The sequence below is a fragment of the Schistocerca americana genome, chromosome 1, assembly GCF_021461395.2.
Source record: "Schistocerca americana isolate TAMUIC-IGC-003095 chromosome 1, iqSchAmer2.1, whole genome shotgun sequence".
Classification (NCBI taxonomy): Eukaryota; Metazoa; Arthropoda; class Insecta; order Orthoptera; family Acrididae; genus Schistocerca; species Schistocerca americana.
The window spans coordinates 1,072,507,720-1,072,649,846 of NC_060119.1; the positions used below are offsets into that span (position 1 = coordinate 1,072,507,720).

The following is a 142,127-nucleotide window of genomic DNA, read 5'->3' on the forward strand; positions in this document are numbered from 1 at the left end:
ATCTCAAAACATTAATTTCAAAATCGTCCATCGTCTGTATACTTTTGAACCCAAAGGTTTGACACTCGCTGTATTTACTATCGTCGCTTACGCTACGGTGTGCCTTCGCTTCTTACCTTCTGATGAAAGTTTTCCAGAATCTGCCGCAGTCGTATCTTCTGAGTGAACCTTTTTGTTTTATACTTAATCCCAACAGGCAGATAATAAATGTTCTTGTTTTGAGGAAAGACCCTAGTGGAGATGGTCTGCGATGCTTTTAATGAAGTGTATCCCGTGAGACACTATGAAGACGTGTGAGATTTAATCCAGTATATTGGTCCATAGTTTGGTAACCACAATCCCTATTCCTCTTGGCACCCTAACCCGGCTGATGAAATTTTTTCTACCACCAGTATAATAATTGCAAAATTTCTTACTAAATGTCCGCTCTTGCAAAACAGATTAGTCTATTACTACTGATTAACAAATTTTAAAAATGCTATGGTTTTTGCAAAACGCTATTTCATTTTTGAAAGAAGTATTCATTAAAATGTCCACTCTGGATAAATTAATTTCATTAAAATATTAAACTATGGCCTTGGACCCAAGTCTTGTACTTACGATGTGAACGACAAATCGTAATTTTTTTCTGCAGAAATAAGCTCTCAATAGCCCACTGAGTTGAATATGCACAACATAGTACTGACAATTTTCTTTCGACTTAAACCCTGAAAGTAGACAAAGCCATTTACTTGTTCCTAAGTTGTGTAATATTCTGCTTTCCACATTTTGCGAGATACTGCATCATTTCCCGAACAGATTACCAAAAAAGTAATTTAATCTAAGAAAGATTCACCTGTTATATCAATGACACAAAAATTTTGCCATATATGACATAACCTCCGAACAAATTTCAAATCAATTCTACCAACCTTCCTTACACTCCACCGTTAAGGTGCAGGCATTGCATTTGCCAGGCATACCGACCTTCAGTGCACGCCAAATTTTTGCCTGTATCCCAAGCTATTAGCACCTGGCCTTCCATTCACAGTGTGTTATCGCTATTTGTTATCTAGCCAAGTCAAAATTTAGGCTTCCCAGCACTTGTGATCTGGTATCATGACCTAAAACATCCATGCCGCGATTAGCTGTGTCTAGATCTCGGACCTATATCTGGCATTTTAAAGTCTCACCGAGCGTTTTTTCTACGACTGAATGTCAACTATTCAAATGTGTATCCTCATCTACGTACCCTCTCCGCACCCCACCATATGGTGTATGGTGTTCGGGGGGTGTGGGGGGGTAGACATTTTCTTACCTGTTCCACTTGCAAATGTAGAGCGAGAAAAACGACAGCCTATATGACTCCGTGCGAACCTCACTTTTTCTGATTCGTCTTCGCGTTTCTTGGGCGAAAATTCCGTCGGTTACATCAGAAGGAAGGAAAGAAGGAAGTTGAGGGTTTAACTTCCTGTCCGTTGCATTAGTCGGTCTGCAATCACCTGCCAATTTTGGTTCTCTAAATTTTCTCGACAGCGTTTCGTGAAAAGAGTGTTGTTTCCCCAGCAGGGATTCCCATTTGAGTTTACGAAGCACCTCTGTAATACTCATGTCTTGATGAAACCCATCAGTAACAAATCTAGTAGCCCGCTTCTGAATTGCTTCGATGTCTTCTTTTAATCTGACTTGGTTGGGATTCCAAACACTCGATTAATACTTTAGACTTCTGTATGCGGTGATGAGCTACACTGTCCTAAAATTCCTCTCATAAACCACAGTCGACCAATCGCCTTCCCTAATATCGCCCTTACATTCTCGTTCCATTTTTTTAAGTCACGCCTAGATACCCCATTGACATGATGTTTCAAGTATCACACCACTAATACTCTATTCGAACATTACAGGGTTGTTTCTCCTATTACTCTTCACTAACTTACATTTTTCTAGAAGTAGAGAAGCCTACATTCGTCACACTAAATGAAAAAGCGTTCCTTTCTCTATTAACTCATTATTTTGTCCTACATCGCACTAATGTGTCCATCTGAGATATTTCGGAATCAGTTGCAAACTGAATCGCTCAGATCATTCCTCTTGTGTTCAATCTTGCTATGTTTACGGATACCCTAAAAAAGTCTCATTGAGAATCGCTTCCTTATTGAGAATAGCTTTGTATCATTTACGGAAATACTGCATTTAAATCTTAAATAAGCCGCCACATAAACCCCAAACTAACCCGCGGCAGTACGTGCCTTTTAACTTTGCTACCGATTGTAATACTTTTTTACGTAATTATATAGCCGCTATAACAACTTCTGTGGGATAATATTTGTATCAGTCCTGACTGATTAAACTCAACCGTCGAGCTGTTTACAAACTGCCACCCGTGTTTGCTCCTGTGAATAAACGAAGTAGGCGTAGCGATTGCAACTATTGTCACAACCCAGTCCAACGAATAAAAATTAAAATGGCGCTGTTTCTCGTAAATACATGCCTAATAGTCAAAGAACTTGCTCTAGTAATTATGTAGAAATTCAAGCAATGAGACAAAATTATGCAGTTCAGCCAATAACTCAACAAATCGCGATTGGATATTACTTTTCTAACATGTGCACTTTTACATGTCTCTTACTCTCTGTTGTATTCAATGGCCGACATAAGAATAAAGTACTGCACTGAATCAGCATTCGGATCCTAAAGAACCTATCCCAATTTAAACTTACTAATTGTTTCGCATAAGTTTTAGTACCTCCCTCCTTCCCAAAATTACCTGGTGTGCTGCCTCGCTCGAGCTCTCCTTCGACAGTGAAGAATCCGCCTGTGATTTACTGTTCCTGTACGATGAAAAAACATGTTTATATACGCCATCAACGGTTGTACAAATTTCATTGAAGTGTGCTACTACTGTCGATCTGCGTGGACCATCTTCTGGCACGTACAAAAAGTTGTTTTGGCATCTTGCTTTCTGATATACTTAACATAGTTGCATTAATACTGACATAAATAGGCAAACTTAAGCATTTATACACACAAACACTTCAAAAATATTTTGTGCCCTCTATATAATACTCATAAAATAATTGACATGTTAATTTCAACTTAAATAATGTACTGAAGCATAAAGAATGCAAACTTGACTGTTCTGACACAGTGATTTGTTTGTGCTGGCTGGCCGAACAGGAGTGTAGCAGATGCGTCAAAAGAAAGATGGGCGGTAGCCATAGCTCTTAACACAGAGTGTGTTATGTCGAAATTCTACGGGTAACAGTAAACTGAGTCCCTATTCATAATTCCAAAGGTTTGTCTCTTAAGGTTTTAGATCTGATACTATATCTCCTTCGTGGAAAGTAATATGGGAGAATAACATAAATTATAAAAGCACAGGTATAGACACTGACTCGTGACTTAAGTCCGTATTATTGTTTTTGATATATTTGTTCATAGTGACGCGGACGTAGAAAAGAAATTAAACATACACTTACCGCAAACGTCAACAACTACTACCGGTTGGTGGTAGAATGCTCTATTTTGATAATCAGTTTACCCATAATAATTGTGACTGTGCTTTACCAACAACAATATTAGGTTTCGGATTGATCACACAATAAAAAACCATAGTGCAGTACAAACCCGGTATTTTCCCACTTCTTCATAATACTCCTACTCCTCTACTTCAGATACAATGAACGTAAATCGGTTTCAATTTATTTGCTTGAAACGATAATAATTTACAGGACAGAATTACAAAAACGGAAACGAACTTCTCAGTACTACAACTACAGAGTTATCAACCTACAACAAGGACAGATGTCACATAACAAGGGGTAAAAGCCAATATGTACGTATATCGGGGAGCTGGTTTGAATAAAATTGCTGAAGTTTACAATGCGCAGACTACAATCCATACATATTACAATAATGGATGTGTGTGTGGTTGTATCTTATACATATCTTCCTAAACCACTGGACCGACTTCAACCAAACTTCGTACACATATCCCTCACTGTCATGCAACAATCGCTGCCGAGGTAATAACCACCTACCTATCATAGTACAAGAGATATGACGTCATAAGCAATGTGCTGCGTTAAAAATAGCCCCATCATAAATAGCGTTTAAAATTATTACTTCTGTGCTACTGACTCTATTCGTAATAAATTTTACAGACAGTATTCACATATGCAACTGAATGTACCTACAAGATTATATCATGGTATCACACATACTTCAGGAGATATGACGCCATAAACACAGACATGCGTGAAAAACTGCTGCATCAAGTATGACGTTTAAATTTATTTCTATTTTGCTGTTAACTATATTCGCAACATATTTTTCAGACAGTATTCACATACGCCGCTGAATGTGCCTAGGCAAATATATTATTGTACGACACATAGGTCAAGAGACATGACGTCATGAACACTGATATGCGTGAAAAAATGCCACTTCACGCATGAAGTTGTAATACATTTATTCTTTACTGCTAAGACACCTCTACAGTCGATTCAACTTAAGTAAATCCCTGACACCTGGGAGCAGTTTTGACAGCTTTCAGCAGCGAAGCGCAAACGGCTGTAGACGAAAACAGAAGCCGTCTATAGAGCTATGAAGAGGCGTTGCCACAGAGACGTTTACAAAATCTCGTTTAGGCACGCGAAGCGGCTGCTCCTAGCGCATAGGAACTGATTCATAATTTCAAGGATGTTTTCATGAATACATGCAAATGATTTTTTTTCAATATTACACTACAAATGCAGTTCATTTTTGTCTTTCTTTCTAATGGAAATTTTTCGAAATAAAAACTCAGGAAATCCTGGGTTTGTCAGATAGTAAGAAATGTTCCTGTACCAATGTTAAGAAAAACCAAGGAAAAAACCATGGACACACACACACACACACACACACACACACACACACACACACACACACACACACACAAAAGTTGATTACTTGATTCATCTTCCTTTAGACAGAAAAAGGAATGAAATGTCTAGATCTGATACCGCCAGCTCCATACAATTAATTTTTAATGTCCCCACTTACTTAACTGATATTCCAAATTTACTCTTGTATAATAGACGGAGAACGAATGACAAAAATAGCATCTCGTATACATAATGTTTTAATAATTGAGTATTGTACTACATTGTTCTCTGACAGCCCTCAGTATCGTATTTTGAGATGACATACATTCTTTTTAACTATTTCTCTAGCCTTGTGCGTATGACGTTATGAACTCGATGTTTCAACATATTATTATTTCAATTGTAATATACAGGCAACTAGAGGGTCAAACTGCAGAACTGTGAGCCTTCCACAGTCGAGTCCCTCCTTTCCCATCGTCTTCTACGTAGAAACCTGTCTGCGATCACTAGAACTTGCAAATAACTAGATTTTTTTTATGAAGTCTTAATCACTGCAGACAATACAATGTATACAATTAAAATTACACAGATTCTTGCAATAACAAGCACGTCAGCTGTACCAGAAAATCTTACATTTAATAAGATCTCTTGAAATACACAACATTTTGATAACAACAACCGAAATGACATCCATTGTCGAACAGAGCTAGTACTCAACTTGTGACTCGATACTCATCTTACTGTTCATGCAATGTTATAAACACTACAACTGTACTCCAGTTTTCGGCAAACTATTGAATGCAATAATTTGTCACAATCAGTTAAAATCCCATATACCTGCTCATTTCATCATGAATTTATTTCTTTTGCTTACAATAGCAAAAGCCAAACCAGAGCACAATCTTCCGCAGTTGCTCAACAAACTGTGGAGAGACATAGTATATGGAAACATGAAGCTATTCTCAATATCCCATAAATTTCTAAACGTCCATAGTATCTTCAAACTAAACGAGATAACCTCTGCAGCCACATTGTTCTGTTTTCTCATTTAGAGGAAGATTGTAAGGAGATTAAAAGGTGTGCCAAATTATTGAAGAGTGTGTCACAAGACAATTTTCTGAGTTCTCTTTCACGCAGATTTGAAGTTTTATAACCAGAAACACAGGATTTATTCTAATAAAGTCAAAAATATTTCTCGAAACCTAAAAATTTCATTCAAAGTGGCAGGTGACATCACCGCCTGTCTTTATTACCTCACCTACAAATTTAAATTAACTACAAGTTTTACAATCAAGGCTGGTCGGGGTTGCTATTTTACAATATTTACCCGTATAGGGAAACTTTATAACGATGTTGAATGCGTTGATCTGGTACAAAATGAGTCTAAAACACTAAATTTTAAAAAAAATATTGTGGTTCACCAAAATATCAGCGCATTCACTACAACAGGCCTCTAATACGTTTTCTGTTGCAGTAATAACATGCTCTCGTGGATTGCTTCGACGAATTTTATTTATAAACTGACAACGAAAACACATAAATATATCTATGTATCATGAAACGTTACTGTCTTATTATATCTCAAAATGCAATCAGAAAATTTATCACAAATATACCACTTTTTTATGAGACAGAGATCTATTTTGCTCCGCAGAAATGTGAAAGTCTTACATCAAGGCAACCCGCTTCTGAAACGACATTTCCGAGTTTTATTCATGATCTCAAATGGTTGGTTCAAATGGCTCTGAGCACTATGGGACTGAACTGCTGAGGTCATTAGTCCCCTAGAACTTAGAACTAGTTAAACCTAACTAACCTAAGGACATCACAAACATCCATGCCCGAGGCAGGATTCGAACCTGCGACCGTAGCGGTCTTGCGGTTCCAGACTGCAGCGCCTTTAACCGCACGGCCACTTCGGCCGGCTTCATGATCTCAAGTAGGTGTATGGCAGGGAACATCCTGGCTGTTGGTGATGGCACTGGCTTTCGTTTTCTCATTGTTCCTTTTCTTCTTCACTCTCTTCTTTCTCTCGTGTACTCTCTTCACTATCACGGTCTTGTTACGAGAAAATAATCAATTGTTTGATAGCGTATGGTATATTAGCACATTTTAAACACGTTCTAGCAAAATATTACTACGAAAAGCAGCAATTATCTTTTTTCTCGAAGCCACGCTGACGCTACGATTAAGAGCTTCCTTCAGTTAGATGCAGGAATCTATTGGAAGCTTGTAGAAAAGAAAACAAGTGATTCACAAAAAGCACGTGGTGTAAAATACACACTGCAATCAGGCAAATTTAATTAATTGCCTCAGCTACAAAAAATAAAAATTGGATATAGCATAAATACCCGTATACACTTACGTCTGCGATTTCTGATCAGGATCCTTGTATTACTTCTGTACTAATTACTAGTATACTTTGTGTTGTTATACACGTGTGTTCTGGTGCTGAATTTGCATGTTTTGTATTCGTAATTCTTCTTGCGATACGTTCCATAGTGTTTTTGTCTTACGTTCCTCGTTTTTTTTAAATTTCATACTTTCATGGAACATCGCACTCAGTATTCATAAATGCGTCTGTTGAAAGAAATTGTAGTAACTGAACTCAGGCATACAGGCTTATTATATTTGCACTACAATAAATACGATATTCTGTTACAAAAAATATCACTTACAGTCAAAAATATTGATTTTTTTAATAGACAATGCATTCTGGACCACTCTGTTGGTCCTTCATCAAGCGACTACCATAGCCTCTTTACGCCGTGCTTCGAGATTCTGTCACGGAATTTATGAAAAAGTGTGTGCCAGTTCAAATAGTTGCAATTGTTGTTATAAGGACAATTTAAGGACATTCACACACATCACAAACAAACAAAAATTACAGCTTTTTTACTTTTCGTTAAACATGAAATGAAAATTGTTACTGACTGCAGAGCTGGTAAGACGAGTTTACCAAACGTTATGGGAATGATCAGTTTGTGTAATTGCTTTAGGCATGTAAAATTGCATAGCTAATGAAATAATCCGTTTATCAAACACAAGATACGTGGGCGAAGATCTCTATCAAGAACCATAATCTTATTTGCAGTTTTTGGTGTTAGAGGGAAGATTTAACCAGAGTACCGATCTTAACATCTTAGAGACAGTCGTCAGTGCCATGAAAGTTACGTGTGGCAGCCTGTACCGTGCCATGTCGGAAGCTAACAGCAACTTAATATGTTTGTAGCACAACCATAACGTCTATGTGCTACTTGCACATTAGGTGACGATTGTAAGTAAAGCTTCTTGCATTCGTTCCGAAATATAATCCAAAAGAAAATCGGCGAAGGATATAAATGGGATCGATTGTTTACTACACCCTTTAAATTTTCGTTGTGAATAATGATTAAAGGCATATAACTAATCATAGAGATTCACAAAAAGCTGCGAAACAGTCTTAACAAGGTCTTAAAGGAGTTATTGAAGTATTAATCATCATATGATGACTCCGCAGGTGCCTGCTGCATCAAAATATAATGTCTGCGGCTAAAGATGGTTTTCTTTCTGTGATACACGCACCGATTCAAACTCCTTCATAATCTCCACTAATTTTCCTGCCCTAGGAGTCTGCCATCTTTAATGGAACATCTGTTTTCCCCAGAGCCTGACAGGTATTCGTTCACCTTCACTCCTCCACATTTTCTTTAATCGTATCTCAAATTCTTTACAGTACCTTGTTTTCGGAGAGCTGTAAAACCATTTGCGTAACATAGGAAACGCGTTTCTAGTATATGTGTTCTGTTGGCTTCTCTCGGTGCCAGTGTCTCTGCCTCTCTCCGTACATTAAAGTAGACACAGAAACAGTTCTTTTGAACTCAGGGTATCTATCGTTCCTTCAGTATCCGTTCTTGGTAATTTTTAAGAGTTCGGTGTATGACGTCACAAGCATACCGCAGAGTGTTTGATTTATTAGTAGCAACGTCGTTATTCTCGATCCACGTTACTTTACACCCCAAGTAACTGATAAATTTAAATAATGTACACTTGACAAAATTGTGTACACTTTTGCACTTAAAACTGCACCGAAAATATCTCTGTTCGGGTGGGAGGCGCAAGGCACTTTAGACATAATCAGTCATCTTTTCCTTGAGAAGTAATTTTCAAATAACTCAGGGGAAGCAGGCTTATTGATCTTCTAGATCAGTCATAATGTAAGGATATGAAAGTAGATCTTCAGGATGCTAGTAATACAAATTCAGATAAGAGGAAGATTAGCGTTGACAGGCTGCTTGCTTCAACCAACAAAATTCTTTTCGCTACGTACCCCAATGCGAATTAATAATTTATTTATGTATTGAAGTAATACTTAAACGTACAATTCAGATGCAGTCTCTTAATCCATGCTAAATGAATTCATTTTGTCTGTCCTAACATAAACGAGTGCGCAGAAAAATGTCATTACACAAAGTGCGCAAAATTCAATGATTTCCACTTAGACAATTCTGGTTCATTCTTACCCCGGTCCAAAGATGCTCTCTTGTTGAAAGTAAATATTATGAGAAACTTGGCCGTAGTACAGTTCTCAGACTTATAATTTAACGTTTTTGATAATTTTGTTACGTTATGTACACGAAATTGGTCCTCGTTTTGTAAATTCTGAGCGTGTGTGCTGCCATAGAACATAGATTAGTGGGTGTTGAAGCAGTTTCCAGCAAATTTCTCAGCACTACCACAGTGCTCGTGTGAAAATGTGTTCACCTTAAAACATGTAACACAAATAAATATACGGTGAATTCGTTTCACTCAATCAGACCCCACTTAACTTTTCCACGCATTTCATGTTTTAATAATTTTAAAATCATTTCATGTGTATTTCCATGAAAGTCGAAGAAACGGAAACCTACACTTCTCGTAAGTTTAAACGAAGAACGTTTTCTTTTATCTTAGTGCATAAAATCAATAACGAACACAAAAAGAGGCCCCAGTAGGAAACCAAGAAAATCTGGAAAAGCCATTTGAAGAGGGATCTGTAATGAATCCGAAACCAGCAATGATTTGTTTTAAATAAGCTCCTTGAGTGATACTGATTGCTATTTTAAATTATAAACCTTATACATATAATTCTGTAACCTCAGCCAAATCTGCAACAGTGAAACCTAACGAAAACCGGTTACACTATTTCGTATAGTAGCATCAGTCGTGAAGTTTTCCACGTTCTTGATACATTCGGTCACTAAACTGGCTCTATTTCTAAGTAAGTGTTTTTGTAGCAGAAGTACCTACAAATTACGATACCTAACCATATTGTTTTCCAACAGCATCAACATGATCTCATTATCTTCATTTGGTGTTACATGGAATATTCCTGTAGAGACAGCCTAGGTTTCTCTGATTTTTCCAGGCGCCCCCATTACTGAGAGGGTCCTCCGGTAAAATACTAGAGTGTAAATTCCATTCTTTCTGCTAACTGAATTATATTTCTTCTGTCCTTTTATAATTTTTATGTTTCGAGTCTTTCTGACGTAACTGCGTCACAACTGTTCCGTCTGCTCTCTGAAACTTGGATATGACGTCCCTGATGTTGATTTCTAACCTGTAGAGTAAATTGCTTTTCGAAATGCTGGGGATATGGTTATTTTTTCATAAAATTTCATGGTCATTTGTTTCTTTGTTTCGTTTTTGTGCTCCACGTTTTGATAGGTTTTTATCTGAATCACTATTGTCTTCGTAAGTTACACCACAACCTAAATAATTAATTTGATTTAATTATTGTATTATTTCATAATTCACATTTTGTGTAATTGGGAGATCTTTCCAACAGAAACAGTTTATATCAGTGACCATATTCTCCACAAATTCTTTTCAGAAGAACGATTTTCTTCTGTAACACACCTTTTGTTGCTAGCAGTACTATATGTTCTGTGCGTAAAAGGCAGTTCAAAGCAATGTACATATAATCTCCAAAAATACTGTAAAGACGAGTGAAATTAGAAATATATTCTGTTCTCCTTTTCTGTTGTGACAGGTGTTGTCAAGCTGTAGTTACTGTCTACAGACAAACTTTCTTAAAGTTTATTGCATATTATTTGATTATTCCACCTTTTTTACAAATTGCTAAAGATTTTCCCTAATTAACGTAATAAATTGCTTGTTCGAGACAAATTAATACTAAATGAGTCCCACTGCAACACTCTTTTTCCGCAATAATCTGCCCTAACACATACGACAGCAGTTCTTAAAATCCTTTTTCCAAATTCCATTTCTTATTCGCGTACGGTGGTTTCCAATAAAGCTCTTAGTTTATTTGTCTAGAACTGGGCATTCTTTATATGCTGCATGTAACAGACTGAGTCCTCAGAATCTATCATGTCTTAAGACCACAAGCAATACTTTGATCTTTGAGTATAACTCCGTTTTTCTGGCACACAGTGAATACGTGGTTATGTTTTTAGGAATATTTTTTACTCATCATATCAAGAAAACCAAGTGGAGTTTATCATATTATCCTTAGTCTTAAGCATGACTAATAAAGTCTATGACCGACTGTTTTTGTGGTGTTGGTGCGGAAAATAAACATTCTGCACAAATTTAGTTTAGTGATTTCTTACTTTATTATCCTCCGTAACATATAGGTTGATTACAAAGTGACGAACGACTAACCAAAAATTACCCAATATATGGTCTGCCATTATACACTCCTGGAAATGGAAAAAAGAACACATTGACACCGGTGTGTCAGATCCACCATACTTGCTCCGGACACTGCGAGAGGGCTGTACAAGCAATGATCACACGCACGGCACAGCGGACATACCAGGAACCGCGGTGTTGGCCGTCGAATGGCGCTAGCTGCGCAGCATTTGTGCACCGCCGCCGTCAGTGTCAGCCAGTTTGCCGTGGCATACGGAGCTCCATCGCAGTCTTTAACACTGGTAGCATGCCGCGACAGCGTGGACGTGAACCGTATGTGCAGTTGACGGACTTTGAGCGAGGGCGTATAGTGGGCATGCGGGAGGCCGGGTGGACGTACCGCCGAATTGCTCAACACGTGGGGCGTGAGGTCTCCACAGTACATCGATGTTGTCGCCAGTGGTCGGCGGAAGGTGCACGTGCCCGTCGACCTGGGACCGGACCGCAGCGATGCACGGATGCGCGCCAAGACCGTAGGATCCTATGCAGTGCCGTAGGGGACCGCACCGCCACTTCCCAGCAAATTAGGGACACTGTTGCTCCTGGGGTATCGGCGAGGACCATTCGCAACCGTCTCCATGAAGCTGGGCTACAGTCCCGCACACCGTTAGGCCGTCTTCCGCTCACGCCCCAACATCGTGCAGCCCGCCTCCAGTGGTGTCGCGACAGGCGTGAATGGAGGGACGAATGGAGACGTGTCGTCTTCAGCGATGAGAGTCGCTTCTGCCTTGGTGCCAATGATGGTCGTATGCGTGTTTGGCGCCGTGCAGGTGAGCGCCACAATCAGGACTGCATACGACCGAGGCACACAGGGCCAACACCCGGCATCATGGTGTGGGGAGCAATCTCCTACACTGGCCGTACACCACTGGTGATCGTCGAGGGGACACTGAATAGTGCACGGTACATCCAAACCGTCATCGAACCCATCGTTCTACCATTCCTAGACCGGCAAGGGAACTTGCTGTTCCAACAGAACAATGCACGTCCGCATGTATCCCGTGCCACCCAACGTCCTCTAGAAGGTGTAAGTCAACTACCCTGGCCAGCAAGATCTCCGGATCTGTCCCCCATTGAGCATGTTTGGGACTGGATGAAGCGTCGTCTCACGCGGTCTGCACGTCCAGCACGAACGCTGGTCCAACTGAGGCGCCAGGTGGAAATGGCATGGCAAGCCGTTGCACAGGACTACATCCAGCATCTCTACGATCGTCTCCATGGGAAAATAGCAGCCTGCATTGCTGCGAAAGGTGGATATACACTGTACTAGTGCCGACATTGTGCATGCTCTGTTGCCTGTGTCTATGTGCCTGTGGTTCTGTCAGTGTGATCATGTGATGTATCTGACCCCAGGAATGTGTCAATAAAGTTTCCCCTTCCTGGGATAATGAATTCACGGTGTTCTTATTTCAATTTCCAGGAGTGTATTTACTACCAATAACTTCAAAATTGTCTCTGCGAATCTGAAGTATATGGGTATCCCCTGAATGTTTGCAGCGCACCGAACGCATATGACAAAAGAGTTGCCTAGCTACAAGGCGGCTCCTACCTGGAGAATTTTCAAGGCACAGCGTACAACGGCAATTTCTTGTTGGATCACTCTTCACACAGAAAGATTCCTACTTTACATCTAATCCAAGCTTTCGTATTCAACTATGAGTTGTCTAACGAACGTACACCTGGCATCTCTACAATCTGCAGTGGAGTATAGATCCGAGCCTCTTACTGCTTTTACATGCAACAAAAATATTTTCTCAAAGTGAAAACTGCCTTAGTATATGTTGCAATGCATCTGTAAGTCAAACTAAATCCCAAGAACTACCATTTGGTACACTGACTTTTATAATATGAGGAAAGAAACCCACGAATTTCTACACATGCAGGAGTGACACGTTAGGTAATGAATGTGTTATGTTGCAGTGGACGATTCCCTCACTTTCAAGACTGATTCCAGCTGTATCTGTTTTGTGGAAGAAGTCTGAACAGCTTTCCAGACTTCCGTGATGTGTGAAAACGTAAGAAAGCTGTAACACAGCTCAGTACAGTGGTGATGAACATTAAGTGTCACGGAAGCCAGATCTGTTAAGTAGTCCGAGGTCGCCCTGTTCTTGTGTCTGTGGCAATTCAGTAGTTCGCAAATCGATAGAATTTGTGGTTTTTGGTACATATTTTACACTGTTTTACGCATTTAGTGCAGGTGTATTTTGTATTTTCTCTTCAGGTTCAACGAATTGTAGTGCAGTAAGTATATTCCAATTTCTCCTACTCGTTTTCAACTTCAATGTGCATATAATAATACACCCAAGGTATTCTATAATATTAGAGCTTTTTCGCACACATAACAATTAATTTAGTTTGAAAAAATTGGGGAAATTGTGAATCTATGGGTTATAATATTCTCCAATGTTATAGACACCTCTTCCACTTCAAAGTTTTCAGTGCATTAAGTAAAAATGCGTTATTAAATTGTGAATTCGTCCCTACCTTCTAAATATCAGTCCGTGCCGCAGTGTGGCGGCTTACAGGTCTTGCCGACACGAGTGACCATACTGTAGGCGCAACCCTATCAGAAGGTATCTGTGGAGAGACCAGATTAACATAAAGTTTTTGAACTGGGGCGTCAAACATTTCAGCAGTTCCAGGGTCAGTAGTTTGGATGACTGATTGTTTTGGCCTTGCGTCATGAGCCAACAATATCATGCTGTAACCAGATCTTCGGTATGGTTTATTGTTGATGACATCCTACTGCGTAGAAAGTTCTCCACCATTCATCTCCGGATATGGATTAGTCTGGAAGCTGTTATTGAGAAAATAAAAAGATATGCCGTTTTACGGGTCGAATTGTGGGGTATTAGATCCATTAATCGTGTAGGTAGACCTCAAAGACAAAAATAATGGATAGGCTTAAGTAACATGTAGTGGGAATTGGTGAACTGCGGCAGGAAGTATACCTTTTCTGCTCAAGTGAGTGCAATTTATAAAACAAATAGGGATAGTGATAAAGTAGGTCTAATAATGCAAAAAAATTGAATTGAGTTTAACTACGCAAATCGTAGCGAACAGAGTATCATAGACAAAACTGACACAAAGCCACGACATATCTCTGTAATGTAAGTACATATACAGACCGTCCGACAAGTTCCGAAAGTGCTTTTATTCTTAACTTATAATCCAAGTCAGTACAGTGACTATTGCTCCAGCTTGCACTAACAACCGTAAACAACAGACGTTGTTTCGACCAGTCACTTGTTAGCAGGCAGTCTTTAGTAGTGGACGTGCAGCTGTAGTGTGTCAACGTTGTTGCGTGACAAACCGCAATGAAGTAACTTCTCTAAATCGTGTTAAATATGTTCGACAAAATGTTTTGACAAAGATAAAAATACGTCCAAAATTTGCCCTGCAAAAGCAGCGACACATGGACGCATGCCGCAACTGAGTACAATGCCAAACTCTGACAACTATTTTCTTGAAGACGTCATCACGGGTGACGATACTTGGTGCTATCAATACGTGTCTACCACAGAACGACAAATTGCAGAAATTTGCATGAAGCGTCAACGATATGACGACATAACCGACACTCAATCTAATGTGATGCGCGAGTTGAACAACATCCCGAAGTGTAGAACACCTGAGTATTACAGTCACAATCTTAACTGGTTCAAATGGCTCTGAGCACTGTGGGACTTAACATCTGAGGTCATGAGTCCCCTAGAACTTAGAACTACTTAAACCTAACTAACCTAAGGACATCACACACATCCACGCACGAGGTAGGATTCGAACCTGCGACGGTAGCAGCAGCGCGGTTCCGGGCTGAAGCAGCTAGAACCGCTCGGCCACCGCGGCTGGCACAATCTTAACTTTTCTCTTTTTTAGCGCAGTTTTATTAGTTCGTTTTCTTGTCTATTTGTTTGTTCGATGCAAATTTTGCAATTGATTTAAACCAACTTTCCTATGAGCTAGGTGCTTGAAACTTTCAACTTAGCTCAGATCTGGATCACCAATGCAGTATTAACTCGCTTTCGTGTCTGCTGTGTGTCGGAGCACACTACCTTTCTATCCGTCTGACTGTTCGGTACAAGTTCAGCATTTGATTTCAAAGTAATTTCTCGATGAGCTAGAGACTTGTAAGTTTCAACATTGTTCAGAACTTAACGACACTACAATATTAAATCGCATTCGTGTCTGGTGTGTGACGGAGGGTACTTAGTGTACCACTGTTATATCTCCCTTTTCCTGTTCTAGAGGCGAATGATTCGCAGTAAGAACGATTACTTTCAAGCCTCCGCGTTAGGTCAGTTCTCTCTAATTTTTACTTCACGGTCTTTTCTTAAGATATACGTAAGAGGAATCAATATATTGGTTGAATCAGGTGAAGGGAAACCTGAAATGTACCACGTATTTGTTGTAATCTCATTAGACTGTTTGAAACCAATTAAAAAGCTTCACACACACAGGACTAAGAAGAAGAAAATGATCATTTAATTAATTTTTTTTAATATAACACGTTTCAAAAAAGTACAGAACGATTTCTCCTAGCTTCATGCAGATTTCTAACCCCATAAAGGTAGAAAAAAACTTGTCCTTGTGAATTTTTAATAGCTACTACAATACTTGTAAAATTCAAAAGCAAATACGTGGGGCACATGCTACAGCTAACAGTAAGCATTGTAGAGAGTAACTGTCGTTGAGGGTAATCATAGAACAGTTCATATCACATGCAGTGCGAAAAAAATGGGAGTAACTTAGGTGAACTATTGATGTATCAGTTTTGTATTCCATGCACCCCATGTTTTCGTTTTGTCAATCTATGCAATAAATTGCAGAGAACTGCCAAAGCTACATTACTGATTTTCTTTATTACTTGATCACTAGTTTTAATTTTTACAAGTACTGCCACAGATGTTAAAAATTCACAAGCACAAATTTTCTGGATTATGTGTATGGTGCCAGGAGAAACTATTTCATATCTTCTAGTCCGTTTTAAAAAATGTTATATTAAAAAGTTTATTATTTGAATAATTATTTTACTAATCATATCTTGAAACTTTTTGGACAGCAGATAATGAAGAGATTGAAAAAATAATGGTGAAAGAAAAGGAGGCCGTAGAGAATACATTTCTCTAAGAAATGAGACTGACGAAAGGTGCAAACCAGCGAAGTAAGAATGGCTAGAGGAGAAACTCAAAGCTGTAGAAGCATGCATGTGAATAGGAAATAAATATATGTCATCGCAATGTAAACAAAAAACTTGAAAACGCAGTTATAGAGAAGAAAATTAGACGTGATTGCAAATGATCCCTCACGTTATACGAACTGTACATAGAGTAAGCATTAAAGGAAAATAACAAGAAATTTGTAAAAGTAATTAAAGTTCAGGGAGGAGAAATAAAGACTTTAAGATTTGGCGATTACATTTTAAATCTTGTAGAGACGACACGTGGATTGGAAGAGTAGCTTAAACGAAATAGTGTCGTGAAACAGGGCTATAACACAATCACAAAAGTAAACTAAAATAATGGATTTTAGTCTCATCAGATGAGGCTGGGGGAATTTGACTTGAAAACGAAGCACTAAAAATATTAAACGAATTTTGTCATTTGGGAAGCAAAATAACTGTCAGTTGCACAAGTAAACAGAATGTAAAATACAGAACGGTAATATCAAGAAAAACTTTCCTGAATGAAATATTGTAGCAACTGGCATTAATTTAAGTGTTAGGAAGCCTTTTCTGGAAGCGTCTATTTGCAGTGTCGCCTTGTATCGAAGCGAATTATGGAGGCAAACAACGCAGACCAGAAGAGAACAGAAGGATTTGAATCGCGGTGCAACAGGAGAATGACGACTACCTCGGCAGACTGGTTAGCTAAACAGGTAGCAAATCGAACTGACGAAAAAATAAATGTATGGCACAATTTGACTAAAAGAAATCAGTTGACAGGACTCATAATGAGCCATCAAAGAATAATATCGGCTTCAGTGTTATGAGGGTTTGCTTTTTTAAACATTATTTGTCTACAAAGTAGCATTACACAGAAATAAAATGCGGAGAATAGAAGGTCTTGAAATGTGGTGCTACAGAAAAATTCTGAAGATTAGAGAAGTAAATCGAGTAACTGATGAAGACATACTTAATCGAATTGTGGGTAAAAGAAGCTGCGTGGCACAACGTGACTAGAACGAGGAATAGTTAAGAGGGTAAGAGTGGGTGTGAGTGACGATGAAAAGGCTTGCAACAAGGTACAATAGCGCAGAGGGCTGCATCACACCAATCTTCGGAAAGAAGACATCAACATATATCGAAATCCTCTTGGCCTAATATTCTCACAGATCACGTCCCATTGTGCATTTTTCAAAATTTATATTATGCACTGCAAGATGAAATTCCATAATCTGAAACAGTTAGGTATTCCGGCCAAAATTTAGTTCCTTATCAAACTAAAACGATTTCAGAGTGACTTCCAGGTAACACTGAGTTTCACGTACCTGCGTCAGTATCTAGCCGAACGAACTATGTGCGTTAAGTAATTCGTATACGAAGCAGTACATTTTTATTCGTCAAGCATCTATCAGTTCCATTCGATTTTCGAGTATTTGAATTAGAAGTCTGCACTCTGCAAAATGCTGTTGTCTTGATTTATCTCGTAATTCACAAATGGACGACCACATTACAAAAGGGTGTAGTACATTTGGTTAGTAAGGTGTAATCTACTTTAATCAACTGTCAGGAACAATTAGATAGTATTTATCTTTCTTAATCATTAACTTGTGCGAATGAGACAGTGTAAAGTACCCATTACGTATATTGACAGAATTCATCAGTTTTATTTGTAATTCTAATAAGCTTGAGCAGTCCTCGATTAAAGTTGTCGACCTACAATTAGCAAAGAGCAGTGATTCCTCAAGATTAATTATTGCTATAGTACAAATCTAAGATCTGCGTGATATTTGGTTCACCTCTGCACAATATGACAAGTCTTCTTGTTTCCTTCTTCATATGGCACGTACGATAAATCATTACTTGTAACATAGCAATAGAATTAGTGGATCACACGATGGAGTACTTGTCGTTTTAAAGACGATATACAAATAATTGCTTTAACGAATATGTTCGTAGTGAGTGTCCGCGCAAAATGAGACGTTTTAGGCCTAATTTTGCGCTTGACAAACGTTAGTATATCGTATTTACATTCCTCAGTTTTTACTAAAAGCATTTAAACTGGGTGAGTTTTGATTCATAGAAGTTTTTTAAAATGTTTGTGGGATAGATAAACGATATTTACTGAACTATAGACTCTTTATTAAGGCCCGCTTAAGCGTAACTGCTCTATTCGCATCCATTCATTTATTGCGATACATTTTCCTTTAAAAACTTAATAAAACTAAAAAATGCGTGTGGCAATTGTGGAAGTTGCCGTAAATTCGTTTATTACAAAGGGCATTGCAAAGATTGTACGTTACGCATTAAACGTGAAGTCTCTATACACAAAGAGACTTCCACGGAAGTGTAGAAGAGTAGAAAATAATCCGTCAGGACAAGAACATTTTGGTAAAGCAACAATACGTGAAATCTGAACGAAGCAAGTTAAAGGAGGGTGCGGGGGGGGGGGGGGGGGGGGGGAGGATGACTGCTACAAGCAAGCAAATAAAGAAATGGGACAACTGGATTTAGCACATTCGACCTACACCTCATCATTTTTACTTTACTCGTCACATTAACTAAAGAAGCAACAGCCTCACACATTGAGAAAATAGAAAGCGGTTGACGAAAACAGTGAAGACTCCCAAAGGTAAATCTGGAGAAAAACTTTTCAGGAAAAGACGACATTTGTTGTGGATCTGGGAGGAGTGTAAGCCAGCAGCGATAGAAAATTATCGGCAAGCAGCTATGTGAAACCTAATGCTAATTATCTAGGTAATTAAAGCTTTAGTAATATTATACAGTGCACTTAACGAAGTTGATGACAATGCTGTGAAAAGCTTCCCTTCTTATACAGTGATAATGTCGATATCAATGAAACTTTGTTTTATTAGCACTTATTGGCCAATAAAATAAACTTAATATTAACTCCATATTTTCGTATGCTTTTTACAGCATTTATGTGTATTTCGCTCATACCTATCCAACGTAATTTATTCTTTTGTTTAAACCGGTTTAAAGCAATTTTATACGACATGTAGTTTTGTAAGGGGTCTGTTCCTTTATATTCAACGGATACGAAAGGGGCAGATGAGTGCTATGTAGCGCTACGTCTCTTGAAGATGAGCAATATTGAAAGACGTCCAGATCTGCAACCACGGACGAAAATTTTGAGAAAATGCAGATTACACTCTTGGGCGATTAGCATCTAATGATGGATTAAATATTTTACGACTTATGCGCGGAAATCAGAATGAACTCCTGCGTCAGTTAAGTTGAGTGTCTAGTCTGTTTAAAGCCCAGCCGTAAGCTAACCATAAAACAAACCTTCAAGTAAATATAACTAATTTGATTCGCCGATATGTTAACAAACCTGGTTAATGAACCATAAAGAAATGTTTACAGTAGCGACTGAACCTCTTTCAAAGGAATATAACTGATCTGATTCGCCGATATGTTAATACGAATGAGTTGATTCACTATTTCTCGCCAGAAAAGAAACAGTAACCAAAATTATGGATGTGCAGCCGGTAGTCGTGGAATAAAATGTTGGTTTTTATATAAGGAAATATGGTCAGTATTTTCTAGTACCCAAAAGCGATTTTTCACATTGACCTTGAATTTTAAAATGCAAGACAGAGCTTTCATTGAACTCCTGATATTTAATTTTTTCTTGAAAATTTATCATATTATGTTGCCGGGATACGGTTACGTTTTACACTACTATAAACGATAAAATAAATCTACATATATGGAAACAATTTATCACAAAATTTATAGCCCTTTCTTCTTATTATTATTCTTTGAATGAAGCGCCATGTTTACTTGAATGCAAACAGGTTCATAATTACGACAAATTGAACTTAGGTCGTTAGGTCGGTGCATAAATAAAACGAAGTGCTTACGTGTTCCATCAAAGCCACAAAAGCAGAGGGCCACTTATGCTACTAAGTTATGACGTCACCAACAATTATCGATTATCGCATCAGAACTACCTCTTCGATTAAAATAAGAAACGTAAGTACTGATTACTGGTACACTTAGCTGTGGAAATTTGAGAATCGGATCGGGTTTTTCTAAGTGGAATTTTTGCAAGTCGCTAAGAAAAAAGTGACACTGGGAAAATGCTGGACAGTTTTACAACATTGAAAATATCTGTCAGACATAAAAAGATGAGTGAAATGACGTTTTCAGCTTTGTATTGTGTTTCTTACTTCTATTGCGGTATTGGACAATTTCGGCTCTTATGACACTTTCAAGTGATAGTTGGCTTGTACGAAGACAAGCCACAAGTTGCCAAGCCACCGGCGTATACCGGGCACGCATCACCTTACAAATAGTCATTCGTACAATCCATATAATAATATCCGCAAATGAGTTATTCTAGTTCGTGTCAAAGATTGACGTTACAAATCGAGAGGTCGTAATTCAAAGATTGTAACATATGTCATAGTAACTAAGAAAGTGTCAGCAAGCAAGCACGCAGATTACTATAGATGTGTACGAAGTGATTGCCTGTAATACAGGCAGGCAGCATAAACAATCACAAGCATGTTATTAGGAAAACCATTCAGTCGAAACATTATCTTTCGTCGCTCCATAAAAATATTGAGTGGCTTGGACCTTCAAGTTAGAAAACAAAGTGAAACACGAAGCTTTTCTCTGCGGAATTGGTGCCAGCGCTGAGCTAGCTGCTTGCGACGAGGGTCGCCTCACTCAGTTTCCGGCTGTGTTGGCCATTTATGTCCCTTCTACTGACATCAAAAATTCGTCACAGACCGGAGGGGGGATTTGTTCTGCCGTTGTCCTTCGTCAGCGTTATTATTTTCAATACAGTAAGGCGAGCGCTGAAGACGTGAAGAACGATTTTACCGGCGCTGAGATGCCGAAGAGCCAAGATCTGTATCAGCAACAGTATTCTTCTCTGAATACGAATACTGACTATCACTTTTCGTAAGTTAACTTTCTACATTCGCGTTTGATAATTCACGGTTGCATTTTTTTATATCTCTTTGTATCACTTTCCTACCCTTAATCCCCAGCGAGCTCAGTACTAAACAGAAGAAGCTATTCAAATGTGTCTCTGCTTAGAAAGCCACGACGGCGCAGACGCCTTTTGGGAGACGAGCATTTGTAATTGTTCGCTGTTTTTCTGCATGGTTCACACATGGCTCTGAGGACTATGGGACTTAACTTCTGAGGTCATCAGTCCCCTAGAACTAAGAACTACTTAAACCTAACTAACCTAAGGACATCACACACATCCATGCCCGAGGCAGGATTCGAACCTGCGACCATAGCGGTCTCGCGGTTCCAGACTGTAGCGCCTAGAACCGCGCGGCCACTCCGGCCGGCCTGTTTTTCTGCTTGAGACTTTAGAGTAAATGGTTAAAAGTTGTGTTGCATACAGATGCTGTAATCAATGGACGATAGGAAGTGCCACTCGGTTCCACAAGTAAGTTACATATGCTCTTCTACAAGCTCATTTAGTTTACAGCTTTGTTTTTCTTATTGCTTGGACAAAGTTAATTAAAAATACAGTTACACAGTTCAGTTTCGGGGATTCATTTTATCAAACAGCGTTTCCGAAATTATACCACTTGTGTTATTCAGGATTACGACACAGATATACAGGTTATATAGAATAGCAGCTCACTTTACCCTAGTTTCAGTTCACAAGAGTAAACTAAACAGAAAAGTTACACTTGGCAAACTCTTTGCCTAGGAAGCTTAGTTTTGGGAACTTTTTGTAATTGCGTAGTCAGACGGAAGTACTGCCTCGATATTGAAGCTACAAAAACATGTAGTATAACATTTTTGCGCACGAGCTGCTTTACTGCTAACTTTAGTATAAATTTTTTTATATATATTTCTTTATGTACCGTCATTTTATATTACTTGACTCACACCATTTTGAGAGACTTTCTTCGTTGTCTGCGTGAAGCATTCGCTGTTTTGCTGAAAAGTGTTTGTACAAACTGAAGTCATTGTAGTGTTATGTGTTTCTATTTGATATATACAGAATTTTACTGGTTATTCATTACCTAGGATAATTTATTCTTTTTGTAGAGAGTGTCTAATCGAAAGCCTTTGTGTGTTGTATTTCACTTTCGTTACAAATCGGAATAATGACTGAAAAATTGTACTTGTGTCACCTTTTGTTGCCACTAGTGCTGAATCTGATTACGCCATTATTGTAGAATTGTTGCTACCTATAAAAAAAAGTCACCGAAGGAATGTATTAAACCACAGTAAAAATTTATTAGTTCACTGAGGAAGAAGAGAAGAAAATAATACGAAGCAGGAAAAAATTCTGGGAAACAGGAAAAAGGACAGAATGGGAAACAGGAAGATATTAAATTCCAGATGCAGAATCTGTTACTTCAAATTAGACAAGAGATTCATGATGCCTTTCAGCAGATGAAGAAACGTATTGAGTACAGATCTCGCACTAATGAAATATTAAAGCGGCAATAGAACGAAACAGATTTCGAAAAAGGAGGTAGATGAAAGCACTTTTCGGAAGCAGGAAAATACGATGTTTTGAAACAAGTTACGGTTAGTCAGATGAAAATTAACCAACACAAGAAACGAAAAGTAAATATGATACATGATCAGCTCACAGAAATTGAAAGAAAACGTAATAAAGGTAGTGATGCTAATGATTTGGTTATTCTCATACAAACAATGTAAGTGGACATAGAAACTTACGGAGCGTAGGCGTACATAATTAGAAGCAAAATTTCTCTCGCATGCGTATTGTGTACAGTGAAGAATGACAATTTCAGCTGAAAGCCTTTCCTGATGGTTGTAAGGTTTTAAGTGGTACGAAAGATTCTAAAAACAATGCCCCCAAGATTTACTACTCCTTAGTAAATATGTGCAATGGCGTGCTTATGGTCGCAAGCAGCTGTAGTGCTGTTTCTATCTTTAGACATCTGTACTGTTTCCTACACTTCTACTATCGCTTGTACCTATCAAAAAGAACTCTTCCGTGCTCGAACTATCCAGAGAGAAGGTAAAGTAGTTACAACCAGATTGACTATATTACCTAAAAGTGACATAATTCCTGATGACGACAAAAGAGCAATAAGATAATTATTTGAGGCAAAATTTGCATAGGAAATATGAGACGATGAATAAAAAACAAATGGTATGGCAGTGTGGCAGTATATTAACTAAATGAGTTTTGGGTACCGTAATTTGAATAGCAATAACAAAGAATTTCGAGTATTTTGCTGGAGTGTAGAAATAATAATTGGAAACAGGAAGAAATCAATGATACATTATAGATATGTGGAGGACAGTAATTAAGAAGTAAAATTTTTGTTGCTAAGAGGTGTGATTGCTGGATGAAATCACGCATTTTGATGGGCAATGGTAAGGAAAAGTATTATGTTATTTGTGAAATGAGGAAGCAATAGATCAGGATAACAATTAATGATGAAAAGCATAAAGTAAGGTGAGAAACGATGATGAAAAGAGGATAATGAGATTAAGAGAAAGAGAGAAAATGAAGATCAGATACGAGGTTCAAAATAGTTCAAATGGCTCTGAACACTATGGGACTTAACATCTGTGGTCATCAGTCCCCTAGAACTTAGAACTACTTAAACCTAACTAACCTAAGGACATCACACACATACATGCCCGAGGCAGGATTCGAACCTGCGACCATATCAGATACGAGGAAAAGTAGAGAATATTGTAGGCAGAAGTTATTAGGGACCTTGTCATTATGTTTTCAAGAGGAATGGGTGGAATTCAGTACAGTGAAAAAAGTGACACTTAAGTGACATTACGTTTTAGGAAATCAGCAAAACGGTTCAAATGGCTCTGAGCACTACACGACTTAACTTCTGAGGTCATCAGTCGCCTAGAACTTAGAAGTAATTAAACCTAACTAACCTAAGGACATCACACACATCCATGCCCGAGGCAGGATTCGAACCTGCGACTGTAGTGGTCGCTCGGCTCCAGACTGTAGCGCCTAGAACCGCAAGGTCACTCCGGCCGGCTAGGAGATCAGCAAAAAGTGTGGAAAGTAATGATTAATGTAATGGCGTGTATCATAAAAACTGGAGGATCTGTTAAAATAAAATGTGGATATTTCTGTAGGGTAAAAACTAGTGAATTCCAATAAGGCAGAATTTTGTAAATTTGCCCATAAAGAGATGTATTTGCCCACTAAAACTTTATGTACACACAGAAGTAGAGGACTGCAATATAAATTCTTGTGAATAGTTGATGAACGTTTTTCATTTCTGTATATTTGTACATAGGTACATTCCTGCATCTAGTTGTCTACATTTTTGCTTAGGGAACGTATCTTGCATGGTAAGGTAGTGAATGTGGTACTTGCTATGTATTGAAATGTTTTTATATGTTTAAGGAACTAATATCCACAAAGAAAGTTAAACTAAAAATTCATTTTAAGGGATGCTACATAGGAGGACATGATTACCATGACATGATGAAATGAAACTAACTAATGGGAAATTTTGGGAAACATCCATGAATGAAGAAAACTGAACAGAAGACAAGAGTGCTCTTTTTTCTCTTACCAAAAGCAATACATTTGTCTTTTCTCATTTAAATTTTTTTCTGCTATGGTATAGTTTAAATTTTAATGTCACAAGATGAGATTATGTAGACATATTTGGTTGTGGAAACGTTCTTTTCAGCTTTTAGGAACAACAATATTTAATAAACGTGAAATTTAGGGACATAATGGATTCAGGTAAGTTACAGTATATGACAACATGAAGCTCTAATCCTGGAGAAAGATCAGATGAGCATAAGAATATATATATATATATATATATATATATATATATATATATATTTCTTTTGCTGAGTGTGCTGGAGAACTGTAACATTTGATGGAGTGTATGTATTTAGGTTTCACCCATACCACGATGACAGTGGTTATGAAGCAGTAAGAGGATATCTGTAGAGGTTGATGGTATGTGTTAAGTTTTTCTAGCTGTTTGTGATGTTGATGATTTTGAAAAAGAAAGATGAATAGTATAGAAGTATCCTAATGAAGTAAAGATGTTACTCCAAGAAATAAATTATGAAATGTTGACAGAGGAAATAAAGGAAGCAAGTAAAGGCGTTTTTGTAGTGGTTAAATGTACATGAAACTAAAGGTATACGAAGTTAGGATAAAAAGAGTTTTTGTGTCACTGGTGATTAATGACTTACCAACAGGAGTTTTCTTGCAGCCAATTCTCCAAATGCTTTCAATAATCTTTTCATGAACCAGTCCAGTCATCGTTGTTCACTGTCCTTGTGTGTTTGAACTTAATCGTCACCTGTCCTTAGATTAATGGTAATTCAATTATTTCCTGTCCTTATATGTATTTGTAGTGGGTTAACAGTCGTTTGTGTTCTGTGTATAGATGGGTAAAATTTTTAAAAAATCTTAGAGTGTGCGCACCAATAATTTTTTTCATTCTTTCTCACCATTTATAATTAATAGGTAATATTTCGATGTTTACTACTATGCATGTTTGCTTTTCCTGCTTGTTTTGTAACATTTGAAATATTTTACATTTACAGTTGCTAAGAATATTATTTTTGCTTATTTCGACTGTTGTAATTACACTGCATGGGAGGTTTTACATTAGCACTTATGAATGATTAATACTACTTTTGTTCTTAGTTTTTGTGAAAAATTTACTTATGTCAGCTTAATCATACGTTATCATACATCTCACTGCTCAGGTTTCACAATTTACGTTTGCTCTGTACGCCTTTTCAATCATAGATCGTAAAATATGTTCTATTATGTTTCATGTTAGTTTTGTGAACCTGCCAGGGACAATACTATCACTACCAAAGCACACGCACTGCGAGAAATGGGCATTCTCAAGGTTAACCCTGTATGGTTCCCATCACTAAACTGCAATACTGTTCTGGTGGTACAAGTGAGTCATCGGCAGATACGCCACTATGAATAACGGATTTCCGGGCTGTCACTAAGAATCACACTCCACCTATCATGCTGGGTCTTCATCTACTGGAAATACTGCCTCAGCATCAGTGTGCCAATCATTGTGGTTTCAAAGAAGATGCTAGATGGGTTGTCAGTGGAGGACATATCACATAACTCCCTATCTGAGTCTGTCATCTAGTCATTACGTATATACTCTTTCAACACTTTCTACTGATTTCATTCTTGACAGTCAACTTTGGAGAACCTTGATGTGTTTTGGTGTGACGTGTGTATGAGAATTGTGTAATACACTTTTACTTTCCTCTCTGAGCAGAACATAGTCCTTCATTTCTTATGTTAAATCAGTATCACATTATCCTACGTCTTTTGCTACTTAACTGTTTGTAGATAAGTCATAACCTTAGTATACACAACTCATGTAATAAAAAGTCTGATTTCATTACTGCTGTCTTATGTATTGGAAACGGAATAGGTTTTCTTACTTGTCAAAGTCCTTCTATCCATACTTTTGTTCCAGATTTCGACGTAAACTTTTCTTTTGTCTCTTGTTCATGATTTCCTGTATTAGGGCTTCTTGTCTGTTTCTTATTATTTGTAAGTAAAATCCTGCCAAATTCTAGTCGGTAAAAGAGGGTTGGGTAATGCTAAGGTTTCTAGTTTATTTTTCGCATTCAAGGAGAGTGATATGAGCTTTATATTTTCATTGGATATGTCATATTTCATATTTGTCATTTTTTGGACAGTAGTTTTCGATAGTCAATATGTTACGCTACAGAGGTTCTGATTACAAGCACTATAATCTGTGGTTGCCTGTAGTATTGATGTTTTAGTAGACGTTCTAAGCTAAGCTAGTGAGAAAGTCTGGTGTTGGCTATGCTACTGAGCGGATGTTAATAGCTTGCAGAGCACAGAGATAAAGATACAGGGAAAGATGAATTGTGAATTATGATTTGGTAAAGATTAATTGGACAAGGAAAAATTTTTTGAGGTAAAGTTTTCCTGCATTGGTTGCTTGCGCATAATTCAAGATTGAATAATGGAAAGTTTTGATGGAATTTTTCTTTATTAGTTTGAGTTAGTTAGTGCATTGCTCAGATCAGAATAAGTAAACAAGTCAAATGGCTTACACTCAGAAGTTACTTTTGTCATTCATTTACCATCTTAGCAATTAGGTAGAGTAATATTTGTTATAAAAGGTCATTTTTGCGAAGATAATTGTAATTGTCAGAGGATGAAATCATTATTCGCAATGTAGCTTTTTAAAGATCAGTTCCTGTTATCATTTAGAAACTTCAAATTCCAGCACAGTCTCCTTATGAAAGGATTATACTTCCTGATTCTGTGTGTCGACACATTGCATGTAGGCGAACACAGGTGCACAAATCAAAAGCTAACCATGATCTGTTTAGATCAGTTACACGTCCTTGTATTCCACTGCACAGCACTTTTCTTTCCTTTTACTCATAGATAGCCTGCTGCTGTGCTGTGTATTTTACGTTCATAACTTCAAGCACTACCAAGTTATCGTTGCCACAGGTACGCCAGAGAAAATTGTTAGTGCCAGTTACATTACAGTTACGGTACAATGAGATCGTTCAATGTTAATCAGTGTTTTTCAGAATTATTATCAGGTTCAGTTTAGATAAAAATCAGTACAGTTTTAGTTTCATATACAAACGAGTTTATTTCACAGTGCAGTGTTACATCTGCGTGTGCAATATTCATTAGTTGGAATTTGTTTAGTCATACTGTGAACATAAATGCACAGGGTATTTTCATAGACACATTTTGGTGATTCATTCTTTTAAAATTTGATCAGTAATTTTATAGAGCGTTTTTATTCCATTAGCTTGTGTGTTGGAATTACAAGTCACCTTTTGTGGCATCGCACTTGTAGCACTGCTCACTCCTGCACAATACATAGTCTCATGGGATATCTTATTTGGTTTACAGTTTTGTTTTTCTAGTTAATTAAAAATACAGTTATAGATTTTCAGTTTCGGCGACGCATTTTATCATATATAGCACTACAGTAATTATATCAATTGTACGGTTCAGTATTATAACACAGATACACGAGCTATAAAGAATAGCAATTCACTTTAGTTTCAGTACACAAAATTAATCTATATGAAATGTACACCTTTCGACATCGTATTTGCTGTAATGAAAATGTAATCAGTATATTTATGCAAGAAGCATTCTCATTTAATTAATCTTGATTTTACTTACTTTCTTTCATTGGTATTTTCTTCGACTTCTGAAGTTATCATTCATCATCTTCTCCTCTGGTGATTCATATTTTTCACTTGTCTGTTTCTAAATACAGGGTGTAATGGTTACAAGTGCAGATATTTTTATATGTAGTACCTTAATACATACATATATCAGTGCGTTAGTTGTTTTTTTTCTTTTCTTCTGCATCGAATAGTCTTCGCACAAACACGACACATCATTGAATACCCAATTTTTTGTACACAATCACAGCTGCACCACTACATGGACTGCAACTGTCAATATAGACTAACCGTTTTGCGTCCTTGCATCCACATGTCAACAACTGACCTGTTACCCAGGGGGAAGTAAACTTTAATGTCCATCTCTTGCCTGATGTAAATGGACGTACTAACGAACCTAAAAGCATAAGACTTGTAATAGCTATTATTACTAGCCTGTAAATGTTAATGTTGTTCAGTATACCGTCCTCAGTGACCAATAGAATTCTCTGCACTCAAACATTTTGCACCCTGTATAGTAAACAGGGGAAGCCATTGTACAGTGTGTGGCAGAGAGTGCTCCGCATTCTACTTCATTCAGACTTTGATCGAGAAAAAATTTGCTATCAGCATACCTCCATGCGATTACTTAACTTCCTCACTCCTGAGATCAGATGTTGTGTCTGGGAAGTTCATAATAGTGATCAATCCGTTGTCCTGAACAAAATAAAGCAAATTTTCAAAAAAATGTGATCCACTAAAATATTAGAGCACTCGCTACGTCGGGACTCATTTTTACCCTAATAGTATCATGCTCTCAGAACATATTTTAAAAAGGTAATATTCCACATCTTGTAAATATTTCAAAAACGTAATGATATACCACCAACAGCTGTGATAGTATCATGCTCTAAGGATATATTTTAAAAACGTAGTATTCCACATCTCGTATATATTTGAAGAACGTAATGATATACCGCCAACAGCTGTGATAAAACTGCTGTACTGAACAACCAGTTTCCGTTTACAGACGATCAGCAGGTACATAAGAAAATTTACAACATCGTAAATTTACACCACTGTACTGCGAGATAAAATCAAGGCCGTCAAATAACAAAATCCATGAATTCGGTACTGTTGTCAAATAGTACAAAATTACATCATCAGTGATAAAAATATGCGAAACTGTCCGCTCATTGATGTTATATTAATAGTGAGAGTTAACATTACGAACGGGGGCATTCTATGTAGTAATCAGGGATTGGTTTGACGGATTTTATTTATAAACTGATAACTGAAACACACAAGCATATATATGTAAGTACCCCAGAGTGTTATTTTCGTGCTATATCTCAAAAGACAATCAGAAAATTCTTCACCTGCTACTATTTCACGCAATTGCAAACAAATTTCTTTTTGTGAAATAGAGATCTATTTTGCGTTTAGTGTTTTGCACAAATGTGAAACGCTTACATCAAAGCAATGACTTTTCTGGGTATCAGACTCAAATGGATGGCCTGAAACATCCAGGCTGTTTTCTCGTTGGAAGAGCTTCATCTTCAGCATCATATCTTTTCTCCTTCACTATCTTTTCTCCTTCCTCCGCTTGCATTCTATCTCGTGATTGTGAAACTACACATCGCTGTAGAACATAGACCACGTGTTACACCAAAAAATGTATCACAGTGTTGTAGTGACGAAGGAAACATGCACTTATATTCTAGCGTATGTACCATAAGCTAGCGCATGTACCATATGCATGTTAAGCATATTGCAAAATCATTCTAGTTCAAAATTACTTAATACAATCAGAGATTACGTTTATTTCACGAAGCCATGCTGACACTGCAATAAATAACTTCCTTCTGTTACATGCTGGAACCACATGAGGCCTTACAGGAAAGAAAAAAACGATGCACAGAAAGCACATGATGTGCAGTACATGCTACAATCAGGTACAGCACGTTTAGGTAACAGCCTGAGGTAGAAAAAAATACAAGTTGGATGTAGCATATATGCTACATAGAGAATGAGGTGGTTAATCTAAAACTAACAGTTAGTGTGAAGTGAAAAAGGACATCTGCTTCACCCTTGTACTGTCGGTTATTATTACAGCAGAAACTTTCCAGGTGGTTCTGTTAGCAAGTGTTCAACTAAAGTTGCGCCACTGTACCTACATTAGGAACAACACATTTCAGCAGAGTTCTCAAATAAACGGGAAAGTAAATAACACAATAAAATGAAGTTAACAAACAGAAAAGTAAATAATACTATAAAGTGAAGTTAAGAAACCCAGGTTATAAATTTAAATTTCTTTCAACTAATTAATACGTATGTTTCTTTGCTTTAATTAAGTGGTACAATCAACTATCTTCTTATTCTCGATTTCTTCTTCCTCCCTGACGTACAGCTTCACGTCAGAGACACAAAATCAGATGGTCGTTGCTCGTTCAACACTGGACGCGTGTCGCCGCGAGGGAGGCGCGGTCAGTAGGCGGCGCGGAACTGCGCGCCGGCCAGCGGTCCCTGCAGACAGTAGGGGCTGGCGTCGCGCAGGAAGTCTACCAGGCGGAACTGCGGGCGCAGCGCGGGCGCCCGCAACAGCGCGCGGCCCGCGGGCTGCCGGTAGGCCAGCAGCAGGTAGCGGTGCGCGCCCGTGCCCGCCGGCGGCTCGGGCTTCTGGTACTCTGCAACAACACCACACTGACCACACCAGGGGGACCTGAGGCGCTGGAGACATTCCTACAACTTAGGGAAGTCGTTTCTCAACCTTCTCCCGAATCAGAACGGACTCAGGAAAAACGATTAATACGTGACATCTTGGCAACGGCCTAGCTGCAGTGGGTACACCAGTTCCCGTTGTAATGGTACTTGAATTACGTAACCATTACTGCACCTCACCTCAACCTCTTGATATCAGCAACATTCTACTGTGTTTCTGTAAAATAGTTAACATATTTCTGTGACAACTTCCAGATTTGATTTCATTAACGTAGAGGTACTTCGATACATCGATATGTGTATATTGCAATGATACTATACTTATGTGTATTCTTTCTTTTGTCATTATGATCTTTGACGTACTTGTGACTCTGATATTTGAGCGCGTAAGCGGTTATTAGAGAGTCAAGCTTTGGCCGTCATGTTAAAAAGACGCAAATTGTAGTCAGTTTATGAAATGTGAACTTTAACAGTGAGGAAGATATTTTCAAGTATGTTTTATATTGTGAAGTGATGTTTTGGAACGAGTTACGTGATATTGCAACAAAAGTAATAAAAAAGAAGTGTAACTTTGTAAGTAGGCTGTTTAGGTTTTTTATTGGTAACGCCACCTCTGTATGAAAATCCCTGGCTGTGCTGTGTGCAGTCTGTGGCTGCTTTGCATTGTTGTAATACTCGCCATTGTAGTGTTAGGCAGCTGGCTGTGAACAGCGCGTAGCGTTGCGCAGTTGGAGGTGAGCCGCCAGCAGTGGTGGATGTGGGGAGAGAGATGGCGGAGTTTTGAAATTTGTCATGAACTGCTATATTTATATATGATGATATCAAGGTAAATACATTGTTTGTTCTCTATTAATATCTTTCATTTGCTAACTATCCCTATCAGCAGTTAGTGCCTTCCATAGTTTGAATCTTTTATTTAGTTGGCAGTAGTGGCGCTCGCTGTATTGCAGTGGCTTGAGCAGCGAAGATTTTTGTGAGGTAAGTGATTTGTGAGAGGTATGGTTTAATGTTAGTCAGGGCCATTCTTTTGTAGGGAATTTTGAAAGTCAGATTGCGTTGCACTAAAAAAAATATTGTGTGTCAGTTTAAGCACAGTCGTGTAAAAATTGTTCAAAGGGGACGTTTCATATGTCGACCCTTGGCCTAGGATACCTCACTGGAATCTTCTGATTTTTTTTTCTTGTAGTTTGTGTAATTAGTGTAGCCTTTGTTTATTGCTAGCGCGCAATTGTAGAGAAAAATCTCCTTTGTAGTTGCAGTCTTTCATTGTTGTACAGTAAAACAGTTGTGGCATGCATGTAGATTTGCACCAAGTATTTCGCAGCTGCAATTAACTAGATATTATTTTCAGTGTTATGTTAATGTGTTCTCTTATTTTTGCTCTTCAAATTGTGCTTTTCTGTGTTGTTGTGTGAAATATTGTGACAATAATGGCGTGTGAAAAACGTAATACTAGGCTCCAAAGTAAACTGAGAAATGACAGTGAAGACGAAAGCAGTGTGTTAGCGCCGCAGAGTAATGAATTAACAGACATTCAAAGTAATAATTTGGTAACTGTGCATAGGGAAATGGAGCGGGCGGCAAACAATGGCGTGGACAGTGAAACAATTAGTGAAGAGGGACGCATTATCGATCGATCGGTCGGCAACAGCTCGCCTCAGGAATCGGGAATGACAGGACACAATTTTGCAAATACTGTAGACTCAGGTTTTGGGTTCTCACCGTTTTCTCAAATGAGTCAAGACACATTTTCCGCTTGTCAAAATGTGAATGTTGCCGGTGCAACTTCACTGCCGAAAAGCACTGAGGAACATGTTTCGGACACCAGTGCATTGTTATTACAATTAATGCAACAAATGGGACAAAAGCTTGAAAAGTTAAACACAATGGAACAAAATCAGAGACAAACACAGCAAAAGCTTCAAAAGTTAGACACACTGGAACAAAATCAGAGACAAACACAGCAAAAGCTTGAAAAGTTAGACACCACACTTGAAAAAACACGTGAAGATTTAACTACTGAGTTACATAACATTGAATCGAAATGTCAAAAGGTCTGTAATGACGTAAAAACACAAATTTGTGAGCATTTCCAACCTATTTTTTCACGTCATGAAAATGTATTACAGAATCACGAAGCAGCCATAAAAGAACTGCAAACTATTGTTCATGAAAATCATGAGACCTTGCAAGCTAAAATTGACTCAGTTGCATCTACCGATTCGGTTACGCAACTTGCAAGAACTCAGGAAAACTTAAAGGACACAGTAGATTCGATTTCAACACAAATGGACACTCTGAAACTTGGTTCAGAAAAACACACTGAGGAAATGTGTTCACTATCGGAGAAAGTAGCCAAACTTTCGGATCAGTTCAATAATTTATCTACGAAGGTAGATGATAATCTGAATGACACAGAAGAGTGCAAACAAATTAGGAAATTCAAACAAAATCAGAATCAAATTAATACGCAATACAAAAGAGAAATCCGGGAAGTACAAGATCAGTTGGCACAAGTAATACAAAAATTTCATATTTCAGAGGACACTCGCGCTCCAACACGGGAAGAGGAACTTAGAAATACGGAAAAGCCACAAAATAATAACACAGGTCATTTCGGAAATTATGAAAGAAATTGGCAAGGTGCACCGAATTTTGAAATGGAACCGCCGAAACGACGTAACAATGACCGATATGCGACTCGCCGACATGATGACTTTGACTATAAGCTGTTCATTACTACACGTAAATTCAAAACATTTAAGAATTCTGGCAACGACATTCATCCACAAGCGTGGCTCCATCAATTCTCTCATTGTTTTCCTCCCAACTGGTCATTAGAGCACAGATTAGAATTTATGTGTGGCTACTTAGAGAATGAACCAGCTGTAAGAATGCGATCGGTCATTCACGATCGCCACAGTGAAGGAGAGTTTTACCATGCCTTCCTCTCAGCATATTGGTCTCAAGCCACACAAGACCGAGTAAAACATAGCATCATAATGATGAAACATTTCGAACAATCTGAATTTTCCAGTCTTATGAAATATTTTGAAGACATGTTGCATAAGAATCAGTATCTTTCAAACCCATACAGCCCCTCAGAACTCATCCGCATTTGCTTAATCAAACTGCCTGAACATTTACGACATAATATTTTGGCAGGACGTTGCAAAGACGACATTGAAGCATTTCAGGGACTCTTACAAGAATTAGAAATTGACACTGACAATCGCGGAACGCGAAACCAGGAGCACAACAATTACAGGTCACATCCGTCGCAATTCCGCGATGAAAGAAGTAATAACTTGACACGACAAGGCTATTCTCACAACACAAATCGTGACCAAAACAGACACCACCCGTATGACAACCGTTGGCAGAGTAGTAATAACTACAGAGAAAGATCGCATTTCCGTAGTAATGAATATGACAGAGATTACCTTAGAAACAGACAATATGGGAACCAAAACAATTATTATCAAGGGAGACAGAATAACTTTAGACGCAACGGTCCAGCGCGCAGTTACGACTCAGGGAGAAATTCTCCACCACGTGACCGACAAGAAAGACTCTGCAGGAACTACCGACATGACGACAGACGATGTGATCGTAACGACAGACCTGAACTGCATCAGAACTGGCGGGATTCTAACACGGCTGGGCACTTTCGACAACGTGAATTTGTAGAAGTTAGGTCTCCTAATCCCAATAACGACGCGCGCCAACAAAGGAACAGACAATGACTCGCACCGCAGGCATCCGCGTGCGCCGGCTGGCTCAGAGAAAAATAACATAGACGCTAACCTTGAGAAAAATTCCAGTATTCTTTACCGACGTATACCACATGATAATTGCATTGAAGTTGAAAGTCTGCGTACTAGGAAAAGTAAAGGTTTACACCACATTTCACATGTAAAACCGTTTGTTGAAAGATAATCTGCTTTTTAACTTAGTCTTTGCCATAAAACTTTTCACTTCACATTTCTATTATGCTTTGTCAGACTTAGAATCTGTTAACATACAACAATGTTTGAAGTTAAATATCCAGTCAAGAACCAAGAGAACTTATTTAAACAGAAATTACGAATGCATTGTTATTGCGAACAGACGACACAGTGTTATTGTGTGTGTACATTCTTGCTTGTTAGTTGCACGATTATGGAACGACTATAAGGCTTACATACTTAGAACATTTACCAGTACTGCTAATGAGATTTTAATGCAACATTTTGGTTTACTTGAAAATACATTCTGGATTTAAAGTACTTTCTGTGAGATACCAGACGACACAGGGTTAATTTATGTGACAACTACACGGTTTTATCACGACGCTACTAATGAGTGACAATTTACAATGTTGCTTTTGCGGTGTATCTGTTTTATATCTGCACAGTTTTTCTGAATTCTTCTGGAAAGTAAAACAGGTTTTAGTAGTAACTTTTGTAGTATAGCTACAATGAGACAGGATTTTGCATAGCACAACAATACGTTACAGTACAGTACTTTCTTCATCACAACAATAAGCGTAATAACTACGATATCTATACACAAAGCATTTCACTTTTGTTTATCATGAGGTAAGTACATTGACTTCTGCAGAACTTAGCTTTCGGAGGACGATAACTACGACACTTCCACAGAGATTATGTTCCAACAAGATGCACATTTAGCGCTACAGGACATGTATTTGAGTGATTGATTTTGTACTTAAAATATTTATTTTTAAAGATATTTGGAGTACAATGATACAAAGGTTTTCCGTGATACATTTCATTCCATTGCTGTAATATGTAACACCTGAGGGTATAATTACATTAATCCTCAGGGGGGTACACGCCTACTTTGTGTACCATGTGGTTGGCAAGCACAAGGAGCCCTAGCTAATATGGTATTTGCTTATACAACTTTACACATCGGTATCATATTTCTCTAACATGTAAATTACACAGCTATCTGATCATGTAACTGAGAGATAAACTTTTTTTTATTACATCAGTGACAGATGTTTACGCAGTTACACAGTTGGATAACTTCACACTTATGAAATTGTATTTTGTCTGTACTTTGTGAAATGCTCATATTTTTTCGGAACCATTGTGATACTATGAGAGCTTTGAATGATATATTTGGTAAGGGAGCATGATTTTAAAGTACGTTTGAGGTAGATGACACTACTGAAATGAGCAGAGAATTTTTTTTAGGTTTTGAAATTATTGGAGGAAGCTACGACGATTTTTAGAATTGACTGAGATGTTATGATATTATTACGACGACGATGTGTACTATGCTGTTGAGATATGTTTATGATCAATAAGATGATGCTACCGTATATGAGGAATAAGAAGTATGTTGGAAACCAAGAAGCGTACTTTAAGAGTTATGAAATGTGCGTAAATGCGTGACTGTATCACAATGCTGATGAATATTTTATTTGGACACTTATATTTATAGGGTTTTGTTTCTACACATTTGCAACGCAAATTCTCTACCCATGAAATGTTGTATATGAAACTGTCACAGTAGCAGAAACTGCTGTCGTAAATATTTCCGTAAGAAAGTTAAGTGACCACCTGCACGTAATGCGTCGTGGGCACGCAGCTGTGTCAGACGCCGGGAGAACAAGTCATTAGTGAGTGCCTCATCAGAAGCACAGGTAGAATAAAAGAAAGGGGAGGCCATTGTCCTCGCTATTGACATTTCCTTGTTGAAAGCATACTATGGAGCTCGTAATTTATGATATTTACTAAAATGCCTAATTAAATGATTAGAAACATTTTACATCTATTGTCTTTGTAGTTGAGAGATTGCTCATTTTGTTTAATATCTGGTTTCCAGCTGTGTTGCAGCATTGGTTTTACAAAATAAACTTAAATGCATCTGCTAATGTGAACACTTTCTGTCAACAGATTTATTAAATAAGTATTTTCTGATCCACATTCTTCGAAAAAGGAGCTCTTGGAATGGAGAGAACAATAAGAAGGGACTAATAACAGTAACTGCATCTATAATTTTCTTTTCAAGTACTTGGTAATTTCTTTTGTAGAATAATTTGTGGTGAACCACTTTAATTACATAGACATTAAGATGTGAATATACATTTCCCTTATCTGCATTGTTGTTTTTACTGTAATATTTTTTCTGCTTGAGCTATGTCATGTTTAGGTATACGGGTAGTTACTGCTGTTTGCCAGGCATAGTGTTACTGAATTTGACTTTGTGTTACTCTGCTAAGCCAGTTTACTACTGATTTATTTTTCTTGTTGCTGCACATTGGCTCATATTAGTTGTAATGTTGCATTGCTTGGTAATTTAGGTTTACTGTAGCTTGCTTTGCAATTTTCCATTTTTTTGGTCATTGCTGTTTGTGTTACTTATTTTGTGCTGCTGCATTGCCTCGTCCCTTAGTTTAGCATCTGAGCTCAGTAGATTTAAGTTAGCTTAAGAGGGGGTAGCCTCTAAGAGAATGAGTTGCGATGAATTGGAAGAAATGCATTGAGAAGTTATACGAAAAAAAGTACAGAAAACAGGTTTAGGTAGGATTTTCTTGGAAATAAATGTTGAGGTAAGAAATGTGTGAACATATAAATACAGAAAGCATGCTTAGAAGAATTTTTTTTGGTGGAAACAAAGGATGAAATAAGAGGAAAGATATATGAAGTTTTGGGTTGGACTGCAGTACCACATGTTACACTGAAAACGAACCCTGTCCTTTCCTATTGGTGTTATCCCACTATGTGTTTGTGTACCCTTGTGTATTTGTTTTCTTCCTGTCTCTGTGTAGTTTCATAGAATTTTTTCTTCTTTTAATATTAAGCTACATTCACTATGATGAGGAATACTGTTATCCTCGAATATAATTGGCATTAATAATATGTTATTTACTTTGTAAAGATGTTAGACATTATTAATTCTGTTCTGTTTAATGCTCATGTGTGAAGTTGATGTTTCAAAAGTTATTGTGATCTTTTATGTATGTACTCATGTCATAATTCCACTGATGTATATGTTAGTTCGATTCTTTTGTAAAGCCTGTACTACAAATGTTATCTGTATTGTTATGTTTTTAATGATGTATTCTGTACCTTTGTTATTGTATTCTCATGTTATAAAATTGTAATTGACACCAGTTTATCAAACTAAGTAACTTGTAAGCATTCATTTCACTGCACACATTTCCGTTGGTCATAGTATATGGACAATATGTGAGAAGTAGGGACTGATAGTGTTTGCACGTGTGTTAATGATTCAGCAAGGGACTGGATAACAGCATTGCTGGTTCTAAGGACAATTCCAAAAACTTTGTGAGTGCACAAGTGGTGGTTTATGGACTTGCTACATTATCCGCAAGACTCTTCAGTGGTGATTGTGCACCTGCACGGTCACAAGAGATGGCTGCTGGCCATCTCTACCAGGACTACAGTGGGTCTGCTCTGTGATGACCTACCCACCAATATTCTTCAAAACTTCGACTGACTCTGCTGTGGGTTTGTTCTGTTGTGGCGCATTATCTGTCAGCATGTCAAGAGTCAGCACTGTCTTTCCGTTGGAAGGACAACGCTACTTCTTCAAGACTGCATGGAAATCGACTACTTCCGTGTGTATTTTCTTCTACTGCTCAGACTTTGAGGAAAACACTACTATTTTACCTTGATGAACGATCAGGGCTGTCTTTATGGACTGTGAGAAAATTTGAGCTTATGACCCACATTGTATCAATAAGTGTGTGCATTTGATTTCTTTGTTACTGTAATTATGAAAATTTTTTCAAATCTTTATTGGCCACTGCCCAAACCAATTTGTAAAATTTTTTGTGGGGAGCATGGGGGCTATGTAAGTAGGCTGTTTAGGTTATTTATTGGTAACGCCACCTCTGTATGAAAATCACTGGCTGTGCTGTGTGCAGTCTGTGGCTGCTTTGCATTGTTGTAATACTCGCCATTGTAGTGTTAGGCAGCTGGCTGTGAACAGCGCGTAGCGTTGCGCAGTTGGAGGTGAGCTGCCAGCAGTGGTGGATGTGGGGAGAGAGATGGCGGAGTTTTGAAATTTGTCATGAACTGCTATATTTATATATGATGATATCAAGGTAAATACATTGTTTGTTCTCTATTAATATCTTTCATTTGCTAACTATCCCTATCAGTAGTTAGTGCCTTCCATAGTTTGAATCTTTTATTTAGCTGGCAGTAGTGGCGCTCGCTGTATTGCAGTGGCTTGAGCAGCGAAGATTTTTGTGAGGTAAGTGATTTGTGAGAGGTATGGTTTAATGTTAGTCAGGGCCATTCTTTTGTAGGGAATTTTGAAAGTCAGATTGCGTTGCGCTAAAAAAAATATTGTGTGTCAGTTTAAGCACAGTCGTGTAAAAATTGTTCAAAGGGGACGTTTCAACTTAAATTCGGAGTGCTGATTACTTTTTTACATCACCATTGTCCTAACTTGCAAAAGTTTAATCTTCAAAAGAATGGTTCATGAAAAACATCTATAAAACTTTTGAATATCGCAGAATAACACCTAGGCCTCTTTGCATCCGAGCTTGGAATCATCACTACCTAGATTTTCGACGATTGAGCCATGAGTTCACAACGAGACCAGCGTGGAAAACACGAAAAGATGAGTGCGTAGTTTATCCATTATTTCAAGAAATGACTTTATTAACTGTGCTCTAATGACACCTGCCACATAATATAACTTATAATGCAATATTTAGCAGCGTGAGCAACACTGCAATCATAATTAATTTTTGACCTTTGTTGTGGTGGGGTTGTTAGACCGTGAGATCACCGAAGTTAAGCGCTGTCGGGCGTGTCGGCACTTGGATGGATGACCATCCAGGCCGCCATGCGCTGTTTCCATTATTTGGGGTGCACTCAACTTCGTGATGCCAATTGCGGAGCTACTCGACCGAATAGTAGCGACTTCGGTCAAGAATAGCATATTACGACCGGGAGAGCGGTGTGCTGACCCCACGCCCCTCTTATCCATATCCTCCACCGAGGATGACACGACGGTTGGATGGTCCCGGTAGGCCACTCGAGGCCTGAAGACGGAGTGCGTTACATGACATCTTCCGAACTGTCGATTCAGGATAAAATGAAGCCAACAAGTTCCTGACGCTAATTCTTTAGTATACAACATGATACAACATTCTAGTGAACTATACGATACATTAATATTTCACATACGATTTATTGGGTGTATGTTTGATTACCTACTAGTATTACTGTCAAGTCATTTATATTAAGTTCACGTACGTACGACGGTATTTTGAAAGTTCTCGCATTGGAATAAATAGAAACGACTTGAAACTTCCTGGCAGATTAAAACTGTGCGCCGGACCGAGACTCGAACTCAGGACCTTTGCCTTTCACGTGCAAGTACTCTACCATCTGAGCTATCCAAGCACTGCTAACGCCACGTCCTCACAGCTCCACTTCTGCCAGTACCTCATCTCCTAGAAACGACTTACTTCATTGAATTTTTTCTCATTTTATTTTTTTGTTTTTCAATGTAGTCTTCCTGTATACTAATGCAGTGTTCCACTGCCTTCATACCATGTCGAAAATTAAATACCTCCAGGCGTGCAAAGCTACAGTCAGCTTCAGTTGTCAGTTCTTTGTCTGAAGAGTGTCTCCATCCACCAAGGATAATTTTGAGCTTGAGGAAGAGAAGGGTATTTGATGGAACAGATCGGGTGAATATTGTGGGTTTGGCAGCTATTCTCACTTGTGAGTGGACGCGCATTGTCTTGCTGAAAGATGACTTTCTTCCTTGCCACACATGGCCTTCTTTCGCATATTTTTTGCAGTAGTTGGGCCATAAGATTGGCGAGGTATTGTTCAGTAATCGTTTGACCAGTGGAAAGATAATCTTCAGCTGAATCCGTTTCGCATCTCAGAAAACTGAAGCCGCGATCTTTCCGACAGACCGTATTGGCTTTCCTTTCTACGGTGGTGATGAATCAACATGTTTTCACTACTTTTGCTGTTGTTTCACCTCTAGGGTATAGCAGCGGACCCAAGATCCATCTGTGATCACAAACTGGCACTAAAAAATCTTTTTGGCTGCTCTGAAAATGAGTCAAATATTGTTCAGACATTTCCATTCTCCTGTGTTTGTGATCCTGCGTCAAGAATAGTGGCACCCACCTAGCAGATAACTTTCACATACAGTACCACTACCACTGTTAACCCTCAAGTGGGCGCGCCTGTGTATAAAGTGCGCCAACCAAAAATAAAACGATTTTGTGCGCTTCCATTTTTGTTTCGCAACTGCAAATCTATACCTATTCCTTCAGTATTACTTCAGGTAACACAGCGATAAATTGCGTTGTCGTACGTCCAAGGGAGCAGCAGTAATATAAAATACAAAGCGAGCTTGGCGAGAAAGAATTTACGATCAGTTCAAAAAATGAACCCAGTTATGAACTAGCAACATAATCCCACATTGAGGCAGTTGTCTACGAGATAATTAGTGATCGAACAAGCAGCTGACCGAGATCTGATGCAACTGCACTGCTTAATGCTTCTAATGCGTCATTACTGTCTCTTTAACAACTGTCCTTGACAACAGAGAGTTATAGTGAAAATTTATTTCATTATTGTTTAATAAAACAGTAGTTTAGCCCATATTATATAAGTTTATTTTCTCCTTGCTGAAATAAACTAAGATTAAACTGTGATTTTATCATTCATGACTTACCTTGGTGACATAAGGAAAGCTATTCTTTTCATGTGTACGAAGTGCGCCTCGTGCCCGCTCGTGTTATGAAAAACGGCGCGCCCGCTCGAAGGTTAAAATGTAATGTGCCTTTTCAGATGACATCCCTACAGCTTCAGCAATTCCTCGCACTTTCAGTCGGCGATCGCAGTGACTATTTTATGAACTTTTGCATTAATTTCCAGGATGGTATCACATCTTAGCTGATCATTATACAGATCATCATATAAGATGTCCCGACCAAATTTAAACCCGTTGTCTACTAGGCAACAACTGACCTTTCCCTTCGTATCCTTTTTTCCAAAGTAGTTAATCACTGCTCGAATCTAGGTTTTCTCTATCTTCGCTAACCACTACACGGGAACAACAGCAGAGAGTCGTTCCCACCACATATCTCTATCCAGAGTACTTAAGCGTCACGTCTTTGCTCATAAAAGATGCCCTATTATTACGCGAGAATCTTGTACCACTAGTGCTGATATCTACTGGTTATTACGCCAACTTTTCAAATTACCCTCGTGTCAATATGGAATGCTTTAGTGAGCTGTACATACTTTCTTATGGGATTTACTGTTGGCATTTAAAGTACACTGACATATGAAGCTACCTGTGACAATGAACACCTGGTCTCAGAGAGCAGATGTCTAACAAACGGCTATTAAATATCTAAGAAACAAACACACAGATAATCATAAGAAGACGATAAGCCCATAGCATTCCCTTCTTTCTCCAAAGTAACAACAAATAAAATAGGTGCAGTCCAGAGCAGATGTGTGATGCTAAGCCCAGTAAAAGACAGCGTTGTCTCGGTGTTCATGGAGCTTATAAAACGCCTTATAAATGTGGTACCAGTTACAGTGGTCAGTCAGTAGGAACTGCGTGGAAACGGGGAGTTGCTGCTGAAAGGCAAGAGACATAAGCTGAGTTATCCATCATCTAACGGTATCATCCTCGCTGCTAATTTTCTTCAATTACAGCCACTGACATAATCTCTGGCAGAATATGGGAGCTCCGTGACTTTTTGATGTATGTGTGACATGACATCATTGTCGGACTCCTCTATAGATATTAGCCAAGTCGATAACATTATCGAATTTAAAGCAATATGGGCACAATGGGCTGTTTATAGTGATCGTAGAACTTCGTATTCCCTAAAAACATGTAAGTCGAGACATCCTAGGTTAATGAGATGGGCTTTGTATTTACAGCAATGTGATATTGACATGAAATATAGGCACGAGGCTAAGAATGTAGTAAGCTGATGTTTCATCTGGAAGTATAAAGAATAATGGGAAATACAAAAATCCATTTATGTAAAACGAAATGGTGCATATTTTTATTACAGTGATTATAACATATAAAGAGGAACTGAAAAAATATGTGAGGTATAAAAACTGGACCAAAAACTAGATGGCAATTTGAATTTGTCAAAAGTTATGTAAGCGACCCAGAAAATCCTAAGACATTGGAGTATTATCAGTTCCAGAAAGGCATATTGTTTGGATGGAGAAAGAAGACGGAATATCAGTGTAACATCTTTATCCCAGAACCACATGAAGGTTTGCTCATGATTACATCCATAAGACGTTTGGTCACTGTGGGGAAACTGGGTTTAGTGCTGCACTTACCTAAAGAGTAATTTTCAGTAACACTTCGAGACAAGAGAAAAATCTGGTGGAAATGTAGACCAATGACAGAAAGTGAGGGAAAACAATAAGACTGTACGTGGGATGTGTAGTATGGAGCCACAGAATCAACTTGTTTTATTAACAATGAATTTGTTCAGCCTGTTACTTGTATCTAGGACAAGTTTTATGTGTGTGTTTTTATTAGTGAATGGCTATATGAAGCATGTAAAATTATATCCCAATCTAAGATATAAAACTGAAGTGCTTATATACAAACTTGAAAAAGGTCTGTTTTGTGAAAATATGGATACCAAAAGACATATTGAGGGATGATTGTCTGACATTTATATTTACACATTGTAAAAAGTATTTAGAGAACAGTAATGCTGAACAAACAGAAATGTCAACTTACTTTCCGCAAGATAATATGCGTGAAAGGATAATGAATGATTTAAACAAGTAATGCCAAACTTACTGTCACTGGGAACTGTATTTCGACTACTCCTCGGACGTAATTAATCATCTATGTCATGAGCAGATAACAAAACAAGATTAACTGCAATTTCTTGGGTAACCCGAACTCTGTGATCACACCTTCTTTTCGATAATCTCTGAGTTATGGCTACAAAATGTAGGATTCATGTTTCTCACATAATTATGCAATATGAGGATGCATTTACGAAGTTTTATACATTATTAAATTTGTCCATAGTATCTTTTTTGATAATCCTGTATAAAATTGTTCTACTAAAATTAGTTTCCCACAGATTTCACTTTACAATAACCTAGATGTGAAATAGAGTACACCCATAAGCAAAATATAATATAGTCTCTATTTTTGCCATATCATTCACAATTAATGGCATGGTGACATGATTATTTTTCAAATTTAATTTGCACAATGATAAACAGAACTTTGTTGTTCATCAAACTAAAAACAATCATTATATTTAAAAACACATTTTTGAACTAATCTGCATGTAATAAAATCGTCTGATTAGAAATCTTCCATATAAAATTACCAAAGTGCTTCAGTCTTTTATTTCAGAAAACCCAGATGAATCTTAATATGATGAAAATTTTTATCCATAATTTTCTGTTAGACACTGATGCTGAATGAAGATAAGAACTAACATAAAATATTCTCTTGGAACATATGATTTGCTATGTTAGAGATATTCATGAGAAGTGCACACATGAAGTTTTAGTAATCTAACCAAGAGGGTGTTGTCATGGTTACAGGATTTGCACCATATAAACTAATGTGAGGAATTAGGCCAAATCGCTACTGTATAGAAGTGCTGTAATTAGCAAGTTTGAAAAGTCGGCGCACAGAATTGCGGTCTGGATTGTCTTGGCCTTCAGTTCATATTAGATTTAGGATCATGGGGTAAATTTTTTCGTTTAGCCCCGACCAGCAGCCATTTGTATAGCCATTTGAACATCTGTCTTACTGTAGATATGTTACAGTATATTAAGTAAGGTTTGAGCGACGAACCGGAGCTGACGCCAAGGAAAATTGTACGAATCGATTTATTCATTTTTCAAAATATAATATTTTAGTAGGTATAAAATTATTGCTCAGCTAATGGCACCATTTGTATATGCACCATTAGGATTTTACATGCAAAAACAGTCACCCACGTTTGGATTTTATTTGCAAAAACAGTCACCCTTAATTAAATCCTGACTGGAGCAACACTCATTGTTCAAATTTGGTGCACCGGTGTATAGGACTTTGGTCTCAGACAAGTTTCAGTCATTTGGTTTGGATTTTATGTGGGAGGTGTTTGAAGCGCACCACTTCTACACTTAAAAGCTTGTACAAATCGTGTCAGCCTTTGTACATAAGGTGGATAAATGGATGAAGTCAAAATGAAATTCTTTCCTCCAGTAATCCAGTAATCGAGATAAGATCGTTTAAATCCGATCTAAATGTAGCACATAAAATTCGTTCTTATGTCAATTGAACACACAGAAACAGTTTAAAGTGAATCAAATTAATAAGTGATGCAGATGATAAAAAATATATTATTACAGTAATTATAAGAAGAGTTTGCAAAAAATCTTTCAATGTTCCGGTTTTATGTGCCAAAAATCAGGCGTTTGCACATGACACTGTGTTTCATAGAAATGCATTACATTTTAAGTGCTGCATTTGGGTATAATTAAAAAAATTGTTATTACAGTTGATCATCATTTCAATGTTCATACATTAAAGGTTTTATTCACCAATGACTTAATATAATCGAAAATCTTTGGACATGCAAAACAATGCATGTACCAAAGCAGAATTATACTCAGCACTGTACGAAGTGTTATACTGATTTATCGATGGTCGTGCAGAAAATTATACCCGAAAATTGCTATACAAAAATGGAAATGAGCATATAAGATCGTAGGCCGGGAGGACCCATACGGGGAAGTTCGGCCGCCAAGTGGAAGTCTTATTTCAGTCGACGCCACATTGGGCGACTTGCGCACCGGTGATGAGGATGAAATGATGATGAGGACAACACAACACCCAGTCCCTGAGCGGAGAAAATAACCCATCTGGGAATCGAATCCAGGCCCACTTGCATGCGAGTTACCACCCAGCTAAGCAGGCGGACTTGCTATAAAAATAATTGTCAGAAAAAAGGTCAACGTATTTCCAACCAATAGAGATATTTTACCTCTCTTTCTTATGGAAAATTTATTTTCGGAAAAAAATGTTAAGCTCTTCAATTTGTGAACAATATGGCAAAGTTGATAGTACTTTTCTGTTCATACACTGTTTCGCAGACCTCCTTATTTCAGCCAGTCATACTCGTACTTAATTCAGATGGGTTGTTGCAACATTTTGTGCCAAAATTATTCACGATTTTCTGGCGGCGTCTTCTTAATTTTCAATGTGCGTTATTGCATACTTGAAATAAAAAATAACAAGAATTTTAAGATAAGAGAGAATAACAGGATGTATGCTTTTCAACAGTTTCTCGTTTTCTGTGCAAATCGTTCAGTATGTGTCCTGTTATTCAACATATTGTGTTAAGTATTTGTGATTATTTTTCATATGGCTGCGTATACATTCTCATGCATATATAAATAAAAGTGTATAACTATACAATAAAAATTTAAAAAACAATAAAAATTTTAAAAAACAAAAAATGAAACAAATTTTTTGAGCACTTGCCCGCGAAAGGCAAAGGTCCTGAGTTCGCGTCTCGGTCGGACACACAGTTTTAATCTGCCAGGAAGTTTCATATCAGCGCACACTCCGCTGCAGAGTGAAAATCTCATTCTGGAAACATCCCCCAGGCTGTGGCTAAGCCATGTCTCCGCAATATTCTTTCTTTCAGGAGTGCTAGTTCTGCAAGGTTCGCAGGAGAGCTTCTGTAAAGTTTGGAAGGTAGGAGACGAGGTACTGGCAGAAGTAAAGCTGTGAGTACCGGGCGTGAGTCGTGCTTCGGTAGCTCAGTTGGTAGAGCATTTGCCCGTGAAAGGCAAAGGTCCCGAGTTCGAGTCTCGGTCGGGCACACAGTTTTAATCTGCCAGGAAGTTTCATATCAGCGCACACTCCGCTGCAGAGTGAAAATCTCATTCTGGAAAATTTTTGAAAATTAAAAAATATTAAAAAATAACAAATAAAAATTGTAAAAATTAAAAATATGGAAAAAAATAAAACAAAATCCTCCTGTGAATATATGAACTTGATGTGGTGGTGATGGATGTGTGTTGTGAGGACACTCTAGGCTAGACAAGTAACCACAGAGGAACCACCCAGACTAACAATGCAGAACTCAAGCAAGACAATTTAAAAAACCGATAACAGATCAGTGGTTATTTGAATGAATAAAATTCAACATCTGTAGCCAAGCTATAGTGGTCTAATGTCAAAATTACAGAAGAGGGAAAGCTGGAAACAAGAATAAGAAATTCTCCTAGATAGCACAAACAGGTGAACATGTCCTGGATAGAGTTAGGAATGTAAAAGAAGGGAACTAGCTGTATGACTTATCTAGCAGCTTCAAAGACATCTAAATCATAACATAGTGACATATTCGTGTTTTTTTACGAGTTACCCTTACCTATTCAATGCAGCGAGCTCTCTTAGGTCCAAGGTGTTGGCACATTTGCATATTGCAAGTCATAGGCTGAAGTCCCTTATCTTGTGCTCAAAGTCCAGAATAATCGTTAACCATAGTAAACAATATATACTTTTTAGTATCATATGGTTGAAGAGGATACATTTAATAGCTAGAAAAGTTTCTGTGCGGGAGGGGGTAGGGGGGAGGTAAAATTTCTAGGGCTTATTTATTCACGGGAAGACGCTAAAACAGTTCTTATGATTTCTGGGAGGGAGGTTGACTTTTTACCTGAGGAGACCATTTCTCCTCCAAACTCACCCCCTGTTACATGAATGGTGCGGTGTGTAATAACAAATAGACCTAAAATTACGTGCTTCTAGAGAGTGGGATGCACCTACAGTAGGAAGTATCAGGGTGGGTGTGCATCTATAAAAGGAAGTATCCTAGAGTGGGGATGCATGCAGCCAACTTTCATGAGATGTGGTGTCATACTGTGTGATACGAGACCTGTCATGTTGGATGACATGATGGCATGTGTCATTTTATATGACATACATTATGTATCACATTGATTTGCGCTAGTACTAATGGATAATAAAGTGCGAATATGTCAGGATGTTTTGATTTAAACGTCTTTGAAGCTGCCAGATAAGTCCAAAACCTAGTTCCCTTTTTACATACCTAACTATGGCCAGGACATATTCGCCTTTGTTGTGCATTTTTTCATCTATCTTAGGTCAAGCATCTGTGACACAGGAAGCTGTAAAGATGAGATAAGAAGACGGATTGCACTAGGGCGAGTGTCCATGGAGAAAATCACCAAGATCTGGCAGAACAGAACAATAACGAACACAACGAAGATCAGGCTTGTTGAGATACTCGTGTTTTCCATCTGTCCATTAAAGGGAGAGACAAACAGCGCATTGATGATTTTGAGCTTTGGTGCTGATGCAAAATGCTGCGCATAGAATGGACTAAAAAGGGAATAGATGTGTCCATTATTGAGCAAATCAGTATCTCCACACATGTATCTTCTCATGTCAGCCAAAAAAATCTTCTGTTTTTTGACCATATTGTTAGAAGAGATGGAAAGAGCCTGGAGAATATAATCATGGAAGGGAATACCGAGTGCAAGAGACTAAGAGAAAGAACAGAGAACTGGTGGATTAATCAAATCAAGAAGATATTGGGTTTGCCTATCTGCAGGTTCTGAAAGAAGCTGGTAACTATCCAGGATGGAGACGCTTGGTTCATGGGTCACGACTCTCTGCAGTGGCCACAACGACTTGTGGTGATGATGGAGAATTTTTCATTCTGGTAATCTGTTATTTGAACAGGTAGAAGCTCCAGCTATTGTAGATGTAGCACTTGTTAAGAAGGGGGAAAAAGCAAGGGATAACATTTAAGTAAATTTCTTTGGATATAAAGAAGCATCATGCCTGTGAGTTTTCAGACAGACCTTATTTTAATGAAAACATGGGAAAAGTAAAGAAAAGCAACAGCTAAAACAAAAAGTATACTGAAGAGCATATAGGTTCATTTAGAATAACAGAGAAGCTGTATCTTAATGCTTACCAAATGGAATATTGGAAATAAAAAACAAAAAATGCTTTATGATTGAAAAATATTGTAATGTAAATTTAAAACGAAATGTCCATTAAGGATAAGAATGAGGATGAGACTTTAGGAGTCTTGCGTTCTTTTCAATTCTAGGTGACCGACGATCACCAGATACCCAAGTTATTGGCAACACAACTTCATTTTCTTTTAGATATCATTCTTTGTCTTCTGTGATTCTGTACTGTATGTATCACCTTATACATTCTTTCTTATCAAGAGAATCTGAAGCAGGTGTTGAGGAATGTTAGAATGAGCATGTTGCTTAAAATTGGTATCTTTCTTCTGTACGAAAGCTAGATCTTGTTGTGTGTGCATTGAAATGCACATTCAACAAAATCAAACTTATGATATTTTTGTGTCCTGGTTTAACCTTTAGAGAGCGTACAACATTTTTGTACATATGCTTTTTGTGGTGTGGTTGATGTATTTCAAGTGGGGAACAAGGTGCATGAGCACATTGTATTAGCCTGTCATTATAATCTCGTTATTCTAGTTCGATAGTCCTTTGGTTTTCTTCCCTGCGAGAGATTTCTGACTTTTAATGGTAATATGAAATCTATTTCACTTTCCTTGATGGTCTTAATATACTGTTTAGTTTGTGCCTTAAGAACCTCATTTATTAGTTTTCGATTTCAATGTGAATGTTATCACTAGTATCAATTTAACGTACTACCACCGTTAAAGTCACATGTTTTCGAGTGCTTAGGATCTTTTGATTCGTGTGCAACAGCTGGTTACACGAAACTTTACTTAGAGTTTGTAGCATATGACTAAAACGGAATATTCACTGGTATATTCGAAGTTTTTATCGTTCTAAATGAAGCATTTCATGATTTTGTATTTGTTACTGTCATGAGATAGATTGGCACTAGAAGCGAATTAGAGAAACACCCCCCCCCCCCCCCCCCCCCCACACACACACACACAGTAGCTAAGTTACGCTGATAGTTATGGTACCTTTACACGCAGTAATGTACCTTTTTTATTCCACTTATTCTATGATTGTATTTTACTATACATCTCACAATAGCATGTCGTCACAGACTGATCAAGAGTGCTGGATTTGAATAGACAAAGGAGTAATGAGTAAAAGAATGTAATTGTGGACATAATTTGAGAATTATACTGAAACTAACACTTGTGATGTTCTTGGAATAAGTGGTGACGGGTTTTTGAGGTAGTAAGCAGAAATTTGAGTAAAGGTTGTATTGTTGAAGAAAGGTAACAATATTGCAAGAGAATAGAAGCATGTTGCATTTGTACCAGAGGATGCTGATTCATATGGTTTCAGAAGGAATACAGAAAAGACATAGAAATGTTTATGTGACTAACTTGAGTAACATAAGACCATGTGAGAATAAAAGAGAATATTGTAGAAGATTTTGTAAATAATCTTTGTTTTTTTATGTGTAATGTACTCTTGAGTTAGATCCAAGTTTAAAAATCTAAAGATGTTTGAAGGACTTTCTTGTTTGCCCACAACACATGTGAATGTGTAGCAAATTGCGAATAAGAGCAAGTAAACGACGGTTAAAAAAAGTATGATTTATCTTCAATCAAATTTTTGCAGAACCGTATGAAAAAATTTGAAGCAAATACTCTGAACTATTTAAATGAGGAAAAAATTGTTTTCATTAACACTTGAATTTTTGCTGAAGTTGTTTGTATTTTCTGTATGAGAATAATATTTTCTAATAACTTTAATTTTGGGTAACATATGAAAGCACTAGTAAGTAAGAGTCTCCGGAAATTCATTTTCACGGAGAAGAAAAAGTGAAATTTGAGAAGATGTGATTAATAATGGAAAGAGGTAGTAATAAAATTTGTTCTAATATTCGGCCTTTAAGGGAGGTAAAGTTAAAAAAAGGAATCGTAGCCGATGTTATGTTTACAGAACAGAGGCCTGGGCTATATCGAAAGAGAAGGTGAAATGTTATGGGTGTCACACAATACAGGTGCCGTAACGATGTAAAGAATGCATCTGTAAAGAAAGGGGATGCTATAGAAGAGCCTCTCTGAGGTAGGACTCAATGTTCAGACACTCACCATATTGACGAGTTAAGGAAAAAGTAATACGTTGCTTGTAGTTTCCATTTTCGCAGGAGCTGTATATAAATTGCAGTTGTTTCAAAGAAAATGCCTTTTCTGCATGATGCACATCGAAATTTTTATTTTTATTTATGCACTCAGACGCGTTTATCCTTTTTTACAAGGCATCTTCAGTTGTTGTCCTGAAATATTACATGATTTGTCGTTTCTACACATAGGTTATGGTTTCACATCTGGGTTAACGTTAAGGAAATGTTTTTAAATCTATAACCTAGATGTGAAACCATAACATATGTGTAAAAAGGACAAATCATGTAATATTACAGGAAACCCACTGAAGATGCCTTGTAAAAAAGGCGAAACGAATCTGGGTGCATAAATACAAATAAAAATTTCGATGTGCAGCATGCAGAAAAGGCATTTTCTTTGAAACAACTGCAATTTATAAGGAAAAAGTATTTAGAGACAAAGGGATAAATGTACTTAAAAGAACGAAAGATAAAATTTCATTGAAACCTGAAATGTGAAAGTCAGTTTGAAAAATTAATCCTATGTGTATACATAAAATGTGATTATTACTTATAATTTGTCAGCCTGAAATTTGGAAGTTCTACGCTTATTATGTTATTTTTTAAAATTTGCGTTAGAAATTTAAGAACCACAACTAGCGTAGCAATATGTGTTGACGCTTAGGGAGCGGTATGATTCCTCTCTGGAGCTGTTGCATCAACAAAACTGCAGATGCTAGCCAAAATTGCAGATTACGCTGTTGTATTTGACCACGAACGTCCTCAATGAGTTATAAGTGTCACTCGTGGTCACAACCATGGGCGTACCCTGCGAGGAGCAGGGGGGGGGGGGGGGCGGCGCAGCTGCCCCCCCACCCCTAGAAGATATTCGCAGTTTTTTACTAGTTTACTGTTTTATGTAATAAGAAATGCTGCATGTTTTCTCGGATTGTACAAGTGCATTCTTGTATTTAAAATGTTTATTAAAAGCAGTTTTTCACTGGTTTACTGCTTTATTTAATAAGATGTGCTGTATGTTGTCTCGAGTCCTTGTTTCCTGAGACTAGTCTGACCTGCCCCCCCCCCCCCCCCTCCTAGTTCAGATCCTCGGTACGCCCTCGGTCACAACAGTGTTCTGTGTAGCTGTGAGTGCATTATGTCGAAGATAAGTGAATTCGAACGTGGGAAAATTGGTGGTGTTCGTATGATGGGTCCCTTCGTCTCCATAGTAGCCAAACTGCTTAGTGTCAAGAGGCACCGTATCGAAGATTAATACCATAGGCGTATACAGGAAAAGCGGAGAAACATCATTCGCCAAATCACAATGCGGAGAAAGTGCGTGTTGAGTGCTCGTGACAGGCGGTAATTGAAGGGAATTGTGGCGAAAAATGAGTAAGAGAACCCTGTCAGCACAGAAACAACACAAAAGGAGCTCCATAAGTTGGGAATTGCAAGGCGAGTTGAAATTCCAAATACCATTTTTCAGTTATGCAAATGCCCGTAACAGGAAAACGTGGTGCCGAAGCCATAAAACCTGGACTATGGAGTAATGGAAAAAAGCCATTCGTTAGGATGGATCTTGTTATACACTGTTGCCAACTTCTGACCGAATTTGCGACCCAAGAGTGAAACATGGCGGGGGTTCGATGACGATTTGGTCAGCCATATCGGGGTAGTCCATGGGCACCATGGTTACTCTGCAAGGTCGCATTACTGCCAACTATCACAATTTTGGGTTATCAGGTCCATCCCACGATAAAAAAAATTGTTCCCTAATGATGAAGCTGTGCTGCAAGACGACAAGCCCCTGATTCACACAGCTCGCAGCGTCCGCAACTGGTTTTGTGACCACGAAGATGAAATGTCACACTCCCTGGCCAACACTATTACCAGACGTCAATATTGCTGAGCCTTTGTGGTCAACTTTGGAGAGAAGGGTTCGTGATCGCTGTCCGCCTCAATCAAATAGTTCAAATGGCACTGAGCACTATGGGACTTAACAGCTGAGGTCATCAGTCCCCTAGAACTTAGAACTACTTAAACCTAACTAACCTAAGGACATCACAAACATCCATGCCCGAGGCAGGATTCGAGCCTGCGACCGTAGCGGTCGCACGGTTCCAGACTGAAGCGGCTAGAACCGCACGGCCACTCCAGCCGGCCCGCCTCAATCATCATTACCTGAAGTTGCCACTCTTTAGCTGGGAGAATGGTACAAGATTCCCTTACAAAACATACAGGACCTGTATCTGTCCGTTCCGATACGACTGGAAGCTGTTTTTAATGCTAAAAGGTTTTCTACATAGTATTAGCATGCTAATGTGTTGTTCTTTTTTCTTCGTGTTTCCACATTTTTGTCCAAACCCCGTAGGAAACAATTTTTCTGAAAGAACTTTTTTCTTCTAGTAGGTACGGCAAGATGTGATAAATTTAGCTCATTCTGAATACTGTGCACACATATAGTGAAGCTAATTTCTTCTACTGCTTAAGTCACCTGAAAAACATTTTATGTCGATTTAGGATAGGCCGTGTGTCTGAACATTTCGCCAGATGTAAGTGCTTTCGATGTTAGTAGAAAGACAGAAGAGTAAACCACACTGCCAAAGGATGTATTTACATACTTGCAAAAACAGTTGAAACCTTGTAAAAGGAAGTCAACATGAGGTCTTTTATCGCAAAGGTTACTGTTAACGGCACAGATGCTCTGTAGAAGTGAATGTACAACAGCAGTGTTATTACAGACATCAAGAACGTTCACTCTTAATCAAAATATTTCCTGACTTGAAACTTCCTGGCAAATTCAAACGATGTGGTTGATCAGAACTCCAATCCGGAACCTTTGCCTTTCACGGACAAACACTTTGTCGACTGTGTCGCGCATGGATAGCTCAGACGGCAGATATTTTGCCTGCGAAAGGCAAAGATTCCGGGTTCGAGTCCTGATCGGCCACGCAAATTTAAACTGACAGGAAGTTTCAAGAAATGGCTGTATTGATATGCCTTACCCATTTGTTAACTCTTGTGATATAGTTATGAGACCTCTGAAACTGTGATCCTCTACGATTAACGATTATAGTATACTGAGCAGTATACGTATTCTGCTATTACTGATCTGTTTCTTACGTAATCTTGACTGTCACGTATGCCTCGTATTATGAGTAACACTTACTTGCATGAAAATAAGGGGCACGATATTTGGCTAAGCACTCTCTCCAAATTGTGCAGTCCTGTGCTTATGTGTCAGTTTATTTCCTGACCTCCAACTAGTGTAACTAACTTCGTGTTCCACCTTACGGCAGGTCTTGTCATAGGGGAAGCCTCGTCAGAGAGGTTCACCGCATGAGCGTCTAGGGAAGTGATTCCAGTGGTGGTTTTCCTTTGCCTTCCACTGATGATGATTAAATGATAATGATGACAACAGAACAACCAGTCCTTGAGCGGAGAAAATCTCCCCGACCCAGCCGGGAATCGAACACGAGCCCCTTGGCGTGACAGACCGCCGTGGTGTCCACTCAGTTATCGGGGCGGACGTAGTGCAACTAGCGTTCGGCAAAAGACTGGGAATTACGTGTGAAATTTAGGAACGATAGAAGGGGCCATGTTAAAAAAGAAAGAAGCGTAAGTTTGTTACGGCGCAAATCTGTTTTCACACAAAAGGAAAACACGGTAAGAGAAATGAAGGTTAGAACTTAAGGCTTCCTCGTGGTGAGGGTCATTACTGATTGAACACCGGATAAACCCGAAAGATAATAGAAGGAATCTACCGCAACCTTTTCAAAATGAGCCTCCAGGCATTCGCCTGAAATAATTTAGCGAAACTGCGTCAAACCTAGACCAAGATGGAAGAATGGAGAATTGAACCCCGCTACGAGAAGTAAACCACTGTCTTTATCAATGCATCGTCTCAAAATAAATTTTCAACTTTTCAATAGTTCTTGCATTACTGGAGCACGAGACATTTCTTAGACTGATTAATCATCAGATGACGAATGACTATGTAGTTACAACGTTTAATATTCTTGAATAACCATAAAAAATTAAATAGCAACGTTTGTATTTCAGCTGACCTTGTGGGGTTTGGTGTTTCTACTGACTGGTTAATTAATATTACATGACCATAAAACTAATCTATTTAATTGCGTCATCAAAACTATTGATTGAAAATCTTGGATCTAGGTCGAACCAGCATTTGTACTATCAAAGACTAATTCTCACGTTCTCTTGTTGTTGAATGAAGTACTGGTCTGATCTGGACTGGTTAAAAGTTTCCACGTTGCTGTCTCTACTGTTTTCGACATCTGCTCTCCAGCCAACGGAATATCAATACCCTTTGTGCTTGTCTCTCGTCAACAAAACTGTCAACATTGCCTCACCTCATCCAAGTACGCAGTACGTTATACGAACCACCCACGTTGCTTCAGAAGCGAATTCCGCTATAAATTATACTTGCTTCTGTAACCGTTTCACATTTCGCACAAATTGTACGAATATCCGAGTACTGCTCTGTATCATTTCACAATGGCGTACTTACGCCACATTTTTCTTTCTTGATGAAAAATCAGATAGTTAATTTTGAGACACCTTGACGCAAAGCCTTATCAATGACCTTCAATGACCTTTCATTAGAGACAGAGTTCGGCATAATGGACTAGTGGCAAAGAGCATGCCTGCAAACGGAAAGGTCGTGGGATTGAATCGTGGTAAGATCACTGAATTTTTTTTTATCTCCCTTTCATCTAGCCTTCACCTCTCAAGGACGTAAAGATTCGCCAGGTATGAAACGTGGTTGGGTTTCCACATTAACCTGTAGTTTCCCCTTCCCTGACGTGGGCAGCTGTAGAAGGGTTAAAATATCCCTAATGGGATTGTTATTCAGGTGACATCCAACGTCTAGTCCACGTTGGAAGACACTGAGGTCTCCCGATCGACCCACACTGCTGTGACTGCTTCTTTACTGACAACATAATGCTCACCTCGCTTCGTTTCATTCGGGCGGTGGATTGGCGCAGTAGTTAAAACACTGTACTCGCATTCGGTAGGATGACGGTTCAAGTCTGCCTTCGTGATTTCCTTTATATTCGCGGCTCCACTTCTCGTGACATACAGCGATCAATTCCGTGTTACGTAGAGACGTCCAAATACTTTTGATCAGATAGTTTACCTCATCTGTGATGTTACCATCTGATGCTTCAGTTGATTAGCCTCAAGTTCATATCACACAAAGTACTTTAGTTTTATTTCTGAAGCCCTTCGACTATATAGAGTTGGTAAATTTATCAGTGAAATGTCAGATATGTTTTGTAAAGCTGAGCTTCCGTCTACGACTCTACATTGAGCTTGGTTCGGTGCTATCTGCATTGATTGTACTGCGTTGTTTCTTCAGTATCGATCAGACAATGTATTGCTTTCAGTAAATCTTTATTCCTGGTAAGCGAATCTTTCATACCGTAGATGACTACTTAAAAAACTGGAAACGTTCTACTTCTTTTGGCTTTGGTTCTTCAGTTCGTTGGTTTGTTGACTGCCTGGCTGTTGGCAAGGCTCTCATTTTTGTGTCTGCATCGGTGTGGTCTATTATTCTTGGCGCAGAGTTTCCGTTTCTCTACTTCACAGATGCATATTTTTAAAACTCCCCCGCAAATTTTCTACCGCGATATTTATAGTATTTCTGTACTCCGCAGATTCACTTCTGTAATAGTGCAAGATTAGTAATGCACCATCTGTTAACGACTTACCTTTAAATTTCTCGAGACGCTTCATTTGCGAATGTAGCATAGAAATCAAAACAGCTTATATACCTCTATGGAAGCTACTGTTACTTAATATTATGTCCACTATTCCTATGGAAGCAGTATTTAGGACTGTGAAGGATATACCTCGATTTCTTAATGAAAACATTTTGTTAGTTAATTTCCCAGTAGATATTTTCGAGATAGCAGGTGTCTTTTCCTAACCGCCTTTCAATTAGGAAGCTTCTATACCTCTGTGACACTCTCTGATGAATTAAAAGAACTTATGATTAACTTCCATTTTAGCAAACTAGCGATTACGTGACAGTTTCCGTCATTTATCATTTGCTCTTTTCATCCAGTATTCTGTAGTGTATTATTTGGTTTTGAAATAACCATGACAGCACACGGAAGTACTGGATTTAAGATCCGCCTATTTTGCAAACAAATGTGTTTCTTCTATAAATCGAAATATGGTTCGGCACCTTCGTGTCTTCGAATTTCTGAAACACAACAATATCATCAAAATGACCAGTGACCCAACTACATGGCACCTGGGAAACCTTTAGCCAACACTGAAAAACATCAACAATACATTCACAAAGAGCCAGATAAAAATAATGGCACACAAAAATCCAAAAGCACCTACTCTAAGTTCCTTACCGAATGTGCACAAACAAAATATTCCCAGAAGACCAGTCATTAACTTCAGAAAGGGTCTGTCGTATCACCTAGCCCAGAACACGCACACATTATTAAAGAAAACACGCATTTCTGAAAACAGTAGGAACGTAGAAGAATCAAAGGAATTAGTACATAGATTCAAGAGGATAGACTTTCCAGATACATCAAGCCTTACATCGTTTGATGTCACATTCATATACACTTGCATTCCAGCAGGCGAAAAAATCAACATCATCACACAGGGACTAAAACAATAAACCAATACACCAGACATACACACACACACACACACACACACACACACACACACACACACACACACACACACACGTTAAAGAAATACCAACATCACTAAGAACTATAACAGCATAAAATCAGTTGATGTTCAATAAATAATTTTATCACCAATCTCAAGAACAGCCAATAGGATCACCGATTAGTGGCCTCTTAGCCAACATTTCACGAACCCCATAATAAAGCAAAACAAAATAATTCGTAGTTATATACTGGTACTGTTATGTTGATGACGTAATAGACCTGATTGGCTGACCACTTACATACATAAAACACTTACATAGTGAACGAAGCAATTTACACACAAACATTCATCTCACATTAAAAACAGAACAGACAATGCACTAAATTTTTCCGATCTCATGATATAAAGAAAAATCAAAACACATTATTTCGCAGTATACACAAAATCTACAAGCACAATCAGAACAATCCACAGCCGATCAAATCACCCATGGAAACATAAACAAACAAGCTCCAAAAGCATACTCCACAAATTAAACGGAACACACAAAAACAAACATAACTACATACAAAAGTTAAATACAATAAAACAAATAGTAGTGGAAAATGGTTACGATACAGATATGATAGAGAAACGAAATTAAAAACTATGTAAACCTACATTAAATGAACATGCAACATACACAAATGAGCTTTCGACACAACACAGAGGAACACAATAGAGAGACAATGGCTACCCACAAGATATGTTTTCGCGGATGATGCTGTAGTATACAGAGAAGTTGCAGCATTAGAAAATTGCAGCGAAATACAGGAAGATCTGCAGCGGACAGGCACTTGGTGCAGTGAGTGGCAACTGACCCTTGTCAAATGTAATGTATTGCGAATACATACAAAGAAGAATCCTTTATTGTATGATTATATGATAACGGAACAAACACTGGTAGCAGTTACTTCTGTAAAATATCTGGGAGTATGCGTGCGGAACGATTTGAAGTGGAATGATCATATAAAGTTAATTGTTGGTAAGGCGAGTGCCCGGTTGAAATTCATTGGGAGAGTCCTTAGAAAATGTAGTCCATCAACAAAGGAGGTGGCTTACAAAACACTCGTTCGACCTATACTTGAGTATTGCTCATCAGTGTGTGATCCGTACCAGGTCGGGTTCACCGAGGAGATAGAGAAGATCCAAAGAAGAGCGGCGCGTTTCGTCACAGGGTTACTTGGTAAGCGTGATAGCGTTACGGAGATGTTTATCAAACTCAAGTGGCAGACTCTGCAAGAGAGGCGCCCTACATCGCGGTGTAACTTGCTGTCCAGGTTTCGAGAGGGTGCGTTTCTGGATGAGGTATCAAATATATTGCTTCCCCCTACTTATACCTCCCGAGGAGATCACGAATGTAAAATTAGAGAGATTCGAGCGCGCACGGAGGCTTTCCGGCAGTCGTTCTTCCCGCGAACCATACGCGACTGGAACAGGAAAGTGAGGTAATGACTGTGGCACGTAAAGTGCCCTCCGCCACACACCGTTGGGTGGCTTGCGGAGTATAAATGTAGATGTAGATGTAGATACAACAGTGAAGCACCCACACATAAAAGCAAAATGACAATAACTCTTCTACAATAATAAAATATTTCACAGAATAGGCATTATTTTAATAAACAGAGATCTCAAGTAGCGTAAGAGAAAACAACAGAACACATGACATCTCAGAACACAGGAAACACCTACAGATCTATTCAACAGAGCGGGTGTATGCTAATTTACCTGAGATTATTGTCAGTATACGTAGGGAAAACATGCAGCAACTTTAAAACAAGATATTCAGAGCACCTATGAGTTCTCAAAAGTAAGTGTTTCCATAGCAGATTCACTGACCACTTAATAGCCCGTAGCCATTACACAACTAAAATAGAAATAGATTTAAAACTACTAAAATCCAGTTACAGCTTATACCGTAAACTAACAAAAGACGACACAAACAGACAAACACACATAAATGCGCACGCTCTCTCTCTCTCTCTCTCTCTCTCTCTCTATCTCTCTCACATACACACACACACACACACACACACACACACACACAGAGAGAGAGAGAGAGAGAGAGAGAGAGAGAGAGAGAGAGAAAGAGAGAGAGAGAGAGAGAGAGATAGAGAGAGAGACAGAGAGACAGAGAGAGTGAGAGGGGGAGAGGGGCGGAGGGCGAAGGAAAGTATACAGAGTTCAAATTTGGCGTGAAAACTGATATGAGAACAAGTCAACATCAACCGGGACTGCGCACAAAGAAGCAGCATAACTCGGTGTTTTGTGAACTGAAAAAGAGTTACTTGCGAATGAAGTTCCGCAGATTCATGTATTGCGTGTCCCTGTTCATCTTAACAACAGATGAGAACGGATATTTTGAAATTAGCTGTAAGAAGTCGCAAGATATAGTAGCGTAATATTTTCACACAGCAAAATTACTTTTATAGATACTGTAATTTGTTAACTCGCCAACCAAACCCACAGTGTCACCATTTAAATGCAGATGAGAAGCTACCAATATACAAAAATTTACAGAGTTTTACACAACCCAGCAATATAACAAAAATTTAGGTAATAAGAACAACAGATAAAAACTGTTTTAGGCCTAATTACTTTAGAATAATTGTCACTTAAAACATAGTCCGACCCTGGTAGCACAGTGGTCAACGCGACGGAATGTCATAGCCCGGGTTCGATTCCCGGCTAGGTCGGAGATTTTCTCCGCTCAGGGACTGGGTGTTATGTTGTCCTTATCATCATTTCATCCCCATCGACACGCAAGTCGCCGAAGTAGCGTCAACTCTAAAGACTTGCACCCGGCGAACGGTCTACCCGACGAGAGGCCCTAGCCATAAGGCATTTCCATTTTACTTAAAAGATACAGGGAACTGAATATAGAGAATCCACTGCTGAGGGCACAAAGCTGCTGAAGCATGTTTGGGTTTATATAAAAAAAATGGTTGTTTGCTTAACAGGTAGATATAAAATACAGTATTTTTTTCATCCTTTAATCATATCTCTTTCCACTTTCTTCAGATTACGTCACACCTGTTCTCTTACTGCTTCTGCTTTACAATCTTCTAAATTTGACATTTATCTTCCTGAAAAATCTCTTTCTGCTGCTTCTTCAGCTTTCATGTTGTGCATTTGTCTTGGATCCAACTTATTTTAAATTTCGTTTCTTAAAGATGCACGAAGATGTGTTTTGTCAGTCTATTTTCATTCATCCAGAATAAATGACCCAAAAATATCAGTCTTCCTTTTCTTAACGTTTCTGGTATTTTTTCTGTGCCTTCATATTTTTCATCACTGATTTCTAATTTCCAGTCTTAGTTGCTTATTATTGTCGTTAGAATTTTCTTCATGATATCTCTCTTAAATATTTCTGGTTTGTCTAATTAACAGTTCAGTGCTACGTATTCACTTAAATAAAGGCATTCTGGTTGTGTTACAGTGTTTTAGTGTATTACGAGGGTTGGAATTTAAATAGGAGCAACTATTTATTCACAACCGATACAAAAGAGTTACATGTTTGCACCTGTTACTGTCATTCAAAGTAGTCACCAGTGTTGAGTAGAACCCGTTGTCAGCTATGTGGAAGGCGTAGTATACAGTTAGCAGAGCCTGTTATATTGATGGTGCGAATGGAATGGTCACCTGCCTGTCGAATCTCTGGAACAGTTCTGAAGCAATTGCCACGAAGTGGTTCCTTCATCTTCGGAATCAAATCAAAGTCACAAGGACTTAAGTCGTATTGCTGTTCGTTCTAGAGCATCACCTGCGACCAGTTTTTTGAAAGAAGCAGCGATACTTCCTGCGCAACCCACCCATCATCTTGCACGACAATGTGCGGGCGCATACAGCGCAAGCTGTGGCTGCTCTGTTCGGTCGATGGGACTGGGAAGTACTGTACTATCCAGCAACTTAAGTCCTTGTGACTTTGATTTGATTCCGAAGATGAACTAACCACTTCGTGGCATTCGCTTCAGAACTGTTCCAGAGATTCGACAGGCAGTAGACCGCTCCACTCGCACCACCAACAGAACAGGCTCTGCTAAAGGTATACTACGTCTTCCACATCACTGGCAACGGGTTCTACAAAACGCTGGTGACTACTTTGAAGGATAGTAACAGGTGAAAACATGTAACTCTTTGTTTCGGTTGTGAGTAAATAGTTGTCACTATTTAAGTATCAACCCTCGTATTTTTACATCTCATAATATGCACTCTTCATTGTAAAATATTTTGTTATTCTATATGCTCTTTTCATTTTGTGTTTCTCTTCATGTCTGACCAGAAATATTTTGATGCGTTTTTTACGCTGGTGATGAACTGGTTTCCTCTGCAAGGACTGTCAAACCTCCTCTAGTGACCGTTTGTTTCCAGACATTAAATTGTTATTCTGCATCCAAAGCATTTTCAGATACTACAGCAAAATCGTGTGCAATATCTTCAAGGCACTGTTTCTTTCTTCCCAGTTTTAATGATATTCTTTTACTTTTTCATTCCAAATTCTGCTTTTTTCTAATACGTAGTGGAAGAATATTTAGAAATTACACACACAAACTTTAGTTTTGAGAGTGTCTGTAAGAGTATTACGGATCTGCTAATTTAGTTTTAACACAGAATTGACGGATTACTTTGCACAGAGTATCCCTGTCAACAGAGACAAATGTGCTCTTGACGTGCACAAATGTTATAGCTGCGCCTTTAGACTTAAAGTTGTCTGTGACGGATTATAAATGCAAATTGAATAGCGCTTCTGAGCGGAATCTGCCTTTTTTAAAACCTTCCTTGATATTTCTTTGGTTGTCGATCGAGAGGTTTTTTTCTTTCAGTTCTGTTCAGTAGAGCTATTGAAAGTACATTAAATAGTTTGTAAGAAAGATATTCCTCGGTAGTACTTAACATCTTTTTGCTCACATTTCGTACCGTGAGGACGTATTAAGTCGACTGCCCACATTTGCAGATCCTTTAAAGTGGCCGAGCGGTTCTAGGCGCTGCAGTCTGGAAACGCGCGACCGCTACGGTCGCAGGTTCGAATCCTGCCTCGGGCATGGATGTGTGTGCTTTTCTTAGGTTAGTTAGGTTTTAGTGGTTCTGGGGGACTGATGACCTCAGAAGTTAAGTCCCATAGTGCTCAGAGACATTTGAACCATTTTGAAGATCCTTTAAAGTCTACGTTCGTGACCAGTACAGCTGTTACGAAATCTTCCCCAATGGCTTTGCTATTTTTCATAATCTTAATTGTTTCTCTAATTTATTTAGTTAATGAGAAGAGGAATAATTTTATTTTCTTGTGCTGGTATTATTTACTAAGTAATTAAAAGCCACAGTTAATAAAATGCCTATTTTACGGACTGAGGACCAAAATTTTATGCGATTAACTGTCGTCCTCCTTAGCATCAGATAAGCAAATTGAAACTCCAGTTTTACTCATTATTCATTTCTTACCTGCTATGACGTTGGCGGAGTCGAATATTCCGGAAACAAAATCGCCACCCTGAAAAATGAAAACTATTACAGTGAAAATTTCATCTCAACATTACTACAGTTTCTAACTTAAAATTATTATAAACAGTTATTTATAATCAGGAATAGACAAATTTTCTATTTACATAACAGAATACTTTTGTGCAGGAGGAGCTGGCAAGAAACTGTATATTTTCTGGAATCCTAGTACGCTATCAACCAGAAATATTTCACTCCAAAAAGTTGAAATAATTCTCATTGCCACACATAAGCAGTGGTACTGGGGCGAGGGTTTTATGTTTGCGAAAAGAGAGGTTCATATCCTATCTAATTGCTTTCTTTAAATAGTTTATTTTCGCCAAAATGGGTCATGATGAACGCCGGTAATATTAAAACCAATTCCCATTCGATGCTGGGAAGAAAGCAGCTTTTGTTTCCTCTGTAGCGAGCTTTCCATCAACTGGACAGTAAAAGCTGACTGTGGAAATAGCGGCGTCATTGTTCACGTTACATATCTGTTCGTTTATAGAAACAAGTGGCAACGTGTAAATCACGCTGTGATATGGTAGAAATGTTCATACCAAACACTTAAAACACGTTTTCTCGTACGTCCTTCGTGGGTTTAAGACATTAGATATGGGCATTGAGGTTAAGATCACAAACATTTTCACACCTGAATGATGATACTATTATACTATATGTGTTTTAAAATGTTTATTTAAAGCCTTTGGCCCAAAAAAGATATTGTCCTACACTATTTTTTTGTTACTTCTAGTGGTTTATTGAATCAACAAAAGTTAGGCTATAAACAAGTTGAAGTTCTCCAAAACAAACAATCAGAATGGCAAGAATATACTAGTAAATGAGTAAGGAGCAAAGCAAGAGAATACAAACTGCTTACATGGCCTCCACTAATTATTTAATAATATCGATTGAGCCGCAAGTGTGGGTATATCGATTCCTTGCTTGAGTCAACTCTTTCCCTCGCGTTGCTTAGCGACAGTTTTCTTTGTGTCCTGAGTGGTGGCGCCTGGAGGCGGCTCTGCAAGGGATTTAAGCACGCGCAGCTCGGTATAGGGCTTCTGGGGTTTGTCTGTTTTCATGGAACCTCACGTCGGATGCCGCTATGTACCTCAGAGCGGTGGTGGTTGCTCATCATGTCTCCACAGCTGGTGCTTACTTCCAAGGCCGAGCTGTCGCCGACTGGATAGATGCAACTCTATCCTACCTGTGTAGAGTCCAGCCTATTTTGGAGTTGGACCTTAGGCATGATACTCCCAGTGCTTGACTGGTGGACGCGGCCATATACATGATTTACTTCATCAGCCTGATATAGGAACGACGGTGAGCAACTTTTCTTTTTGTAATGATCAATCTTCTGACTGATCTGATGCGGCCCGCCACTAATTCTTCTCCTGTGCTAGCCAACCTCTTCATCTTAGAGTAGCATCTGCAATTTACGTCTCAATTATTTGCTGGATGTATTCTGATTTGTTTTCCTATACAATTTTTACCATCTAGAGCTCCCTTTAGAACCACGAAAGCTATTCCGTGATGTATTAACAGCATCCTGTCTCTTCTTCTAGTCAATGTTTGCGCTGTATTCCTTTCCTTGCCGATTCTCCGGAGAACCTTCTCATTCCTTGCTTTGTCAGTCTACCTAATTTTCAACATCCTTCTGTAGCACCACATCTCAACTACTTCGATTATCTTGTGTTCTGGTTTTCCTACGGTCCATGTTCCGCCACCATCCAATGCTGCGCATCAAATTAAGGCCTATGTTTGCTAGCAGCAGATTTATCTTGGCCAGGAATGCCGTTTTGGCGGTGCTAATCTTCTTTTTATGTCCTCCTTGCTCCGTCCATCACGGGTTATTTTGATGCCTAGGGAGCAGAATGACTTAACTTCATCGACTTCGTGATCAGCAATCCTGATGTTAAGTTCCTCACTGTTCTCATTTCTGCTTCTCCTCATTATTTTCGTCTTTCTTTGATTTACTCTCTATCCATATTCTGTACTCATTAGACTGTTCATGCTGTTCAGCATATCCTGTAACTCTCCTTCACTTTCACTGAGGATAGCAATGTCATCAGCGAATCTTATCATTGACATCCGTTCACCTTGAATTGTAGTTCAACTCTTGTAACTTCCTTTTATTTCCATCAATGCTTTCTCGATGTATGGATTCAACTGTAAGACTACATCTGTGTCTGCCACTCTTTTTAATCCAAGCACTTCTTTCCTGGTCTTCCACTCTTATTGTTCCCTCTTGGCCCTTGTCCATATTGTACTTTACTCATCTTTCCCTATACTTCACCCTTGTTTTTTTCAGGATTTCAAACAACTTGAACCATTTGACATTGTCGAACGCTTTTTCCAGGTCGACAAATTCTGTGAAAGTGTCTTTATATTTCTTCAGCCACAACGTCAGAAGTACTTCTCTTGTTCCTTTACCTTTTCTACAGCGAAACAGATCTTCAGCTGCCACATACTCAGTTTTCTTTCCCATTTTTCTGTGGATTATTCTTGTAAGCAACTTGGATGCCTGAGCTGTTAAGCTCATTGTTAGATAATTGTCGCACTTGTCGGCTCTTGCAGTCTTCTGAATTGTGTGGATGACATTTTCCGAAAGTGAGGTGGTACACCGCCAGACCCATACACTCTACATACCAACACGAATAGTCGTTTTGTAGTCACTTCATCCAATCGTTCTGATGGAATGTCACCAGTACCATCTGCGTCATTCGATCTTAATGCTTCCAAAGCTCTTTTAAAATATGATTTAAATACTGACTCCCCTATCTCTTCTTTCGACTTCTGTTTCTTCTTCTATCATGTCATCAGATAAGTCATCCCTCTCACATGTTTGCTGTAATGGCATTAAACTGATTCGGGTCAATCTGTTGGCCACGTTGTTTGTTATTTGGACGTTAAGCTGATTCAGGTCGTTCTACTGGCCGTGTTGTTTGTTATTTTGACGTTAAACTGTTCGGGTCGTTCTACTGGCCGTGTCTGGCGGATGCCTTTGTGTGGATCAGCAGCCTGGCGATAAGAATCTGAGACAAATACTCATGTAATGGCAAAAGGCTATCACTTTAAGGAGGCTTATGTGTTCTATTATTATTAAAATTTAAGTGTGTGTTGTCTCCTGTATTTAAGTGGCTCTTAATATTTATCTTCTTTTGACATCTACTAGCGGGCCAATGTACTCAGTTGTATATCCTCATGTTTCTGATATATCCAGTAGGTGTGTGATTTAATTTTTACTGTGTGTATACGTCTTAGAATATGTCAAGAAACTGTTTGGGGCTTCGGCCGAAATTGAACCGTTTCATAATTCTCTAATTTTTATCCTTCAGACCCTTCGCTTGCCTGTGATTTCGTCGCTCGTTAATGTACTTGGTTAAACCCTGAGTCTGCATCACAGAAGTGTACATGTTAAATTTTCCGCTTCATATGATTATGCACATTACTGCAAAGGGCTGCTTCACAAGCATATGTGTAAAGTCAAAAATCAAAAGTCTGCTTCACATATGCATTTGTTGTTGTTGTTGTCTTCAGTCCTGAGACTGGTTTGATGCAGCTCTCCATGCTACCCTATCCTGTGCAAGCTGCTTCATCTCCCAGTACTTACTGCAACCTACATCCTTCTGAATCTGCTTAGTGTATTCATCTCTTGGTCACCCAAATACGCTTACATTAGTTTAAATTCTCTTGTTACTATGATTATGTCTACTAGTGAAACAGGCGTTTCTCTTTAGTTCTTCGAAGTTCTGTACGTAAATTACAATTTCGTCCCTCAGTTTTTTTTAAATACGGTTTTTATGTTATTGAGTTTGTTGATGTTAAAGCCTGCTTCACGGACATGTACATTACTTTATATGCTCATCAAATAGCAACTCATTTTGGCTGCTTCACAGCTGGATATGTAAAAATTTAATACTAATTTATCCCGTTTGGGGTCGATTTTATTTTTGTACAAGAGTCTGCTCACAGAACGGTACATTAACTAAATTTCCGCTTTCCCTGAATTTCCAAGCTAGTTGGATAACATTTTTTTGCTTACCTTATCAGCTGCGTACGGAAATTTTTAAAACACATTTTTGTATTTACTAATGCTACTGTCTATGCTCTATCCTGCCGGCTTCACAGACGTGTATATAATTTCCTGTATCAGCTAATTTCGATAAATTTTGGATATTTCTCAGAACCAATTTGTTTGCAGACTTAGTCTCTGTGGTGAACTAGTATCACTCGATTCTATAGTTAAAAATCGCCCTCTAGTGGTAAATAAAAAAATTAATTTACTTATAATATTATTTTATTTTCACTCAGCACGTTACTACTCCCAGATCCTAGCTCCCTACCAACGAGTTTATTTAAGACAAAAGCAACTACTGTAATATAATGACGTAATTTTTAATCCAGAACTTCTTATTTATAAACGTGTTCTTCACATTTCTGTAATAAGCATACTGATAAATACAGAAGGGAGAGGGAGAAAAATAATTGCTGATGGTACTGTTTGTGTACTCCTTACTGTAATATTGTGAGGTAAAACATTTTTGCAAGTAAAGAGATACACTCTTAAATAATTATGAATTTTTTGAGAAATACAATTTCCTGCCATAGTTCTCCAGAAATTAGTTACAAACCGAACTCCAGTCTGTAAGGCGTCCACAATCATTTACTCAGATATAAACACATTTTGTCTCACACAAGTCGATGGTAGACAGAATCGATTGTCAAGTACCACGCGTCCTAGGTGAGTGAAGGTGATAGTAGTCTGCTCGTAGCCGTCGGTCAGTGGACGTATCGTGGTTGTAATGGCCAGGGAAAGTATCCCGTGATGGCGTGTCAGCTAAGTGTGTCCTCACCGCCGCGTTTTGAAACTGAGTAAAACGTTATATCGACAGGTGATGTTACAGACAAAGGTTCAACAAGTTTATGAAATGCCCAAAATCCGCAATCACGTCAACCGCGCCGGCCACACTATATTGTAGTGAAGACTGCGTGTGCTAACTATTGTTCAGCGTGCGACCATGTACAAAAGAATTTACGTGCTCTACTTTCTTAACCGTAACTAGATGCGTAAGACGAAAATAGTGTCATCCTCACATGGTGTTTAACCAGAATACATTACCGAGCGAGGTGGCGCAGTGGTTAGCGCACTGGACTCGCATTCGGGAGGACGACGGTTCAATCCCGCGTCCGGCCATCCTGATTTAGGTTTTCCGTGATTTCCCTAAATCGCTCCAGGCAAATGCCGGGATGGTTCCTTTGAAAGGGCACGGCCGGCTTCCTTTCCCGTCCTTCCCTAATCCGATGAGACCGATGACCTCGCAGTTTGGTCTCTTCCCCCAAACAACCCAACCCGACCCCCAGAATACATCGCTCAAATACTATAAATTATCTTGACAATGGTTACTGCAAAAAACTCTTTCCATTCCATGTAACATTATTGAGCAGCAGCAGTCTGCTTAGAAATGACTCCCGAAACAGTTAAGCTCTATTAGCACTTATCTCGTAGATCGCGGTCACATAAAACAGGAACTCTGGCTGCTATGCGTTTATTAACAATCGAAGGAAGTTAATCGGAAGTGTTTAGAGTCTCAACCTTCATTTGTCTTGGATTTGAAACTGTCCATAAAAGGAAACCGATAGTATAAGTCAATAATATAATTTTTATCAATAACGGTACAGCATGAAAGAAAGCCTCGAAAAGAACATGGACTCTAAACGATGTGTTTGTACCTTCTTACATGTTTCAGTATACCACCCATGGCTCTGGCTGTAAAGGCGATTTTGGTGGAAAAAATGTTATGTTAGCTTGCTTAAGGTACTGTATTTTCTTTCGTTAATAGCAGAAATAATACTGTGTGGTGGACCTATACATAGATACTAAGTATTTATCATAAACATGGAATGAAAATAAAATCTCCACTCTTCTTGAAGGAAACTACGTGATCTGCTAGACCTATCAGTAACGGTTTGACAACAGAATGATCAGCTTGTGAATTTTGCCATTACAACTAGTTAGAATTTGGAATGGAGAAATAAAATATATGGAACAAAAATGACGTTCACGGTTAATAGCTTAACCTGATACTGGAAAACGTATAAGCTAATTGCCGGCCATTGTGGCCGAGCGGTTCTAGGCGCTTCAGTCAGGAACCGCGCTGCTGCTACGGTCGCAGGTTCGAATCCTGCCTCGGACATGGATGTGTGTGCTGTCCTTAGGTTAGTTAGGTTTAAGTAGTTCCACGTCTAGATGTTAAGTCCCACAGTGCTCAGAGCCATTTGAACCATTTTATAAGCTAATTATCTTCTAAAAAGATATGCAACAGAATTCCAGTAACCTAAAGACGCTTGTTGACAATAAACACAGACTGCATCGCAACTCTTTCTACCCAATACATACATTCTAATTGTAAATACACTGCCTCACTAAAAAGCGAATCACGCAGAATGGCAAGAAGAAAATGAATGAAACTTCACTGGTTGAAAGGATACGTGATGTTATTGCCGCGATTACAAAATGGAGTCGATTTACAAGGAAGTTTTCAGTATTTGGTCAATTATCAGTATGACACTGCACTCCTTATGGTCTGGATGAATGCACTGATTCGATTAGAGAGGGTGTCATAATGCCCTCATGAGGAAAACTGGCCCACAGTTGTTGTAAATGGTCCTCAGTATCCTGAATACTGCGACGGAATTGATTCCGAGCTGATCCCACTCATGTTGTATCGGGGCAGATCTGGCGATTCTGCTTGCCACGAGAGTACTTCAACATCACGCAGATAGCTCACGGAGACACATGCCATGCGTGAATGAGCATGTACTCTTGAAAAATGACACGCGATGCTGTCGCTCGATGGATAACACAGAAAGAAGGAGGATGTCTTTGGCCGCTGTATCGTCATAGTTCCTGCAAACACTGCCACACATGATATGAAGTCATTCCCGATGGCTCCCCACACCATGACGCAAGGAGAAAAACCGCTATGGATCTACAAAAGATTGGAAGAATGGGACCTCTACCTAGGTCGCAGACATATTCGCAAACGATCGTAATCTGAGAACGCAGAACCGAGATTCACCAATGAACACAATGCGACGCCATTCATTAGCAGTAAATGCTTCCTATTCAGAGCACCACTACAACGCAGCCGTTTCTTTTGTGGTCTTAATGGCAGCCTACTCATGGGACGGTAACTACCCATCCCGTTCCCTGCTGGTAGTGCGAGAAGGCACAGAATGTTGCAGGGAGACCATTGTCTGTTCTTGGGTGGTAAGCGAAGACAATGTGTATTGTGTATTGAGCCGGAGACCTAGAAACGACGGTGAGGCTTCGCCCCGCTGTAGCCCTCAGTGGTTCACAACCCCACAACAGGCCACAGCAGTCCACCAACCCCACCGCCGCCCCACACCGAACCCAGGTTACTGTGTGGTTCGGCCCCCAGTAGCCTCCTCATACCAGAGGAGTGTAACCCCAAATGTTTGCTGGAGACAGTGGTTGCGCAGCAATCGCTGACATCGTGTAACTGAGGCGGAATAAAGGGAACCAGCCCGCATTCGCCGAGGCAGATGGAAAACCGCCTTAAAACCATCCACAGGCTGGCCAGCTCACCGCACCTCGAAACGGGCGGATTCATGCCAGGGACCGGCATGACTTCCCGCTCGGGAAACACCGCTTGAAACCAGGCCAGCCGAAGACATGCTTGGTGCACAATACAGCGATCCTCCCTTGTGGTGATTGCAGGTTGTAGACTGGAACCATGACGACTATTATGTCTGGTCTCATGTTCCCATGCACTCTATCGTCACACCACTGTCTCGCCCGAATTCACCACAAATCTGCAAGTACACGATTCGACCAGCCGGCCAAATGAAGACACACAATGAGGCTACTCCGTCATGTGCTGATAACGTTGTCTCACACGAGTATACGGCATTACAGCGTCCTTCACAGTGATTACTCAACAAGTATCTGTTCATGCCCCTTATATGCCCCACCAGGGCTGATAACAACACGAACAACATCAATGCACTCTAGTGGCTGTTCTGCCTGTCACAGAGAATTGTAACTTTGATCATTTACACACCCACAACGATGTGAATATGTAAGAAGTTACAACGACACTACATCACGTCTTCTTGGTGCTCAGTTTTTATCAGGCAATGTATATATATAAGCTGAAACTAATGAACATAAATTAGAACTTACGTAATAAAATTTTCCTTGGGACATATGGGTCTCCGATTTATCTACGATAATCATTACCGTAAAAAAAATTAATTCATCGTAATAAGACTCCAAACCACGCAATTAGATAGTATATACTACAATTTATAAACCATATTACACGTTCTATAGACCCAGCGGGGTGGTGCAGTGGTTAGCACACTGGACTCGCATTCGGGAGGACGACGGTTCATTCCTGCGTCCGGCCATCCTGATTTAGGTTTTCTATGTTTTCCTTAAATCGCTCCAGGCAAATGCCGGGATGGTTCCTTTGAAAGGGAGCGGCCAACTTCCTTCTGCGTCCTTCCCTAATACGATGAGACCAATGACCTCGCTTTTTGGTCTCTTCCTCCAAACAACCCAACCCACACGTTCTACATCATAGCGAGATACGCCAAATAAGGTCCGTGGAACATACAAGTAACTAACTAACTGAGTTATGGCGACAGTGCCCTACAGTTAAATTCTATGAAACGACTATCGCCTTTCTTATAAACGATAAATTGATTTTGGAGTTGGAAGAAATTTCCAAATGTGGAATTTAATTATTTCGCAAAAGTGCAGACAGTAGCGCTACGTTTATATACAACAAAAATATTTCTAGGAATAATTATAGCCTTTCACATGACGGCTGTTAATCCTACACGGATCACACACCCGTCCCACTAAATATCACGAAAGCACTGACAGGCGTAGCAAGTCGTATGAACTTGAAGTGGCAATGTTTGCAGACAAATTTGTGGAGAACTGAGGTTAATAATTACTTCTCTTTGCGGGTAAAGAATTTATTGCAACGAAATTCTCACTCTGCAGTCGAGTATACACTGATATGAAACTTCCTGGCAGATTAAAACTGTGTGTCGGACTGAGCCTCAAACCTTTACCATTCGCGGCCAAGTGCTATAACGACTGAGCTACCCAAGCACGACTCACTACCCATCCTCACAGCTTTACTCCTGCGAGTTCCTCATCTCCTGCCTTCCAGACTTCACGAAAGCTCTCCTGTGAAACTGGCAGAACTAGCGCTCGCCGGCCTCTGTGTCCGAGCGGTTCTAGGCGCTTCAGTCTGGAACCGCGCGACCGCTACTGTCGCAGGTTCGAATCCTGCCTCGGGCATAAATGTGTGTGATGTCATTAGGTTAATTAGGTTTAAATAGTTCTAAGTCTAGGGCACTGATGACCTCAGATGTTAAGTCCCATAGTCCTCAGAGCCATTTGAACCATTTTTTGGAACTAGCGCTCCTGGATAAAGGATATTGCGGAGAATATGGCTTAGCCGCAGCCTGGCGGATGTTTCCAGAATGCAGGTTTCATTCTGCAGCGGAGTGTGAGCTAATATGAAACCTCCAGGCTGATTAAAACTATGCCCATAGAACTTGCCCGCGAAAGGCAAATCTTTCGAGTTGAAGTTTCGGTCCGGTACACACTTTTAACCTGCCAGGAAGTTTCAAAGAATTCAGTAGCTTCATGAGTTTGACATTTGATTTTTGCACCAGCAATCCGAACACCTACATCTACATCTATACTCCGCAAGCAACATAACGGTGTGTGGCGGAGGGCACTTTACGTGCCACTGTCATTACCTCCCTTTCCCGTTCCAGTCGCATATGGTTCGCGGGATGAACGACTGCCGGAAAGCCTCCGTGGGCGCTCGAATCTCTCTAATTTTACATTCGTGATTTCCTTTGGAGGTATAAGTAGGGGGAAACAATATATTTGATACCTCATCCAGAAACGCACCCTCTCGAAACCTGGACAGCAAGCTACACCGCGATGCAGAGCGCCTCTCTTGCAGAGTCTGCCACTTGACTTTACTAAACATCTCCGTAACGCTATCACGCTTACCAGATAACCCTGTGACGAAACGCGCGGCTTTTCTTTGGATCTTCTCTATCTCCTCTGTCAAACCGATGTGGTACGGATCCCACACTGATGAGCAATACTCAAGTATAGGTCGAACGAGTGTTTTGTAAGCGACCTCCTTTGTTGATGGACTACATTTTCTAAGGACTCTCCCAATGAATCTCAAACTGGCACCCACCTTACCAACAATTTAATTTTATATGATAATTCCACTTCAAATCGTGCCGTACGCATACTCCCAGATATTTTACAGAAGTAACTGCTACCGGTGTTTGTTCTGCTATCATATAATCATACAATAAAGAATCCTTCTTTCCATGTATTCGCAATACATTACATTTGTCTATGTTAAGGGTCAGTTGCCACTCCCTGCACCAATTGCTAATCCGCTGCAGATCTTTCTGTATTACGCTGTAATTTCCTAATGCTGCAACTTCTCTGTATACTACAGCATTATCCGCGAAAAGCCGCATGGAACTTCCGACACTATCTACTAGGTCATTTATATATATTGTGAAAAGTAATGGTCCCATAACACTACCCTGTGGCACGCCAGAGGTTACTTTAACGTCTGTAGACATCTCTCCATTGAGAACAACTTTGCTAAAAACTCTTCAATCCAACCACACAGCTGGTCTGATATTCCGTAGGCTCTTACTTCGTTTATCAGGCGACAGTGCGAAACTGTATCGAACTCCTTCCGGAAGTCAAGGAAAGTGGCATCTACCTGGGAGCCTGTATCTAATATTTTCTGGATCTCATGAACAAATAAAGCGAGTTGGGTCTCACACGATCGCTGTTTCCGGAATCCATGTTGATTCCTACAGAGTAGATTCTGGGTTTCCAGAAATGACATGATCCGCGAGTAAAAAACGTGTTCTAAAATTCTACAACCTGGTATAAATACGACGACATTTTTGTTAATTTTTTCCTCGGCTGCGTCTGGAAACTACATATACATTTCCCAAAAAAGAAATTAGTACACCAGGAAAGAAGACGTTTATTTTTCCCCGATGACAGAATATGTCATATGGAGAATAGTAGGTATACTAATAATGGCTTCAACCTCGTACGCCAACAGATAGTGGCATAGCTATCGAAGCGCCACCTGTGTCTACCCTTTAATAACGAATGATCACAGCTAGAAGGCTCAGTGTGATGCAAACTTATGAAGCAAGCAGGCAACTATGCCACGGAGACGCTTCCTACAGTTAATATACCGAGTTTGAAATGCGTCAAATTGTGGCCTTCCTTTCGGAGAATTGCCACACAAGTTTGGCATGCTGCGTCAGTTGTGCAACGATGCTGGTATCACTGGTCACGTGAACATTCTCACACCCGTACACGAGGTTCTGGACGTTCACGCAATACAGACGTCCGCCAGGATCGTCGAATTTTAAGAGCAGCAGTGGCAGATCGTACAGTTAACACAGCACAGGTAAGAGGGCTTCTGAGCCCAGATGTGTCAGTTGCAAACTGATTATTAACAGTGGAGCTATGCGAATGCATATCTCTCACGCCTTAACATCGACGGGCACGGCTCCACTGGTGCGGTCAGAGGTTCACTTGAAAGATGGAATGGCGCGCCATGGTCTTCAGCGATAAAAGAAGATTCTGCAAGTGATGGTGGTTTGCTTGTACGACGTAGACCTGGTGAGCACTGTCGTAGATTGCATTCGTCTGAGACACATTGTCCCCACCACAGGCCTCATGGTCTGGGGTGTGATAAGCTGCAACTCTCGTCCACTTTCTGTGTTCTTGGAAGGAACGACAGCCAGCCCTCGGTATGTGCAGAATGTTATTAGACCCACTCTCTTGCCGTTCTTTCAACGGAAAGGGTACGTCTTTTTCCAACAGGACAATGCTCGCCAATTTACTACCTGTGAAACTCTACAAGGCTTGCAGCAACTTCCCTGGCCAGCACGATCTCCGACTTTTGTCTAATCAAGTACTTGTGGGATATGATAGGACGAGAAGTGACTCGTGGAACAACTCTTACAGAACTGTGTGAATGGGGCCAGAAGGGGTCACATAACGTATCCCAGGGCAGTATTCTCCGTCTGTATGATCCATGCCAGAGTCAGCGCCGGTATTGCCGCCATTGAAGGCTACACCACGTAGTAATGTGGGTGTTTGAACATGGATTGATATCTGATACCTATTTAACGCTTGTGCTATTGGCCTGCAAATGCAATCATTTCATTTATTCCGTATGCGCTGTTGTAACAATAAATCGTGAATGAATTGGGGATCTCTAAAAGGATGTACTAATTCTTTTTCGGCAGTTGGTTTGCTATTTTGTGTTATCTTCCTATATAGCAGAATTATTACGAATTCTCCAACAGAACAATGTTGTTTCGAACAACAGGCTGTACAACCCAAAAAACTACTATTCTACGAAACAAATAAACTAACAATTAAAGTAAAACTAGCAACAACAAACAATATTTCGGCTTGAAACTTCCTGGCAGATTAAAACTGTGTGCCGGGCCGAGACGGGAACTCGGGACCTTTGCCTTTCGGGAGAAAGCGCTCTACCAACTGAGTTACCCAAGCACGACTCATGCCCTGTTCTCACAGCATTACTTCTGCCAGTATCTCGCCTCCTACCTTCCAAACTTTACAGAAGCTCTCCTGCGAACCATGCAGGACTAGCACTCCTGAAAGAAAGGAAATTGCGGAGACATGGCTTAGTCACAGCCTGTGGGATGTTTCCAGAATGAGATTTTCACTCTGCAGGGGAGTGTGCGCCGATATGAAACTTCCTGGCAGATTAAAACTGTGTGCCGGGCCAAGACTCGAACTCGGCTTAATTATCAACAGTCACTGCTGTTCATGTGTTTAACATTTTCAAATGTTTAACTTGAATTAAGCATTGACACGCTGAATCCTTTCTGGAAATTGAAATAGAGAATTTGTTTTCTCTAAAGCTCGTTCTACAAACACGGCTGCAAGTAACGTAGTTAGTAAACGCCACAATATAATATTTCTCACGAATCGTTGACGCTGTTTGCGCAACACAGTAAAAATTTGTCGAAATTTGCTCGTTGTTTTCTCCTCGCTCTTCGTAGTCGTGTCTTGCTTTCTAACGTGCGACAGTCGTATGAGCCGCCATCGTGTTGCTCAAGGACATCAGTCACTTTCTGGAAGAGATTGCAGAATGACCAGCGCGCTAGTCACACATCTGGCTTGCAACATCGGGAACAAACTGTGCACCAGTTCAAACCACTTAGTGGTGCCTTATCAGGCCCTGCTTCTATTTACAGAGCAGCAAGACTGACAATAACAGGCCGCGACGCGGCAGGATGTTGACAGAGTGAAGTGAGCATCCTACTGACCGGGATGTTAGCGACGATCCAGTGCAGCCAGAACCTGCCCGGCCCGTGGCCCGGGACGTCGGGGTCCACCATGATCAGCGTGTAGAGCGAGTCCTGCAACACGGGTGGTCGCCGATCAGAACATATCGGTGCAGCAGTGGCTTAGCTGGAAAAGTAAGAGAGAAGTAAATAGCCGAAACATTGTTGACCATTACTATACCAATATGAACGTGAAGTGATTTATAGGAAATGAGGGTCACAGCTACAAGCCATAATCTCGTGTTCTCCACCCAGAAAATAAGGGCCAGCAACTTAATCTTTTGGAAGTCTTTGAAATCAATAAACGTCTGACACACAATCCATATTTAGTATTAAATGAGCCAAAAACGAATTAGATTTTATGAGCTGCGTTACAGAGAGGCTTTGCGGAAGCTTATGCTTTTAATCATTTCATGGCGTCGATTACCGTCGGTTATATGACCACCATAGCTATAGAGTGGCCTGATGGTGGTAGTGGACCATCGAAAGTGGTCGCAGTTAAATAACTACAGACGCACATCTAACGGTGCTATTTATTGTTTCACGTCGTGATTTAGGTTTCACGTGGTTTCCCTAAATTACTACCGGCCAAGTCCGTGTTGGTTCATCCCACGGATACTAGAATATACGGAAGAAAACACAAGGTATATGCGCAATAGCAAATCGTGCCGCTGACGTCAGAGTGAACCCAACCAACGCTCAGTAGCTCGCAATTTCAATATCATACTGTATTGTAATTGTGTTTATGAGCGAAAACAAAGTTATTTACGGCAGTGTGAAATTTTATTAGTGGTTGGCGATTGAGTACGCAGCTACCCCGTAATTATCGGTGATTGAGGGTTTTTTTTAGAGTAAGTTTGCAAGTGAAAATAATGGTTTTCAGCACGATCGCTAGTTGAACTAACCACAACAGACCTGTAAGTAAGTAAGCCTAATAATAAGAGAAATATTGGGACCCTAAAACGAAGCTACCGTAAAGAAGTATAACATATTTTACAGGTATATATGTACTAACAACTAATGAAGTAATCACTGCTAGGCAGAAAGTTAACCGTGAAAACAAACACTGCCGTGAATGCGAGCGAAATCTTATCACATGGTGTATGCAAGGATACATAAATTGACAGTTTAAGTGCTAATATATTAGTGGAAACTCGAAGGACGACTGTTACTTCTGAGAAGCAATACTTATCTACAGAAAAGTGATTACGAAAACAAGGAAGTTGAAGACATTGTTTCAGATGTGGGAGAATTTTTTGAGAATTTCACTGGCTACGAAGAGGAAAGTGTTCCAGATGTGAAGAAAAATGTTCCGCTCTTAGACATGATTGTAGGATATGTTACTCATAGGTTAAAAAGCAAACACCCCCAGTTAGCACATTTCTATGATAAACTAACTGATCAAGTAAATGTTGCAGGAAAGAACTGGCTTCAAACAATTTCAAGAAGACCTTTAATGAAGCCAACTGGAAGATTTGCGGGATTCGCTTTGAAAATGTAAAGACGATTCCAAAAACTCTGCGGCAATTACATTGATCGTAAACTAAAAGTTCTTGTAAGGTAAAGGGGCATTATAAATGCGTACTATTCCTGTATCGAGAATTTTATTGTAATATGCTTCATAAGGGCGCGCTCTTTCATCAAAATAAAGCTATCAACAAGGAAAAAAATGCAAAGGTAGTAAGTGAACTGAGAGAGGACAAAGACAAACACTGAAAAAATGAAAATAGTTGTAATATAACTTTCCAGAATAGAAAAGCTGTTAATACAGTTAAGAGTTTAAAATGATATCGTTACTATAGGTCTATGTGGTCTACGTTTGTGTGAGCTTCTTCCCACAGAAAAGAAAACCATGACATCCGGCCGGTGAAAGAGGGTGCCGTCCTTCGGAAGTTTTACATTAACTTTTCACCGATTATAGAAGAATAGTCTAATTAATATAAATCTTCATTATAATAACAATAACAATAACAATAACAATAAAACACTAAAACACGGAAAATCTCGATTATTTTCATACTTGTGTATGAGTTAAGCATGTGTGCGCCGAGTTCCTACAAATTTCAATACAATGCGGCGTGGGATGAGGGTTCACGGTGACGTCACAACTCAGAGACGCCTGCGCGTGACCCCTGCCGCGTATTCTAGTAGCCATAATTCCTACTATAAGGCCACAGTTGATTACCTAACCCATCTTCCTCAATCTAGACCTGTAAATGTGTAAATGCCTGTAGACATAAGGTACGTAATTTTTTTATAGTTAAATTATGGCATGTCCAGTATCCTTGTCAAAAAACTATTTCACGGTTAACTACTGCTCTATTATTCTATAAAAGTAGTGAGCTTACACAGGATGGGCGAAGCTAGGAAAGCAAGAGTAGTTTGACGCAGGCGGAGAATGGCTTCTTCATGTCAAATGCTGAGATGCAATTGACGGAGAAGTTTCTGGAAGCTTGCAACACAGTACCGTGTAGGAGTGAAACGTAGATCTTGAAAGTTCAGAGAAGAAGGGGTAAAAGTTAATGGAATGCTATTTTGTTGAAAATTGACACGATGAGCAGTGGCTATGTGAAAATACAAGTTAATTCTTAAAATAAAGAAAACGACAACCAGCCACCGATAATAATGCTGTTTATAAGAAATAAATAACGCCGTCACCGGTTTCGAACCGATAGGTTCATCATCAGACGGCTGTTCGCACTTAAAAATACATTACGCTGTGCATATGATGTTCGCTGATTGGGACGGACATACCTTGGTTGGTAGTGCTGTCGAAATTCCTGCGTCTTTTTAATTGCTCCGTTGACTGTTTTCGAAAATTTAAAATTATGTAACTATTTCTACATGTTGCTACCATCTGTGTAGAATGGTCTGATTATAAATTGTTTCACGTATACTGGTTTCTTCTGGCCCTCGGTTAGAGTACCCATGAACATACATGTACATGTACCACTAATCTCTATGCTCTCTCCTCCCTGCTTTTCCTTTTCGTCTGTGTTTTTGTAACTGTCTGTCTTTATCTACTCCAGTTTTCTGCGAATTTCCTTGCAGTATCTGCAGTGGTATGTATGTAGCCTACAAGCTGTTGAGCCAAAACATTATGACCACTGACCATAATGAGGTTGCCCTGAGGACACGTGACGCCGTGAGAGAAGTACGAGGTGCGACAAAGTAAAGAGACTGATGTGAAAAAAATGTTGCTTATCGTTTTAGTCAAGTTTAGTGTTGCCTCCTTCAAAGTAGTTCCCTTCTGACTGCACACGCTTTTTCCAGTGCTTCTGCCATTGATGGTAACATTTCTGGAACTCATCTTCTGCTATACCCTCCAAGACCCTCGTCACAGCTTTTTGGACATCTTGTGTTGTTTGAAAATAGTGTCCCTTGACGCCGTTTTGACTCTTAGAAATAGAAAAAAGTCGCACGGAGCGATATCTGCTGAATAAGGTGGCTGTGATAGTACTGAAATTTGTTTTGAGGTTAAAAATTGCTGTACTGACAGAGTAGTATCGAATTGCGCATTATCAGTGATGCGGAATCCAATTATCAGAAATGTTGGCATGGACACGAAGAACTCTTGTATGAAGTCTTTCTAAAATTTCTTTGTAGTAATTTTGGTTAACTGTTTGTACAGAAGGCACCCATTCTTTATGAACTATTCCCTTGGAATCGAAGAAGCACACAAGCATGCATTTCACTTTTGACTTTGACATGCGAGATTGTTTTGGTCTGAGTAATCCTTAGGAGCACCATTGCGAACTTTGGCGTTTTGTCTCTGGATAGTACTGAAAAAAACAACTTTCATCACCAGTGATAACACGGCTCAACAATTCTGGATTGATTTCCGTTTGCTCTAACAGAACGGCTGCCACGTTTTTCGGTGTTTCTCGCTGTTGTGGTGTGAGATTTTTGGGCACCATTTTTGCACAAATCTTTCTCATACCATGATCTTCAGTTATTATTAGACAAACCGTTTCTCGATTGATATTCAGTTCTTCTGCGATCATTTTCACGAATAATGTTCGACCAGATTGTACGAGTTCACTCACCCTGGCCAAGTTGACATCCGTCCGTGAGGTTAATGGCCGTCCACTGTGGTCTTCATCATCAACATTCGTTCTGCCTTCACTAAACATTTTATGCCAACGAAAAACTTGAGCTCTTGACATAACCTCTTCTCAAAAGCCTTCTGAAGCTTACCGTAAGTTGTCGCATTTTCACCCAATTTAACACTAAAAGAAATGGCATACCGTTGCGCAATATTATGCGATTCCATTTCTGTGACGAGAGACACAAACACGTGTTAACTTATTACAGCACAACTCACGACTGAGCAGTTGCATCGATGTGCCACTTGGACTAGAAGCAGCTAATAGACCAAGGTCAAAGCTATTGTGGCGAATGGGGAATCATTCTAGCGACGATAAGTGGCACTAATGCGGGAATCCGCCGACTTAAAACGACTTTGACAAAAGCCAGATTGTTATGGTCCAGTGCCTGGGAGCGAGCATCTCGGCAACGATAAAGCTGGTCGGTTGTTCGCGCGCTACTATCGTGAGAATTTATGGAGAGCGGTTGAAGAATGCTCAAACCACGAGTAGGCGACAAGACGTTGAACGTCCATACGTCAATACAGAACATCGGAATCGGAGGCTTACCCGCTGTCCAAAGCAGTATAAGCGGCTATCTGAAGCAGATCTGACGAAAGAGTACACCTCTGGCGGAGGCGCAAGTGTTTTGCAGCACATCGTTCAGCGAACAGTGCTGAACATGCTGTTCCGCAGCAGAGGACCCCTACGTGTTGTCACACCAATATCGTCAATTATGATTACAGTGGGCACGGAATCATCGAGACTGGACCACGGATCAATGGAGTCGTGTCGCATGGTCGGATGAATCCCGTTTAAAGTCGAACCAGGTCGATGGTCGTGTCCATATAGGCCATCACCCAGGCAAATGGCTGCTTGAAACATGCAGCGCGCCACGGACGCGGATCGATGGGAGCAGTATTCTGTTATGGGTGACATTGATCTTGGCTTCCTTGGGACCTGCTATAGTAATCGAAGGCAACATGACAGCTGTAGAATACGTGAATATTATTAGGGACCACATGAAATGGCTTACTCTTGATGCCCTCCTCAACAACGGTGGCATCTTCCAGTAGGATAACTATCCGTGTCACAAGGCCACAATCGTGCTGCAATGGTTTGAGGAGCATCATAGTGAACTCATACTGATGCCTTGGCCATCAAATTCGGCCTATCTGAATGCAGTGAAACCCAACTGGGACGCTGTCGGGCTGCCGGCTCCACGCCCGCAAATTACGGGAAGTGTGTGGCCTTAGAATAGGCATCTGGTGCAACAGACCTCAGAAAACCTATCAAGTACTTGTCGAATCCATGGCACGCAGAATCACTGCTGAATTACGTTCCAGAGGTGGACCAGCACGCTTTTAAGCAAGCGGACCTAACGTTTTGGCCCGTCAGTGTATTTCCACAAGACACGAGAAATCTGTGAGCTTTGTAGGGTTGTATTCTTCATCTAGGCTAATATGCCTCCACGTCCTCCTTGTTACAGTACTCAGATGAGAATTCAATTCTACGACAGAAGATTCCGTTTACAACTTCTTCGTTAGCTACACCAACTTTAATGTTTATTCGGTTTCTGACGTTATTCCTTGCATTCACCCATTCATTTTACTCAGTCTTCAGTCAAACCCTCTCCTAGAAAGCTAGTGAGCGATAACTTTCGACTTTTAAGACGCACTCATAGCCAGTCGCACCGGCGCAAGGAAGAACCGGTACATAAATATCAAGTACGTCATATTCTTACACCTGCGGCATCATAAGTCAGCAAAGTACTACATCTGAACACTACACTACAAAACAGAAGAAAAGGTCCTAAAATACGCTGTTGTTCACAAATGTACTTTATGAAGTTCTGATGCTCTCGCTAAACTGAAAGTATTGTGACTACTTAAGCACCTGCTCTATTATATTCATTGACCTCTAAGTATTTCTTGTTCGTGTGCATAGAACACCGTGTTGATGACCTGAGATCGGAACTAGCCTCAGCATAAACATACATTTTAAGACAGCCTGTGCACCGTTAATTTTATGAAACATTTATTAGCTGTTGAAACCGCCTTATAAAAATGTTTTTAATTAGTTTTATCAGAAAAAATGGCTCTGAGCACTATGGAACTTAACATCTGAGGTCATCAGTCCCCTAGAACTTAGAACTCCTTAAACCTAACTAACCTAAGGACATCACACACATCCATGCCCGAGGCAGTATTCGAACCTGCGACCGTAGCGGTCGCGTGGTTGCAGACTGAATCGCCTAGAACCGGTCGGCCACTCCGGCCTGCTTAGTTTTATCCGTCTCGATGAAGATGTGGTGATGAGTCCGCATCTGAAGGATTCTAAATATGTAGAAATTCCTTTGTTTATAACAGCTATTTAATTTTATCTTTTGTTAGAGCAAGGCAGATTCCGAAATACATAATTTCATTTTCAAGTGCTCGCTGCCTTTCATTTACAGTGGTCAAAAGAGTGTGCTGAATACTCATCCAAAAATCTGTTGCGGGCACACCTGTGTTGTAAACTCTTTCAAATCATCCTTTTAATCAAAAACATACTAAATTAGAAGAAAGTAGAACATACGAAATATGCACTTCCATTTTTCACAGAACCTGAATTTTATACTGTGCATGATAACACCAGACACAAGCAGTGCCCAACATGACGCTATGTACTTTCTGCTGTGTTACAGAAATCCTGGCCGAGCGACGTGGCGCAGTGGTTAGCACAGGGGATTCGCATTCGGGAGGACGACGGTTCAAACTTGCTTCCGGCCATCCTGATTTATAGGTCTTCCGTGATTTGCCCAAATCAATTCATAGAAATGCCGTGATGGTTCCTTTGAAAAGACATGGCCGACTTCCTTCCCCGTCCTTCCCTAATCCGATGGGATCGATGACATCTGTTTGGTCCGCTCCCCCAAATCAACCAACCATCCAACCAAAAACCCTTGCCTTACCTTGTCATTGCTGAGATTTACGCCCTTATCGACGTTGCAACACTACCAGTTCGCCTAACTTGACTAACTGTTAGATTGAATCTCTCTGACCAACTAGGCATCAAACGTGTAGACCCCATCATTAGCTGTAAAGCCATTGACTCTTTTCTGCGTACAACAATATTACAATTTGTGCTGGTCTTGTACTTGACAAAGATACAGCATCGGTCTTTGACTCGGCTGGCAGTACATACTGATCTACATATTTTAATAATAGATCTAAAGTAATTCTTAGCTGCTCATTTAAATCTAATTATTTTATTTACAACGGTATGGTTGAGGTTTTTTACTCTTACATTCGTTTTAGTCTTCCCCATACATCCATGTGTTGTTATGTACTATGTGCGTAGCCGGCCGCAGTGGCCGAGCGGTTCTAGGCGCTTCAGTATGGAACCGCGTGACCGTGACGGTCGCAGGTTCGAATCCTGCCTCGGGCATGGATGTGTGTGATGTCCTTAGGTTAGTTAAGTTTAAGTAGTTTTAAGTCCTAGGGAACTGATGACCTAAGATGTTAAGTCCCTTAGTGCTCAGAGCCATTTTGAACTATGTACATCTAGTACATACAAGTTTCTTCAAATTGGTATGTCACATTTAAACACCGCTCTGGTCACAACCTAGTGTGTCAGCACGAACAGATTTTACGACAGGGGAAAGCATTTTGCCAGATAAACACACAGCAAATAAACCTCCCTATGTCGCTGTATGAGCGGAAGGTACTCCTATTGGGTGTGCCTGTACGTAAGGATGACAATACACATTAGACGACACAATTGTTAGGAAGTGATAAAATTTACGACTGAACAGTACATACTGTTTGCAGATTTTAGGTATTATTACGTTACTCATATGAAAAATGGGGTATTATCCAACAGCAATGAAAGTTTGAATTAATACAACTGAGGGTAAGCAGTTATGAACTAGAGTAATTGCCAATGGATTTACGGCAGCTGTAGGATGCACCTAACCGAATCATCAGGTTACAGTAGGAAGATATACCACATCAGTCCAAAAAGTTTAGACTGGATTAACAAAAACTGAGGAAACCTGAGAGAGTGGTTTTAATATTTTGGGTTCTGCATAGTCTCCCCTCACTTGAGTACAATCACAGAACGTTCATATAACCATTTGAAACTGTCACCAAAGTCCTTCTTCGAGTTGTTGATCAACTCACGCATCGGATTCCGACCTTCTTCGGTCTTGGCTTGCTATCAGAGATTCATTCTGCACTTTGTCTTTTCGTGGTAAGTTCGTGTTAAGAACATCAAGTCTCGTCACCCCTAATGATATTTTCCAGAAAGAATCGTCCACGTGCTGAATTTGAATCAAGTCGCGACAGTTGTCCATACGTAGTTATCTTTGTTAGGGACTCAAGGTGTGCGGGACAAACTCAAAACACTCTGGAGAATGTCCTGAACACTTGATTTAGAGACATTCAGTTGGTTTCTCCATAGTGACTTGTGATACTAAAGCGTTGAGACACTGCAATTGCATGTCCACTACTCAACACTGTCTGCTCGCAATGACTAGTCGAATACACGTCTCTTGTTTATATTTGTTAGTTCAAGCTGGCACCGCAGCACTGCGCTGACATCGCTTGTACGCAAGGAATAAAAATCGGTCTCGGAACATTTTGCAGGGATGATGCATGTGATTAAATAAATACCAGAACTGTTTTTTTTCCTGAGTATCGCTGCCTGCAACATATCTAAAATTTATCGCTTTATATGAATTAGCGTAAGCGGGCAATAAGCTTCCTCAGCTGCTGTGTGAAATACAATGGTAACTTGTCTAATTGCAAGAACGTTTATAATGTAGAAATGAAAAGTGGGGGCTTACGTAATGAAGGCAGTCAAAAGATAACATTATATGCCAGGGCATTTAAATATTTGCAGATGGGCAGATATGCCAACATTATTTGGTTACATCAGTTGCTTGTCACAATACGACTTGAGCTTACGGTACTTTGTGTACTTCGTGTGTTTGAACGACGCATTATAGTAGTGCCAGCTTGTGGGATGTTCCATCTCCTAGGCTGCGCTGATATGAAACTCACAGATGCATAGCGTGACGTACGTATTCGGAATAGTGGGTAAAGTCCCAATTATCAGTTGTGAATAATACAGTGGTAAAGTACTGTAATTTCGCGACTATGAAGAGCGAAGGCTAGTAACAGTTTTATGAATCTGCGGTCAGAGATTAATAAATCAGATGCCTTACTGACACCGTAATTAATCGACAGGACAAACAGGCGATCATTGGCCTTTGAAGGATCTGCTTGCTTCAAGAATGCTTTGTCTTAAGATAATAGCACATGAAGCACACACTCACTTAAGGCACTAGGACTGTGGGACATGGTCCGATGATTCACAACAGCAGTTGCCTCCCACTGATGATTAATTTTTGACTTTCATAGACCGCATGAGCCGACAGTTGCGGGCTGTCAACGTGACCCCGTATGATCTGGTGGTTATTGTGTGGTTTCTTGTCATGTTCTGCATTGAAGTAACTGCAGTTTCTACGATGATGAGTTTATAAGTACATCACTCCATGCGTCACCATAACATTCGTATCTGTTGGTTACGTTTTCCCTCTTTTGCAACGATAACGTCTGTTGTAACATACTGAGTTTGAAAAAACCACGTATGTTATTCTGGTACGTTGCTTGATACTACCTCTGAACAATCAAATAAAGCCAGTGTAAAACTCATGTGTCATACCAATATGTTCTAAAAAGCCAAGCGCTAAAATTCGATTTTTCAGGCGCTCACATCTCGGATTCTATTAATCACAAATATAAGAAGACAGGTGTTTTTGAGTTCTGCTTGACCTACCGACCATATGAATACCTATCGAAGAACGGACATACTGTATCTTTCCTACAATACAGGGTCAAAATTTAAACATTACACACACCCGCCAACCCAGGCAAGGCGAGCAAATCGGGTGGTTCTTTTGCTAAGATGCACCTTAGGCAGTTTATAAAAGGACCATTTTTTCAAGGCTGGTTCCTGAGAAAACTCCGAAAAATCGTGATTTTTGGGCACGAAAATTACCAGTTGGGGACGGCCACTGCTATAATTTCTGTTCATGGCAGACAGTCGAAATTAATTTTTACCATAATTCTTAAGATGATACTCTCGGGGAACGCCGAAACGTTTTTCGATATCGTGATCCGTTACAGACATCCGGAGGTTCCAAAGTTACCGTACTTATGCAGAAAACCGCAAAGACTGATTTTTAGCCGGTTTTTCCACGTCGGCAGCAATTATCTAAATAAATAACCGTAGCAAATGGCTCGCATTTTAGCTGTCCATTCTTTAGAAATTCATCTAGAAAAGCCATTTTCCGTTTTCGAAAATCTGTACCGGCTATCAAGATAAATACAAAAAACAATTTGTGGGGACGGCAAGTTCTGTAATTTCTACTTGTGGCGAATGGTCGAAATTTCTATCACATATTCTTAAGATGATTTTCTGGGCAACTTTGAAACTTTTTTCGATACTATTATTCGTTCCCGAGATCCAGAGGTTCAAAGTTATTTTATTTATGCATGTAAAACGCGCATGTTGTATCAGGTATGAGGCGTAAACCTAGTTCGAAATGACGCAAGGGTTCTGATGCCATTAAACTATGTTTCTAGTCAGCATTTTTACACCAATAAAACTTTATAACGCGCTGTCTCTGTATAATTGGTAGTTCACACCTATACAAATGTGTCCAAAGTGGTACCACAGTGTCAAAAACAGGCTGAAAAGGGTCTTAACATGAGTGAAAAGAAATTAAAATGAGTGCCAAAAATTATGTAAAACTGGAAGACTGCAAATCCATGAAAATATTTATAATCTCATTTTTACTCTTTCAAGATACAAATCATAAGCTGGAAGTTGTTAATGAATTTCCATCTACAAGCAAAGAATCCAGCAAAAGTGTAAAGCAAACGATTTTGTGTTAACCTAATGTTATGTGTACTTTTTAGTTGTTTATGTACGTCAAAGTACATAAATGAGTTGCAGTATATAAACCAGCGTAAAAATGCGAATATGATCCTCTTTATTAAAACATTCTGACTGAAAAGTGGAAACAGCTGCTTCATTCTACCTTCCTTAGCACCTTTAAGAAATTTCGCAAAAATATTGGCATGCGAACATATTCCCGCTCTTTTTAAACATGCAACTCACCTCTCACTGCCACAAGCTGCCCTGACTGAAATTTGCGCACACCCACTAAACAAGCAGTCGCTGTAAGTCTCGCATGCCCATCCACTTCCAATTGCCCATTTCACTCACTCATTGAGCCCAACTCATTGTCCGTATCTCTTTGTGGCTCTCCAACTGTCACTGTCTCCTGACGCACTGCTACAGTTGTCTTCGTTCTGTCCTACTACTACTGTCTCCTCTCGCTGTCACTATCTCCCTCTTGTTCCCTCTTACTGCTATTATTCATTCCTCCCCACTGCTGCTGTCTCTTCTCCCTGTCATTATCTCTCCCTTCCTCGTTGTCATTGTCAGAGACTATGTCTCTCATTATCACTGGCTTTCATCTATTTCCAATTTCTCCTTCTCTTTAGTTCTCTCCCACTGGCACAGTCTCCTTCACTCCTTTCCTAGCCCTGCCCTCTCACTGTCTTTTGTGTTTCAATATCACTGCGTCCCTCTCTTTCTCTTACACCGCCATTGTCTCCTTCGCTCTTTCTACACCATAACCACTGTACACTATTTTCCAGGATTTATTACTTCTCCGTTTCTTTCCCTCTGCCACAGTCTTCTTCTCTCTCAGCATATAAAAGCGCGAATTTGTTCACATGCCCATATTTTTGAGAAAATTTTTAAAGGTGCTGAAGAAGGTAGAACGAGGCAGCTGTTACCCTATTTTTCAGACAGTATGTTTTAATAAAGAGGAGCATATTCGCCTTTTTTGGGCTCCGATAGGAGAATTTTTCCATTGGTTTCCTTCCATTCCCCGCTACAGCGGGGCATGTCACTCATACGAAAAGAACTTTATGGGTCGGTAAAATTTTGGTAGTTTACTTATTTGAAACTGAAATAACGCTAAACTAATTTTACACCTCAGCCGTATTTTACGCGCACAAAAATTTCGCATGTGCCTCAGTAAGCAGAACCGTTCTGATGAAAGCAGATGCTCTATATCATATTTTTCCGTGTTTGGTCACTTTATAACTTACGTTTTCGCCTCACGCCGCATTTTACGTGCACAAACAGGGTAAATTTGAACCCCTTTATCTAGCAAACGGATAAAGATATCTAGAAAGGAATCTAGAAATATATCGTAAAAATTAGTCATTTGCTGTTCATAGCCATCTTGGAATCCATGGACGGGGATTGGTACCAAAAAACTCATGTTTTTAACAATTCTTAAGCCTACAGGTAATTCAATTTTGACTAAATTCTCTTGCAAAATTTACACAAATGCATCATTCATTCATTCATCACAGGTATACCCATCAATTTAAAACAGGGTATACATGCATGTAACCGTCATCATCAATCACCATCCAATTTATTTAATAATATTTACGTGGCTGTTTCACTTATACATGTGTGTAACTTTGAACTGCTGTATCCTGGAAACAAATGAAGATATCAAGAAAATTTTGAAGGTAGTTAGAGATCGGGATCTAAAAATTTGACCCATTTACTGTGCATAGCCATCTTGGAATCCTCGGCTGGGTATTGCTTTGCTGTTGAAGGCGAAAATATAATTAAAAAACCTGTTTTGGGGTTTTCCGGGTACCATCCACGAACTAATGATACCTCCTTAAGTCCCACCAAGTCCATCCTAGAACACATCAGATTCAAAAAGAACCAACCGATTTGGTTCATTTGCTTAATCAGGAGAAAGTGTGTAACATTTATACTTTGGCTGTGTACTGTAGTATAGTGTCACTAAGACGATCCTTCTTTTGAGTATTCAAATGGTCCTTAGACCAAGGGCTATCCAAAACCCTACCTTTTTATCACCAATAGACACCTTTGTATGAACCCCGAAAATCCCATTTTTATGCCTGGCGTTTCGGAACATATTGGTAAGCAGGCTGTCGCATGCATATCGATGAACTGCCGAAACTTCACTGACCTATAGAGTTAGTTTTATCTAAGCAGAACACCCTGTTGTAGCAGAGAAAAGACGGGAACCATGAGGGAAAATGGTCCTGTCGGAACACAAAAAAGGTGAATGTATTCCTCTTTTAAAGTTGTCAGAGACAGAAAGCTGGTGATCCAGCTGCCCCAATCCTATTGCAGTCTCCCTCGCCAAAAACTTGTGATGAGAACATATTCGTGCTTTATTTGTATTGAAAGAGAGTAGCTGAGAGAAGTGACGGTGGACGAGAGAGGAGACAGTGCCAGAGAGAGAGAGAGAGAGAGAGAGAGAGAAAGGGAACGGTGGAAGAGAGAAACTGGCAGTGAAAGAGAAGAGATGGATGTGGGGCCAAAGAGAGAGGAGATATTGATGGTCAGTGAGAGACAGTTGCGGTAAAGGAGAAAGAGGGCTGCATAGTGACAGAAGCGGTGGGAGCAAAAGAGAGAGGAAACTGTGGAAATGAAAAATATAGATGGTTTCAGACCATACGTAGGTTTGGGAAGGGGGGGGGGATTTGGATCCTCCCACATCGGCGTACTTTTAACACATAGTTATAGCGGACGAAGCATTCTGGACTGAAATTTTGAAGACTTGGACGTAGGAGTAAAAACTAACTGAAATTTTGAATTTTTGAGCTGCCGTGACACGGAGACAGTGGCAGTGGGAAAGAAAGACAAAAGAGGACAGTGTAAGTGAAAGAGGAGATAGTACCAGTGGGATACTCTGCAAATTAATACCAGAAAAAGACGACTGAGGGAGAGAAACATACAGAAACAGTGGCACTAAGAGGAAGGTGCTGTGCACCAAGGCTTAAGTACAAAGAGAGACTGGATAAAAGGATTTATAATGTTCCGTGCTAAAAGAGCGCAAGTATGTTCGCATGACAAAATTTTTGGTGAAGAAGACGAAATTAGGATTGAGGCAGCTGGTTCCCCACTTTTCTATCAGTCTTTTAAAGTGGGACATACTCCCCTTTTTTGTGCTCCGACATAAGCACTTTTCCGAGGTTTCGTATTGTAATGATAATTTTGTCGATTATAAAGTAACTTCTGTTTATTCGACAATTAAATTTCAAATTTGCTACTATTAAATCTCACGTAAATAAATATGTACAAGTGTATGGGAACAGTAAGTGATTGCAAAAAATAAATTAACATTGTTTGATGTCAGTTTGCTACTGCTTAGAACTGTAGTAATCGAAGTGAGTGGACATGGTAATACTTTGCCATGTGATGAATGTGGAAAATTGTCTATTGAAATGTCTGTTAGTTATATCGTATAATGGAAAAGAACCCCATAGAGAAACATCCCGAATGAGTTAGTCTCTAGCAGTTCCATCAAACAGTGTACCGACAGCACCTCCCTAGAAAATTCTAGCAACAGACGGAATTGCAGCAATTTGTTAGACTATTAAAATTTGTTGGGTCTTTGTATCACACTTTTTATCTTACTTTTATTTGCCGAATTATTAATTTTAGAATATATTTAATTAAAATTATTCTTGTTAACTAATCTCATTGTTAAGGAACAAATCCACTGTGATATTGTTCCTTAAGATTACAACCATCATGAAAAGCTCACAGCACAAGTAGCATAAATGTTCTTTGCTAAGAAGTTTTATGCTGTACAGCACTTAATTTTGTAGATATATTATTCACCAACACTGCACTTTTCTGTTGGACACAAACAGTATTGCAACCATTGTTAATTGTAAGATCCTTTTCCTTAATATTTACTCATTTTATTAATACTCTGAGACAATGAATGGATGTGGTCAATCAAATGAGGAGTGAATGCTGTTCTTCGATTTGTGTCCCATTCACAACTAAACAAGCACCGAGCTCTGTTGTAGTCATTTCATTGGTCGTGGAGTGAAAGAACTTTGGGATGCTACAGTAATTTACTAGCAACGCTCTGTAGGCACATTTCTAATGTTAAACGCACAAAAATTTAGCTACTCTTTTAGAATGGGGATGGAATTAATAAATACACTGTTAGGAAGACTAACGAAGCGACACGAATTTGTTAAGCTGTCCGTTGTAGAAACAGGATAGTTATCAACATGTTTAATGAACTCTTAGAACAGCTGTGAAACAATATCATCAAACTGAATGGTGAACTAGATTATTCAGCATTTAATAAAATAGCCTAGCAAAGTTCGTACCGCCGAGCTATAAATGATTCTATTTCTGGAACCTTGTTTCCTTTTTTGAGTGTCGGTTCGCAACGATGGGAGTAACTCTCGATCATTTTAAACACCACTTTATCACCAGGTTTGACTATTGTTAAAGTAATACAATGGCCTAAAGAAATCTGTTTTATCAAAGTTCCTCTGTCTATAAACAGCATGGAATTTGTGGAGGCCACCCGTTCAATATTTCTTCACACAATTTCAGGGGCGTAACAACGTAGATATGCTGAAATTTAATTAAATTACGGTATAATGCATATGAAGTTGGTGCGAATCTCACTGGCAAAAGATATTTTTGCACCGATATCTGGTCAGCAAGAGGACGAACGTTGTTAAACGTTGATAAACTGTTTCTGGTCAGCGGGTTTCGTGTGCTGGACGTTGGTGTTCTTCAAAAATTGTACGTTGTGTGTCAGTGAAGGTCCCTCTCTGTTCTTATTCTATTATTAATTATACAAATGGAACATTTAACTGTTGTTTTATATGTTTCGTGAGACTGGAACATGAGACATTGCGATGCTGTTAATTATAAACACCAAGGCAGTCGAGACTTGGATGCGAGACCCTCGTCGGTGCAGCCCTTGTCCTTTCTCTAGCCGTGGGAGGAGTTTAGCGATGGAGGAAGCGCTTCTTGAATTAAGTGAAAATGTCAAGACAAACAGCTGCAGCGGTTGAATATGTACGTTTAGCAACGTACAGTATTTTGCCTCAATATGATATACGTATGTATATTGAGCAAGCAGTAAAGGAAACAAAAGAAAAATTCGGAGTAGGTATTAAAAACCATGGAGAAGAAATAAAAACTTTGAGGTTCGCCGATGACATTGTAATTCTGTCAGAGACAGCAAAGGACTTGGAAGAGCAGTTGAACGGAATGGATGGTGTCTTGAAGGGAGGATATAAGATGAACATCAACAAAGGCAAAACGAGGATAATGGAATGTAGTCGAATTAAGTCGGGTGATGTTGAAGGTATTAGATTAGGAAATGAGACACTTAAAGTAGTAAAGGAGTTTTGCTATTTGGGGAGCAAAATAACTGATGATGGTCGAAGTAGAGAGGATATGAAATGTAGACTGGCAATGGCAAGGAAAGCGTTTCTGAAGAAGAGAAATTTGTTAACATCGAGTATAGATTTAAGTGTGAGGAAGTCATTTCTGAAAGTATTTGTATGGAGTATAGGCACGTATGCAAGTGAAACATGGACGGTAAATAGTTTGGACAAGAAGAGAATAGAAGCTTTCGAAATGTGGTGCTACAGAAGAATGCTGAACATAGATGGGTAGATCACATAACTAATGAGGAGGTACTGAATAGGATTGGGGAGAAGAGGAGTTTGTGGCACAACTTGACCAGAAGAAGGGATCGGTTGGTAGGACATGTTCTGAGGCATCAAGGGATCACCAATTTAGTATTGGAGGGCAGCGTGGAGGGTAAAAATCGTAGGGGGAGACCAAGAGATGAATACACTAAGCAGATTCAGAAGGATGTAGGTTGCAGTAGGTACTGGGAGATGAAGAAGCTTGCACAGGATAGAACAGCATGGAGAGCTGCATCAAACCAGTCTCAGGACTGAAGACCACAACAACAACAACAACAACAACATGATATACGTACCGATATTTTCGGAAACATTCTACTTTAGTGAAAGAGATAGCGTCCTAGATTTGAATCAATTATGCAGTATGTGAAGTAAAATTTATTTATAGATGAATAAATTGTGAATTAACTGTGAACTCTACTTGCTAAATGGGTAAAATTCCGCGCTCTGGCACTAGATGAGCCAATCGGCCCGACCCACCGCTGTGTCAACCTCTGCTATTGAAATGTGTTCAGCACACCGCTATCCCGGTCGTTTTCGGTTTTCTTGACCCGTTAACTGAATATCCACAACAGTCTGACGCACTTAACTAAAACACTAAAGTATCTTAGACTAACAGTCGACCAGAAATCGACTGTCATACCAACTGCTAGCTACACGAACATGCGGATTAAAATGCAACGATCGTCATCCAAACGTGTAAAAACCCCATCCTCGCATTACTACCCATCCCCTTATAGTATGGACTTCCATTCCCCCAAAATTTTATAGCTGCTTCGAAATTCTGCAACGATAGGAAATACGCTTCACTTGCAGTATCCGACTACCTTCTCGCACTTGTGTCCTTTACCAGCTCATAAAGTTCCCGCACCTCAGACACCTATAATACCTTCTCGTCTCCCATACGTCTTGTAAATTTGGGTCCCAATACCTTAAGGCCTCCCCCCATCTTTGCGAAACTTAAGTCTACTGCCGCGTGTCTGTCAAAACGTCCCGTCATCCCTTCATTTCCAATCCCTCAATGTCCCGTCGCGTCGTCCCAACGCTGTTTGAATTGTTCCACACTGTGAAAATAACACTGAACTCTAGCTTCCTTTCCAATCATAACGTACCCCACCCATTCCATCCATACCAAACGAAGGCTCCAACGCAGACTTTGTCACCTTGGCACCCCGATCATTCCTTAACACCATTACGCCTTTCACTTCCTTAACACAAGACAGTGAACATCCGTTACTATATAAAATCCTGCCTAATACTTCACACATTCCAATCCCTCCCCACAATTACCAGGAATCCTCCTGATATCACACTCATAATAAAGTAGGGTCACCTGATATTACGCTTATAATAAAGTGAATGTACACCAAATCATCACCATCTAGGTATGAACATCATCATTTATTGTACTTCAAAAAATATACACTCCTGGAAATGGAAAACAGAACACATTGACACCAGTGTGTCACACCCACCATACTTGCTCCGGACACTGCGAGAGGGCTGTACAAGCAATGATCACACGCACGGCACAGCGGACACACCAGGAACCGCGGTGTTGGCCGTCGAATGGCGCTAGCTGCGCAGCATTTGTGCACTGCCGCCGTCAGTGTCAGCCAGTTTGCCGTGGCATACGGAGCTCCATCGCAGTCTTTAACACTGGTAGCATGCTGCGACAGCGTGGACGTGAACCATATGTGCAGTTGACGGACTTTGAGCGAGGGCGTATAGTGGGCATGCGGGAGGCCGGGTGGACGTACCGCCGAATTGCTCAACACGTGGGGCGTGAGGTCTCCACAGTACATCGATGTTGTCGCCAGTGGTCGGCGGAAGGTGCACGTGCCCGTCGACCTGGGACCGGACCGCAGCGACGCACGGATGTACGCCAAGACCGTAGGATCCTACGCAGTGCCGTAGGGGACCGCACCGCCACTTCCCAGCAAATTAGGGACACTGTTGCTCCTGGGGTATCGGCGAGGACCATTCGCAACCGTCTCCATGAAGCTGGGCTACGGTCCCGCACACCGTTAGGCCGTCTTCCGCTCACGCCCCAACATCGTGCAGCCCGCCTCCAGTGGTGTCGCGACAGGCGTGAATGGAGGGACGAATGGAGACGTGTCGTCTTCAGCGATGAGAGTCGCTTCTGCCTTGGTGCCAATGATGGTCGTATGCGTGTTTGGCGCCGTGCAGGTGAGCGCCACAATCAGGACTGCATACGACCGAGGCACACAGGGCCAACACCCGGCATCATGGTGTGGGGAGCGATCTCCTACACTGGCCGTACACCACTGGTGATCGTCGAGGGGACGCTGAATAGTGCACGGTACATCCAAACCGTCATCGAACCCATCGTTCTACCATTCCTAGACCGGCAAGGGAACTTGCTGTTCCAACAGGACAATGCACGTCCGCATGTATCCCGTGCCACCCAACGTGCTCTAGAAGGCGTAAGTCATCTACCCTGGCCACCAAGATCTCCGGATCTGTCCCCCATTGAGCATGTTTGGGACTGGATGAAGCGTCGTCTCACGCGGTCTGCACGTCCAGCACGAACGCTGGTCCAACTGAGGCGCCAGGTGGAAATGGCATGGCAAGCCGTTCCACAGGACTACATCCAGCATCTCTACGATCGTCTCCATGGGAGAATAGCAGCCTGCATTGCTGCGAAAGGTGGATATACACTGTACTAGTGCCGACATTGTGCATGCTCTGTTGCCTGTGTCTATGTGCCTGTGGTTCTGTCAGTGTGATCATGTGATGTATCTGACCCCAGGAATGTGTCAATAAAGTTTCCCCTTCCTGGGACAATGAATTCACGGTGTTCTTATTTCAATTTCCAGGAGTGTATATGTATGGTGGGTCTGACACATCGGTGTCAATGTGTTCTTTTTTCCATTTCCAGGAGTGTATATATATATTAAGAATAAAAAGAATTTATTGTTCTATGGTTGAGGAGTGGCAATTTGGTCGCCGCCTACTCGCCCGAAGTAGGGGAAATGTAAATGACTCCCAAACAAAAAATAAACAAATAAAAATTGTTTGTGGAGAGTACTCCCTCTTAGAGCAGAAGACGACGGTTACACTGATGAGCAATTTCCCCGCCATTCTTGTACATACACTGTCGGGGAAAAAATTGCAACACCAAAAATGAGTTGTGCGACATAACTGGAAGTTTATAGGCATATTTCTACATCTGAAAGGTGATGTAGTAAGGTGCCTCTTACGTGAGGATGACATTTTTACCAGTTTTAATAAATTATTGTCTCTTATTGATGTATTCACGATAGTAAGGAAGTTCTGTGGTCCGTAGCTGGCCATGAGGCGGAGAGCATTTACCACGCTGGCTGGCTAGGTGACGAAGCGACCCATATGTCGCGCGGGTTGGGGTGGGGCTCGGCGCTGGACCGTAGCAACAAGCCTCAGCTTGGGAAATATACATGACGGGAAGTACCGCCATCCTGCCGTCAAAGTCGCCGATTTTGTTTATTTATATTTAATAATTAAAGTCATTTATGACAACATGAATACTAGGAGGAGTCTCTGGATGTTTAAAACTATTTATCATAATTTTGCCTCGTTAAAATTCACACCCGTTCATTAACAAATGCATATCTTAGTAAGTACGAACTTGATCGGAAATCCACGAACTGTTACGAAACTAGTAAGAGATACGGACTGCGCTCCAAAGTCGGCAGTCGGCGTTAAGAGCTCTTCCTGTCTTGTTCGATGTTAGCCATGCTCTCGATTACGAGTAGTTTGTGACGTGAGTGTTTCATTATTGATCTAATAAGAATAAAAGTGACATTACGGCATTCTGAATGTTAATTTCGAGTAAATAGATACCCCAAAGTTGATCGACAGCACCGCGCGGTATTAGCCGAGCTGTCTCAGGCGTTGCAGTCATGGACTGTGCGGCTGATCCTGGCGGAGGTTCGAGTCCTCCCTAGGGCATGGGTGTGTGTGTTAGTCCTTAGGATAATTTAGGTTAAGTAGTGTGTAAGCTTAGGGACTGCTGACCTTAGCAGTTAAGTCCCATAAGATTTCACACACATTTGAACATTTGATCGACAGCAATTTCACATAATTAGCTTCCACCGACAGAGACATCCAATACGCCAATGAAAAATCTGCACGGGACGACATTTACGACAGCTGCACCGCGCACAGGTAGGAGGAAATCCGACGACACGACCCACCAAGGCGGATCAAGGAAGGTCCGACTTATACTCGCAAATTCCGGGTGGAAATGCTGACCAGTTATACTGTACGTCAGATATACCACCCTCTACGGACTCGCGGGTCAGCTGAGTAATAACAGTATCAGTTTAGAAACGAGGGAATCTTGCAATGTCTAATCAAATTTCACACCGACTGTGTGAGAGTGGCGCTAGTAACGCCACTATCAGGATGCAAGTCAAGTTGTTTTAACACTCGTGAGCGTTAGTTGCCTTTGAGATTCGATGTGATGGGTTCATGTTCGTTAAGAATGCCTTCAAGGCGACGCACACGTCATTCTCAACACCTCACTGAGTTTCAGCGAGGTGTAATATGGCTACGAGAAGCTGGATATTCTTTGTGAGTTACTGGAGAAAGGCTTGACAAGAATGTGCCATTGTACGTGTTGCTGGTGGCGGTAGTCACGAGAACGGACTGCCACAAGAAGACTGGGCTCCGGACGCCCAGTGGCACTAGCGAGCGGGAAGACCATCGTGTTTGGCGTATGGCTTTGGCCCATCATACTGCATCTGCAGCAATAATCTGAGCAGCAGTTCACATCACTGTGACACAACGAACTGTTACACATTGGTTACGTGAAGGACAGTTCCGAACTAGACAGCCTCTAACGTACATTCCACTGATCTAAAACCATCGCCGTTTGCGACTTCAGTGGTGTCAAGCGAGAGCTCATTGGCTGGCAGGTTGGAGGTCTGTTGTGTTTTCTGATGAAAGCTGGTTCTCCTTGAGTGCCAGTGATGGCCGTGTGTTGGTTAGAACGAGACCAATTGAGTCTCCAGTCATCCTGTCTGCCTGCTAAACACACAGGACCTGCATGATCAGGAGCACCATCGAGGTTATCCGACGCACCCTGATTGAAAATTTGTACTTTAGTCTGATGATTCGACCTGTTGTTCTTCCATTCATTAACAGTAGCCCAGGGGGTATTTTCCAACAGCGTAACGCTCGTCCACATATCGCTGTTGTAACCCGACATGATCTACAGTGTCGACATGTTGCCGTGGCCTGCTCGGTCAGCAGAACTGTCTGCAGTCGAGTACATATGGAACATCATGACATCTGTTTGGTAACCCAGAGCTCCAGTTTCACCACTGCTGAAAGCACATTAACTGCCGGCATGGAAATCCTGGACACATACTTCAGGAAATTGTGCCTCTGCCTAAACCCTCAGAAAACTGTTACTTCAGCATTCCACCTACAGAACAGACACTCTGACTATAAACCAGAAGTTAAACTCCGAGGCCAAACCTTGAAGTACTGCAGCACACCGAAGTACCTTAGAATAACACTCGATAGGTTCCTAACTTTCCGACAACATCTCTCCAACGTGGCCGCAAAAGTGAAAACCCGTAACAATATCATTCAGAAGCTTGCTGGTACCTCCTGGGGCTGCAGCGCTCAAACCCTAAGATCAACTGCTTTGGCACTATCATATTCTGTTGCTGACTACTGTTGTCCAACTTGGGTCAATAGTGCTCACTGTAGCAAGATAGATTCCCAACTTAATTAGACAATGCGACTTATCACAGGCTGCATACGTAGCACTCAAACTGCATGGCTACCAGTTTTAAGTAACATCCAACCTCTAGCTCTACGAAGATCAGATGCTTTCCTGAAGACCTGGAGAAACATTCAGAAGAACCCCCATCCACCAGTACACAGCGATGTATTAATAGTAGAACATCAGCGTCAGAAGTCAAGAAAACCACCTTGGTGAACTGCACAACACCTTGAAGCCTCCGACTTTGACATCAACGAAGGATGGAGAAGTCAGTGGGAAGAATCGTCAGTGTTCAACGGTCATCTGGTTGAAAAGCCTTCCATGCGAGTTCCAGGTTTCACACACCCCAGACGCCAGTGGAGAACCATCAACCGCATCCGAACAGGACAAGGGAACTGCGGATATCTAAAGCACAAATGGGGCTGGGCAACATCTCCAGATTGTGACTGTGGAGCTGCCCTGCAAATAATAAATCACATTCTTGGTGAATGCCCGAAACGAGCCTTTGGGGGATCAATAAATGACATCCACCACGCATCACCTGAAGGGCTCAACTGGATCAACAGACTGGACGTAGAAGTCTAAGAACTTGTGTCATGTGTGGATAATTTAGGAAAATACTGTGAACATTTGATTCTGTATATGTATTTTGCTTGTCATTTCTTACACTGTATACCCTTAAAATTATGTGTTTGATCCAAGCTCTGTATCATCATAAGATATATAAATAAATAGGACGACAACTGCAGCGTCATCCAGAAACAGGATTAACCGTCCCTGTATTGACCGACCAAGTGGAATTCCATTCCGGCACCTGTACAACGCAATTCGTGCATGTCTGTATGTCAGCATTCAACATTCTGGTGGTTACAGCGGTTGCTAGTTACAGCGGTTGCTACTGTATCAGTATTTCACTTTGCAATGGATTATCTCACACTTATATTAACCTGTGATCTTGCAGTGTTGTTGTTGCTGTTGTGGTCTTCAGTTCTGAGACTGGTTTGATGCAGCTCTCTATGCTACTCTATCCTGTGCAAGCTGCTTCATCTCCCAGTTCGTACTGCAGCCTACATTCTTCTCAGTCTGCTTAGTGTATTCATCTAAGAGATGAATACACTAACCATTGGCCTCCCTCTACGATTTTTACCCTCCACGCTGACCCCCAATACTAAATTGGTGATCCCTTGATGCCTCAGAACATGTCCTACCAACTTATCCCTTCTTCTAGTCAAGTTGTGTCACAAACTCCTCTTCTCCCCAATTATATTCAATACCTCCTCATTAGTTATGTGATCTACCCATCTAATCTTCAGCATTCTTCTGTAGCACCACATTTCGAAAGCTTGTATTCTCTTCTTGTCCGAACCATTTATCGTCCATGTTTCACTTCCATACATGGCTACACTCCACACAAATATTCTCAGAAACGACTTCCTGACACTTAAATCTATATTCGATGTTAACAAATTTCTCTTCTGCAGAAACGCTTTCCTTGCCATTGCCAGTCTACATTTTATATCCTCTCTACTTCGACCATCATCAGTTATTTTGCTCCCCAAATAGCAAAACTCCTTTACTACTTTAAGTGTCTCATTTCCTAATCTAATTGCCTCAGCATCACCCGACTTAATTCGACTACATTCCATTATCCTCGTTTTGCTTTTGTTGATGTTCATGTTATATCCTCCTTTCAAGACGCTGTCCATTCCGTTCAACTTCTCTTCCAAGTCGTTTGCTGTCTCTGACAGAATTACAATGTCATCGACGAACCTCAAAGTTTTTATTTCTTCTCCATGGATTTTAATACCTACTGCGAATTTTTCTTTAGTTTCCTTTACTGCTTGCCCAATATACAGATTGGCTACAACCCTGTCTCAATCCCTTCCCAACCACTGCTTCCCTTTCATACTCCTCGACTCTTATAAATGCCATCTGGTGTCTGTACGAATTGTAAATAGACTTTCGTTCCCTGTATTTTACCCCTGCCACCTTCAGAATTTGAAGGAGAGTATTCCAGTCAACATTGTCACTTAAATACACTCCTGGAAATGGAAAAAAGAACACATTGACACCGGTGTGTCAGACCCACCATACTTGCTCCGGACACTGCGAGAGGGCTGTACAAGCAATGATCACACGCACGGCACAGCGGACACACCAGGAACCGCGGTGTTGGCCGACGAATGGCGCTAGCTGCGCAGCATTTGTGCGCCGCCGCCGTCAATGTCAGCCAGTTAGCCGTGGCATACGGAGATCCATCGCAGTCTTTAACACTGGTAGCATGCCGCGACGGCGTCGACGTGAACCGTATGTCCAGTTGACGGACTTTGAGCGAGGGCGTATAGTGGGCATGCGGGAGGCCGGGTGGACGTACCGCCGAATTGCTCAACACGTGGGGCGTGAGGTCTCCACAGTACATCGATGTTGTCGCCAGTGGTCGGCGGAAGGTGCACGTCCCCGTCGACCTGGGACCGGACCGCAGCGACGCACGGATGCACGCCAAGACCGTAGGATCCTACGCAGTGCCGTAGGGGACCGCACCGCCACTTCCCAGCAAATTAGGGACACTGTTGCTCCTGGGGTATCGGCGAGGACCATTCGCAACCGTCTCCATGAAGCTGGGCTACGGTCCCGCACACCGTTAGGCCGTCTTCCGCTCACGCCCCAACATCGTGCAGCCCGCCTCCAGTGGTGTCGCGACAGGCGTGAATGGAGGGACGAATGGAGACGTGTCGTCTTCAGCGATGAGAGTCGCTTCTGCCTTGGTGCCAATGATGGTCGTATGCGTGTTTGGCGCCGTGCAGGTGAGCGCCACAATCAGGACTGCATACGACCGAGGCACACAGGGCCAACACCCGGCATCATGGTGTGGGGAGCGATCTCCTACACTGGCCGTACACCACTGGTGATCGTCGAGGGGACACTGAATAGTGCACGGTACATCCAAACCGTCATCGAACCCATCGTTCTACCATTCCTAGACCGGCAATGGAACTTGCTGTTCCAACAGGACAATGCACGTCTGCATGTATCCCGTGCCACCCAACGTGCTCTAGAAGGTGTAAGTCAACTACCCTGGCCAGCAAGATCTCCGGATCTGTCCCCCATTGAGCATGTTTGGGACTGGATGAAGCGTCGTCTCACGCGGTCTGCACGTCCAGCACGAACGCTGGTCCAACTGAGGCGCCAGGTGGAAATGGCATGGCAAGCCGTTCCACAGGACTACATCCAGCATCTCTACGATCGTCTCCATGGGAGAATAGCAGCCTGCATTGCTGCGAAAGGTGGATATACACTGTACTAGTGCCGACATTGTGCATGCTCTGTTGCCTGTGTCTATGTGCCTGTGGTTCTGTCAGTGTGATCATGTGATGTATCTGACCCCAGGAATGTGTCAATAAAGTTTCCCCTTCCTGGGACAATGAATTCACGGTGTTCTTATTTCAATTTCCAGGAGTGTATGTTACCTACACAAATGTATTCCCGAAATTTCATTACTGTTTATTATTTTTTGGTGTCCATTTTTTCCGGTCAGTTTATATGCAAAGCTAAGTTTCGTTGCCGACTGTTAGATGCTGCCCAACAACTTCTGTTCATCTATTGTACTTCAGACCCAGCCCTGTCCCTAGACGCATGCTTGCCATACCGCTATTACCTGGAGCGCCGCTGGGAAGGAAACGACGGGCGCTGCCTCGAACTGCTCCTTGTCCACCTGCTGGTCGCAGCGCACCCACGTGCCGCTGGCGCTGGTGACGGTCAGGCGCGCAGCTGGCACGTCGCACACGTTGCTCATGCGGCCCTCCCGCGCAGAACACGGCGAGCCCGAGGCCCGCTGGCTGGCTCCGCCTACCAGAAGCAGCAGCAGCGTCCACCGCCAGAGCATGGTCCGTGCAGTCTCGTGGGAACTCGCGCGCCAGCCGGCACTAATACCCGCGCCGTGGGAAGTGCCGGAAGCTGGCCTCACGTGCTCCGCTAATGGCGCGCGATTGGCGAACGGCGGCTTTCATTCCGGGGCACACGTCCTCGCCCTGCGGTTCCGCACTCCAATTGCCGTGAGAAACATGTACGTTCCACGTCTCATTATTTGCTAAACCATTGGCCTTGAGTAGATTCAAAGCAACATATCACTATTTGGACCGAAGAGTGCACCATGCGTAATGTTGACTACTGCGTGGTAAGTAGTCTTTATTGTTGGTTGAAAATTACCGATTGTCAAATTCTTTTCGAATCGGGGCAGACGGCAGTACCTAAGCAAAGAGAATCGTAATCATAAAATTTACTAGATAACTGCGAGTACGATGTTACATCACCTGCATGGTTTACAATAGACACGCGAAAATTTGTGCCTAGCAGGGTCTCAAACAGGGATTTTTTGCGCGTGGTCACCTTAACCACTTCGGCTTTCTGTGCAAACGTCCTGGACAATCCAAATTTCCAAATGTCATACTGTCTACCTCCCACAGTGATCACACACAGTTCGTGTGAATCTCACATAGGGATTTTCCTTGCTTTGATGAAACAGAAATTTTCTGGTGTCTACATTACAACATGTGTTGTTGTTGTGGTCTTCAGTCCTGAGACTTGTTTGATGCAGCTCTCCATGCTACTCTGTCCTGTGCAAGCTTCTTCATCTTCCAGTACCTACCGCAACCTACATCCTTCTGAGTCTGCTTGGTGTATTCATCTCTTGATCTCCCTCTACGATTTTTTACCCTCCACACTGCCCTCCAGTACTAAATTGGTGAGCTCTTGTGCCTCAGAAAATGTCCCACCAACCGATCCCTTCTTCTAGTCAAATTGTGCCACAACCTCCTCTTCTCTCCAATTCTACTCAATACCTCCTCATTAGTTATGTGACCTACCCATCTAATCTTCAGCATTCTTCTGTAACACCACATTTCGAAAGCTTCTATTCTCTTCTTGTCTAAACTATGTCCCCGCTGGTGGCCGAGCGGATCTAGGCGCTTCAGTCTGGAACCGCGCGACCGCTACGGTCGCAGGTTGGAATCCTGCCTCGGACATGAATGTGTGTGATGTCCTTAGGTTAGTTAGGTTTAAGTAGCTCTAAGTTGTAGGGGACTGATGACCTGAGATGTTAAGTCCCATAGTGCTCAGAGCCGTGTCTAAACTATTTATCGTCCATGTTTCAATTCCATACATGGTTACACTCCATACAAATACTTTCAGAAACTACTTCCTGACACTTAAATCTATACTCGCTGTTAACAAATTCCTCTTCTTCAGAAACGCTTTCCTTGCCACTGCTAGTCTACATTTTATATCCTCTCTATTACGACCATCATCAGTTATTTTGCTCCCGAAATAGCAAAACTCATCTACTACTTTAAGTGTCCATTTCCTAATCTAATTCCCTCAGCATCACCCGACTTAATTCGACTACATTGCATTATCCTCGTTTTGCTTATGTTGATGTTCATCTTATATACTCCTTTCAAGACACTGTCCATTCCGTCCAGCTGCTCTTCCAAGTCCTTTGCTGTCTCTGACATAATTACAATGTCATCGGCGAACCTCAAAGTTTTTATTTCTTCTCCATGGATTTTAATACCTACTCCGAATTTTTCTTTTGTTTACACCATGCAACTGATATAATATCGTCTTGGCAGTCTAAGGATATATTTCATCATTTAATACGACTGTAGATAGTCATTAGTGTCTTTTCTTCAGACATGCGTGCGTGTAGATTGTACTAACTGTATTTAACGCCAAAGTAAGGAGAAGCGACGAGAAAAACATTGCCTCTGGCTATGCAGAAATAACACGAACGGTTTAGAAGCAGTGTGGGACGTAGACACTATGTCGTATGGAAGATCTAATCGGTCTGGGAGGCATGCACGGATAGACACAGTCGTTAAGCCAACTGCTGACGACAAGTGGGAAATCTGGGTTCGAATCGCGGTCGGCCCGAATTCACATGTGTCTACAGAGTGGTCCATTGATAGTGACTGGGCCAAATATCTCACGAAATAAGCATCAAACGAAAAAACTACAAAGAACGAAACTGGTCTAGCTTGAAGGGGCAAAACAGATGGCGCTATGGTTGTCTCGCTAGATGGCGCTGCCATAGGTCAAACGGATATCAGCAGCATTTTTTAAAATAGGAAACCCCATTTTTTATTATAATTCGTGTAGTACGTAAAGAAATATGAATGTTTTATTTGGACCACTTTTTTCGCTTTGTGATAGATGGCGCTGTAATAGTCACAAACGTATAAGTACATGGTATCACGTAACATTCCGCCAGTGCGGACGGTATTTGCTTCGTGATACATTACCTGTGTTAAAATCGGCCATTTACCAATTTCGGAAAAGGTCGTTATCGTATTGGTGTATGGCTATTGTGATCAAAATGCCCAACGTGCGTGTGCTAAGTATGCTGCTAGGTATCCTGGACGACATCCACGTGTGAAATGTCAACCACGACCTGCAACAAATGATGATGTCCAAGTAGGTGATTTTTGCTGCTGTCGTGCCTAATACGCACATCAGTAGCAGACAAATTGCGCGAGAATCGGGAATGTCAAAAACGTCGGATTTGAGAATGCTACATCAACATCGATTACACCTGTACCATATTTCTATGCACCAGGAATTGCACGGCGACAACTTTGAACGTCGTGTACAGTTCTGCCACTGGGCACAAGAGAAATTACGGGACGATGACAGACTTTTTGCACGCGTTCTATTTAGCGACGAAGCGTCATTCACCAACAACGGTAACGTAAACCGGCATAATATGCAGTATTGGGCAACGGAAAATCCACGATGGCTGCGACAAGTGGAACATCAGCGACCTTGGCGGGATAATGTATGGTGCGGTATTAAGGAAGGAGGGATAATGGGCCCCATTTTATCGATGGCAATCTAAATGGTGCAATGTATGCTGATTTCCTACGCAATTTTTTTCCAGTGTTACTACAAGATGTTTCACTGCATGACAGAATGGCGATGTACTTCCAACATGATGTACGTCCGGCACATAGCTCACGTGCGGTTGAAGCGGTATTGAACAGCATATTTCATGGCAGGTGGATTGGTCGTCGAAGCACCATGCCATGGCCCGCACGTTCACCGGATCTGACGTCCCCGGACTTCTTTCTGTGGGGAAAGTTGAAGGATATTTGCTATCGTGATCCACCGACGACGCCTGACAACATACATCAGCGTATTGTCAATATATGTTCGAACATTACGGAAGGCGAACTACTCGCTGTTCAGAGGAATGTCGTTACACGTATTGTCAAATGCATTGAGGTTGACCATTTTGAGCACTTATTTCATTAGTGTGGTATTTACAGGTAATCACGCTGTAACACCATGTGTTCTCAGAAATGATAAGTTCACAAAGGTACATGTATCACATTGGAACAACCGAAATAAAATGTTCAAACGCACCTACGTTCTGTATTTTAATTTACAAAGCCTACCTGTTACCAACTGTTCGTCTAAAATTGTGAGCCATATGTTTGTGACTATTACAGCGCCACCTATCACAAAGCGAAAAAAGTGGTCCAACTAAAACATTCATATTTCTTTACGTACTACACGAATATGTAATAAAAATGGGGGTTCCTATTTTAAAAAAGCAGTTGATATCCGTTTGACCTATGGCAGCACCATCTAGCTGGTCAACCATAGCGCCAAATGGTTTCCCCCTTCAAGCTAGACAAGTTTCGTTCTTTGTAGTTTTTTTCGTTTGACGCTTATTTCGTGCGAGATTTGGGCCAGTCACAATCCATTGGACCACCCTGTATAGTAAATCATAGAGCTGACGTAATGTTGTATTCGCAATTTGTGAGTATATTTCGTAACTTACTATGGCTGTAGATAGTCAGCAGTCTCTGTTCCTTCAGACATTTGCGTCGAACTACACAGACACTGTCAAACACAGACACTGCACTAACTATAGAATGATAATCAAGTGCCAGATTATGGTCATAGTATAACATGCCACACCCAGCATCGCCTTGAAGTCGTCCTCTACCTTGTCGAGAAAAAAGTAGTCAGCATCTAGTGGACAGGAGACCGCTGTCCATCCTAGAGCTGAAGGGTTGGTCGTACCTTTATCTGCCTACAGTAGCCAGACCCTACTTTTTATTGGGTCGTCAATGTTCGTAAATGTTTGATGTGGCCCGCCACGCCTTCTTCTCCTCTACCAACCTTTTAATCGTGAAGTAGCCCTCACACCCAATATCGTCAATTATTATGGTGGATATATTCCCGTCTCCCCTTACAGTTGATACCCTCTAAAGCTACCTTTGGCACCATAGAAGTTACTCCCTGATGTCTTAACAGACGTCCTGTCATCGTCTATCTTCTTTCTCGTTGCTCTCCATATATTCCTTTCTTCGCTGATTCTGCAGAGAACTTCCTCGTTTCTTATCAGTCCACTCAATATCCTACTATAGCACCACATCTCAAACGAATCGATTCTCTTCTTTTCCGGATTTCTCAATGTCCATGATTCATTTGCATAAAAATTGTGAAGCAAATTTACCTTCTCGAAATTTTCTCCGACAAATAAAGGCGGATGTTTAATGTTAAGAGACTTCTTTTCGCCATAAATGCCCTCTTGTCCTGTGCTATTCTGCTTTTTATTTCTTGCTTGTTCCGTCTACAGTATGCTGTTTTGCTTCCAAGGCAGTACTGCGTATATTTGACGGCCCCCAAATTTGATGTTAAGTTTGTCGTTAAACGTATTTTTACTCCTTCTCATTCCTTTCGCCCTTTTTCTCAATCCGTATTCTGTTCTCTTCAGGCTATTCGTTCAATCAACCGTTCATGCAAGTCTTCCTCACGTTTTATTGAAGATATCAATGTCACCCGGGAGTCTTATTATTGACATTTATTGGCATCCTTACACCCTGAATTTTTTTCTGCCATTGCTTTTCCATTGTATAGATTTAACTACAGGAGCGGAAGACTGCCTGCCTACCTTTAACCGTTTTTTATTCTAGTTCTACGTTCTCTATCTTCCATTTTTATCACTCCATCTTAGTTCATGTAAAAATTGCATATTTTCTGTTGATGCCTATAGATTTCACCTATCATTCCGACAATTTAGAACATACAGCACGTACTGGAAATAAATTTCCAAAAAATTTCACTTCTGGAAGCAGCCCTCGCCAGAGGAGTACTTTTGGTAAGAGAAGGCAATGACCAAAGAGAATTCCTCCACTCTGCTACTGAGGCTACTTGGCTGAAAGGTAGGACTGAACTAAGATTTTCGGGAGACGGTGTTAGTTCAGAGATTGAGGAGCAGACTGGCAGCCCTCCTCAATGTAGAAGGCAAGACGTGAACCCTCTGGATCTGGAGGTGCCTTTTAAAAATATTTTGTAACTGTACGGTTACAAAATATTACAGTTGGATAGCTACATATAGCATGGAAAATGGTAGTCGTATCAACGTCGCAAAATAAGTGGCGATGAACATCGGGTACGGACTGCCTGAGGACAGCGTCACCCCCTTACAACTCGGAGATACTTTGAAATGCCTCGGCCATGATTTCACAGACGATATACGACGAACCGCTGCTCACAGCTTTCTACGACGTTTACAAAATGTTCGGTCTGGGATAGTCAACAACCGCCTACGAGCCCTGGACATCGTCCAGCGGACCCAGTATGTCAACACACATTTAGCGTCACGCATTCCGCACATCGCCCAGATATTACCAATACCGGTGATGTTAGTTCGCCGTATACTGGCGGCTTATGAGTCCTTCGTGAGTTCGGAAATGCTTTTCAAGATCACGTATGAGACTCTCACCCTTTCCCCGGATCGGGGAGGCCTGCGCCGGTACGCCACGCCCATTCGTCAATCTTCTACATTGGTGTCTTTCACCTCGAACTCAGTTACGTTCGACTTGCGTTACCAGCGACTCGACTGGCGACGGCAAGGACGGTTTATACTTTATGGTGTCCTGGACGACTCGATAACATCGTGGAAAGGAAGCACCAGAACGTCAACTGGCGAGTAGTGTGTAGTGTAGCATCACGGTTGTCTCGGATGTTGATGAGAGGAGGGAGAGGGTGAAACCCAGTGCCCTTCCCTCTCAAGTAGCACCAAGGAGGCTGACGAGTTGGACTCCCCACCCGATGGCCGGATCACCATCAACAGTGTGACGTGCGCTCGTTCCATAAGACGCTGCGGAGAGGCTTTGGAATTTAATCCAGAACATTGGCTCGATGTCTGGTAATCAGTAATTTTGTGCCACCACCATCCTGCCTTTTGCCGGAAAGGCAAAGGGAGACCTGCTAGCAACACGTAGCGTACCCAGATGGTTGCCCATCCAAGTACCTGGCACGCCCGACATTGTTTAACTTCGGCAATCTCACGGGAAATGATGTGAACTGCGTGGCTCTTCGATATGTGTCGAAAGCGTGATTTTACCTGTTTGCCTCGATCGGAAATTTGATGTTTTATCGGATTTCTGATAGTCACGGTACACTCGTGAAACGGTTGTACGGGAAAATCTCCACTTCATCACTACATCGGAGGTGCTCCGTCCCATCGCTCTTGCGCCGACCATAACACCACGTTCAAACTCATTTAAATCTTGATAACCCGCCATTGTAACAGCAGTAACCGATCTAAATACTACGCGAGACACTTGTTGTCTTATATAGGCGTTGCCGGCCGCAGCGCTGTCTTCTGCCTGTTTACATACCGTAATATGCATGTCTATACCAGTTTCTTTGGCGGTTCAGTGTAAACTTGGTAGATTTCCGGAAGTAAGCGGCACCAGATGTTTAACACACAGGTCGCACAATTTCCGTAGGCAACGGGCCGGTGGTAAAGAGGCGCGGGGGCTGGCGTCCCGTAGCATCCCTTAACACATCAGCATGAGTTCCCTATATGGTCATAAAACCGCTATAATATGTCTCACGCCTTCCGACACGGACAGTTATCCTAATGAAAGTTCCAGCATCGTCGGGGTAGACTTCATGACTGAAGGGATGTAAGAAGAACACATGATGTATAATATATGACATGTAGTCCACTGCTTTCACGATGCGTTCGATTACAACGACAGCTCCCATATGTGAATGTCCCCAATAGCACAATAGTGCCTCTCACCCCAACAGCCTGCTTTCGTAGGGCGCCGCATATTTTGAGTAACCACTCGCGTATCCGTACTTTACCATATGAGAAACATGATTCATTGGACCAGACGATAGATATCCATTGATCCGCGTCCCTGTCGAAATGATTTCGTACCCACTACAATCGTAACTGATGATGTCGTTGGGTCACTATGGGAACTCATAGGGGTCGTCCGCTGCTGAGCCCCATGTTCAACAATGTTCGCTGAAGGGCATGCTCCAAAACACTTGTGCCTGTATCAGAATTGTACTCCGTCGCCACATTTTCCACAGGTAGTCGCCTATTTTGCTTTACAGAGCGGGCAAGCCTAAGACCTCTATGTTCTGTGACGGGGTGTGGGTGTTCAACACCTTATCGCCTACTCTGCTTTCACCGTGCCTCGACCACTTTCCATAGACGCTCACGACAGCAGCATGGGAACAGCCGCCCAGCTTCGCCGTTACCGAGATGCTGGTTCCCAAGCGCCGGGGAGGAAATTGCCCTCTGTCAAAGTCGCTTATATCAGTGTGTCGTCGTTAGAATGTTTCTCCATTCGTCTGTGCTCCGTATATGCACGGTGATTCAACTGCCTCTATCGATATCGTTTTATGTAACCTGTAGTGTTATCTCTGGCCCTAATCAACCACGCTCGAGATTTCATATTCTCTAGTTCGCTACGCGCAAACTATTAGCCCTACAGATAAAATGAACAGGACGTTTTTATAGGCAATTTCATGTAGTTAAATTTCGTACTGGGATACGTTTTCGCTGGAGACCACCGTTTCCGAGTTATTCAAGAGAAACGTACAAAAATAACTATCAAACGCACCTTCATCCCCACACTTACCCATCAACACTCAACATCTATAGTATATTGTTCGTGGCACTCTCTCCCATTGGACAAAAGTTACTAACTACACGAACTATTCGCAGTATTCGACCTTCTTTGGTCTCTGTTGATTGGGCTCTTACGACGACAGCATAGTCGGCTATTTCGTTAACATTATTAATTTAAACGTGCTCTTGAAGGTAATGAAAGAAAAACGACTCTCTTAATATTTCGCTAATACTAATTACGTTGACAATTCGATTCGAAGTAAACCGTTACAGACACAGTAGTTTCGTAGTCAAAAGGCCTGACGAATACAAGGATGTGATTGTTTATTTTGTGCTATTTAAATTCACAAAATTATTATGTAAAATGTACACAAACTTCAGTTTCACAATTTGTAAGTGCTCGACTAAGCCGATGGCGCAGTAAGGCCATTCAATGAAGTCCAAGAAAGATCAAATGTGGCAAATAATTCTTGCAGTCGCAAATTTTTGTATAATGGTAAGTGCGGAGTGCCATGAACAACAGACGAGAAATCCTGATACGTGCGGACTGAGTATGGAGATGGAGATGCGTCTGGGGCTGAGTGTGGGAGTGGGGTGAGGTGGACGTTTGAAAGTTACCTTTCTACGTTTTTTTTTAATTAGTCGAAAATTACAATCTCTAGCGAAAACGAATCCCAATACAAAATTTAACCCATTAAACGTCCTGCTCATTTTTCTTCCAGGACTAGTACATGCTAATACAAAAAAACACGAACCACGAAGGAATCATCCGAATTGGACGGAAATCGTTTGACGTGATGTATATATACAGACAAACAAATGATTACAGTTTCAGGAAAATTGGATGATTTATTCAAGAGATAGAGTTTCGCAGATTTAGAAGGTCAATAACCCGTTGATCCACCACCCGCTGGACCTTTATGCAGTCAGACATTGATTGATAGAATTGTTAGATATCCTTCTGAGGGACATTGCGCAAAATTCTGTCAAATTGGCGCTTTAAATAGTCAAAATCCCGAGCTGCTTGGCATGCGCTGCCCATAATGCTCCAAACGTTCTCAATTGGGAGCGATACGGCGACCTTGCTGGCCAAGGTACGGTTTGGCAAGCACAAAGACAACCAGTAAAAACTCTCGCCCTCTGTGGACGGACATTAACTTGCTGAAATGTAAGCCCAGGATGGCTTCCCAAAACGAGTTGCAGAATATCGTTGAAGCACAGCTGTGCTGTAAGAATGCCGTGGCTATCAACCAAAATGGTCCTGCAATGAAAAGAAATGGCTACCCAGACTACTACTCCTGGTTGTCGGGCCATATGGTGGGCGACAGTCTGTTTCGTATCCCTACGCTGCCCAGAGCATCTTCAGATGTGTCCTTGCTGATCATCGGGGATAAGTTAGAAGCGGGACTCATCCCTGAAGACAGTTCTACTCCAGTCAATGCGATTCCAGGAGGGAGACGATCTTGGAGATGCTCCGGACAGTGGCTGGATACCAACCTATCACCCGCCTTTGGCCACAACAACCTGAGTGATAGTCTGGCGTAGCATTTTATTTCATAGCAGGACCCCTTTTGTTGTAATCCTTGCTGGTACGCCGACTATATTGTACGTCCCGTTATGTTGCCCTTCCTGGAATGCCATCCTGGGCTTGCATTTCAGCAAGATAACGCCCACCCGCACACGGCGAGAGTTTCTGCTACTTGCCTTCATGCTTACCAAATCCTGCATGGGCCAACTAGGTCGCCGGATATCTCCCCACCTGAGAAAGCTTGGAGTATTATGAGCACGGTCCTGCAACTAGATCGGGACTTTAAGACCTAACCCGACAACTGCACAGACTTTAACCTGATATCCCTCAGGACATCCAACAATTCTGTCAATCAATATAAAGCAGAAAAACTGCTTACATAAGAGCCAAAAGTGGACCACCATGACATTGATGCTCAATTTGTGAAGTTCTTTCCCCTTGAACAAATCATCCATTTCTTCTGAAATGGTAATCGTTTGTTCGTCTGTATACATACAGCCACATCTCCGATTTACGTACCATTCGGATAGTTCTTTCATGGCACGTCATTTTTGGGCGAGAGAATGTGAAACTCTCAGGTGTGGTTTATGAAGGCTAGTTATATGATTACGGGTTGCATAAAACTATATCGGTAGGGGCAGGTGGATCCCGTGACACGTCCGCAAAACCACCAGGCGACATTCAGTCTGTGGTCAGTGGCCATATTATTATGGCTCATCACTGCAATATAGTTCCTTCTCTAGATTGTCGCACAGATGACAAAATGGTAGATATCGAAATAAATGACAGAGGGGTAGAAAAACAACGAAAATCGCTCAAAAGAGGGAAGGCCGCTGGACCTGATGGGATACCAGTTCGATTTTTCACAGAGTACGCGAAGGAACTAGCCCCCCTTAATGCAGCGGTGTACCGTAGGTCTCTAGAAGAGCGTAGCATTCCAAATGATTGGAAAAGGGCACAGGTCATCCCCGTTTTCGAGATGGGACGTCGTACAGATGTGCAGAACTATAGACCTATATCTATAACGTCGATCAGTTGTAAAATTTTGGAACACGTATTGTGTTCGAGTATAATGACTTTTCTGGAGACTAGAAATCTACTCTGTAGGAATCAGCATGGGTTTCGAAAAAGACGATCGTGTGAAACCCAGCTCGCGCTATTCGTCCACGATACTCAAGGGGACCATAGACACCGGTTCCCAGGTAGATGCTGTGTTTCTTGACTTCCGCAAGGCCTTCGATACAGTTCCCCACAGTCGTTTAATGAACAAAGTAAGAGTATTTGGCCTATCAGACCAATTGTGTGGTTGGATTGAAGAGTTCCTATATAACAGAACGCAGCATGTCATTCTCAATGGGGAGAAGTCTTCCGAAGTAAGAGTGATTTCAGGTGTGCGGCAGGGGAGTGTCGTAGGACCGTTGCTATTCATATTATATATAAATGACCTTGTGGATAACATCGGAAGTTCATTGAGGCTTTTTGCGGATGATGCTGTAGTATATCGAGAGGTTGTAACAATGGAAAATGGTACTGAAACGCAGGAGGATCTGCAACGAATTGACGTATGGTGCAGGGAATGGCAATTGAATCTCAACGTAGACAAGTGTAATGTGCTGCGAATACATAGAAAGAAAGATTTCTTATCATTTAGCTACAATATGGCAGGTCAGCAACTGCAAGCAGTTAATTCCAAAAATTATCTGGGAGTAGGCATTAGAAGGGACTTAAAATGGGATGACCATATAAAATCAATCGTCGGTAAAGCAGATACCAGATTGAGATTCATTGGAAGAATCCTAAGGAAATGCAGTCCGAAAACAAAGAAAGTAGGTTACAGCACATTTGTTCGCCCACTGCTTGAATACTGCTCACCGGTGTGGGATCCGTACCAGATACGGTTGATAGAAGAGATAGAGACTATCCAACGAAAAGCAGCGCGCTTCGTTACAGGATAATTTAGTAATCGCGAAAGCGTTACGGAGATGATAGATCAACTCCAGTGGAAGACTCTGCAAGAGAGACGCTAAGCAGCTCGGTACGGGCTTTTGTTGAAGTTTCGAGAACATACCTTCACCGAGGAGTCAAGCAGTATATTGCTCCCTCCTACGTATATCTCACGAAGAGCCCATGAGGATAAAAAGGATAAAACCAGAGATATTAGAGCTCACACAGAGGCATATCGACAATCTTTCTTTCCACGGACAATACGAGACTGGAATAGAAGGGAGAACCGATGGAGGTACTCAAGGTACCCTCCGCTACACACCGTCAGGCAGCTTGCGGAGTATGGATGTAGATGTAGAGCAGTGAGTTTCCACGTACTAATCTGAATAACTGTTTTGTTTCCTTCAGGCCCATCACACTTCCGATAAACGTAGACGAGAGCGAAAACTGGAACTGACAGAGAAACCATCCTTCAAGGTTTGTATTGCATATAGGTTGCGAATGACGTTAAAATGTGATATCGTACGGCTGCAGTAGGAGACGGTGACGATGAATAGGCTGCGTCCTCGGCTTATCTCTGTCGAGACGTTTCAGCGACTCCGTGCCGCGTGGCGCGTATCAGAAGACAGTTAGAATAACACGCCTTGCAAGGTCAGCTGATATTCGGTCAGTGTATTACAAGCACCGAGTCTATTTATAGCGAGCGTGAGGCGCCATGTAGATAAGTTTACATCCTCTTTAGCCTTCACTCAAAACACTCGTCGGTTCGTTTCAAAAGCTGCGATCCGACACACAATATGCTAAAATTCACACCAGGGATGTTACTTGCTTAGCTGGGTTTCTGCCACCATTCTACGATTAGCCGTCGGCAGTAACGTTCAACAGAGACAGTAATAATATGTGACTCCATTTAACCACTGTCAGCATCTCTTTCCTGTCCTCGATGACAAAGAGGAAATAATGACTGGAAAGAAGTACTGAACAACTTCTTCTTCTTCTGTTGTTTCGGTATTGGACGAATTGTTGCCTGTTATGATTCCCATCTGGATTAGTCGAGCGGTCTAAGGCGCTGCAGTCATGGACTGTGCGGCTGGTCCTGGCGGTGGTTCGAGTCCTCCCTCGGGCATGTGTGTGTGTGTTTGTACTTAGGATAATTTAGGTTATGTAGTGTGTAAGTTTGGGGACTGATGACCTTAGCAGTTAAGTCTCATAAGATTTCACTCACATTTGAACTTTTTTTTTTATTCCCAGCTTCTTCTCGATCTGCCAGGCTTTGTTTTCCTTTTTGATTTAAAGTTCGTTATCTGACGTGGTTGCCTCTCTGTATCCACTCTTTGTAGATGTTCACCCCTTTTCTTTTTGTTTCCGTCCAGAGTCTTTTTTTTTTTTGTCGGAACTTCAAATTTTTAACGGCTTTCGGATATGTTCGTTTTTCAGTCTGCTCTTTTACACCCCTTCAACACTCTAAGCAATGTCATTTCTATTCCTTGTATTGGTTTTCTTGTCTTTTCTACAGTACCCACGATACTGTTCCATAGAATAGGATCGTTTTATAAAATTTGTCTCTTTCTTTCTGAGTTTTATGCATTAAAATCCCATTAATTGTTCCCCAGATACTTCCAAATCAATTCCGCACAATTTGTACCTCTTCTTCGTATTTATGCTACGTTTTACGTACAAGATAGGTGAAATATTTTACTTGTTCAGTTGTTTTTCGTTAGTTACTACTTATTTTTCACTGAGTATTTTATAAAAAATACCATTGGCTTAGTTTTACCAGAAATATTTTCATGTTGTATTCTTTACAAATATTACTTAATTCCTGTTTGTAAATCACCTTTACTTGAAAAAATGCAACGTAAGGTCGTCGCCATATAGAAGTGATTTTAGCTTTACCGAATAGTTCAGCTGTACCCCAGTATTTATCCTAGAATTCCATCTATGAACTATTTCGTCAATATGTAAATTGAATAACGTAGGGGATAAACCAAAGTCTTGTCTCACCCTTTTATTTATTTCACTGGTTCTGTATATATGGTTCCTACTTGTAGAATTACTGGCGTTTCTTCCTACACACTTTTGTTAGCTGATATAAGCTACAAAGGGGTACCTCTGCGCTCCGTTATTTTCCACAATTTTTCTCTTATCCCGTTATCTAACGCTTCCTTAACATCTATAAAAGCAATATCTGTCTCTTTGTGAAACTCTCTTCTTTTCAGCAAACTGTCGTAAACTAAAAACTGCATCAATCGTCGATCGTTCCTTTTCAAACCCGACCTGTTCTTCCACTAGTAAACATTCTGCTATTGTTTTCAATCTTCTGTTTAAATTTCTTGGATACACTTTATATCCTCTGCAAAGTAAGCCGATCCCTCTGTAGTACTCACATTTTATTATGTCCGACTGATACACAGTGCCCAAACTGGAAAAATATTTATTGACACAATTATGTTGAATACGCACACTTATGAGCCTTTAGCTAAATATTAACCCAAAAGCAATGCTTCTTGATGTGTCTTCCTGAACTAATCAATTAACACCGTAGAAATTAAGATTTCTTCAGAAAATTTACTTTGATGAGAAGAACTATTCTTGAACACTGTAGTCAACAACATAGTCTTGCAGAACAACTGGAAAACAAATAATCACGTCCCTTCCTGGACGATATGACTTGGGGTACATATCACTAAAACAGAGGCGTTTTTCATTGCGGCGGAATCTTCTCACGAAATTTCAATCATCAACTTTCTCCTCTGAAGAAACGATCATCGTAATAAAATAAGGGAAATCAGGACTTGCATAGAAAAATACAGATGTCCGTATTTTTCCGCACGCTCTTCAAGATTGGAACAATAGAGAACTATTATGAAGATGGTTCGATGAACCCTCTGCCAGGCACTTAAATGTGATTTGCAAAGTATCCATGTGGATGTAGATGTAGATGTACGAGTAGAACATATGTTCCGACAAGTCACTACGAAGCACACTCGTTGTGAACAATACGTCAGGCTGCTTGTCTGCCTTGTTGCGTGGCTGGGAAGCGGAAGCAGAACATAGTCTCGATCGGCGCACGCCGATGTTAGCAGCGCTCGACAATTGAGATTTTGGCGCGGCCGCCGGCTTCATTCTCTTGCAGTCTACTCGCTGACTACGCGCTGTCGAGGCCGGAGTGGAGACACAAGCGTTTGTATTGTGCAGCCTGCAAACATACGGCCGCCGACGCTCTGCGGTAGGCACGCCACAGCATATTTTTTTTCTGATTTCGAACATATCGAAATAATTCTTGCTCTCTTTCAGTTTCGTGGAAAGTACTTTTGCTTCCAGCACATGTAAAAAAAAGTAAGAACATAAGTTGTAGTGATAATCCTCGAAATTTAACTTTGCATTAATTCGTTGTTTGCAAAGCTGTTGTGAGTTTTACATCTATTTCAGGGTCTTTTTCTTTCTTCTCTTCTATGTTAGCATAATACCATAGGTTTTTATAATATTTAATCCACTCTCCTTTCGCAATATTATCCAAACGAACTGCATCCTTTCCTGTTTTAATTAATGTTTTCATGGCTTTATACTATCTGACAATGGCCATGAATATCATATTCCACGTTGTTAATGTATCTGTCCCATACTCGCTTGTGGACTCTGTTGACTATTTCATTTGTGCAATTCTGTTTCTATGTTGATTTACAGATTTCCTTATTTTCCAGCGTAGACTGTGAACGATGTTTTTTACATGCTGTTTGTTTTTCTTCTATTGCTTCCACAGTCTCTGTTGGCCAAATGTTTAGTCTGCGCTTTCGGCGATATTTATTTATTTTGCTTTCATAATGCCTCATTTGCAGCTTTTTTAAAATTACTTTTTCGATATTCGCCACTTCGGAAGTAAGGAAGCTTACTGTCCCATCGTCAACGACGTCGTTACAGACTGACCACAAGCTCGGATTTGTGAAGGATGAGGAACAAAATCGGGTGTGTCCTATGAAAGGAATGATCGCGGCATCTGCCTGGGCAATTTAGTAAAATCACGGAAAACCTTAATCTGGATGGCCGGACGCGAATTTGAATTGTCGTTTTCTCGAATGCGAGTCCAGTGTGCCGACCAATGCGCAACATCGCTCAGTTCGTTACTTTTATACTCTTAATAAGAAGCAGGCAGTATATCACTATAACTTGTCGGGAATCCGCTATACACAAACAGTATCCAGATTTGGAAATAACGCGAAGGGTGAGGCATGATAGAATATCAATAACTATTGGGCCAAATCTTATCGTCTCTGAAACATCTGCATCATAACAGGATGCAGACGGTGGCGAGTTTGCATATTACGTCCTCTCAGATACGTTTCGCGAAATGATCATGGCGAGAAAATTAGATCTCTTATGAAGTTTTAACCACGTTCATTTTTCGCACCCACCATTCGTGACTGGGATAGGAAAGTGGGGACCAGATAGTGGTACTAGAAGTAACCCTATCCAAGCCCACCCGGTTAGCCGCGCGGTCTAGCGCATTGCTTTCCGGGCGTTAAGACGTGCCGGTCCCTAGCACGAATCCGCCCGGCGAGTTAGTGTCGAGGTCCAGTGTGCCGGCCAGTCTGTGGGTGGTTTTTTCCATCTGCCTCGGCGAATGGGGCTGCTTCCCCTTATTCCGGATGCTCAACTTTAATGTCTATTAAGTCGCCAAAGCATTCACCCTTGCCGGCCGCGGTGGTCTAGCTGTTCTAGGCGCTCAGTCCGGAACCGCGCGACTCCTACGGTCGCAGGTTCGAATCCTGCCTCGGGCATGGATGTGTGTGATGTCCTGTTAGGTTTAAGTAGTTCAAAGTTCTAGGGGACTGATGACCACAGATGTTAAGTCCCATAGTGCCCAGAGCCCATTGACCCTTCATATGAATTTCGTTTTGTGGTAGGTCCGTATTGATAAAACAAGGTCGAGTCACCAGTGACGATTTTTATAAGAAAGAAATGTCCGCGATTTGCATTTCAGTCTAGTCGGGGCAGGCGTACACGCGTCTTTGTTTTTCTTCTGGAGTCAACGGGTGCGGGACAATCTATACATACACTTTCTCTTCTTCAAAACACTCTAGAGAATGATATAGAGATACAGATCCATTGATATTTGTGACGCAACAACGTTGACACAATACGGCCCTATGACCAGAGTCGTTGAGCTTTGATAGCAGAGAAACGAAACAGCTACGTAGTTAATTGTTTTTGCGAGAACTGAGAGGGCATTGAAGTATACACACTGCTCCATCTATGCAGGTGTGTATCGCCATATTTTTCAGACTAGGAATGAGTGCATGTTTTCTCGCCACTCTTGAAAAGTACGGAACACTGACCATTAAAAATTTAAAAATGGATCACTGTACATTTTCACTAAAACTGCAGAAGGACCTGCCCTGAGCTGGTAAATTGTTGCTGAAAAAGAAGATGGGTATGGAGGGAGGTAGGAAAATGGTGGTGATGAGGATTGACGACTGATAAGAGGTGGCAATGAGACAGGGGTGGCTGTAGGAGACAAGGATAGAAGGGTTGCTGATATTGTGCTCTATAAATTTGGAAGGAATAGGGGGTAGAGGCAACAGGGAAGGGGAAAAGGAGGAGGTGTGGTATGGGGAGAGGATGAACAGGGAGCCCTTGGGAGGAGGGTGATAGGGTGGGTGGATTCAGAGTTGGCGGTTGGCTACATACTGGGGCAGAGTTCATGGTCCATGAAAGGGAGACAGTTCAGATTTCTTTGGGAAAGGATGTGGAGGGCGCACAGGTGGAGAGTTGGTGGGAAGTGCAGGTAGAGGCGCAGCACCACACTAGGGTTGGAAAGGAGAGCGGACATAATACGACTGTTGGAGTTGAGTTTGTGGACGGTGTAAGTTCTTTGGAGGTTTCAATGTGAGTAAGGAGAGGTGGGAATTTGACAAGTTGGTAAAGGGATCTTGTGGGGGAGGGAAAGCAGACATGGAAAGCATGGCGTTCAAAGATCTTGAGGAACTTATAGAACTCAGGTGGCATGAGTATCCATGCAACATTTGTGCAGCAAAGGTTGGAGTGCATCAAAGATTTGTTTCTAAAAATGACAGTGTGTGGAGGTGGAGTGGGGGGGCGGGAGCGTAGTCCCCATGTTTGACTACTTGTAAGGTGACAGCTTGAATGAATGTTAATTTCGCACCTTACATGAGGTTTTATACATCATAACAAGTAGAAGGATATTTCACCTCACATACATCTGTGATAGTGAGCAGATTTGCCTATCAAAATGTAGAATATGTAGTGAAAAAAGGTATGACACTCAATTCAACGGTATTAACACACCAAACTCAAATCCTGCATGCCAATGAGCAAAAGGTGAAAAAAAGCTGCTGGAAGAAATGCTTTAGTTTGGGACAGACTCGAGTTGCACATCTACGGCCCACATACAACGAAAGGCTTCTAACAGGGGTCTGTGACCCACGGCAAGGGAGACAACAAACGCACCAGGCAATACATTGAAGGGAGCAGGTAACGGCTCAGCGCTGTCTGCGACGGAGAAATTCTTTAGAAAATTGCTTTGGGATATTTCCAGATGGATACAAACCGGCCTGAGATGCAGTTAAAAGAGAGTCGCATTTACTGATCATGTGAAAGGTCCGTGGTGCTCTCATGATGTATGCGTGTAGCTTTTAGGCGTCAGGAGCGGGCACAAAATGTCCGATTGGTTGAAATAAACTCATAATGAGTAGAAGTGGCGAGACTAAGGCGCAGTTTGAAGGTACGCCCTTTGCGATTGGAGGGGATAGTTTCCACGAGATGAAAGAAGCGCTCCCATTGGTCTGAAAAGGCCATGAATACAGGAGGGGGACATTTTGCTATGAAAGACAGAACACCAAAACCTTCGTGGCCTCTCCTCTGAACCAGCGTCAAGCGTAGAACAGGATGCATCACGCTCTGTATGACGCCAAAAGATGAATTTTGTATGAATACTGCATCCAATTTGGCTGACATTGAGTTACAAATTAGCTGAAGAGTCGTTGAGCTCCGATAGCCACGTAGTTAATTCTTCTTGTGAGAACTGAGAGGGCTTTGAAGAATACATGCTGTTCCATCTATGCACGTGTATATCGCCATATGTTCCAGAGTAGGGATGGGTACATGTTTTCTCACCTAATGAGAAACATAGGGCAGTTTCAGCTGATAAGATGAGTAAAGATTTTTATTGCTTTTAATATGATTTTTAGAGGGTGAGAGCAGCCGTACGGCTGACAGCACGTCACAGCTAAAGGTAAATGCTGCTGGCAGAGGCGTAAAATTATTGGATCACCGGCTTGCATCCACTGTGAATATGAGCAACTTTGAGTAATCTTTTGCATGTTAACCACCTTCTGTGTACTTGATTGTCATCCTAGATAGTACCGAACTTAGAACTGGAATTGGATGATTTGATGTAATATTGGCTTACTCAGACAGTGCTTCACTGTCTACATGTAAGAAAAATCTTGTAGAGAACCTTCTATTTAGATTTGATATTGTTGTGTTCAGTGTTATTTCTACTAATCAGAACGTGATACATTATCTTGACAATTGTCCTGAAATTGTCATGTCACAATCTATGTAAACCAGTGTACTTTATTGACAACAATACAGAAATTAAACAAATTTTGTACAGCTAAACTTTGTGCTCTGTTGTAGAATAAGGGTCCACTCCTACATCTACATACATACTTCGCAATCCACCATACGGTGCGTGGCGGAGGGTACCTCGTACCACAACTAGCATCTTCTCTCCCTGTTCCAATCCCAAACAGAACGAGGGAAAAATGACTGCCTATATGTATCTGTACGAGCCCTAATCTCTCTTACCTTATCTTTGTGGTCTTTCCGCGAAATGTAAGTTGGTGGCAGTAAAATTGTACTGCAGTCAGCCTCGAATGCTGGTTCCCTAAATTTACTCAGTAGCAATTCACGAAAAGAACGCCTCCTTTCCTCTAGAGACTCCCACCCGAGTTCCTGAAGCATTTCCGTAACACTCGCATAATGATCAAACCTACCAGCAACAAATCTAGCAGCCCGCCTCTGAATTGCTTCTATGTCCTCCCTCAATCCGACCTGATAGGGATCCCAAACGCTCGAGCTGTACTCAAGAATAGGTCGTATTAGTGTTTTATAAGCGGTCTCCTTTACGGATGAACCACATCTTCCCAAAAATTCTACCAATGAACCGAAGACGACTATCTGCCTTCCCCACAACTGCCATTATACGCTTGTCCCACTTCATATCGCTCTGCAATGTTACACCCAAATATTTAATCGACGTGACTGTGTCAAGCGCTACACTACTAATGGAGTATTCAAACATTACGGGATTCTTTTTCCTATTCATTTGCATTAATTTACATTTATCTATATTTAGAGTTAGCTGCCATTCTTTACACCAATCACAAATCCTGTCCAAGTCATCTTGTATCCTCCTACAGTCACTTAACGACGACACCTTCCCGTACGCCACAGCATCATCAGCAAACAGCCGCACATTGCTATCCACCCTATCCAAAAGATCATTTATGTAGGTAGAAAACAACAGCGGACCTATCACACTTCCCTGGGGCACACCAGATGATACCCTCACATCCGATGAACACTCACCATCGAGGACAACGTACTGGGTTCTACTACTTAAGAAGTCTTCGAGCCACTCACATACTTGGGAACCAATCCCATATGCTCGTACCTTAGTTAGGAGTCTGCAGTGGGGCACCGAGTCAAACGCTTTCCGGAAGTCAAGGAATATGGCATCCGTCTGATACCCTCCATCCATGCTTCGCAAGATATCATGTGAAAAAAGGGAGAGTTGCCTTTCGCAGGAGCGATGCTTTCTAAAGCCGTGCTGATGCATGGACAGCAACTTCTCTGTCTCAAGGAAATTCATTATATTCGAACTGAGAATATGTTCGAGAATCGTGCAACAACCCTATGTTACGGATATTGGTCTGTAATTTTGAGGATCCATCCTTCTACCCTTCTCATACACAGGCGTCACCTGCGCTTTTTTCCAGTGCTACCCCTAGTTATTTATTCTAGTGACATTAACGCACTTAAAGAGTGTTTTTGCTGATGCCTGACGAATGTGAAAGGAAATTGAGTGTCAAATAATGGCTACCCTGCCAGGATGGCAATTGGTATGACAGGATGGCACTTAGTCAAATTAAAAGGAGAAATTAAAAGTGGTATTAAGAAAAAAAATTTTGAAAAGAAAGTGACAATGTTACTCAATGTATATGTCTGCGTAATGGTCACATTACTATAAATGTGTGATCCACAGAGTAGAAAAGGTTGTGCTAACGAGTACAGTAAAATTTTTGTGTTTTTGAGTAGAAGTGGCTTGTGCATGACCTTTCTGGCGCACGCGAAGTTATTCACGGAACTGTTGAGTTGATTTTCAATAGCCACAAACTGTGAATGGCGTTGATAATGATGTGTTAAAGTCACAAGAGACATTCTATGATATTTTGGAGACGTGTCAGAGCATGTAACTTCATGTTGACTAGAGCTCAGGCGCGCGAAAATTTTGGGAGACAGAGGTCAGTTACACAATGTTATATGGCAGACGGACGTAGATCATCGCATGTAGGGCAAACTGAAGATCTTGATAGGATGGAAAATGACGTACAACAAAATGTATCGAATGCGCGTCACGAAACCGAACGAATGCAGAGGGAATGGTAACAGTTTCGCAATCGGTATCTCAGGTTGAGACCACACAAAACCGAGCAGATGACGGATCTAGTAGTTTAGGAACAGAATCAGAGGACGTGCAGATTCGGTACGTTGAACTAAATGTTGTAATTCTGAATCAAACGGGACAGTTTCCTACGGAAAGAATGTGTGTAAGTGCGTCAGCGCTATGCACAAAAGTCGGTGAGACGTCATATGAAACACGCGAACGGCAAAATTTGGACCAAATGGTTCACAGATGACGATGGGGAAGCGTCTGATAGTGTGTTCGCAATGTTGAGGCAACTCACTATTGTTGTCAAGCAAACAAGTGAAACGATGAGCACAGGGTTAGCAGACTTACAAGGAGACGGCACGAGCGTGGGGTCGGGGATTTGTCCGAAATTTTGTGTGGTGAAAGAGGACCCCTAACACCTCACGTGGTTAAAATATTAGGACACACTACCCGGAAAATCCCGGGAAAAATCAAGCCAAAGTTTCTTAGATGCCTTATGAGTATAAAATGTTAGTCTATTGCCGAGCCGCCGTCTGGCCTAGATCGCCGGCACGGTAGCTCAGCGTGTTTGGTCAGAGGGTTTAGCTACCCTCTGTAATAAAAAAAACTGAGTGAACAGATCAGCGAACAACCTCAACGGGTGTCATCGCACGTCCGCTACGAACAAATACAACGAAGAACATGGAACAAAAATGAGGCTTAAAAAAAAAAAAAGATGTTTAGGGCTCGGACTCTTACACCAGAGGTCTCGGGTTCTATTCCTTCTCTGGCACTTTTTTTCTTCTGTTTCATTTTCTTTTGTTATTCCACCAATTATTGAGAAATTTTCCCAAACCTACATTATCTTTAACAAATTAGTTACATTATTGAATAAAAATTATTTTCTTTTTGTCCAACAACACAATTCATGGCGGTGGGTTTTCCATTTTTCATTGTAAAGTATATGAGGAGAAACATTGGGTTTTTAATCAGAATAACAAATTCGAATGGGAGACATCAATTTTTATAGATGTAATAATTATAAACAAGAACTGCAGTGGTAATTATCGTAAAAACAAACAAAGCAATAATTTTTGCGACATCTTGTGCAACATATAAAAGCGGATTTTTTACAATCACAGGGCGTTTGCAATAAGTTTGTACAAAAATATGCCCCATTAACATTTACGAAAATGTTTTGAGTTTCTGATAATTTTGAGGCAAACCAGGCATATTGAATCATGTCTCGGAATATTGGTGACGATAACTCATGATGAATTATAGAATTAATTTTGATACAGTCTTCCCGGGAATTAATTTCACGATTCTCCTGCAACAATGCGCTGCAATTTTGCAATCAACAGAAGGAAAAAGAAGTGGCAGAAGAGGAATGGAACCCGAGACCTCTGGCGTAAGGGTCCGACCGCTAACCATGTAGGCCAGACGGCGGCTCGGCAATGGACTAACATTTTATACTCATAAGGCACCTAAGAAACTTTGAATCGATTTTTCTCCGGATTTTCCGAGTAGTGCGTCCTAATATTTTAACCATGTGATGTGTTAGGGGTCCTCTTTCACTACACAAAATTTAGGACAAATCCCGGACCCCACGGTCGTGCCGTCTCCTTGTTAAAAACAAATGCGGCGTTGGCGGCTTTAAAAACCGAAACGGCGAATCTAAAATCCAAAACAAATGCTGCTTTAAATGGTCTCAAAATTGAAACCAATGCTGCGTTCGAAAAAGTTCGCAAAGATCAGCAAAAGTTGCGAACGGAAGCTAATGAACAGAGTACTGAAATCCAGAAAGACGCGACAGATTCGGGCGAACTAATCCAATCGCTTGTGGCCGACCAGAAAAGGATGCGTACTGATATTGACCAGGTGCAGGATGCAGCCACAGAGATGATAAATTATCTCGTAAGGCGTCTGGTAAGGCGCAACAAACCGTGGAAGAACTCAATGCGCCATTAACATTTACGAAAATGTTTTGAGTTTCTGATAATTTTGAGGCAAACCAGGCATATTGAATCATGTCTCGGAATATTGGTGACGATAACTGATGATGAATTATAGAATGAATTTTTATACAGTCGCCTTAAAAAGATTCGATACACGCACTGTAAATATCGTCTCGAAAAATAAGCAGCAGTATGAACAGCTTCGTACAGAACTGAAGCAGTTTATTGAGAACCGTACAGAAAGCAACAGTGAGGGGACGGAATCGGTAGTATCATCTGACGTAGTGGTGGAAAAAAGTCCAGATGTAACTAAGCCCGTTATGCAATCTTCCGTGTCAGTTGTGGAAACGCAAAAAAGTCATGAGATTCCACTTGTACGTCCATAAGATGTTGCGTCAATATTTTCCGAACCGAAACAGAAACAAATGGTAGAAGTACAGTTGAAACAGGTGACCAAAGCAGGCAATGTGCGCTCACAGCCGACAATGGTGCAAGAAGTGGTAATTGCGCGCATACCAACAGAGCGGCAGTCGACCCTCAGAACGTACACGAATGACGCGACAACAGAGCAGTTTACTGCGCCACACGTACCAAACTCTCAGTTTACGAGTTAGAGTACAACAGGCCATATACCACGCTCAATATGAAGCAAGTACGAAGACAAAACACTGATCCAGTAACGGGAAATTTAAACGTAACTTTCAGTCCGTTACGCGAGGAACGGTACGGTGTAGATAATTGCACACCATTGGGTAGATGCGATGCTAGATGGGACTCAAATATGTCGTCCTTGGATCCAAATGCGGTAGAACGAATAACGGAAAACGTGACGCAATTGAAGGGCATGGGAAATGATGCGAAAACACAAACGCCATATGCTGCAATAGAGAAATTTGATAATGATCATTTTTTGACAGTCAGAAAATTTTATAAGAAATCGGGAACCGCTTACTCCCCCTTTAATAATGTTTACATTGGCAATGGTAATGTTGGGAAAGGTAATCGTTTTGGGAAGAACAGAAATTGCCCTTGGAATAATAATAGCTATGGTTATGACAGCTCACAGATGTCAAACAATAATTATGGTTTTGGTGAGCGACAGAGTTACAATGATGGCTTCAGTTCCAGAAAATATGGTGGTAACTATAATTCGCGATATGATCACCATGCAAACGAAGCAGGAAGGTTTAGACGTTTTCCACCACAAAACCCAAATTATTCGGGTGGAACTAGAAAGCCTAGAAGCCTTTTTCAAATAATGCTGTGGAAAAGGGAAACTAGTGGAATTACAAAACAGTTGCTCGGCAGGTGAAGAAGATAAACCCAGAAAGGAAATTGTAAGCATGTTTGCGTTAAAGTGAGCTACTAGCGTGCCACATTTGATGAATAAATTAGAGCCTAGGCAGATTATAATGGATTTAGGTGTGAAATTACCTATCAATTGGCGTAATACACTGAGGTGACAAAAGTCATGACATAACAACATGCACAAATGGCGGTAGTATCGTGTACACACGGTATAAAAGACCAGTTCATTATCTGAACTGCCATTTGTACTCAAGTGATTCATGTGAAAAGGTTTCCACCGTGATTGTAGCCGCACAGCGGGAATTAACAGATTCTGAAGCCGAATGGTAGTTGGAGATAGAAGAAATAGATATTCCATTTCAGAAATCGTTAGGGAATTCAGTGGTCCAATATCCACAGTGTCAAGAGAGTGCCGAGAATACTAAATTTCTGGCATTAGCTCTCACCACAGACAACGCAGTGGCCAATGGCCTTCACTTAACGACAGAGACCAGTGGCGTTTGCGTAGATATGGGAGTTAACTTCTACGGTCATCAGTCCCCTAGAACTGAGAACTACTTAAACCTAACTAACCTAAGAACATCACACACATCCATGCCCGAGGAAGGATTCGAACCTGCGACCGTAGTGGTCGCGCGGTTCCAGGCTGTAGCGCCTAGAACCGCTCGTCCGTTTGCGTAGAGTCGTCAGTACTAACAGACAAGCAACACTACGTCAAATAACCGCAGAAATCAATGTGGGACGTACGACGAACATATCCTTCAGGACACTGTGGCGAAATCTGGCGTTATAGGCTATGGCAACAGACGACCGACGCGAGCGTCTTTGCTAACAGCACATCGCCTGCAGTGCCTCTCCTAGGCTCGTGACCATCTCTGTTGGACCCTAGACGACTATAAAACCGTGGATGGATTTCAGTTGGTAAGAGCTGAAGGGAGGGTTCGAGTTGGCGCAGACCCTGCGAAGCCATGGACCCAAGCTGTCAACAAGGCATTGTACAAGCCGTTGGTGGTTCCATAATGGTGTGGGCTGTGTTTCGGTGGAATGGACTGGGTTCTCAGTTATGTTCGGCCATTTGGAGACCATTTGTAGCCATTCATGGACTTCATGTTCCCAAACAACGATGGAATTTTCATGAATGACAATGTGCCATGTCACTGGGCCACAAATGTTCGCTATTGGTCTGAAGAACGTTCTGGATAACCGAGCGAATGATTTGGCCACCTAGATCGTCCGTCATAAATCCCATCGACTATTTATGAGACATAATCGAGTGGTCAGTTGGCGCAACAGTCACCAGCAACAGTTTGGCGATCATGGACGGCTGTAGAGGCAGAATGGGTCCATCTTCCGGCAGGGGTTTTCCAACGACTTGTTGAGTTGACGCCACGTCGAGCTGCTGCTCTACGCCGTACAGAAGGAGGTCCGACAGCATATTAGCAGGTATCACATGGCTTTTCTCCCGTCAGCGTAAAATCATTGCTGCACACAGGGATGACATTAATGAGTTTATTTATTATTTGGGAAGAATGGAAAAAATATTGAAACAACATTACCACGCTAGTTGGAACTTTAGACCACAAAGTAATGTGGAAAACCGAGAGAACGTAAATGTAAACAAAATAGGCTTGTTCCGGAATAATAATATTGAGAGAGGTGCAAGAGGCCGTCGTCATTCCATGACAAACAGACCAATTAACAGGGAGCAAGGGCCTGTACAGAGATCGCGTTCTCCAAGACGTGACGATTTTCAGAAAAAACAACAGGATGGAGTAAGAGTGGGAAATGAATTGGACTTAGAGAGAACAGGAAATTACAACTCGTCTGTAATGTGGCTAGCATTTGCAGAACAGATAACAGTAATCAGAACCCGCTCGCCATACCTTTGCATGCAATAACGAAATACTACAAGTGATGATAGGAGTGATACAGCTGAAGGTAATGGGACTAATGAAGTTAGAATGTGCGTGTTTAACGGTAGGTTGGAAGAATTTCTTAATAGGAAAGTCCGAAGTAAACACTGTAGTATAGAGAATTCGGTAGATGGTGTAAGGAAAAGTGATACACAGGAAGGCGTGTACGATGAAACTGTTGACGAACCTTAACATGAAGAAGGGGAGAACACAGGTAACGGGGGATAGCAGGAGCTACACTATGTGATCAAAAGTATTCGAACACCTGGCTGAAAATGACTTACAAATTCGTGGCACCCTCCATCGGTAATGCTGGAATTCAATATGGTGGTGACCCATCCTTAGCCTTGATGACAGCTTCCACTCTCGCAGGCATACGTTCAATCAGGTGCTGGAAGTTTTCTTAGGGAATGGCAGCCCATTCTTCACGCAGTGCTGCGCTGAGGAGAGGTATCGATGTCGGTCGGTGAGGCCTGGCACGAAGTCGGCGTTCCAAAACATCCCAAAGGTGTTCTATAGGATTCAGGTCAGGACCCTGTGCAGGCCAGTCCATTATAGGGATGTTGTCGTCGTGTAACTACTCCGCCATTGGCCGTGCATTATGAACAGGTGCTCGATCGTGTTGAAAGATGCAGGCGCCATCCCCGAATCGCTCTCCAAGAGTGTGAAGCAATAGGGTGCTTACAATGTAGGCCTGTGCTGTGATAGTGCCACGCAAAACAACAAGGGGTCCATGAAAAACACGACCACATCATAGCACCAACGCCTCCGAATTTTACTGTTGGCACTACACACGCTGGCAGATGACGTTCACCGGCATTCGCCATACCCACACCCTGTCTCGGATCGCCACACTGTGTACCGTGATTCATCACTCCACACAACGTTTTTCCACTGTTCAATCGCCCAATGATTACGCTCCTTACACCAAGCGAGGCGTCGTTCGGCATTTACCGGCGTGATGTGTGACTTATGAGCAGCCGCTCGACCATGAAATCCAAGTTTTCTCACCTCCCCATTATGGGGATCAGTCTATTACTGAGCCTTCGACGGAAGGTGACCAGGATAGGGAATTTGAAAAATTATTGAAAAACTTAATTACATTGAAGAGAGAGGAGGTAGATTTGGAGAAGCCTTTTGATCTGTCATTGGTGGACAGATTGATAAATGCTAAGTGAGTGAACAGTGGAAACAACTCTGCAAATATGTGAGTAATCTTCAGACGCAGAGAAAGTTTTGATGGAAGGGAAATTGTAGACCTATAGGTTTTGATGTTAATAACAGTGGTGAAAAGACACGACGGCTAATAATTAGTTTGAGGTTATAAGGTGAAGAAGTGCAGTGTTTAGCTAACAATGGCAGTGATCACCACCCGTTAGTCAGACATGATTAGAAGCAAACATGATAAGGAGGAGTTGGTAGTAGTGCTTCTTATGGATTTACGGGTATCAAAAACACGGTCTGCGCCCGTGGTCTAGGGGTGCCGTCTTTGATTATTAATCAAAACGTCCTCGGTCTCAGGTTCTAACCCAGCCACTGCTTCAATTTTCAAAAAAAAAATCGTCGACAATGGCAGCCGCAGACTTCCGGCAAAAAAAAGTCACCTTCATTCTGCCAACAGCCTTGTCAAAGAAGGCGCAGGAGCGGACAGAGTTTCAGGGCACTCTCTTGTCATGGGAGTGGAAAACTGCCCATAAGAGGTTAGAGAATCAGTAATGATGAACGGCGGGGGATGCAGAAGGATATGAAAACCACTACATTAAAGACACGTAATATGTATCCAGAGGACATGTGGTCTGTAACTGAAAAAGTGTCATGATGATCTTTCCCATGGCAAAAGATTGCGAACTAGTCTCCCTTCCGATCTCCGGGACGGGACTTCCAAGGATGAAGTGACCATGAAAAAGCTACTGAATAAACAACGAAAGGATAACGTTCTATGAGTCGGGGTGTGGAATGTTAGCTTTAACGTGGTAGGGAAGCTAGAAAATCTGAAAAGTGCAATGCAATGGCTCATTCTAAATACAGTTGGGGTCAGTGAAGTAAAATGCGAAGAAGACAAGGATTTCTGGTCAGACGCAAATAGGGTAGCAAAAAAAGAATAATGGAAGTAGGATTCATAGTGAACAGTTCAGTAATAGGGTTGTTCTTATCAGAATCGACAGCAAACGAACACCGACAATGACAGTTCAGGTGTACATCCCGACGTCGTACGCTGAAGATGAAGAGATATAAAAAGTATATGAAGATAATGAAAGGGTAACACAGTACGTAACGGGAGATGAAAATCTAGTAGTCATGGGAGACTGGCGTGCAGTTGCAGGTGAAGTAGCAGAAGAAAGTGTTACAGGAGAATATGTGCTTGGTAGTACAGATGAGAGAGGGGAAAGACTAATGGAGTTCTGCAATAAATTTTAGATGGTAATAGCCAATACTCTGTCCAAGAATCACAAGAGTAGGATGTATACTTGGAAAAGGCTTGGAGATACAGTAAGATTTCAGTTAGATTACATCATGCTCAAGCAGAGATTCCGAAATAAGATATTACACTATAAGGTGTATAGGAAGAAAATGGTTGTCGGAAGGACTGACTCAGCATATAGAAAATATAAAACAACCTTCGGTAAAATTGAAAACAAGGGCGGTAAAATTAAGAGTGCAATGCGAATTTCACTGTTAAACACGGAGGAGACAGTGGATAGTTGGGAACAGTACTCTGAGGGCCTCCATGAGACGGAGGACTTATCTCATGACGTGATAGAAGAAGAAACAGGAGTCGATAGGGAAGAAGTAGAGGATCCAGCACTGGAATCAGAATTTAAAAGAGCTTTGGAAGAATTCAGATCGAATAAGACAGAACGGAGACATAGCATTCCATCAGAATTTCTAAAATCGTTGGGGGAAAAATCAACAAAACGACTATTCACGTTGGTGTGTAGAGTGTATGAGTCTGGCGATATACCATATGACTCTCGAAAAAACATTGTCCATACAATTACGAAGACGGGAAGAGCCGACAAGTGCGAGAATTATAACAAAATCAGCTTAAGAGCTTATGCATCTAAGTTGGTGCAAGAGTAATAGACAGACTAATGGAAAAGAAAATTGAGGATCTTTTAAATTACTATCAATTTAGATTCAGAAAATTAAGGGCACCAGAGAGGCAGTTCTGACATTGCGCTTGGTAATGGAAGCAAGACTGAAGAAAAATGAAGGCACGTGCAAAGGATTTGCCGACCTGCAAAGACGTTCAGCAATGTAAAACGGTGCAAGATGATCGAAATCCTGAGAAAAATAGGAGTAAACTACAGAGAAAGGCGGGTAGTATACAGTGTGTACAAGAACCAAGAGGGAAATAAGAGTGGAAGACCTAGATCGAAGTGCTCGGATTAAATAGGGTGTAAGACAGTGATCTTGTCTTTCGCCGCTGCTGTTCGGTCTGTGCATCGACAAAGCAATGGCAGAAATAAAAGAAAGGTTCAAGAGTGGAATTAAAATTCAAGGCAAATGATATCAATTCGCTGATGACATCGCTATATTCAGTGTAAGTGAAGAAGAATTATGGGACCTCTTGAATGAAATGAACAGTCGAATGAGTGCAGAATATGGATTGAGAGTAAATCGAAGAAAGAAGAAAGTAATGAGAAGTAGCAACAATGATAACAGAGAGAAACTTAACATCATAACTGGTGATCACGAAGTAGACGAAGTTAAGGAATTCTGCTACCTAAGCAGCAAAATAACTCATAACGAATAGAGTACGGAGGACATAAAAACCCGACTAGCACTGGCAAAACGGCCAGTCCAAGCAAAGATAAATCTGCTAGTATCAAACATAGGCCTTAATTTGAGGAAGAAATTTCTCAGAATTTACATTTGGTCCACAGTATTATATGGCAGTGAGACATGAACTGTGGGAAAACTGGAACAGAAGAAAATAAAACCGTCTGAGATGTGGTGCTACAGAAGAATGTCGAAAATTAGATGAACTGATAGGGTAAGGAATGAGGAAGCTCTACGCAGAGTCGGCGAGAAAAGGAATATATGGAAAATACTGACAAGTAGAAGGGGCAGGATAATAAGACATCTGTTAAGAATCAGGGAATAACTTCCGTTGTACTAGATGGAGCTATAGAGAGCAAAAACTGTTGAGAAACGCGAGATTTGGCTACATCAGGCAAATAATTGAGGAAGTAGGTTGCAAGTGCTACTCTGAGATGAAAATAGCGGCACAGGAAAGAATTCGTGGCGGGCTGTATCAAACCAGTTAGAAGACTGACAACTCAAGAAAAATTGTTATCCAAATAATTGTAGCCACTGGAAAAGTAAAGAAGCTTGTTAAATATGAAGTGATGTTACCTCTACAAATGAGTATTATCCAGTTGTATCACAACATTTTTATTGTTTCGAATTTGAGCATTGCCATGTCGATGCTGGTAGACTTCTTTATCAACAACCAATCGAAGTTGGATTTTAATGGTTCTGTGGTTATGGAAATAAAGGGGGGAATAGTTAGTATACCATTTTCCAGGAAGAAGAAACCGATAAATAAGGAAACGGGGAAATTCTTTAAAGGTATTGTAGGAAAAAGTTTGGAGGTTTACAACAAAGATGGTGAAAAGTTGGATGATCCTGAAGGATTGGAAAGGATTCATAATGAAACGGGTAAAAGTGGAGGATTTACGTCGTTAGACAGTAGCTGAGGGTAAAGACCTTTAGAGAGCATTCCATTCTTTGCAGTACCAGGCGACTGGTGATCACCATGACTCGAGTTATTGGCAATATTCCTCAATTTTCTTCTCATATTGTTAATCTTCTTTTAATGACATTCCGAATAATATCTATAATTTTTAATATTCTTCACCATCTAGGAAAAAGTAGATTATTAGGGAATGCTGTCACGTTGAAGTTGACAATGGAAGTGTGAAGAATTTCGTAGTAAAGAGGAAGTATTAATGGATTTTGGACAGTACGCCAAATGTGAATGGTGAGGAAAGTAATTAATGAAGGAATGATGTAACTTGTGGTACAAGAAGGTGTTACAATGTTGGAAAAAAGACAGAAGTTTAGAGAAACTGAAGTAAATATTACCTGATGTGATTAATTTGTAAAATAACTAGGCTGTAGAAAGTATAATAGATTAAGTTGATTAGTAGCAGAATGATGAGCTGTTGTGATAAAAAGTGATTAATAGGGTCTGAATAGTGACATAAGATTTACCAGATGTGATTAATAAAAAGAACTAATTAATGTTTGGAAAGTAATGAGGGAAAAGTAACAATTGCAGAAGATGCATTGTTGTGATGAAATATGTATACTGGGGTGTGAAGTAATGTCATGCACAATTACTGGATGTAACTAGTTAACGTAAACTGAGTAGTATGCTGCCTTGGAGCTTTAGTGGGAACATAGAGTGGATCCACTAATAATGACATGACTAAACACAAGTGTGAAAGGCTGAGAGTGATACAGAGTGCCAAGAGAAGTTTCTACAAGTAACTTCAAGATATTTTGATGTTTTACATCAAAGTTTTATTGTGAAAGTTTTGAGAGGCGTTATCACCTATCTTCAGTATAAGGAACTACATATAAACTTTGATGAAGAATCTGGAAAAACTTTGGTAACTATGTTATGTTGTAAACTCCATAAAAGAATGGTTTGTTTTAAGATTTAAGATTTTTTTGAAAAGCCAATATAAAGTAAATAGTCTGAATTAGTTAAATGCAGAAGATGCTTTCACTCGCAACCTATTTTGATTAAGTCCTCGACCTTTTCTCAAGTTGAAAAGTAATATTTTCCTTTTGGTTTCATTGGCACTTGAGTATACCAATTAAAGAAAATTCTATGTTAATTTACTTCCATTCAGGATATTAATTAAAATATTTAAATGTATAATCCATTATTTAAAGATAAATAATAATTTTAGAAGAAGTGTATGTACTAATACTTATCTTTCAGGAAGATATTGCGTAAAAATTATTCTTAGACGAAACTATGTTTGCAGGAGAGTTTGCAATGTAACTGCAGCGTGGACTATATTAAATTGAAGGTGGAGAGTTATGGACGCCACACAAACAGGTTACCATAAAGGTGAATGAAAAATTATAAGAGTGTAAAAGGACTTCAGTACTGTGCTAAATATATGGTAGGATGGGCCTAAAAATTCATGTGGACGTGCAATAAAGTGAAAAGTGCAGGAAAGATTTAGAATCATTAAACTACATGTTAAATAATTTGAAATATTTTAAAAACATAAATTGACTGGTGGTTTTTAAAAAAATTCTTGTATATAATTTTGTAAAGAATTTTGAACAAAAAATAAGATTTTGTCAGAAATAGGCTAAGTTTTAGAACTGCCAAGTCCGAAGTGAATTTTCTTTTGGAAAATTATGATGTTTTGAAAAATAGTCATTACGTTGTATAATTATTGAAAATTGTTTTAATCATTTTTATAATTATTTTTTAATTATTTTTAATTATTTTTAAAGTCATAGGGAGTGTGAAGTGTGGTGTCTTGTGTCGTACCTAAGGACAACACACACGCCCATGCCCGAGGGAGGACTCGAACCTCCGTCGGGGGTGGGGGAGGGGGAGACGCGCGAACTGTGACAAGGTGGCTAGACCGTGCGGCTACCCCGCGCGGTGTACATACGTAAGTCGGACAGAAGTGAGCAGACAGATACCACAATGAGTCATGGTTCTAGCATGACAGATATGTGCTCTGATCCAGCAGCAATTTCAAGCAATTACATCACTGGTCGAAAGGTGTCAGCACATTACAGATCAAATTCCTGAACTGTGTAAATAAATATTTTGAAAATGAAGCTGTATCTTTTGTGACTATTCCGACTTTTATTAATTATTTCTGATAAAACAGATTTAGATATTAATGTGAATGTAGGTGTGAATGCGAAGCAATGTAATAAATGAATGGTGTTAGGTCTATTAACTAGAGTGGTAACTGTCGCTGTACAGAGAGGGTAAATCATACATTTGGGGAAAATTTATAAGGTGTAATTAGCCAGTTTATGGGAATGATGGGAAAACAAGAAACATTTTGCCATAAATCTGTTATTTAAAGAGGGAGCTGTTTTCATAACTGTGAATTTTCTAAACTTGTTCATCCAATTGTTCATAAAAGATATTTTAATGTGATTGGTCAAATGTAAGAGACATGAGATTGCGCATTTTAATAACTGAATTGATAGAGCAGTATATCATCCAATCAGAGGGCGTATTTTGGGAGCTAAATAATTGGTTTGTGAAGTCTAAGTACAGTTCAGAGATCAGCTTTTATCATGATCGGACGCATGTATAAGGAGTTCTGAATACATGTGATGATGTTGTGAAATAATATGTTAAAATCTACCATAGAGTGCCGCAAAGTGAGCGAGAGTGTGTATGAAAAACTAGAAAACGAAATTCTCATTTTACATGTTAACTACGACGTTTGAACTAACTAAAATCCGCGTGGCATATTGTGCAAGTCGGGACCGAGAACTGAATACTCAAAGGGATCGAATTATGGATTATTTGAGCGAAATTATGTCACAGAATATCCGTTTTATAATCTTTCCAGTAACTGGTTCGGATGTATACCATAAGCTGGCTATTACGAATGACTATGACTGTGTGTAAATGTCGAAATTGTAACTTAAGCTTAGCATGGACCTGGTGGTGTTTTGTGTAAAAGAAGCGATTGTATATCTAAGTTTTCACTCATCGACAACTTTCTAATTAATAGCTCATTAATCCTGAAATTGGAAAACATTTGTTTCACTCTCTAGACACGGATAGTGCGACTGGTTCTACTACAGCTTTTCCAGTGGAAATACATTATTCGTTCTCTAATAGGGTAGGCACGTGTTCGAGTTGCAGAAGATCACCGCAACGTGAGTGGACATTTCTGTGATACGAACCTTATAACCGAGCCATTGGACCATCTAAAAGGTAAGGTCCGGGGACCTTAGTGGTCAAGAAACGTGTCCATTTCTGCTGATCCATCTTCCGGAGCATTAGGTTTCGATGATGTGTCACCTGGCGATTAGAATGTTCTGAGTCCCGTCATACTGTAATAACGTCCCCATCCTTATTGCCACAAATAATCTCTTCCAAGAATGCTAGAAGCTTGTTTTCAAGAAAGTAAAGACACTGCCGGAAAAAAATTAGTACATCTGGCAAGACGGTTTCGATTGTGGCCCCATGACGGCATCATTCGCGATAGCTGACGTACTGATAATGGTTTCAACATCATTCGCGATAGCTGATGTACTGATAAAGGTTTCAACATCGTCCGCGAACAGATAGCGCAATGTCATAGCTACCAGAGCGCCATCTGTGTCTACCCTTCAATAGCGGATGCTCACAGCCCTAAGGCTGAGTGTGGTCAAACGTGTGAAGCAAGCAGGCACCATGCCACGGAGACGCACTCGTTCTTCCTAGAGGCCAATTGAGCAAGTTTTAAAAAGGTCAAATTGTGACCCTCCGAGTGGCTGGGTGGTCCTTTCAGGGAATTGCCTCGCAAGCTGGACGTGCAACTTCAGCTGTGCAACGATGCTGGTATCAGTGGTCACCTGAACATTCCCACACCTGTAGACGAGGTTCTGAACTTCCACTGCAGCACAGAAACCCACCAGGATCGTCATATTGTATGGGTAGACCGTACAGCTACCAGAGTACAGGTAAGATTGCTTGTGAGCCCAGACGTATCAACGCGAACTGTTGCAAACCGGCTATTAGCAGCTGGACTATGAGCACGCATACCTGTAGCCAGTCTTCCAGTCACGCCACAGCATCGATGTGCACGGCTCGATCACTTAGAAAATGAAATGACGCGCTGCGGTTTTCATCGATGGAAGCATATTCTGCCTTCACACAAGTGATGGTCGTTTGCGCATATTGCGTAGACTTGGTGAACGCTGTCTCTTAGAGTGCATTCGTCAAAACGCCGTGGCCCCATCCCAGGCCTTATGGTCTGGGGTGCAATAAGCTACAACTGTCCTTCACCTTTGGTGTCAATGAAGGGGACGCCAACCAACGCTCGTTATGTGCAGAGTGTTGTTGCAACAGCTTCAGCACCAACAACAACCTAATTAGGAAGCTTATTCACAACATAAAACCACCAGATACAAGTCTTGATGCATCTGCCATTTACAAAATTACCTGCAGCCAATGTAATAAATGTTATATCGGCCAAACAGGCAGAAATTTCAGAACCCGATTCAAAGAACATTTAGACTGCGACAGGCTTGATACATGTAACAAATCAGCAGTAGCAACTCACATTAAAGACGCAGGTCACCCTTTGAAAATCGAAGACAACCTCGAAATTTTACACAAAATAGGAAAAAGTACATAAAAGGATATCATGGAAGAAATGGAAATTTTCATACATAATACAAAGCATGGAGATAACATTCTTAATGAGATAATCGAATTCAAGAACTCAAAATTCTTCAACTGTCTTAAGCCAGTTCTAACTCAATAGATTCAAGATGTATCAATGTAAATAATTGACTACAAATCTGTCAGTACCAGGAATATCGATACAAAACGTCGATAATCGATACAGATTCACATGCTACAGTCCACCATCTTGTGTTGTGTGCATAATGTTTACAGATATGTCTAAGCAATCTGCGCAGTGAGTTACGTTGGCAATCAGTGGTTCAAATGGCTCTGAGCACTATGGGACTCAACTGCTGAGGTTATTAGTCCCCTAGAACTTAGAACTAGTTAAACCTAACCAACCTAAGGACATCACAAACATCCATGCCCGAGGCAGGATTCGAACCTGCGACCGTAGCGGTCTTGCGGTTCCAGACTGCAGCGCCTTTAACCGCACGGCCACTTCGGCCGGCTGGCAATCAGTGACAAAAGACAATGTGCAATAGTGTAACGTTAATCAACAGCTCCGCCATTACACCAGTGATGCAAGTGAAGCAGCAAGATGATGAAATCGTAAGTGATCAACTGTCATATAAAAACCTTTCACACTATTTTCGTAACACATAACTGATGCAAATCTATCTGCGTCCTATACAGGCTGTGATATCATACATAGTCAACCACAAGGAAGAAAACCGGCAGAAGACATCACTGATATCGATTTCTAGCCTTCCGCTGTACCCTCCTCCCCCCCCCCCCCAAAAGCCACTCCAGCCGCTAAAGTAACAAACAATGGACAAAGAGTTCTAGATTGACAAACTGCCTATTGGCTTCTGTCTCGGGTTCTTCGGCCGACGTACATCTAATGATTTTTCTGACGTTTCGCCAGCACGAGTGGCTGGCATTGTCAAAGCTTCACCCTCCATTGCCGGAGGTGAACTGGAGCCGGGCTCGCGGGCGCAGACTATATGTACCTGGCGCGCCAACGTCCGAGGGCTTCTCCGCGGTCATTTCTGGTGCGGTTCTCCTCTTGCTACCTGCGACGGTCGTTCGCTGCAGTACAGGAAGCCAGGATCCGTTTACCTTAAGGCTTTCCTCTTTCTTGTTCAAACTGTTCGCGTGTTTTTGTATTTCTACAGCTTCTCTGAACAAGCGCGTGTGATAGTGCTTCTCTACAGCCAGAACTTCCGTGTCGGCGAATTTTATTACGTGGTCGGTCTCATTCAGTGCGTGCTCTGCCACGGCCGATTTCTCCACCTGCCCCAACCTGCAATGCCGCTTATGCTCTTTGATCCTGGTGTTGATGGATCGTCCAGTCATTCCGACATAACTTTTCCGCATGTGCATGGTATACGGTATATTCGCGACATTGCAAGTGGGTCTCCTTTCTCCTTCGCCGATCTAAGACCCTCTTTGATCTTCCTTGTCGGTTTGAAAATCGTCTTTTCGCCGTGTTTGTGCAATATACGGCCGATTCTGTGCGTCACTCTGGAAATGTATGGCAGAAAGGCCGTAGCCGACATTTCTTTTTCTGGTTCCTTACTTCGCCGAGTGTTTGGCTCTGTTAGACTTCTAATATAATTTGTGGAGTAACCATTGCTCCTAAGGACAGTTTCCAGGTGTTGCATTTCTTGTTTGAGGTGTTGCGGCTCACATATTCGTCCTGCTCTCGTTACGAGCGTACTAATCATGCCTCTTTTCTGGCTCGAATGGTGGTTTGACAGTTTGTGCAGGTATCGGTCCGTGTGTGTCGGTTTTCGATACACACTGTGTCCCAGGTTTTCGCCGTCCCTTGTGACCAGCACATCTAGAAATGGCAGTTTCTTGTCCTTTTCTACTTCCATGGTAAATGTTATGTTGGCATGGAGGCTGTTCAAGTGTCTTAGGAAGTCACCGAGCTGTTCTTCACCATGGCTCCACACAACGAAAGTATCATCGACGTACCTGTACCACACCTTAGGTTTGCAAGTCGCCGAGTCCAGTGCGTGTGCTTCGAATTGTTCCATGAAGAAGTTGGCCACCACTGGACTGAGAGGACTACCCATGGCGACGCCTTCCAGCTGTTCGTAGAACTCGCCATTCCACGTGGAATAGCTCGTGGTGAGACATGCGTGGAAGAGCTTTCTGATGTCTTGCGGGAAAATGGAACCCATGTGCTCCAGAGCGTCACTGAGTGGCACTTTCGTAAATAACGAAACAACATCAAAGCTGACCAGGATGTCGTTTGGTGCAAGTTTCAGTTTCTTCAGCTTCTCAATGAAATGTCCTGAGTCCTTAGTGTATGTGTCAGTCCTCCCCACGTGTGGCTGGAGCAGAGAGGCCAAGTGTTTTGCCAGTTTATATGTCGGTGATCCAGGAGCACTGACGATCGGTCTCAGTGGAACGTTGTTCTTATGGATCTTGGGTAATCCATACAGCCGAGGTGGTAGGGCTTCTGTGTTGCGCAGGTTTCTCTGTATGTCCGCCGGCAGAGAAGACGCCTTGATTAATCGATTCGTATTCCGTGTGATACGCTGCGTCGGATCTGCGCTTAGTTTTCGGTACGTCGTCGGATCTAATAGGTCTCGGATCTTTTGCTCATAATCTTCGGTCTTCATTACGACGGTCGCATTCCCCTTATCGGCAGGCAGTACCAATATATTCTTGTTGGCGTTGAGATTCTTAATGGCTTGTACCTCTTCTTTCTTCAGGTTGCAAGCTGGTGGTTTTGCTCGGCGCAGTATCCTGGCTGTTTCAGTGCGTATTTCCTCTGCCCTTT

At 41.0% G+C, this 142,127-nt stretch overlaps 1 protein-coding gene and 1 non-coding gene across 2 annotated transcripts; one reads left to right on the forward strand and one right to left on the reverse strand.

The window, feature by feature from the left end:
- Positions 1–31,326: 31,326 nt before the first annotated feature.
- Positions 31,327–103,593, reverse strand: LOC124596363 (protein D2-like). The gene is made up of 4 exons (XM_047135474.1): positions 103,366–103,593; positions 77,269–77,361; positions 63,802–63,850; positions 31,327–31,526 (listed from the first exon to the last, which is right to left on the reverse strand). The coding sequence occupies exons 1-4, from the start codon at positions 103,591–103,593 to the stop codon at positions 31,327–31,329; spliced, it is 570 nt and encodes a 189-aa protein (XP_046991430.1).
- Positions 47,349–47,423, forward strand: Trnas-uga. Its single transcript has one exon. It is a non-coding gene; the product is annotated as a tRNA-Ser (tRNA).
- Positions 103,594–142,127: the final 38,534 nt, after the last annotated feature.

Excerpts from the sequence above, each read along its gene's own strand:
- LOC124596363 (XM_047135474.1), bottom strand. The coding sequence starts at position 103,593 with ATGCTCTGGCGGTGGACGCTGCTGCTGCTTCTGGTAGGCGGAGCCAGC. Across the intron at positions 63,851-77,268 it reads GGATCGTCGCTAACATCCCG|GGTGGCGATTTTGTTTCCGG; the intron begins GTCAGTAGGATG and ends TTCATTTTTCAG. Across the intron at positions 31,527-63,801 it reads CTCCGCCAACGTCATAGCAG|AGTACCAGAAGCCCGAGCCG; the intron begins GTAAGAAATGAA and ends GTGTTGTTGCAG.